General features: G+C 44.9%; 5 protein-coding genes across 9 annotated transcripts; 2 read left to right on the top strand and 3 right to left on the bottom strand.

Moving 5' to 3' along the window:
• Positions 1 to 31,521: 31,521 nt before the first annotated feature.
• MYOG (myogenin) lies at positions 31,522 to 34,436 on the top strand (the record flags this gene model as incomplete). The annotated part of the gene is made up of 3 exons (XM_082679528.1): positions 31,522 to 32,067; positions 32,843 to 32,924; positions 33,538 to 34,436. The coding sequence occupies 3 exons, from the start codon at positions 31,522 to 31,524 to the stop codon at positions 33,657 to 33,659; spliced, it is 750 nt and encodes a 249-aa protein (XP_082535654.1). The 3' UTR covers positions 33,660 to 34,436.
• A 6,843-nt stretch (positions 34,437 to 41,279) lies between these two features.
• On the bottom strand, positions 41,280 to 75,391 carry PPFIA4 (PTPRF interacting protein alpha 4). Of its 2 annotated transcripts, XM_082654503.1 has the most exons (29): positions 75,117 to 75,391; positions 72,972 to 73,073; positions 72,414 to 72,578; positions 72,025 to 72,099; positions 71,704 to 71,793; positions 70,937 to 71,128; positions 70,491 to 70,637; positions 70,087 to 70,221; positions 68,127 to 68,210; positions 67,699 to 67,830; positions 67,271 to 67,333; positions 66,491 to 66,582; positions 64,296 to 64,404; positions 62,531 to 62,739; positions 60,764 to 61,004; positions 60,266 to 60,301; positions 59,915 to 60,048; positions 59,451 to 59,617; positions 57,497 to 57,590; positions 56,929 to 57,010; positions 56,196 to 56,396; positions 55,444 to 55,506; positions 54,817 to 54,843; positions 52,914 to 53,089; positions 49,348 to 49,445; positions 48,421 to 48,596; positions 45,858 to 45,926; positions 42,162 to 42,339; positions 41,280 to 41,558 (listed from the first exon to the last, which is right to left on the bottom strand). In XM_082654503.1, exons 1-29 carry the CDS (start codon positions 75,348 to 75,350, stop codon positions 41,509 to 41,511), a joined length of 3,621 nt encoding a protein of 1,206 aa, XP_082510629.1. In that variant the 5' UTR covers positions 75,351 to 75,391; the 3' UTR covers positions 41,280 to 41,508. The 2 variants fall into 2 exon arrangements, with proteins under 2 accessions (XP_082510629.1, XP_082510628.1); XM_082654502.1 differs by lacking the exon at positions 54,817 to 54,843 and having other exon boundaries at positions 75,117 to 75,390.
• Positions 75,371 to 87,426, bottom strand: LOC309823793 (uncharacterized protein; the record flags this gene model as incomplete). Its single annotated transcript, XM_082656368.1, has 5 exons — positions 75,371 to 75,748; positions 86,757 to 86,807; positions 86,947 to 87,008; positions 87,148 to 87,224; positions 87,349 to 87,426. The coding sequence occupies 5 exons, from the start codon at positions 87,424 to 87,426 to the stop codon at positions 75,675 to 75,677; spliced, it is 342 nt and encodes a 113-aa protein (XP_082512494.1). The 3' UTR covers positions 75,371 to 75,674.
• A 2,449-nt stretch (positions 87,427 to 89,875) lies between these two features.
• On the bottom strand, positions 89,876 to 103,717 carry TMEM183A (transmembrane protein 183A). Of its 4 annotated transcripts, none has more exons than XM_082672106.1 (8): positions 103,542 to 103,717; positions 103,258 to 103,347; positions 102,276 to 102,443; positions 97,233 to 97,392; positions 96,170 to 96,350; positions 93,677 to 93,757; positions 91,916 to 92,071; positions 89,876 to 90,572 (listed from the first exon to the last, which is right to left on the bottom strand). In XM_082672106.1, exons 1-8 carry the CDS (start codon positions 103,648 to 103,650, stop codon positions 90,387 to 90,389), a joined length of 1,131 nt encoding a protein of 376 aa, XP_082528232.1. In that variant the 5' UTR covers positions 103,651 to 103,717; the 3' UTR covers positions 89,876 to 90,386. The 4 variants fall into 4 exon arrangements, with proteins under 4 accessions (XP_082528232.1, XP_082528234.1, XP_082528233.1 ...); XM_082672108.1 differs by having other exon boundaries at positions 91,916 to 92,063; XM_082672107.1 differs by having other exon boundaries at positions 97,233 to 97,389.
• A 22,623-nt stretch (positions 103,718 to 126,340) lies between these two features.
• Positions 126,341 to 129,050, top strand: LOC309824421 (vasculin-like). Its single transcript, XM_082657302.1, is given in 3 exon segments — positions 126,341 to 127,092; positions 127,781 to 128,358; positions 128,360 to 129,050. Coding segments are annotated over 3 exon segments (1,494 nt in total). The 5' UTR covers positions 126,341 to 126,554; the 3' UTR covers positions 128,738 to 129,050.
• Positions 129,051 to 140,768: the final 11,718 nt, after the last annotated feature.

Below are 140,768 nucleotides of genomic sequence, written 5' to 3'. Positions count from 1 at the left end.
ACCTCAAACACAGTATTTTAGACAAAATGAGAAGACAGAGAAACATGTTGCAGACGAAGGAGCAAGGTAAAAACCCACAAGGTCAAAAAAATGAAGAGGAAATAGGCAATCTACCTGAAAAAGAATTCAGAGTAATGATAGCGAAGATGATCCAAAATCTCGGAAACAGAATGGAGAAAATACAAGAAACGTTTACAAGGATCTAGAAGAACTAAAGAAAAAAACAAACAGTGATGAACAACACAATAACTGAAATTAAAAATACACTAGAAGGAATTGATCTCAGAATAACTGAGACAGAAGAACAGATAAGTGAGCTGGAAGATAGAATGTTGGAAATAGCAGCCACAGAGAAGAATAAAGAAAAGGAATTAAAAGAATTGAGGACAGTCTCAGAAACCTCTGGGACAACATTAAACACACCAACATTCGAATTATAGGTGTCCCAGAAGAAGAAGAGAAATAGAAGGGTCTGAGAAAATATTTGAAGAGATTATAGTTGAAAACTTCCCTAACATGGGAAACGAAATAGTCAGTCAAATCAAAGAGGCACAGAGAATCCCATATAGGATAAATGCAAGGAGAAACATGCTGAGACACATATTAATCAAACTAACAAAAATTAAATTCAAAGAAAAAATATTAAAAGCAGCAAGAGAAAATCAACAAATAACATACAAGGGAATCCCCATAAGCTTATCAGCTGATCTTTTCGCAGAAATTGTGCAGGCCACAAGGGAGTGGCAGGATACGTTTAAAGTGATGAAAGGGAAAAACCTACAACCAAGATTACTCTATCCAGCAAGGTTCTCATTCAGATTTGACTGAGAAATCAAAAGCTTTACAGACAAGCAAAAGCTAACAGAATTCAGCACAACCAGAACAGCTTTGCAACAAATGCTAAAGGAATTTTTCTAGGCAGGAAACAGAAGAGAAGAAAAAGACCTACAAAAACAAACCCAAAGCAATTAAGAAAATGGTAATAGGAACATACATATTGATAATTGCCTTAAATGTAAATGGATTAAGTGCGCCAACCAAAAGACACAGTCTGGCTGAATGGACACAAAAACAAGACCCATATGTGTGTTGTCTACAAGAGACCAACTTCAGACCTAGGGACACATACAGACTGAAAGTGAGGGGATGGAAAAAGATATTCCATGCAAATGGAAATCAGAAGAAAGCTGTAATAGCAATACTCATATCAGACAAAATAGACTTTAAAATAAAGACTGTCACAAGAGATAAGGAAGGACACTACATAATGATAAAGGGATCAACCCAAGAAGAAGGTATAACAATTGTAAATATTTATGCACCCAACATAGGAGCACATAAGGCAAATGCTAACAGCCATAAAAGGAGAAATTGACAGTAACACAATAATAGTGGGGAATTTAACACTCCACTTACACCAATGGATAGATCATCCAGACAGAAAATTAATAAGGAAACAGAAGCCTTAAGTGACATATTAGACCAGATAGACTTATTAGATATTTACAGGACATTCCATATGAAAGCAGAAGAATACACTTTCTTCTCAAGTGCACACAGAACATTCTGCAGGGTAGATCATATCTTGGGTCACAAATCAACCCTTGGTAAATTTAAGAAAATTGAAATCATATCAAGCATATTTTCCAACCATGATGCTATGAGATTAGAAATCAATTACAGGGGGAAAAAACTGTAAAAAACACAAAACATGGAGGCTGAACAATATGATACTAAATAACCAAGAGATCACTGAAGAAATCAAAGAGGAAATAAAAAATACCTAGAAACAAATGACAATGAAAACACGATGACCCAAAACCTATGGGATGCAGCAAAAGCAGTTCTAACAGGGAAATTTATAGCAATACAATCCTACCTCAAGAAACAAGAAAAATCTCAAATAAACAACCTAACCTTATGCCTAAGCAACAAGAGGAAGAACAAACAAAACACAACATTAGTAGAAGGAAAGAAATCATAAAGATCAGAGCAGAAATAAATGAAATAGAAATGAAGAAAATGATAGAAAAGATCAAACTAAAAGCTGTTTCTTTGAGAGGCTAAACAAAAAATTGAAAAACCTTTAGCCAGACTCATCAAGAAAAAGAGGGAGAGGATTCATATCAATAAAATTGAGAAATGAAAAAGGAGAAGTTACAATGGACACCATAGAAATGCAAAGGGTAATAAGAGATTACTACAAGCAACTATAGGCCAATAAAATGAACAACCTAGAAGAAATGAAAAATTCTTAGAAAGGTACAACCTTCCAAGACTGAACCAGAAAAAAATAGAAAATATGAACAGACTAATCACAAGTAATGAAATTGAAACTGTGATTAAAAATCTTCCACCAAACAACAGTCCAGGGCCAGACGGCTTCACAGCCAAATTCTATCAAACATTCAGAGAAGAGCTAATACCTATCCGTCTCAAACTCCTCCAAATAATTGCAGAGGGAGGAACACTCCCAAACTCATTCTAGGAGGCCACCATCACCCTGATACCAAAACCAGACAAAGATATTACAAAAAAAGAAAATCACAGGCCAATATCACTGATGAACATAGACGGAAAAATCCTCAACAAAATGTTAGCAAACCAAATCCAACAACACATTAAAAGGATCATACACCAAAGTCAAGTGGGATTAATCCCAGAGATGCAAGGATTCCTCAATATATGCAAATCAATCAATGTGATACATGATATTAACAAATTGAAGAATAAAATCCATATGATCATCTCAATAGATGCAGAAAAAGTGTTTGACAAAATTCAACACCAATTTATGATAAAAAACTCTCCAGAAAGTGGTCATAGAGGGAACCTACCTCAACATAATAAAGGCCATATATGACAAACCCACAGCCAACATCATTCTCAATGGTGAAAAACTGAAAGCATTTCCTCTAAGATCAGGAACAAGACAAGGATGTCCAATCTTGCCACTTTTATTCAACACAATTTTGGAAGTCCTAGCTACGGCTATAGGTGAAGAAAAAGTAATAAAATATATCCAAATTGGAAAAGAAGAAATAAAACTGTCACTGTTTGCAGACGATATGATACTGTACATAAAATTTCTAAAGTTGTTACCAGATCAAACTAGCCCTGGAATTTTTCACAGAACTAGAACAAAAAATTTCACAATTTGTATGGAGACACAAAAGACCCTGAATAGCCAAACCAATCTTGAGAAAGAAAAACGGAGCAGGAGGGCTTCCCAGGTGGCGCAGTGGTTGAGAGTCCACCTGCCGATGCAGGGGACGTGGGTTCATGCCCCGGTCCGGGAAGATCCCACATGCCGTGGAGAGGCTGGGCCCGTGAGCCATGGCCGCTGAGCCTGTGGGTCTGGAGCCTGTGCTCCGCAACAGGAGAGGCCACAACAGTGAGAGGCCCGCATACCACAAAAAAAACAAAAACAAAAACAAAAAACGGAGCAGGAGGAATCAGGCTCCCTGCCTTTAGAATATACTACAAAGCTACAGTAATCAAGGCAGTATGGTACTGGCACAAAAACAGAAATATAGATCAATGGAACAGGATAGACGGCCCAGAGATAAACCCACACACATATGGTCACCTTATCTTTGATAAAGGAGGCAAGAATATACAGTGGAGAAAAGGCAGCCTCTTCAATAAGTGGTGCTGGGAAAACTGGACAGGTACATGTAAAAGTATGAAATTAGAACACTCCCTAACACCATACACAAAAATAAACTCAAAATGGATTAATGACCTAAATGTAAGACCAGACACTATCAAACTCTTAGAGGAAAACATAGGCAGAACACTCTATGACATAAATCACAGCAAGATCCTTTTTGACCCACCTCCTAGAGAAATGGAAATAAAAATAAACAAATGGGACCTAATGAAATTTCAAAGCTTTTGCACAACAAAGGAAACCATAAACAAGACCAAAAGACAACCCTCAGAATGGGAGAAAATATTTGCAAATGAAGCAACTGACAAAGGATTAATGTCCAAAATATGTAAATAGCTCATGCAGCTCAATATTAAAAAAACAAACAACCCAATCCAAAAATGGGCAGAAGACCTAAATAGACATTGCTCCAAAGAAGATATACAGATTGCCAACAAACATATGAAAGAATGCTCAACATCATTAATCAGCAGAAAAATGCAAATCAAAACTACAATGAGATATCATCTCACACCAGTCAGAATGGCCATCATCAAAAAATATAGAAACAATAAGTGCTGGAGAGAGTGTGGAGAAAGGGGAACACTCTTGCACTGTTGGTGGGAATGTAAATTGATACAGTCACTATGGAGAACAGTATGGAGGTTCCTTTAAAAACTAAAAATAGAACTACCATACGACCCAGCAATTCCACTACTGGGCATATACCCTGAGAAAACCATAATTCAAAACGAGTCATGTGGGGCTTCCCTGGTGGCGCCGTGGTTGAGAGTCCGCCTGCCAATGCAGGGGACGCGGGTTCATTCCCCAGTCCAGGAGGATCCCACGTGCCACGGAGCAACTGGGCCCGTGAGCCGTGGCCACTGGGCCTGTGCGTCCAGAGTCTGTGCTCCGCAGCGGGAGAGGCCACAGCAGTGAGAGGCCCACGTACAGCAAGAAAAAAAAAAAAAAGAGAGTCATGTACCAAAATGTTCATTGCAGCTGTATTTACAATAGCCAGGACGTGGAACCAACGTAAGTGTCCATCAACAGATGAATGGATAAAGGAAATGTGGCACATATATACAATGGACTATTACTCAGCCATAAAAAGAAACGAAATTGAGTTATTTGTAGTGACGTGGATGGATCTAGAGTCTGTCATACAGAGTGAAGTAAGTCAGAAAGAGAAAAACAAATACCATATGCTAACAGATATACATGGAATCTAAGGAAAAAAATGGTCATGAAGTACCTAGGGGCAAGATGGGAATAAAGACACAGACCTAGTAGAGAATGGACTTGAGGATATGGGGAAGGGGAAGGGTAAGCTGTAATAAAGTGAGAGAGTGGCTCGGACATATATACACTTCCAAACGTAAAATAGATAGCTAGTGGGAAGCAGCCACATAGAACAGGGAGATCAGCTCGGTGCTTTGTGACCACCTAGAGGCGTGGGATAGGGAGGGTGGGAGGGAGGGGTATGCAAGAGGGAAGAGGTATGGGAACATAGGTATATGTGTAACTGATTCACTTTCTTATAAAGCAGAAACTAACACACCATTGTAAAGCAATTATACTCCAATAAAGATGTGAAAAACAACAAACAACAACAAACAAAGATGTTACCAGAAAACTACTAGAGCTCATCAATGAATTTGGTAAATCTCAGGATACAAAATTGATTCATAGAAATCTCTTGCATTCCTATACACTAACAACGAAAGATCAGAAAGAGATTAAGGAAACAATCCCATTTACCATCGCATCAAAAAGAACAAAATACTTAGGAATAAACCTACCTAAGGAGGCAAAAGACCTGTACTCAGAAAACTGTAAGGTACTGATGAAAGAAAGCAAAGATGACACAAATAGAGGGAGAGATATACCACATTCTCAGACTGGAAGAATCAATATTATGACAATAACTATACTTCCCAAAGCAATCTACAGATTCAATGCAATCTCTATCAAATTGCCAAGGGCATTTTTCACAGAATTAGAACAAAAAAATTTTACCTTTTGTATGGAAACACAAAAGACCCCGAATAGTGAAAGTAATCTTGAGAAAGAAGAATGAAGCTGGAGAAATCAGGCTCCCTCACTTCAGACTACACTACAGAGCTATAGTAACCAAAACAGTATGCTACTGGCACAAAAATAGAAATATAGATCAATGGAACGGGATAGAAAGTTCAGAGATAAACCCATGCACCTATGGCCACCTAGTATATGACAAAGGAGGCAAGAATATACAATGGAGCAAAGACAGCCTCTTCAATAAGTGGTGCTGGGCAAACTGGACTTCTGCATGTAAAAGAATAAAACTAGAACACTCCCTAACACCATACACAAAAATAAACTCAAAACGTATTAAAGACCTAAATGTAAGGCTGGATACTGTAAAACTCTTAGAGGAAAATATAGGCAGAACACTCTTTGACATAAATCACAGGAAGATCTTTTTCAATCCACCACTAGAGTAATGAAAATAAAAACAAAAATAAAGAAAAGGGATCTAATTAAACTTAAGAACTTTTGCACAGCCAAGAAAACCATAAACAAAATGAAAAGACAGCCCTCAGAATGGGAGACAGTATATGCAAACGAAGCAATTGACAAGGGATTAATTTCCAATACATACAAACAGTTTATGCAGCTCAGTGTCAAAAAAAACGAACAACCCAATAAAAAATGGGTGGAAAACCTAAATAGACATTTCACCAAAGAAGACATACAGATGGCCAACAGGCACATGAAAAGATGCTTAACATCACTAGTTATTAGAGAAATGCCAATCAAAACTACAAAAGGTATCACCTCACACCAGTCAGAATGGCCATCATCATAAATCTACAGACAATAAATGCTAGAGAGGGTGTGGAGAAAAAGGAACTTTCTTACACTGTTGGTGTAAATGTAAATTGGTAGAGCCACTATGGAGAACAGTATGGAGGTTCCTTACAAAACTAAAACTAGAACTGCCATATGACCCAGCAATCCTACTCCTAGGCATATATCCGTAAAGAAACATAATTTGAAAGGATGCATGCACCTTGATGTTCATTGCAGAACTATTCACAATAGCCTAGACATGAAAGCAACAAAAATGCCCATCGACAGAGGAATGGATAAAGAAATGTGGTACATATATACAATGCAATATTACTCAGACATAAAAAGGAACAAAATAGTGCCATTTGCAGAGACATGGATGGACCCAGAGACTGTCATACAGAGTGAAGTAAGCTGAAAGGGAAAAATAAATATTGCATAATATCGCTTATATGTGGAATCTAGAAAAATGGTACAGATGAACTTATTTTCAAAGCACAAGTAGAGTCACAGATGTAGAGAACAACTTATGGTTACCAAGGCAGGGAAAGGGGGTGGGACGTATAGACAGATGGGGATTGACATATATATCGATGTAAAATAGATAACTAATGAGAATCTACTGTATAGTACAAGGAATTCTACTCAATGCCCTGTGGTGACCTGAATGGGAAGGAAATCTAAAAAAGAGTGGAGATACGTATACGTACATCTGATTCACTTTGCTGCACAGCAGAAACTAACACAACATTGTAAATCAACTATACTCCAATAAAAAATCAAAATAAAATAAAATAAAAGCTATTTATGACAAACCCACAGCCAATATCATACTCAACAGTAAAAACCTGAAAGCCCTCCTGCTAAAATCTAGAAGAAGACAGTGATGCCCACTCTCACCACTTATTTTCAACGTAGTATTGGAAGTCCTAGCCACAGCCAACAGACAAGAAAAAGAAATAAAATGTATCCAAATTGGAAGGAAAGAGGTAAAATTGTCATTATATGCAGGTGACATGATACTATATATAGAAAACCCTAAAGATTCCACACAAAAACTACTAGAATTGATCAATGAATTCAGGAAGGTAGCAGGATACAAGATTAACATGCAGAAATCAGTTCCATTTCTTTACAGTAACAGTGAAATATCAGAAAGAGAACGTTAAAAAAAAAAAAAACCTTTTAAGATTGCACTAAAAAAAATACTTAGGAATAAACCTGACCAAGGAGATGAAAGAGTTATATGCTGAGAACTGTAAAACATTAATAAAGGAAACTAAAGATGATTCAAAGAAATGGAAAGATATTCTGTGCTCTTGGATTGGAAAAATTAATATTGTTAAAATGGCCATACTAGCCAAAGCATTATACAGATTTAATGTGATCCCTATCAAATTACCCATGACATTTTTCACAGAACTAGAAAAAATAATCCTGAAATTTATATGGAACCACAGGAGACCCAGAACTACTAAAGCAATCCTGAGGAAAAAGAACAAAGCATAACCCTCCCAGACTTCAGACAATGCTACAAAGTTACAGTAATCAAAACAGTGTGGTATTGGCACTAAAACAGGTATACAGATCAATAGAACAGGATAGAGAGCTTAGAAATAAACCCACACCTATGGATAATTAATCTTTGACAAAATAGGCAAGAATATACAATAAGGAAAAGACAGTACCTTCAGCAAGTCATGCTGGGAAAGCTGGACAGTTGCATGTAAATTAATGAAGTGAGAATACACCCTCACACCATACACAAAATGGCTTAAAGACTTAAACATAAGATAAGACACCATAAAACTCCTAGAAGAGAACTTAGGCAAAACATTCTCTTATATAAATTGTACAAATGTTTTCTTAGGTCAGTCTGCCAAGGCAATAGAAATAAAAACAAAAATAAACAAATGGGACCTAATCAAATTTACAAGCTTTTGCACAGCAAAGGAAACTATAAACAAAACAAAAAGACGAGGTATGGAATGAGAGAAAACATTTGCAAACAATGCAATTGACAAGGGCTTAATTTCCAAAATATACAGACAGCTCATACAACTCAACAAAAACAAAAAAACAAACAACCTAATTGAACTATGAGCAGAAGACCTAAATAGACATTTCTCCAAACAAGACATACAGGTGGCCAACAGGCACATGAAAAGATGCTCAACATTGCTAATGATTAGAGAAACGCAAATCAAAACTACAATGAGGTATCACCTCATACCAGTCAAAATGGCCATTATTAAAAAGTCTACAAATAACAAATGTTAGAGAGGGTGTGGAGATAAGTAGTAGTATTGCCACCTACACCATTGGTGGCAATGTAAGTTGGTACAGCCACTATGGAAAACAGTATGGAAGTTCCTCAGAAAACTAAAAATAGATTCACTATATGATCCAGCAATCCCACTCCTGGATATATATCCAGACGAACCTATAATTTGAAAAGATACAGGCACTATTCACAATAGCCAAGACATGGAAACAACCTAAATGTCCATCAACAGATGAATGGATAATGAAGATGTGGTACATGTATATGAGTGAATACTACTCAGCCATGAAAAAGAATGAAATAATGCCATTTGCAGTAACATGGATGCAAGTAGAGGTTATCATACTAAGTGAAGTAAGTCAAAAAGAGAAAGACAAATACCATATGATATCACTTATATGTGGAATCTAAAATATGACATAAATGAACTTATCTCCAAAGCAGAATCAGATTCACAGACATAGACAACAGACCTGTGGTTGCCAAGGGGGTGGGATGGAGGAGGGCTGGACTGGGAGCTTGGGGTTAGTAGATGTAAACAATTACATATAGAATAGATGGACAACAAGTTCCTACCATATAGCACAGGGAACTATGTTCAATGTCCTTGGATAAACCATAATGGAAAAGAATATAAAAAAGAACCTATATATGTATACATTAGTCACTGCTGTACAGCAGAAATTAACACAACATTGTAAATCAACTACACTTCAATAAAAAAAAAAGAAAACAGACTGAAAATCGATGTTTTAACCTTTGAACTTAAGAAATTCAAATCACCTCACACTCATACCTGTCAGAGTGGCTATCGTCAGAATGACCACAGATAACAAATACTGGCGAGGATGTGGAGAAAAGGGAACCTAGAATACTGTTAGTGGGAACGTAAATTTTTGCTGCCACTATGTAAAACAGTATAGAGGCTCCTCAAAAAACTAAAAACAGAACTATCATATTATTCAGCAATTCTACTCTGGGTATGTGTCAGGAGAAAACAAACAAACAAAGAAAACAAATCTGAAAAGATGTAGGTACTCCAAAGTTCACAGCAGCATTATTTACAATAGCCAAGATATGGAAGCAACTTAACTGTCCATCAGCAGATGAATGGATAAAAAATATGTCGTATATATATATACAATGGAATATTACTCATCCATAAAAAAGAATGAAAATTTTGCCATTTGCAACAACATGAATGGTCCTGGAGGATATTATTCCTAAGCAAATAAGTCAGAAAAAGACAAATACTCTCTGTTATCACTTATATGCAGGATCTAAAAAATGAAACAACGAATGAATATAACAAAACAGAAATAGACTCACAGATATAGAGAACAAACTAGTGGTTACCGGTGGGGGGAAGAAAGGGGGAGGGGCAAGAGAGGGGTAAGGGATTAAGAGGTACAAACTACTATGTATAAAACAAATAAGATACAAGGACACAGTGTACAGTACAGGGAATACAGCAAATTTTTACAATAACTTTAAATGGAGTATAAATTATAAAAATATTTAATCACTATGCTGTACACCCAAAACTAATATAATATTGTAAATCAACTATAATTAAAAAATAAATAAAAGAAATTCAAGAAAGAACAATAGATTAAACCCAAAGAAATTGAAGGAAGAAAATGATAAGAACCAGAATTAATAAAATAGAAAATAAACTCAAAGAAATTGAAGGAAGAAAATGATAAGAACCAGAATTAATAAAATAGAAAACAATATAGCGGATCAATAATATCAAATTTTGTTTCTTGAAAAGTCTAATAAAACTGCTGAAACTCTGGCAAGAATGATCAAGTGAAAAAAAGAAGACACAACTCAAAAATATCAGGAATATAAAGGGAGGACACAAATTTACATAGGCTACAAGGGCTTTAAGAAGATAATATTAAGAAAAATTTTGTGCCAAATATTTGAAAATTTAGTTGAAATGGAAAATTTTCTAAAAAAAAAAACAACTTACCAAAACTAACTCAAGAAGAAAAAACTCTGAATAGTCTTTTAGCCAGTAAAGAAATTGAGTCAGTAGTTCTACCAAAAATTCAAGAATTAAGTAATTCCAATCTTACAAAAACTCTTCCAGAAATATAAACAATGAAAAATCGTGAACTCATTTTATGAACCTAGAATAATCTTAATACCAAATCTAGATTTTAAAAAAGCATGAGAACAGAATTTTAGGCCATTTTGTTTATTAACACACATGCAAAATCTAAACAAAATATTAGCAACCAGATAGAGCAACATGTAAAAATGTACTACATCTTGACAGAGATAGGTTAATCCTAGAAATAAAAGTTGCCTTATAATTGTTTTAAAAAAATAATTAATACAATTCACCATATTAACAGACTAAAGGAGAAAAATCATCTTACTTGCTGCTGAAAAAAGCATTTGATTGATTCTCCATTCATGATAAAAACTCTCAGCAAACTAGAAGTAGAAGGAAATTGATAAAAGATAGCTTTTTAAAACTCACAGTGGGGCTTCCCTGGTGGCGCAGTGGTTGAGAGTCCGCCTGCCGATGCAGGGGACAATGGGTTCGTGTCCCGGTCCGGGAAGCTCCCACATGCTGCGGAGCGGCTGGGCCCATGAGCCATGGCCGCTGAGCCTGCGCGTCCGGAGCCTGTGCTCCGCAACGGGAGAGGCCACAACAGTGAGAGGCCCACGTACCGCAAAAAAAAAAAAAAAAAAAAAAACCTCACAGTGAACATTACTCTTAATGGTAAATACTTGAAATCTTCTCTACTAGACCAGGAACAAGAGGAGAATGTACATTATCACCCCACTGACCTAGAAGTTTTAAGCAAGACACAGAGGAGGGAAAGGAGAAAAGGGAGAGAGAGAGGAAAGTTGTAAGAATTAATAAGGAGGAACCAAAATTGTTATTTTTCACAGGTGATAAGATCATCTATTGGCAAATCCTAAGAAATCCACAGGTAAATGATTAGTATAAATACAAGCGTTTTGCCAGGTTACTGGCCAAAAAAATCAATATACGAAGATCAATTTCACTTAATTTTATTTCCATGAACCAGCAAAAACAGATAAAGAATGTAACCTTTAAAACTATAGCCATTTAAAATAACATCAAAATATAAGTAACTAGGAATAAATCTAACAAAAGACTGCAAGATTTTTATGAAGAAATATTTAAAACTTTATTGAAAAAACATTAAAGGAAAATTATTATTTCATGTAACAAACACTTGTGCAGAACCCACTGCATGTCAAGTAATTCTAATGCTTTACAATTATTAACCTAATAAATCCTCATAACCACTCCTATGAGAAAGGGACTTTTATTATAATCATCCCATTTACAGTTAAGGAAACTAGAAAATATCACAAAGTTACAAATCCACTGAGTGACAGAGGTAGGATTTGAACCAAAGCAGCTTGGCTATAGAATCTTGTATTAGGTTGTCTTTCTTGGTGAAAAAAATAAAAAAATAAATGGAGAGAGACATCCTATTTATGGTTTAGAATACACAAAATATAAATATATCAGTTCTCCTCAAAATTATAAGGATGCCAAATTCTCCTCAAAATTATTTTATAGTTTCAATGCAATTCCAATAAAAATTCCAAGAAATGCCATTGTGGTTCAGGTGCAGCATCCAACAAGGTTTTGAAGTTCACCTGCAGTGCAGGGGGCAAATCAGATAACTGCTGTGACCCATGTAGAAGCCAAGGACTGGGCTGTCCCATTTATTAAGCACCTACTATATTCTAGTCACTGCTCTAGACACTAGGATACAGTGATGAACAAGATAGACAAGGTACTTGCTCTCATTGAGTTTTTCATCTAAGAGGGAATATATGTCTACCTCTGGAAAAATAACTGGCATCAGATTACTCCTCACACTGAGAACTTTAAAAGCTGGATTAAAGTGTTTGAAGGCACAAAGCTGGCAGCCATGACTTGAAGAGCCAAGGTCCAAAGCAAAGGGAAATGTGCTCCTTTGAGCCCAACACTCTAAAGACAATTTTCTATCAAGACAAATGTGCCTAAGTTGCACACATGTGAGGAAAAGCTTCAAGAAAGCAAGTAGAAAACAATAAATGCTGGAGAGGGTGTCTAATTGCAACAGTGCAACAATTGCACTGTTGGTGGGAATGTAAATTGATACAGCCACTATGGAGAACAGTATGGAGGTTCCTTAAAAAACTAAAAATAGAACTACCATACGACCCAGCAATCCCACTACTAGTCATATACCCTGAGAAAACCATAATTCAAAAAGAGTCATGTACCACAATGTTCATTGCAGCTCTATTTACAATAGCCAGGAGGTAGAACCAACCTAAGTGTCCATTGACAGATGAATGGATAAAGAAGATGTGGCACATATATACAATGGAATATTACTCAGCCATAAAAAGAAATGAAACTGAGTAATTTGTAGTGAGGTGGATGGACCTAGAGTCTGTCATACAGAGTGAAGTAAGTCAGAAAGAGAAAAACAAATACCATATGCTAACACATATATATGGAATCTAAAAAATAAAAGGTCATGAAGAACCTAGGGGCAAGACGGGAATAAAGACGCAGACCTACTAGAGAATGGTCTTGAGGATACGGGGAGGCAGAAGGGACAAAGTGAGAGAGTGGCATGTACATATATACACTCCCAAATGTAAAATAGATAGCTAGTGGGAAGCAGCCACATAGCACAGGGAGATCAGCTCGGTGACCACCTAGAGGGGTGGGATAGGGAGGGTAGGAGGGAGGGAGATGCAAGAGGGAAGAGATATGGGGATATATGTATATGTATAGCTGATTCACTTTGTTATACAGCAGAAACTAACACACCATTGTAAAGCAATTATACTCCAATAAAGATGTTAAAAATAAAATAAAATAAAAAGCAAAAAAAAAAAAAAGAAAGCAAGTAGAAACTTTTGGTAATGCTTGTGGATCAGGGGAGACAAAATTAGAGTTCAGGGCCCCAGGCTTTCAGTTTAGCCACCAGATAGCCTAGAATTAAGGATAACATGGAAACAGATAAGTCTCAATTGGATCAAGTTAATCTGATCATAACCTACCACAAGACAATTAAAGCCTTACTTGGAGGAAGTTAACATCATTGAGTGCTTCTACAGTTTATGAGAAAAACAATATCCAGCAAATAATTGAAAACTGACAAAATAAGAAAGATTAAAATCCAAGAAAAAGACCCCTCCCTCCAAAAGAAAACACAGACACATAGGTGATTCAGATTTTTTATTTACCAGATACAGACTTTAAAATAATTATGATTAATGTATTTAAGAAAATAATTTGAATTGAATGGAAGTTCTGGGACTGAAAAATACAATACCATAAATTAAGAATTAATTTGATGAGTTTAACAGCAGATTAGACAAAGCAAAAGAGAGTATTGGTAAATTGGAAGATGAAGCAATAGAAAATATTCAGATTAAAATACATACCCCCAAAAGGGTGGAAAATGTGCGAGACATATAGTACATAGTTAAAATCCCAACATAACATGTAATTGGAGTGCCAGAGGAAAGGGAAAAGAATAAGACAGATGCAGTATATGAAGAGATACTTCACATAGAAGTATTCCAAATCTTAGAATATTTCAAAATGAAACCACAGACTGAAGAACATCCATAAAACCACCCTCCCCCCCAAATCTAAATATATCATAGTAAACTAGAGAAAACAAAACCAAAGAGAATATGTTAAAAGGAGGCAGAGTAAAAACAAACATTGTTGCAAAGGAGCAACTATAGTACAATTAGTGAACTTTTCAAGAGAAACAATGAAAGCCAGATGACAATGGAATGACATCTTTAAAGTGTGGAAAACAAATAACCATATGTAGCATTTTACAAACAGCAAAAATAACCTTGGAGTGACATCAGCAAGATGGCAGAGTAAGAGATAGCAGCACTTTTCTCCCAACAAATAACAGACAGCTATCTACAAACAAAAATAGCTCTGGGAGGGCCCAAGAGTCCAGTTAAGAACTACAGCAACACCATGGAACAAAAAACAAAGATAATCTTCCACACCAGATTATTAGGGAGATTATTAGGGAGATTGGCTTGACTGAGATGTCTGGAGATGACTAGGAATAAAGGAGAAGGGAAGGAGCTATAAGTATCAGTGTCATCACAGTTCCCAGTGGCCTGCTCTGTGGAGAACTCTGGAAGACTTTGTCACTAAGGACCTCAACAGCTCCCATGACAGCTGCAGGCTCCCCACAACTTTCACAACAGAGGACCCTGTAGTGTTCATTGTCACAGATCTCAGAGGCCTGCTCCACAGAAGACATGGACAGCTTTCATCACTGAGGTAACCAACAGCTTCACATCACACACAAAACTCAGTTCCAGACAAAGAGACCTAATGTAAAGGTTAAACAATAAAATTTCTGGAAGAAAACAGAAAAGAGTACTTTCATGACCTTGCAGTAGGCAAATATTTCTTAAATAGGAACTAAAAGCATTAACTCTAAAGGAAAAGAAGCGGAAAGGCATCTTAAGAGAGTGAAAAGGCAAACCAGAGTGGGAAAAGATATTTGTAATACATATATCTGACAAAGGACTCCTACTGAGAATATATGAGGAGCCCTTAAACACCTACAATCAATAAGAAAATGACAAACAATCCAATGGAAACATGGGCAAAATACTTGAAGAGGAATTTCACAAATGAAGGAATCTGAATAGCCAAAGAAAAATCTCAAAAAATATTCATTAGTCATCAGGGATATGCAGATTTTAACCACAAGAGATGCCATTTTGTTCCCTCCAGATAAACAAACAAACAAACAAAAATTAAGTCGGAAAATATCATCATTAGTGGAAGTATAAATTGGTGCAAATACCTTGGAAAACAGTTTTTACATTATCTATCAAGGTTTAGGATGCATATACTCTGCGAGCCAGCAATTCTATTTCTATGTATATAGCCTAGAGCAACTCTTCCACACATGCATCAGCAGACATGAAGAAGAATATTCGTTGTAGCATAGTATTCAGTACTCTCAAACTGGGAAACAATTAGTTTCTATCAGCAATAGAATTGAGAAGTTAGTTGTGATGTATTCACACAATGGAATTCTGCACTACAAAGAAAAGAAAATGAATTGCAGTACACATAACACAGATGAAAGAAGTTAGTCACAAGAGAAGATGTACACTTTGACTCCACTGATAAAGTATTCAGAAACACATAAAATCAAACATTATGCCAGTTAGGGATTAAAAACATGATAAAACTGTAAAGAAAACCAAAAGAATTATAAGCACAAAATTAATGATGAGGGTTACCTCAGATTAAGGAGGGAATGGATGAGATCAGGGAGGCATTCAAAGGCAATGCTGTCATGTTTTCTTTTTTAAACTGGATGGTGGGAATACAAGTGTTTGTTAAATTGTTTTTATACTGTATACCTTATAAATAAATAATAATTTATAATTAGTAAATTTTGATACAATTAAAACTTTGTCTTTTATGTGAATATATGTAAATTATATATTTACATATAAATATATATAAAATATAAATCTTTAATACAGATTTCTCATCTTGTGGCTCATGATGGAAAAAACATGGCTGCCTCTGTATCAGGTTTCACTAAGGAGCAGACCACAGTTGTTGACATTGTCTCCAGGAAGGCCCTGTTGAAATGCTCTTCCTAAGAAGAGGGAATGTTCTAACCATTCTGTTTATATAGAATATAACACTGGCTCAGGCTGCCATAACAAAATACCATAGACTGGGTGGCTTAAATAGCAGAAATTTATTTTCTCACAGTTCTGGAAGCTGGAAGTCCAAGATTAGGGTGCCAGCATGTTCAGATTCTGGTGAAGACTCTCTTCCTGGCTTGCAGACATCTGCCTTCTTGCTCTGGTCATATGGCCTTTTTTCAGTGCAGGTAGAGAGAAAACAAGTTCTCTGGACCTCTTCTTATAAGGGCACTAATCCACTCATGAGGGTCCCACCCTCATGACCTCATCTAACATTTCCTCCCAAAGGCCCCATCTCCAAATATCATCACATTATCATATCATTCACATATGAACTTGGTGGGGACAAAACATTCAGTCCATAACATATGGTCACCCAGATTAGCTAATTATCACTTTGGCAGGTTGAGAGGAGCTGAGGCGCAGAGGCCTTATGCAGAATATGTGTTTTTAGGGGTAGGGAATGAGAGTGAAGAAAGATCTCAAGGTCTCTCACCTTATTCCCTCCAACAAGGCTGAGGGCTTGCTTAGCTCTAGGGACTTAGAAAGCCATTGCTTCTGAGTCCCTTTGCCTTGGGTGATACCTGTCTCACAGTCCCCTCACATTTTCTGTGCACATTCCATCTGCCTTGCAGCTGCTGGTCCTGCCCGGCCAAGGGTTGAGGAGGGAGTACACTGTTTCCATGCAATTTCCTTAAACGGGCACTACCTTCTTAAGAGAACTGTTCCCCAGAGATTTCCTCAATATTTGCAATGACAGAAAGTCCACACACAGGCTTGGGGTTGGGGAAGAAGGCACAAAAGGGAAGAGATTTAAATTCCAAAGCAGAGAAAATTAAAATCCTGCCAGAAGCAGAATAAGATGGGGAAGGATAGGGAAGCTTCTGCTTTTGGTCTCAGTATTGGGGTTTCAGAGAACAGATGGCTGGGGGTTATTTATAACTTATAACAGGCAGAGCTGAGATCCGTGAAATGCCAGTGGCTTGGCTGACAATGGATGAAGCCAGGGTAAGGACTGAGACCTCCACAAGGACTCCTAGAATGTGGGTTTTGGTGTATTTGGCGAGGGGGTGTTCCACCATGGAAAGGTTATGGAGCCTGAGCTCCATCCTCCAGGTTAGGTGGGAAGCCCTCCCAAGAATCGCTGCTTTTAGGAATAATAATAGTCCCACTAATAATAATAACTAACATGTTATTAGCTGACTGGGTGCCAGGCACTAAGGTAAGTGCATTTATTTGTAAAATGAGAAAACTGAGGCTTAGCGAGGGTAAGTAACCATCCTAAGACCTCATAGCTGTAAGTAGTGAAGTTCTCTGTCTGGCACCCTGGCTTGTGTGGGACGGGGGAGAGGCAAAGGGTCTAGATATCTTCCCCTGTCACATCAGCCCTTAGCAACCTAAAGAGGCAAGATCACAGGGATAGAAATCTGGACCAGGAACGTTGATGGGGGTGGGGAAGGGGCCAGGGAACTAGCAGACCCAGGAGATGCGCAGAAGGGCAGCTCTGAACAATGCACGTGTGTGTGTATATCCAGGTGATCACCCAGATAAAGGCAGTGTGATTATAAGTAGAAGACATTAAATGCTTATTAAATAAATAAATCCTGGCTCTTGAGGACAAGGCAGGCAGGGGTTGAAGCCCAATATGGCTTATTCCATTCTGCCATCTGTCACCTCAGGCAGGCCACTTCCTCCTCTCTAGTTCTCAGTCTTTCCTCTTTAAAACAAGACAGTTGGTCTAAGGTTCTTCCCAGCTCTGATTATCTATGCATCTATGATTTCACTGTAGTTAGCAAATGTGGGGAAGAGGAGTGTTGGGGATATCGGAGGTCAAAAGTCAAGATCTTGGCTATCAACCTCCAAGGCCAAGAACCAAGCCTTGGCAAGAACAGCCAGCAAGAGCAAAGCGAAAGGAAGACAAGTCAGGAGGCGCCATCTGTTCTGTGTGGCAGGGAGTGAGGTGCCATGAGCATCACTGATCATGCCAACATCCACTCCCAGGGCTATGCGCTGGTGCCAGGCATGCCCGCCAATTGGTGGATAGAATGCTCCCAAATTCATGACTCCAGGAGCGAGGCTGGTTGTCTCAGAATAAACAAAGCGCCAAGGCAACTTGATGCAGCTCATCTACTCCTCAGAATGCAACAATCCTTTTTAAGGTCAAGGTGTCGGGCTTCTTGCCTCTATTAGTCTACAATTCTATGTCCCTCTGAGTCACATCTTCGTTTTTATTCCCCAAAGGGTATCAGTAACATCCAAAGGGCCAGGAATTCACCCCAGGTCACAAAGCACGTGGGCCATGATGTTCAGGTCAACCCAGAGGAGAAGTGACCCTGAACTCTCACTCTGTGCCATAGAAGGGACTTGCTTTGATGGGTTTCATTGTTTAGCTCAGCTAATTAGTAAGCATGTAGTGTGCAGCCACCATGTGCACTTGCTGGGTACCTACTATGTACCCAATCTGAAGAGGAGTTGGTTACCAAGGTCATCCAAGGCCTGAGTCTGAGGTAGCAGACCATAATGGAAAAGACTGTCCACTGAATTTGAGGTTGGTCAGGCTGGGTTCTCATCCTGCATCTAACCTCAGTCAGTACCATTAGAAAATTTCTTAACTAGAACTCGCAGTCTGAATATTGTAAGATACCTGCTTCATAGAATCATTGTAGGGACAAAATAGTGCCTGGCAAACAGGAAAGTCCTAAATGATGATGTAGCTGTTGATGATGACATGGTGATGATGGTCACATTGTCCCCCCTGAGTCAATCCTACTTCAGGCCCAGGGTACTTCCCTGACTATCCAACACCCACTGGGTGATACTAGATGGAGAATGCAGCTGGCTATGGGTTCAGGAATACAAGAAAACATTTCCCCTCACTCCTGGACCAGGAAGCGTGAGACCTTCACTAGCAAACAAAGGAAACTGTCACTTTCAGAAATCTGGATACAGTCAAGAAAGATGAGAAAGACAACTGGAGACTTCGGAAGCCAGACACAGGTTTGTGAAAGCAGCCCTATTAAGAGAACAGGGATGAAGGAACAGGGTGAGGGAAGGGCAGGTGCCTGAGATCCTATCCCAGTCTAGTCCCCTGACCCACCTCCCAAGACCTCGACTTCCCCATCTATAAATGCAGAAAAGCAAACTATAGGCTGAAGTGGCTATGGCTAGAAATTTGAAGTCAGGGCTATGTCTCCATCATTATGGAGCCAAGATGGGGTGGGGACATGGAACATACGAGCTGGTGAACGTTTTGATGTGTGAATTCCATGGGTGGTCTGAGAGTGAGGCTTGGAACTTTAGGAATGGAAACAGCCTGCTGAGGAAAAGTCCCTGGACCCAGGAAGCAAGTTTAACCCAACTACACACTTACTTCCAGGAGGCCACATGCTTTCAGAGGCAGAAAAGCAAATGGGTCCTGCTTTGGGCTGGCCCAAGCTCCCACAAAGAGGGGAATGCAGAGAGGCAATATGGCTCAGGGAAAATACTCCAGGCACCAGGATCTGGAGAGTGGAATGCAGTGTTCCCACAGCTCGCTATGCAGGGAACGTAGCAGATGGAACTGCCCTGACTTGGGGAAACATTTGGGTCCTTGTCACACTGACTCACTGTAGAGGATTGTGAGGAGGGCCTGGAGACAGACTAACAAAAGAAAAGGTCAGGAAAGGGAAAGCCAGGAAGCTGTGCTGAAGTTTCCTAGGATCCTTCCAGAGGCCTTGAGCAGGTAGTGACAAAAGGTCAAACTGGATGGGACCTTCCAGAACACCGAATCTAATTCTTTCATTTTACAGATCGGGAAACTAAGGCCCCTAGAGAAGTCAGCATAGCACAATTGAAAGAGGCTGTGGAGTCAGGGAAACATGAACTAACCGCTTAAAAGCTGTGTGATTTAGTACAAATTTCTTAACTTCTCTGAGCCTTAGATTGCTTCTTCGTAAAGGGACTGTGTCACTTGTAAGAAGTGAGTGAGGTAATGTATGTAGACCACTTAGCATAGTGGCCAACTCACAGTAGAGACTCAGTAAATATTAGCTTCTGTTTCTCAAGGTCACATTGGGGTTATCAGCAGACCTAGGACTAGAGTATAGATGTCCTGACTCTTGACCCAATGAGTTACACATTCTACCATTCAGCTACAGAAGAGTGTCGAAGACAAAACATGCCTGTGACGTGCCGTTAGAGATGGGGTAGGGAGGGGATAAAGCGATGTTAGAAGGGATTTTCTCATGACCAAAGAATGGGAATGTATTACCAAAGGTTCCATTTTGGGAACTTATTTAAGTGTGTGCTTGGAATGGATTAAAGGCTGCGAGTGAACTAAATGTCATCTTGATGACCTGTTTGGCTCACAGATGCAGGAATCAACTTACCAGAGGCAGGGCTGGTTATACTGTTCTCTAAACCCCCCAAAAGGAAGGAAATGAATATGCAATCATTCATTCAACAAACATTTATTGAGTACATGATATGCTCAGAGAAACAGGGTTTCTAGTTACCATTTTGCCTATGAGGAAATGAAAGTTCCAAGATATTAAATGAATAAAAGGCCATACAGCTAGCAAGTGTCAGGACTAGGATTCAATGCCAACTTGATCTGATCTTTGCCCTGCACCACATTGCATCTCCTGTCTTCTGACAGAGAGAAAGGAGTAAGATTGTGTCTGGGGCTGACATCCTCAGAATGGTGTGCATGGACAGAAGGTCTAGGGAGAACACCCGGCTTGCCCCTTCCTAAGAGCAGAAGTAGTCCTTGGAGGCTGCCTTGTGACCTTGTCCCTGGAGCTGTGAGCTTGCTGTGGGGGCCACCCTGCCCTGGGTAGGAATCTCTGTCTAGAATCCCATGGCTTTCTCAACCAGGATAAGACCTCTCCCAGGACCACTCTCCAAGACAACCTCGCTGCCCAGGAGCTCCACTGGGACTGACATATTCACACCCAGAGTGATTAGGGGCAGGCAAAGAAGGAAATTCAGGCATAGACACAGTTCCTGTGTGAAGGGAGAGATATCAGGTAGCTCTCACTCTTTAGGGAGATTCAGCCCCTTTCCCCAGAGAGCTCCCAGGAATAGAATAAACACTACTTGTGCTCTTAGAGAGCTCCCAGTCTGATGGGGGACACACAGACAAAGGTACGTTCAATAACAATCATGGAGCTAAAGCTTACTGAGTACATACTACATGAAAAAGCATTCATATAAATATGAACTCATTTAATCCAAACAAGAACTTTATGAGAGAGGTCTTATTTTTATCCTTGTTAAACAGATGAAGAAATGGAGGTGCAGAGAGGTCAAGCCACTTACACAGCTAGAAAGTGATAATGCTAGGATTAAAACCCAGGCAGTCTGGCTCAAGGGTCTCTAAAATAAAAGAGAAAGAAAAAGCAAGCCCCTAGGCAGTGCTGGACAGTCTGGGGATACTCTAACTACTGGTGATTCCAGGTGACCAGCAACAGTGGTTCTGGTCCAAGAAGGCTGCCTCAGGAGCACGGGCAGTCTTAAGGCTTGTTTGGAGCTCAGGGCCCAGGGATAAGGGTCAGAAAGCAGGCCTGGGGCAGAAAGCAGGGCTGCTGAGATTAGCAAGCCAGAAGCGAGGGCAGTGAAGGTGAGACTCCTAGAGGAGGAAGACCAGGTAGTCTTGTGAAAAGTTTAGATAGAGCACCTGAGAAAGGCCCATGAGCCTGCCATGGAGAGAGCTGGCTAGGGACAGAGGAGCCCCAGAACAGAGAGGAATTAGGGTTGGGGAGAACACAAGGAAACATCCAATGGGAGATTTTCCATAGGGAAGGCTCTTGAGCACCAAGCCTGAAAGTAATATTGGGGATGGGGAGTTGATAAGGAGACAACAGCACGTCAACAGCTGAGCCACATACTCCCCTAACCCCAAGCCCGACAAGCCCTCTCTCTGAGGCACCCATCTCAAATGCTCTAACTAGTTGACTGCTAAATAACATACTGATCATGAGCTGGGCATTGGCATTAGAGAGATATGAGTTTCTGGTCCTAGCTTTACGACTCACCAGCTGCCTACCCTCTCTGAATTCTGGGTCCTCATCTGCAAAATGGTGGTAATAGTAACTTTAAGGAATTATTGCGAGGATTAAATGAATTACAGATTATCTAGCACTTAACATAGGGCCTGGAAGAAAGGGCTCAATAGGTAATGACCCATGAGTTATTTAAAAGTTTAATTTCCAAATATTTTGGGGGTTTTCTAGAAATTTCTGTTGTTGATTTCTAATTTAATCACATTGCGGTCAGAGCACATGCTCTCTATTATCAATATTTTTAATTTTATTGAGACTTGTTTTGTGGTCCAGCATATCTCAACCTTGTGCAGCTGTTGTTGGGTGGAATATCCTACTAATATCAATTGGCAAAATTGATTGATAAAGTCGTTTAAGTCTTCTATTTCCATGTTGATTTTATCTACTTGTTCTATGAATTACTGAGAGAGGATTTTTGAAATCTCTAGCTAAAATTTTGGATTTGTCTCTTTCTCCCTTCAGTTTTGTCCTTATGTATTTTGCTTTATGCATTAATTTTTGCTTTATGTATTTTGAAGGTCTGTTATTAGGTACATATACATTTAAGACTAACATGTTTTACTGATAAATTGAGCCCTTTATCATTATATAATGTATCCCTTTATGCCAAGTAATATTTTGTTCTGAAACCTACTTTTTCTGATATTAATACAGCCACTCCAGGTTTCTTATGATTAGTGTTCTCATGGTATATATTTTTCTATCATTTTTCTATCTCAACCTATCTGTGTATTTGTGTCATTAGTTTCTTCTAGACAGCCTATATTTGGATCTTATTTTTTTTAATCTAGCTGATTTATATTTAATGCAATTATAGATATGGTTGGGTATAAATCTACCATCTTGCTAATTGTTTTCAATTTATCCTATTACTCTTCGTTCCTTTTTGCCTCTTTTCCTGTCTTCTTCCAGATTAACTGAGTATTTAATATTCCAATTTATCTCCAGTATTGACTTATTAGCTATAGCTCTATGTTTTATTTTTTAGTAGTTGCTCTAGTTTTGACAATATTCTTCTTTAACTTATTACAGGTAATGTTACACCACTTCACATATAAGTAGCATTACCTGCTACTTTCAGGTAATGTTACACCACTTCACATATAAGTAAGAACCCTACAACAACAGTATACTTCTTTTCCCACCTTCCATTCTCTGTGCTATTGTTGTCGTATATTTTATTTTTATGTTATAAACCCTACAGTACATTGTTATTATTTTTGCTTTAAATAGACAACTATCTTTTAAAAATTTTTTTTAATGAGGGGGGGAAATTCTTTTTATATTTACCCACATGTTTACCACTTCTGATGCTCTTCATTCCTTTATGTAGATGCAAGTTTCAATTTTGTATCATTTTCCTTCTGCCTAAAGAACTTCCTTTAACGTTTATTATAGTGAGTATCTCCTGATGATAAATTCTGCCAGCTTATCTTTATTTGAAAAAAAGTCTTTATTTCACCTTCATTCTTGAAAGATATTTTTTGTTGGGTACAGAATTCTTGTTTGATAGATTTTCTTTTCTTTCAGCACTTTAAAGATATTGTTCTACTATCTTCTGTCCCTCATAGTATCTGATGATAAATCAGCAGCTTTAAAAAATCTTTGTTCTTCTAGACATAATGTGCCTCTTTTTCTCTGACTGCTTTAAAAATTTTCTCTTTATCACTGATTTTCAGAAGTTTGATTATGATGTTCCTTGGTGTGGTTTTCTTTCTTTTTATCCTTTCTGGGGTTCATTAAGTGACTTAGATTTGTGAGTTCATAGTTTCCATTAAATCTGTAAAAATTTTAGTCCTTATTTCTTCTAATATTTTTCTGTCCCTTTCTGGGACTTCAATTACATGTCTGTTAGTCCACTTGATATTGTCCCACATGTCAGTGAAGCTCTTTTTTAAATAATTTTTCTCTGTGTTTCATTTTTTATTTTTCCTATTGCTTTGTATACAGATTCAATGAACTCTTTCCCTGCAATGTCTCATCTGCTATTAATCTGTTATGAACTGAATGTTTGTATTCACCCCCCCTCCCAATTCATATGTTGAAACCCTAATCCCTCAATATAATCAACGTAATTGTATTGATATTTGAAGATGGGGCTTTGGAGAGTTAATTAGGTCATGAGGGTGGGGGCCTCATCTCATGGGATTATTACCCTTATAAGAAGAAACACCAGAGAGCTTGATCTCTCTTTCTGTGCACCAGGGAAAGGTCATGTGAGCACACAGCATGAAGGCAACCATCTGCAAATCAGGAAGAGAGCTCTCACCAGAACCCAACCATGCTGGTACCCTGATTACAGACTTCTAGCCTCCAGAGCTGTGAGAAAATAAAATTCTGTTTAAGCCATCCAGTCTACGGTATTTTGTTATAACAGCCAAAGCAGACTAATACATAATCCTATCCAGTGAAATTTTGATTTCTTTTTATATCTTCTATTTCTCTCTTCATTATGCTCATGTTTTTCTTTAAATCCTTAAGCGTATTGAGCATATTTATAATAGCTCTTTTAATGTCCCTATCTGCTAATTCTATCATCTCTATCATTTCTGGGTCAACTGACTATTTCAATTTACTAGTTTTTCTCCTGATTGTAAGTCACATTTTTTTCTGCTTCTTTGCTGCCTACTAACTTTTGACTGAATAACTGACATTGTGAATTTTATATAACTGAGTGTTGAATTTTATCATATTCCTTTGAAGAGTGTTGGACTTTGTTCTGGCAGGAAGTTAAGTTAGCTCGACCCTTTGCTTGAGGCTTATTTTTAAACTTTTTAAAAGCAGATCTAGAGTACCTTTTACTTCATTTTACTACTCAGGTGTGACTGTTTTGTGAGGTTCTTGCTAAAACTAGTGGAAGTTCAAACAATTCCTGGCTTTATGTGAAGCTAGGAATTGTTAAGATACAGAGGGGAACAGAGGTTGAGGGGCTTTTGACTAATTGGATTTGGAAGGATAAGAGATAGAGAGGAACTACTGGGTGGTGGTATTAGTCATCTACAGTAAATAGGTGGCAAAACCACTATGGTTAGCAAGGAAGACAGTACTCATCATCCCCATTTTAAAGATAGAAAAATGAATCCCAAAGGGGAAGAGATTTGCCTCAAACCATACAGCCTGGGACATGGCAGAAGAGATCCTATCCCCTACACCTGGCCACCTGACTTCCTATCCCACAAGGTTCCCTCCATATCAGTCTAGAGACTTGCGCACCCCTGCAGGAACCTAGGAAAAGCTGGGTGCCTGAGTTCCAGAGAGAGGAATGCAGGGAGGGTCTTCTAGCACATTCTGGGAAGAGGTGGCTATTGGGAGAGGTATTGGGGAGGAGAAGACAGAGCTGGGAGAAAAGCAAAGGCACCTCCACCCAGTCAGCAGCTGCTCCCAAATATGTCACAACTTGTCAAAGAGGCAGAAATAGAAGCTGTCCAGGGAGTAGAAGGGGGGTGGGGTGGCATGCTAGGGCTCTCGGCCCACAAGGAGGGCAGAATTGAGAGGCTGGAAGGGAAGGGAGACAGGAGAGGGGCTGCGGTTCAGAGATGAGTATGACAAATACATGCCAGGCAGTTCTAGGTAGGCTGAAATGGGTCCAGAGAACATTCCAGTTGCCTTTCAGTGAGATTAAATATGGGAGCAGAAGTGGAGATGGGAAGGGACAAAATATCCAAGGAAACCTGCCCTCTCTGATCCTATGAGCTCACCTTCAGAGCTAGGTCTGATTCAAACAACACTCAAAACAGCCCTCCTACCCCCGACCCCAGGAGCACTTCCTCCAGCCCCACATGCTGAGTCAGAAAAAGAATGTCACCTCTCAAAGGGCCGTTTGAATCATTCAATCCAGTATCTGGATTTACAAACAGGGGAGTTGAGAACCAGAGAGGAGAAATGACAGTAATATGCCCTGACTCCTTATCCAGGGTTTCTTCTTCCTCTTTCCCTGAACTTTCTCACAGTATTTGTCTCAACCAGGAGCTGAAGTTCCAGCCCTCATAGGGATTTCATAAGAAATCCTCACCTATATTTCCAAAGGCCCTCAGGTTCACACTGCCACACACTCTCCTAAGCTCTGGTCTGGTTATTTAAAAAACTAGTTCTGTGCTTTGTGTCTACCAATCACCTCTCCATGACCCTAACTTCCCGAGGACCTATCCCCTTCCACCTCCAGACCTGCACTTCCCCACCCCAAGGCCAGAGATTCTTGATGAATGAGCCTGGCTCTGAGCTCCAGATTCCAGGCAGGGACGGATTTCCCAGCGGTTATTTGATGCGCAGTTCTCAATGGAAACAATGTGTGGCCTCTGGAGGCCTGGAGCCCTCCCCTCCCCCTCATCTCTCCACCCTGGCTCCCATCTGCCTCCAAACCTCTCCTCCTGTCTCAAGCCCTCAGGATTCCCCCTGGTCTCCCCAGCCTATTGTCTCTCACCCTTCTCTTGTGTCTTCTTTTCATCTCTCCATCACTATCTCTCCTGATGTCTCTCTCAGCGCTCCATTTGAAACCTAGAGCACCTCCAGTTCCCTCACTGCCTCCCACCTGTGGCCTCAGGCTCACCTGGAAAGCATGTACTCACCTGAAGCACCCTTCTTCACCTGTCAGCCTCAGAGAGGGAGAGGAGGCACCTTCATTCAGCCCCGAGGCCTAAGAGGCAGTCCAAGAGCTTTAGGTAGTCCAAGAGCCAACACTCGTGTTTACACTTCTGACATTGGTGCTCTGTGCACCCAGTATGTAGAAGGAAGAAGGTGCACTAGCTGATCCTTAGACTATCTTACACCTCTGACATTCTATGATTCTGTGATCTGTTCTCACCCTGCTACAAAGCCCCACAAATAATGCTGATTTGCATGACCTGTTCTTGCATCTAGGTCCTATTGAAATTTACATGCATTTCCGCCACCCACCTCCCGCCTGGTCCTCATCCATAATACCAGAGAACTAGCCTAGGCAAACAAAATGTGGGGCCTGTTTGGAGAAGCCAGAGGCTCCCATTCTTCCAGAACCTTCTCCTTGATCCTCTATACCTAGGCACGTGAGACTCTGGGATGGGAAACTTGCTTTGATGCGAGTCAAGTAAACTAGCAGCCCAGGTCAGCCCCCCTGTGAGGTCAGTAGGGACTGGAAGATGCTGGGAGTCGGAAGGTTGGGACTGGGTATGCAGCAGATGTGGAAGGATAGAGTCAGGAGCAGGTGAAGGGGATCGCTGAGCATTTTGAAATCCAAGCACTACCATGCAAATGAGATCAGCCCAGCATGCAAATAGACAGAGTCCAGTTGAGACAGTCAGGGTGGGGGCACAAACAACCTGGCCCTGGAGCCCGAGCCAGGGATAAGGGCTTCCTCTGGAGGGAGCAGGACTGCTGGAGGAGGAGGCTACAGTCAGAGCAGGGGGCCCTGAGTGCCCAAGCCAGCAGGGGTGAGGATTAAGGCCTGACGCCCTGCTGTCAAGTTAGAGCTGATGGATCACCACTGGTGGCAGAGCACAAAGGCTGTTCTGTGCTTGGCACCAATGTGTTCCCATCCATCAGAGGGCAGTTTTCATGGGGTGGAGGAATATGCAGGGGGAGCCTCTAGGGGCAGCTTTTCCTCAGCTCAGTTCTAAGAGAGGAACAAGGAGAGAAAAGGGTCAATCGCTCCATTAGGGTTCTGAGGTGAGAGACACCTGGGCCACCCTATCTTCTCAGTCCTGGAAGGGTCTGTGCCTCACAGCTGGGACTTAACATAGTCCCCAAGCCACTCACTTAGACAGACATACACAAACACATCCACAGACAGGGAGGGATTCATTGAAACCTAGACACACAAGGTCACCCCTAACCTCCCAGTCCTGGCCTCACATTTGGTCAGAGGCAAAGGTCACACAGATCTAAGGCCAAACTCACACCCAGACTGAGGGCAGGGACTGATCTTATTTGCTGCTCTTGCCTATGTCCAGTCATGCCTGGGGAATAATAGAGAGTGGGCTCTCAGGAAATTGAGTTGAGCAGAGAAAGGAGTAAATGAATAAATTCCTTCTCTGGATTATAGTAGCATTTTTCTAGCCTACTCTATTATCACCTACTTTGTATAATCATCTTCCTCACTCAACTGTGAGTACCTGGCAGGCAGAAAGACCACATCTTATTCACATCAGTGACTCTCACACTCAGCACAAGGTGCACAATACCTGTTCCTTGAATGAAAGAGTGAATGAATAAATATATACACACGTGGGGTGGGGCCAGGTTTTCCCTGCTGTTTTGGTCCCCTAGAAGCAATGAAGACAGCTAGGGAAATAGCCTGAGGGAGAGGCCAGGAGTGGAGAAGAGGACAAAGCAAGTAAGGGGACTAATGTTTTGGAGGTGTTTCCATGTGCCAAGTGCCCTTTCATCAATACAACAACCACTCCCCTATAATACACATGTACCATCCCTTTACCAGCTGAAACATACATCCTCTCCCAGCTGAATCCATCCCCTTGCCTCTGAGTGGCTTGTTCAGGTCTTCAGCGCTTCACGCCGGGGTCATTGTCATGGTCGTCTATGCCATCTCCTTGCCTCAGATTTTCAAGTCCCTCCATTCTGCCTAGGTGGGCCTCCTCTCGTCTTTTGCAGGCTTGTCCAATCATCCACTTACCTGAACCCTAAGCTCCATACAAACCCATCTACCCAATGCTCCCTTCACCCTCCTCTCCTCTTCTCATCCAAATCCTACCTTTTCTCCAAGACCCAGCCCAGGGCTCTCCTCCCCTTCCAGCCTTCGGTGATTTTGATTTTCTGTAAACTTCAACACTCATTTGATGAACCCACTCATTTACGATTGGTCGTGGCCCCCATGTTTACTGCTGAATTAAAATAGCTCTCTCTTGCATTGTAATTTAACATTCACACAGTGTCCACACTCATCAACTAGAGAGTAAGATCCTAGAAATAATCACAGAACAAGCCCAGTTCTCCTGCTTCCATTTTTAGAGGATGTGGGCACATTGTTTAGGGGCGAGGCAGACTGGATCCCAAAAGGACAAAATAATGCAATTTCTGGGTTTCTATAGTAACTTCAACATCACTTTTTTTCTCAGCGCTCAGAGGATTAGAGTGTAAACTGAGACAAGGGTTTTCTTTTATTTTTTCTTTTCTTGATGGGATGTATGTTAGAAATAGAGATTCTTCTTCAGCCTATCTGGTCTGAGTCAAAGCAAGGTTTACAACCCACAGCCCCCAGGCTGCCACTCTGTATCACAGTGGTAAGGCCAAAAACCAAATGAAGACCTTGCTGCTCCCCCTCAAAATGCTTGGGTTTTTAAAAAAAATTGTCTAGTTATGTCCCCTCCTCATCTCTGTTCCTTACCCCAAAAGGACATCGGCATTTTCCTGGCTCCTCACCACAGACAATGAGACGGAGGAAAGCTGGGTTTTTCAAGCTCCATTCAGATCTCACCTTCTCTGTGAAGTCTCCCCTGAGTCCCTAGCACAGTTCCTCTTCTTCCTGTTATCCTTGCCACTGCTTGGAACTTATAACATCAGCCTCACCTGTCTTAGGAAGAGGAATCAGACTTAGTCCAGAGTGTCCTAGGGAAAAAAACTGGGACCACAGGACAGAAGATAGTAGAGGGAGCAGATTGCAGTTCAAAACCCAGAAGGTCTCCCTGCACATCAGTGGAATGGGCTGCCTTGTGAGGACAACAGACGTCGGACAATGGCCACCTGGGAAGGGGATTCGGACATCAGGGGTTGGGTAGAACCAGGTGACCAGCAGGGTCTACTAGATGGTAAGGTCCTCAAGGGTAGAGACCCTGCCTTGAGCATCCCTGTAATCCTTCAGTCCCAAGATTGAGCCTTGTTCACTGCTGATTTCTGAGGCCCCCCTACTATATTGGGACCACTGTCCTCTCAGACCCCAAATCTTCTGCTGAGAGATGTCCGTGGACGAAGAAGCCCGAAGATTAAGTAGTCCCTCCTCCACCTGATATTTGAGATCTGCATGATATATGTAAAGCTGATGGCTCAGAAGGGAAGACCAGAACAACCAAGCCAAGTGGTCAAGGAGAGGGCATATTTAAACTGAGTTTGAAGGTCTCTGCTTTCTCTCCTTTCTACCCCATCCACAGTGAGGAGCCAGGAAAATCCTGGTGTCTAAATGGGGCAGGAAACAGAGCTGAAGAGGTGCCATGGGAGGACAGATAAATGATTCAGAGTGAGAAAGGGAGGAGACAGAGGGCTCAGTTGATCTTGACCTTGCCTCTGTGGGGAAGGTGGAGATGTGTAGACTGCTAAGTTCTAATCTCTGCTCTGACCCCGGCCAGCTGTATTAAAGAGAAAACTTCCACTGACACATACCAAAAAAGAAAAATAAGACCAAAAAATTCCTTTTGCCTCAATTTATCCCCAATCACATGAGACTTAAGTGACATATGATGTCAAAGCTTCTTTGAAAACCCAGAAGTTGAATCCATCTGCCAATCCTTGTTACCTCGGACACTGAGTATCAATACATGCCCCAAATTTAAAGCACTCTCACCCTCTGGGAGGGGAATCTTTCTAAGAGTTTCATCTGACTGATATAGTCTGGGTAAGGTGCTGTGAGGAAGCAGGGGGATGAATAAGTTGACTTCTTAAGGCCCCTTCCAGCCTAAACCTACCCCTTCCTTACTCCTCCCTCCACCCCCATCCCGCCTCTTTGGGACTAGAAGCAGGCAGGCCGCCCAGCTAGGAGTAATTGAAAGGAGCAGATGAGAGGAGAATGTGTGTCCTCCCCTACCTCCCCAGCCCCCATGGAGGCTGTTGAGAAATGAAAACTAGTCAAATTACACCCTATGGCCTCCCTACCCGTGCACAAGAGCCGGATGGGGGTAGGCTGGCTGGGGGCAGGGGTGGGGGCGCACAGGGGGAGAGGGAAGGGGAATCACATCTAATCCACTGTAAACGTCTTGATGTGCAGCAACAGCTTAGAGGGGGCTCAGGTTTCTGTGGCGTTGGCTATATTTATCTCTGGTTCCATGCCAGCGGGGAGGGTTTAAATGGCACCCAGCAGTTGGCGCGAGGGGCTGCAGGAGCTTGGGGGCTGGTGGCAGGAACAAGTCTTTTCTGACCCCATGGAGCTGTATGAGACATCCCCCTACTTCTACCAGGAACCCCACTTTTATGACGGGGAAAACTACCTGCCCGTCCACCTCCAGGGCTTCGAGCCACCGGGCTATGAGCGGACTGAGCTCAGCCTGAGCCCCGAGGCCCGAGTGCCCCTCGAAGACAAGGGGCTAGGGACCCCCGAGCACTGCCCAGGCCAGTGCCTGCCGTGGGCGTGTAAGGTGTGCAAGAGGAAGTCGGTGTCTGTGGACCGGCGGCGGGCGGCCACGCTGAGGGAGAAGCGCAGGCTCAAGAAGGTGAATGAGGCCTTTGAGGCCCTGAAGAGGAGCACCCTGCTCAACCCCAACCAGCGGCTGCCCAAGGTGGAGATCCTGCGCAGTGCCATCCAGTACATCGAGCGCCTGCAGGCCCTGCTCAGCTCCCTCAACCAGGAGGAGCGCGATCTCCGCTACCGAGGCGGGGGCGGACCCCAACCAGGGGTAAGTGGCCACCCCACCCACCTGCCCCAGGGGGGAGGGGGGGCAGGAGGCACCTGGATAACCTTGGAGGACCCCGCGGTGGGGCTCAGTCAGATGGCTAGAGCAGGAGCCAGACAGGGTCTTAGGAGGCTGCAGCATGCCTTCCTTTGTTAGAGCTAGGCTGCCCAGCTGACCTCCTGTGTCTCTGTGTCCTTTCCAGACAAGATAAAGGCAGTGGGGAGAAGAAGCATGTGGAGGGGGGTGGAACGGGACTGACGGAGGGATCCAGGAGCAAGTCCAAAGTCAGCTGGATGAGGGGGAAGACAGGGCCTAAAAGTCAAGGCCAAGTGTACCTGAGAAGACTGCTTTGCCCCTCACCCGACCCCCTCCTGGGTATGGCTGAGCAGAGAGCAAACCCACTCAGTCTCTCTCATGGAACCCCAACAGGCCTGCACAAAAGCGGCCCTGGTTGGGGCAGACATTCTGCCTCCTTCACCCTTATCCCAAGGTCAAGAAAACCACAGACCCCCTTAGGCTGGGTGTCCTATGAGGGCAGAATCACCACGCAGCATGGATGCTAGGAATGGCCCTGAAGCAGGGGCTCTGTGGCCAGAGAAAGGCATGAAGGGAGGTGATTTTGAAGATTCTGGAACAGGGGGTGGGCCAGGCTGGAGGGCTGCAGCTTGTGGCCCACCCTCCAACCCCACCACAGGTACTTCTGCCCATTGGGACTGGACGAAGAGACACCACCAGGAATGGCAGTGCCCTGACCTTGGGCCTTTGCCCTGTCTTGCAGGTGCCCAGTGAATGCAGCTCCCATAGTGCCTCCTGCAGTCCAGAGTGGGGCAGTGCACTGGAGTTTGGTCCCAACCCAGGGGGTAAGTGAGACCAGGACCCTGGTTACTTTGACTCAAACCCCACAGGCTATCTCTAAGCCCAGTTCTCCCCTCTTATCTTACTCCCTGCTCTAGTCCTCGTCCCTTGGCCTCTCTAGGGACCTTTTGAACCCAGGGCCCCAAATGGTGGGCTAGAAGGCCATGTGTCTCCATGAAGCCTTGACCAGCTAAGGAGTTGTCTAGGCCTCCTGCAACTCCCCAGCTGGTGCCTGGTAGATGACCTTCCCCACGGAGAGGACAATGTCCCTGCCCCAAGGGTCCCTGGGAATTGCTGAGTCAGTGCTGCAAAACTGGGCCAGCAAAGGGCAGTTCTAGTCTCCCAGTATACACCATTCTGGCTCCACTTCAGAATAACTGCTTCCGAATTCTAACCCCACCAGGGGATATCAGAGAGATCACACTGACGTTCACACACACATCTGCACACACACGTGCACATAGCACTAGGAAAGGCATGGGCTGGGGAGTAGGACCCTGAGCTTTTCTCACCCAGCTTTCCGGGAAAACCTGTGCCACTCCAAAGGGCTCAGCCCCTGTCTTGGGTCTTCACACACTTTTATCACCCAGGTAACATCTTCCTACCTTCTGCTTACAGATCATCTGCTCACAGCTGACCCTACGGATGTCCACAATCTGCACTCCCTCACCTCCATCGTGGACAGCATCACCGTGGAGGATGTCGCCGTGGCCTTCCCAGATGAAACCATGCCCAACTGAGATTGTCTGCCAAAATGGGCAACCATGAGAGCCCCCCAAGCTGGCCACAGATGCCACCACTTCTGCAGCAGGGCTCTCCTAAGCCAGGCTGTCCTGATGCCAGGAAGCCAGCCTTGGGGCTGCCAAATGCCAGACTATCCCCCTCCTCATCCATGTAAGGTTAACCCACCACCCAGAGAGGGAATGGATGCTCTCATTTAGCTAACTCCTTAGAGCAGAGAGCAGTTCTGTTTCCAGGGAGATAAAGCAGGGGACCGGAGTGCCCCCTTGTGTAAGCCCCCTGGCTCAGGGGGCAACTCAGGAGCTTCCCTTTGATCATAATGCAGCCTCCAATTCCACCCCGTGAAAAGATACACTTTGAGAGACGAAGACAGTGTCCTGACCTGGACAGACTATGTACATCTCCTGTTGTTGTCTCTTCCTATGCCAGGGTTAGGCTGGGCCTGCCCTGAATTGAGAGAAGGGAGAGGAACAATCCTCTGTTCCCAAGTCACTGGGGGGGCCAAGCTTTTGCAGTGAATGCTGGGAACCTTCCAATGGTTTTATGTTTTGTTTTGTTTTGTGTGTTGTTTGTAAAGCTGCCATCTGACCAAGGTCTCTGTGCTGACGTTGCCAGGGACAGGTGGGGGTGGGGGGCGGGCAGGGACTCCTGGGGTGATTTATTTTGTTAACTAAGCATCGTGTGGTTTTGCCATTGTTTTGTATATTTTTTTTCTTTTTTTTGCTAACTTATTTGGATTTCTTTTTTAAAAAATGAATAAAGACTGGGTGCTAGAAGAGTGTCTGTGATGATATAGAGGGAGGAGATGACTAATGCTATAGCCTCTCCCACCTCAGTGGTCCAGACACATGGCAGGGCCAGGGCTTGTGGAGCAGATGGGGCTCCAAAAGCGTCAGAGGCACCATGTTGCTGGTGGTCACTAGGTGCTGGGATCCCTGCTCTTTTTACCATTACAAAGGAAGCCAGGTCTGGTCCATTGGCCAGGCGAAGACAAGATTCTACAGAAATCCTTGTGGGACATGCAGGAAATTCTGTTGAGCATTCTGTTGCACTCTAATTCATAGACACTGTTCACAGTCTACTACACTCCATCTTATATCCCAATAGGTCCATTCCCTTCCAATTAACTGAGCATGCTCACATGCCTAGCACTCAGACCACAGCCAGCAGACAGGGGTGTAGAGCTGGAATTTGTGGGTTTCCCCTCTCTTATCCCTGCCTCTCCTCTGGTGCCACATTAGCAGGAGTCCTGTGAGGAAGTGGGAGGTAATTCAATCAGGGTGATTAGGGTCAGACACTATCACTTTCTTCCAGGCCAACTAGCATGTCCCCTTACCACACCCTTCCATTCCTCCAGGCTGCAAGAGATTCTGGTCCCTGTCTACAGCTCAGAGAATGAAGGCAATTCTGCTGGGGGTAGGGGAAGGGGCTTACAAAGGAAACAAAGCTGGGGCTCTCTTCATGTGGGATGCTATCTTCCAAAGACTGGCTTCCTGAGGGGGAGAAGGTGGGTGAAGAATTGGGGAGAAAGAATTTGGATAGAGATCGCATAATATTAACCGAGAAGGCATCAGGAGCTAGAATTTGAATGGACTAAAACCTTTATTAATTCCAACTGCTTCACGCTAAGTGTGTCTGATTTATTGCAACTTATAAGTTTCAGAATCATTACAGAAGTCAGGGGATTCAGAGTGTGGTACATTCCATCCTGCATTCAATTCCTCAGGGCCCTTTATAAAACACTTAACCCAGTTTTATCAACCAGGCCCTCATACCCATTCTGCACTTGCTCTGGGCTCAGCTGGGCCGTCTCTACCACACCTGTCCTCTTGATTTGTTCCTGGAGAGGGGAGTCAACACACTGCTCCCAGAGGTTTCTCCAGAAACTCCATTTAAGCAAAAGGTGAAGTAGGCTCACAGAACTCAGGTGAGGGTGCAGAAGGGAGGGTCCCCCCCGGGGCATGCTCATCCCAAACCACCAGTCAGGGCTGGGCCTGTTGGGAATCATAAACTGGCCTAATCTGTCCCCGTTTGTGGGATTTTCTTCTTGGGTTTATGTCATTGTGTTTACAGCTGTGGACAGGGAATGTTGCCTGCCATCCCAGGAAACAACAAATGTTGCCTGCCATCAAACTATCATCCACTGTAGTGGCAAGGTACTCCCTGAGGGGAATCCAGGATGGAGAAAAAACAGGAAGCATTATGTGCTTCGGATACTGGCCTTAGATTGTTAAGATGCACACCTAAGGAATAATTTCAGTGAGCCTGGACTCTTGCATCTTCCCATACATAGAAAAGCACTAAAATCATTAATTTGATATGCCTGTTTTTTGTGATTAGCAGTAATCTTTGACATCTGACTACATTTTTTTTTTTTTCAGCAAAAACTCCCATATATCCTGGCTCCTCCCTTAACTCTTCAGAACAGTTCCTCAGAGCTATCTGAGAGGCTGTCTCCTGGGCTATAGTCCTCAGTAAGTTCCCTGAGTAAAACATATCTTGCAACTTTTAGGTTGTGTGTTTTTCTTCAGTTGGCACAGTTCTACCTTCTTGGAAAGGCTGGAGAGGAATACCTAGGTCACTGCCACAACTCTTAGCTCTCCCTGGCTCCCTGCCCTTGGAGATGAGGAGAGTAACATGTGTGGATGGCAACACCTTGGCTCTCCAATCTATACTCACTCCCTTATTATGCACCAATAATACTGAACTACCCATTCAAGGGGGATCTTCTCCCCTCGGGTTCATTTCCTCTGCCCCTGGTACCTCCCAAGCTCCTAGGGTAGATACAAGCCTGCTGCCTTCAGTTGCCCTCCTTCTTACTGTGGGCTCGGTCTGGCCAAGAGAAAGGCACTCATCTCTCCTAAGGAACTGATAGGCTCTCGGGTTGCCGGATATATTTTTTAAGTTTATTCCTCTTCAGTAATCATGTCAATTGGAATCTGAGGTTCATATTCATAATCTGTTACGAATGAACAGTTCTAAGCAATGGCTATTAAGGTCGATTGTTCCTGACCATTGTCAGGTGTAGTCATTGTCTGCTTATTTCTTTTCCAGTGTTTAAGTCCTTAAGCCTCCCACCAGGAAGAAACAATTTGCTGGAACTTCACATGTGTGAATGGCAAACTTTGCCAAACTGGAGCCCAGCCTCACTCATTATTTTCACAGAAGAAACATTTGTCATCAAAGCACAGGGACTTTCTTAAATTAACAAATGCTTGACCTGCCCAACTGAATTACAGATAAGACTCCAATTAACGAGTAATGAGTGATAGTTCTTTGGGGAAATTAGCTTACATCTGGTCTCCCGTGGAAGCACATGCAATAAATCAAAGTTAAACAAATGTTGCCTAATAACTGACTTTAGGGAATCTGCTAGAATAAAAAGATAAGATTTGAAATTGACATACCAATTGTCAGTGTGTAGAGAGGAACTTCTTGGAGTGTTTAGATAGTGTCAATTGCAGAATGCTTAAAGTACTATTTGCTACACTCCAATAAACATCCTTAGGTATCTAACTTCTCAAAGTAACCTATTTGGCAGACTGAAAAACCTTTTTAAGTGCTGCAGGTATAGTAGTAGGAGGTTGGACCAACTGGAGAGGGAGGTAAAGGGGGTAAAATGGAGGGTGAGAGAAGAGGAGCCCCCTCAGCTCAGGTATCTGTTTCTTGGATAAGACCCACCATGTCACGTCCCCTGGACTTGTCTGAATTCCTGGTTTCCGGGCTCCAGGCTAGGGCAGAGATGCCTGGAGGTGAGCTAAAGCTCAGGAAGAACTGAAGGCTGTGAACTGGGCTAGGATCTTGGCTAAGGAGGCACCACCTAGGCCCAAATGGGACCCCCAAACCCCACAGCGATTCTAGCTGTCCCTCACTGCTCAGCCACAGGCAACCACCTGATCCAGATTCTCTGCCTCTCACTCTGCTGGGACCATTCCTAAGGAAGGCAAAGGAAGGTGTTCTAGGAAAGAAACCTAGAGTCTTCTTTCTTTTTTACAAATGCTGACAGAAACATGATGTTGGGGTCTCATCTCAAATGCAGCATGTCCAATATCAAGCTCACATTTTCACATGAGCCTGTTCCCTCTACATTCCCCAGCCCAGTAGATGGCAACTCTGGGAAACTGTAGTTTTCCTGGATTCCTTCAGATCTCACTCCTGTAGCCAGCTGGTCACCAAGGCTGGTCAACTCTACCTTTGATCATTGAGAGGGTGGGAGGGGACCCCCAGAGGCTTGTAGGCACTAGGCCAGCATCTTCCCTTGCCTGTTTGGCCTCCCTGAGTCACAAGTTGCCTTGTCTTACTCCCATCCTGCCATCTGTGCCCATGGACTCTGTCATCCTGTATCATCAGCGGGTCAGTTAGCCTTGGAGAGGATACAAGGCTGGATGGTGGATTATGCTGCCCTCAGGGAGTTCACCATTCAGATGAACAGAAGAAACAAGGCTCCATGAAAATCACAGGAGCCAAGTACCGCATGAGTGGTACAGATGTAAGAGTTTGAGAAAGGGAGATGCGAGAGGCTTAACTTCAGTGTAAGGTCTTGGGCTCACTTAAAAGAGAAGCAAGTAATATCTGTTAAGCACTCCTGGTACCAGGCCAGAAGTTTTAACAAACATCTGCACATCTATCTCACCAGCTGCATGGTCTCAGCTTTAGAATTTCCTGTTCTGCAAAATGGTGATGAGGATACATCACAGGGTTGGGAGGATTTAATGGGCCAATACATTTAGCATGCTTAGAACAGTGCCTGGCACACAATAGTTCTCAATAATTTTTAGCTTTATTTAATAATAATCCTTATAAATACCCTCTGAGATAAGGTTGGTTCATTTATTCATTCAAGTATATACCTAACCCTAAAGGAGCTTCCCCACAGCCCAGTGGGAAACAGACAAAGAGAGGACAATGGCTGGGCAGCATCACAGTGTGCACAGAGTGCCAGGGGCACAAAAGGTTGCTGGTTATCTGATTCTTCTGAGGAGAGGCAGGCAATGCCTCCCAGGTGATACTTGAAGTGGGTCTGGAAGGTTCACAGCTGCAAAGGCAAGGGCAGAAGTATTCTGTGCTGCCTTCTGGTGATGGGCCTGGGTAGACGCAACATTTCTGAGTTAGGTGGACTCAAGACTGTTGGGAGGAGAGGGCACTGGAAGAAGTCATGATGGCCTCTTGTCCTACACTGAGGAGTTGGACCTCAGTGTTGGGGAGCTGCTACAAAAGCGAACAGCAGCGTGATATGACTAATGGGTGTTTAGCTTCAGTAACTCTTGCATCAGTAGGAAAGTCTATGAGGATAGTGAAGCAGGTGTGTACAGAGGAAGAAAAAGAAATAAATCAATCCCAGCAGTCAGGACTCCTCACTCCTTTTCCTATACTCCCTTGGCACAAGTAGCTCAAACACTAATCTATCAACCCATGGTTATGTAAGTAAACAGAAGGTTACTGACTACAAGTTTAAAAAACTCTGATATTTACTTTCCAGATTACAGCAGCCCTTAGGATTGTGGAATAAGCTAGATGTATCAGGTAAGCTCAAAGTTAAAAAAAAAAAAAAAAAGACCAAAGCCATATGTATGTTGTCTCAAAACCAGGTTATTTATTGGTATGTATACACACACACACACACACACACACACACACACACACACACACTCACACTCATACAGACCCATACACCCATTCCTGATGCACTGTGTCGGTAGTACGGTACTGAGAAGGGACCTGAAAAGATACAGGAAGCTGGTGAGGGGGTATGGGTCACAAGTGACTCCCCAAATAAAAAGTATATTGACTGTGAGGCAAGGGATACACCAAGACAAGAGCCTTCCATCACTGTATGCATCACCTCCCTGCAATAATCCCAAGATGCCCCGAACAGACCTGGGTCCTGCCAGCTGCTGCCTTATGACATGACTAATTAAGATAGGGTTGAGTTGTAGAGGAGAGGCTGGGGCTGAATTTCCCACTATGCTAGCCTATCAGAGTTCCCTGAAGGAGTCAGATGGCCTTGTGGTCTCCAACTTCACCAATCTTAGGAATCTGGGGTTTCTCCATAATCTTAACATCCATTACCCAGGGATAGGAGCTCTTTCTCTCCATCCAACTTATTTTCTGCTCAAGAACTCCTCCAGCTCCATTCCCAGTGGCCTGACAGACAGGAAGTGCAGGGAACAATGAGGGAGAGCAAGGGAAGTTGGATGCCTTGCCCATACCCATGGGAGCCCACCCAGTCCCTCCACTGGTGGACCTCTCCTCTACTGAAAAGCAGCAGAAACCTGTAAGCCTGGTACTGCCCCAGGCTCCAGCACTCCTTCTGGACAGGGTGCTCTGACCCATCATCCCACCTGCTAGCCTAGCCGCCACTCAGAATCCAAGTCATCAGCTTGCAAACCAGCTGCTCAGCCACCTGCAGGGTGGCGCTTCACTGGCTCCTCTCCAGGAAACATGCTTCAGGCACTTTTCCTCTCCTTTCATTTGGATGAAACCTTAGGTTCCATCAGCTCACCCTGAACTTGGGTCCCAAACACTTCCAGGCACCTTGGCAGGATGAGTACATGGGTTAAGAAGAGGGATTTCTTGGAAATAACATTCCTGCCAAAGCGGGACCTGTATCCCTCAGCCCTGGATGCTGCCGTGCTACTGGGGAAAGCAACTGAAACTAGGCAGGTCTCAGGAATTTCTGGACGAAGCAGTCCCTGCACACCAAAAGAGCCCTGAACAAGGGGGTAGTGGTGTGGGGACAAGCAAGAGAATGACAGTCTTCACCAACACTGGATTTCCTGGACCTAGGACATGATTCACTACAGGGGAATCTTTATTTTCTTCCTGGGAGATCAGAGGAAGGAAGCCTCAGATTACCTTTTTCCCAAACCAGACTTTAAGGTCAATGTATATACTCAATCCACCCATTAGGTATATTCTTACGGGGCTGGAATTATCAAAGAAGTGGGGCAGAGGGGGACAGAAAGGGAAGGAATCCTGGGAGCATAGCTGGCAGTGCAAGGTTAGCTTGATCCACAGCCAAGATCCACACAGTTCCCTCTCCCCCCAGCCCAGCAGCAGCGCTACCCTACAGCTGGGGCAGGAGGCATTCCCGCTGCCATCTGGGCTTAAGGCTGCCACAGGCCATTGGCTCTCCCTCTAGCTGACCTGCCTGCACCTCTCACTGGGCAGGAGGGCTGAGTTTCCCCATCCTTATGCTTGGTGTTTGGGATTCAACTTAAACCAGGGCCTAGAATCTCCACCTTAGCCTTCCCTCTTCCCAGGTTCATCATCCTGAGGAAGAATGGGGCCTTCTACAGCCCTTCCCAGCCCCCAAGGAGGTCCTGGAGGTGAGGCAGGAGCTGCAGCTATGCAGATGAGTTGGGGGAGGGATAATGGTGAAGGTGCCAAGAGCAGCTGTAGACCATCTAGTACAACCAAGAGGCGGACAGAAACCAGAAAGCCCAATAACCCAAGCAAGGCAGTCTGGAGTGCCGTTTTCTCGGAAGGGCCATCCCCAGCCCTTGACGCTGTGTCCTGGTCTCTGGTGGAGTTTGCAGTCCAGACCAGCTAGATGCAGAAGAGGGAAGGTGGAGTCCATCCATCTTGGGCTGCCTTCCTCTCCCTCCCGCAGACCCACAAGCATGGACAACCTGGTTGCCTCCACAACACCAGGAAACCCAGCCACATCCCGGAGAGCCTTACAAGGGACACACGTTGGACCTGGGGTAGAGGGATGGCTAGGGGGTAGACAGTATATTCTGAGATATGAGACTAGGAGCCGTGGGAGTAAGGGGACCGAGCAGGAGGGTTAAGGGCTCTCCGAGCCTGTGAAACCAAGCAGAAGGAAGCTGGCCTTGGGGGCTGTAGCTAGTCCCGGAAGGCGGAGAGCATGTGTCCGTAGAGATAGTGAGAGTGTGCTAAAAGAGAGAGAAAGAGACAGGCGTTGCGCGGTAAGCTGGCAGTGAGTCCCTGAGAGACGGGTTACAAGGTATCTGCGGCGTGCTCGCAAGCTCCAAGCGCCCAAGGCCAAAGAAAGCAAAAGGGGTAAGCCGGGCACTGGGCGCGAGCAGGGCGGGAGCGGCACTGCCGGCCGGAGGCCAGGGACAGGTGCGGGGAGGCCTTGTGCGGGCGGACGGCGGGCCGAAGAGCGCCCGTGCCCAGGGCCTGGCCCACTTACCCCGAGCCACGGGCACAGCCCCGTCAGACCCGGGGCGGGAGGCGGGGTCAGCAGGAGTAGGTCCGAACCGTGGAGGTCTCCAGTCTCTGCGCCCCCGCCGTCCCGGCTGGGAGGAGTCGGCAGCCGCGGGAGAACACAGAGCGGCGGGTTAGTGCGCGCACAGCTCGCCCGTGGGGCCTTCCCGGCCGCGCCTGCCCGCGGCGGCCGTTAGTTAGTGCAGCGCCGGCGCGGGAGCTGTGCACCCGCCTCGGCCTCGCCTGAGCGCCAGCGCCCGTCCCACTCCGCCGCCCGGGCACCTAGGTCCTGCTGGGCCGCGGCCATGCCCAGCCAGCCTGCCACTCACCTTCAGGCATGATCTTCTTTGGCGGGGCCGGTGGAGGCTGCAGTGGCCCCAGGGTGGACACGCGGAAGCCTACCGGGAGCGCTTCGGGAGAGGCGCTGCGCATGGCGCTGCCATGGTGGTCTCGCGGCCGGAAGCGTTTCCTCCAGGAGGGTGCGCGGTGGAACACCTTGTCCTCCCCCTGCACCGTGGGGACACGCAAAGGACCAGGGCTACCTTGGAACTGCCACCCTCACTCCCTGCCTGGGGTAGGACAGTCAATGGCTGGTTCTAGGGGTACCTTTCCCTTCGGAAAGAAGGAAGCAAGGTCACGTCCGCTTTTAGGCCCTCAGCTTTTCCTTGTGTAAAGTGAATGGGGCAAGTGGATGACTCCGGGGAGCCCTTGCGACTCTGAAGTTCCCTGTCTCTTGGCTCGCGGGGTGGGGTCCCCCTGTTCGGATGTGGCATCCTGCAGTTGAACTCTGTTTCTCTGCCCACCCCAATCATCTCAAACTGGGCTTGGGGTGCCCATTGACCTTTAAAGTATTCCTCCTCTCAGGCTCATCCATGGGAAGTAGTCACCAGCCAGCCTCCCTCCATTCACTCCTCCCTGCCTTTCTGGGGCCTCAGTATGGCTGCAGCACCGGTGTGCTGAAAGAGCGCTGGGTCAGGAGTCAGGAGACCTGGCTTCCATTTTATCAATACTAGCTCTGTGACCCTGAGCAAGTAACCTCTCTGAGCTTCAGTTTCCTTATCTGTAAATGTGAAATAGGAATAACAGCATCTGCCCTACCTATTTCTCAGGCTGCCTATCCCTGAGGGGATCAGGGGAGAACATTGACCCATTGATAGTGATGGGTCAGGCAGATGGCCAATCAGAGGCAGGTTCCTCCAAAGGCTCCTGCTGTCTGCCCTCTCACCCATGCCAGCCAAGTCTCCAAAATAACTATCTCTGCCAGAGGGCACCCAGAGCCATAACTCTACAGGATGTCCCTCTGCACAAGCATCCACCCCATCCTTCAGAGCCCACATCCATCCTGCTTGGCAGCCATGCCTAATCCCCCTCAATGCTTATGTTCTTGGAACTGGTGCATGTAGACTGCTAGCAGCAGGAATAAGAGACACTAACCCACCAGTTCTCACCTAAACAACCTCTCCCAACCCCATTAGGGTTTGTTGTTTGTGCCCTGAGTAGGCCAAATGCCCCCATCAGTTCTTAGCACCGTGTATCTCTGTCATAGCATTCATCATAGCATTTTTAAATGTACTTATGAGATTATTTCATTAATTCCTTTCTCTCCCTCTCTTCCTCCCCCCACCCCACCCCTTTCAAATTCTATGCTTCATGGGACAGAGATTATGATCTTTTTTGTTCCAACCAATATATCCGCAGACCTGAGTAGTGCCTGGGAACACCATAGGCCCTCGATAAATATTTGCTAAATGGCAGCTGGCTCCCTAGGCAGGCATCCCATCCCTGAGTTTATCAGGAACTTTCCTCATCATTTCTGTCTTCGCCATGATCCTATCTTTAACCTAATCTAGAGACCCTTCTCTTCTGCATGCTCTCTCTCTCTCCATTTCTATCTTCAACCAACCCTAAGGACTAGTTTCTGTTTTTCTCCCCTGTCCCCTAATAATCAGATGTTCTTTGTGTTCCTCATCTCCTCATTTCCCTTGAGTCCTGACATCCATGCATGGGAGAACTGGATATAGCCCTCCAGGGCCTTGAAGCTTGAGAGGGGAGACTGAGAACCAGAATTGTCAAAGGAAACAGTTGAAAGAGACAGCTCAAGGTTGCTGATGGTGTGCTGGATGGCTGGACAGGAGGCAGTCTCTTGGATCTCCACCCTCCCACCTGCCACTCCCCCCACCCCCAAATCTCACCTTATTCCTAGGACCTGGCCTTCTACTTAAGCTTCCTTTTAAAGAATCAGTTCCCTCCAGCCCCACACCTAGCTGCATCCCAGAAAGCCCACTACATTGCCAAGATGATGTCACCTACTCAGTAACCACCCCAATGCCTGAAGCCTGATAGGACAGCTGTCTCCACTTTTAGGAGGCAGCAGGAGGTAGGAAAAAGAACACAGGAATCGGATACACTTCTGCTCCAGTCTGGCTCTGCCACATGTCAGCCTGTGACTGCAGGTAAGTTATCTGTGACAGCAAGTAAGTTACCTCTTTGAGCTTCAATTCCTCATCTGTAAGATGGCATAATAACCTGTCTCACATGATGATTGTTAGCATAAAATAAGATGTCTGTCATCACTGCACCACCATGCCTTGCCCAATGCCTGGCCCAGAGTAGGCATTCAGAGAATATTTTTGTTAGGATTGAAGGAGTAAAGAGTTTTCTAAATTAGAAAGCACCATTCGAAGATATATGGGAAAGCTGTATCAAAGAAAGCTTAGAACCTAGTGGGTGGGGAATAAGTAGGAGGGTCCACCTTGCAGGGGCATTGGGAAGATTCAGATCTCAGAGTGGGGACATCTGGTGGGGTCTGGCAGTTTCTCTCCTTGAGTGGCATACACACACATACATATGTAATATGTATGTAATATATGTGTGTGTGTAAATAACACACTCCAAATTTCAAGGCACCTCTGTGAAGAAAACACCCCTCCACAAATTCTGTATGTTTCTGAGTGTGTCCTATCTACCGAGGTGCAGTAGTCATTCCACAAAGGTGGGGTTTAGCCCTGTTAAACCCAACTAAGAAGAGACTAACTGATAAGCAGATAACACTAATGGTGTCCCACAAGGAGGCCCAGAAGTCTAAACAGAGGCATTGGTAGAGGTAGGGGTGCTGCAGAGAAAATGGGGATCAGAAACAGTTCTGATTGAAGATGGAGAAGCTAAAAATAAACAGTCTGGGCTCTTTTTTAACTTGTTTGGAACCAAGGCAGCTAAGGCAGACCTGACAGCGAAGGCAGGCAAGGTTAATGGTAAGAAAGGGAGGAGGGAGGAGGAAGGGGAGAGGAGGCAAGGGCTGGGGAGGGGGCTGTGCCCTCAGGAAACACGTATGTTTTAGGAGGAGCATTGTGCTAGGAGCATCAATCTAGCATCCTAAAGCTAGATTAGGAGCATCTCTAACAGGAGCATTATGGCTAGAACTTTGGAGTCTTCCAAGACATAGTCCAACCTGAACTCAAGGAGAAGGCCTGATGAAACTCAGTTGGAAGGGACTGTTGCTTCAGTGACCTGGGGCATAAGAGTAAAACTAGAAAGGAAGCTGGGATGATAGAAGCCTGAGCCATGTGTTTAGCTGTGTCAAACTGCACTGAGGAACATGTGAGCAAACCTGTCATTTAATGACCTCAGAATAATGTCTACCTCCAAACAACCACACTATTGGATGGGTGGGAAACTTAGCAGGCTGGAGATATGCTGTGCTCACAGCACTGAAGAGAGGGGCTCTAAAAGATAAAGAAAAAGGTATGATCCCAAAGAGATGACCTTTGGGGAAAACCTCTGATCCTGTGTGGTTAGGAGGTTTAGGGCACAGAGTTGGAAGAGGCTAGAGGTACCCAGAAGGAGTTTCATAGAGACTTCTCCAGGCCTATTGCTAGGCCTGTCCCTGCCTCCCCAACCCCCTGATATCATGCCCATCCTCTATGACTCTCCTCCCTTAGGCCACCCCACCAGTCATTAGCCCGAGGAAAGCAGAACTCATGAACTCCAACAAACCAACAGTGACCAGTTCACAGCCAGGTACTCACATCATCCAGTTTCCGGTCTGTGCCTAAGGCCAACAGGTTGTTGAACTCTCTCTCCATCACCTGGCGTGCCTGGAGTCCACAGGGTCAAAGGGGGAGAGAAGGGAGGGGCTATAGTTAGTGACCTCTAATGCCATCTTTCACCTGTTTCCTAGGGGGTCCAAGGGCAGAGATGGGGTTTTCAGTGCATTTAACCCATTAGCCCTTGATGCCGCTCCTTTGAGCTAACCTCGGTGTCCTCTGAGAAGTCAAAATGTTAACCTTACAATTTTTTTCATATGGAGCAAATTAGAAAACTATAATTTTTTTAAAAAGTAGGATCATAGAACACGTGGATGGACAGACTTCACCTACTGGGGAAAACCCCCCCACAGTTTGTCTCTGTAAGGGAATATCATGCCATACTATCTTTCTGGAGGGGTAAATTAAGCATGTAGACCATGGATAATGAAGATTTAACTTATTTAGATTATATAAATGTATTTTATAAAGTTCCACATCAAAAATTAAACTTAGGAAAACTGCTCAGTCATGGATATTGGTGGCCCTTGGGCTGAGTGGGGCATAAAGGCCTTCTCTATAGGCCTCCCAGCAATTTCTCGCTAGGAGATTTGAGAAATGCCAGAAACAAGAAAATTTTCAAAATTACCGCCAGATATTCTGAACCATTTTTAATGAAGGATTCCATATTGGGTCAGATCCTACTTCCCCTAATAGCTAAGCTAAATGAACGGGTCAGAATAATAAGAACGGTTAGAGAGCAACAGAGAGTAGCCCTGCTACTCTTTACAGATGTACTGCTGTCCACAAAAACTGGATGTATTTAGAGATAGGAAATGAGAGAAAAACAAGCCCATTTCTGGGTAGATAATATTAACCATAGAATTCTGTGGGGACAGTCTTTGTTGGTATTGGGAACATAATATTTTTTTAAGTGATCAGAAAGGAGAAGCATAGTTAATTTTCAAGTATCCAGGTGACACTGTTCCTCTGGGTAATGAAAGGTGACTATGACATTTACAAACTTCAGAAACGTTTCACAAAGTTGTATGAGTGGGCAAGAAAGCAGCTGATGGGGTTGGAAATGGGCAAGCATAGAAAAATTGCATTGGGATTTCCCTGGTGGCGCAGTGGTTAAGAATCTGCCTGCCAACTCAGGGGACATGGGTTCAATCCCTGGTCCGGGAAGATCTCACATGCCGTGGAGCAACTAAGCCCATGTGCCACAACTACTGAGCCTGCACTCTGGAGCCCACGAGCCACAACTACTGTGCCCGCGTGCCATGCAGCCATAAATAAATAAATAAATAAAATTAAAAATGACTCCTTGATTAAAATAAGAAAAATTGCAGCTTGGGGGAAATCTCAGCTCTTCCTAGAGAGCGAGGGGAATCTGTGCTACCCATTCTGACTGGTTGGGATGGGTCATTGCAGAGAGACTGTAGGATGCCCTGGCCCAGTGTGCTGCCATCACCCCTAAAAGGCCAACACTCCACCCAAAATTACAAGACAACTCAGCCCTATCCTCACACAAGCGAAAACTCGTCTACTCCCAGAATAGCTTGTGCAGCTCTGGTGGCTGAATTTCAAGAGATCTGACAGCTGCAAACAGTCCAGACAAGGGCAGCTAAAATGATCAGGGCATGGAGACAAGTCTATATGAGGAAAAGCTAAAAGAATTAAGACCACTCTGTCTGAAGAAACAAAAGCTTGGACCCAGAGGCAACACAATCAGAGTTTATGAAATCACAAAAGGTGAGAGCTAGTCAAATACAAATACCCGTACTAAATCGTAGACAATTAGGATGAGGCAATTCTCTTCCCCGGGGGAGCCGACTGGGGGTACATTTAGGACAAATAAAATTAGATAGTACTTCACACAACAGGTAGTAATTCTAGAGTCCATTACCCACAGGAAGTTAAAAAAGCCAAACATATAAATAGGTTCAAGAGAATTTAGGTATATTCTTAGATGACAGCTCCATAATAATTATCAAATGTAATGGAAGGAGATGTCTAATCTTTTGAGCTGTTGACAGGGAGACAAAGCCCTGGCATGGAGAAGCTCTGGGCTGTGTTATTTGGTATATTTAACTTTCTAAAGCCTAGGGACCCAGGAACAGACCCCTGGGGCGGGGTGGGGGGGGGGGGCGGGAAACAAAGGGGATATGGGTTCTCTGGTCCTTGTGGGCCCCAGCGCTAGTTTTCTTCTATGAATAGGTCAGAGAAGCAAGTAGAGGAAAAGTCTCAGCTGTAAAGATGGGGCTGGGAGGAGATGGGGGTGCTCACTGCAGTGTGGGGATTAACACAGTATTCCAGGCCTGTGCTGAACGTGCTCTGTATGTGAAGGGCACTTGTTTCCTAGGGGGGCTTGGTTATGCACAGGGACCACTTGGAGGTTTGAGGACATTTGTGATCCCCTCTAGAACAGGCCTCCAGAAAGCCCTCCCACCAATCCATAAACTTGCGCATATCAGAGGGAGAGAGAGCAAGAGAGTGGAGGAAAGGGAGAGACCAAGATTGAGACTGATGACCAAGATCAGACTGATTGAGACTTACAGCCTACCTGGGTATTCTGCGTGGGTATCTGGAGGACCAGGGCCAACGTGTTGTGGTCGAAGTTCTCGTCCAGGGCCAGCAGAGCACCATGCACACCACTCTCATGCAGGTTTCCTGCATAGTCCCGGAGCCCAATAGACTGGACCCAATGAACCACCTGGTCATTGGTCCAGACCAGCACATCTGGAGGGCAGGGGAAGAAAAGGAGCAGAAAGAGACAGGTTTGGCCAAGGCCCCTCCAGGGACAGAAATAGCGGTTCCTAGACCCAGAGCCCCAGTCCACCCTGTTCTCTTGGCTCCTAGCCACCCCTACCCCCCTCAACTTTCCACATCTTCTTTCTGTCCTCCTTGGCACCTGGGCTCTTGGAGAACCAGCCCCATACCACTCCATTCTTGCCAGCCTGCAAGACTCAGGGTCAGGCTAATAGGCTTTCTCCCCAGAGCCCCTGTACCAGTCATCCACTGCCCCCAGGCGGGAATGGCCCTCTTCTCATTCTTTCTACCTTCAAGGTCTCTTCTAAGACTTGCCTTTCTTTCCTGTCCAGCCCCACCCAGATCACCAAGTTCCACGAGCACTTTCTCACACCAGTCTGTAGCACTAACCCAAGGGGATCACTGCATTTGTCTCGTTGGTGGCCATCGTCTAATGTGTTGGGGAGGGGGATGTTGCAGCTGATTGGGCAGGGGCTATTTTTCCTCCACCAGATGGCAGCATCCTTTGGGCATGGATTGTGTCTCCCTCAACAGACTGGGAGCTCCCTGCTCCCTAAGGGCTGTGTCTTCCCTCTTAGATTTGGAGCTTCCCTGTGGCACAGAATGCCTCTTCTCCCTTCACTCAGCCCAAGGCAGGGATCAGTGAGGCAGGTCCCTGCTCCCCCAAGGCCGCTCCCACCACAACTTTCAGAGGAGGCTCTATTGAGCCTGACAAGCTTACCCTTGATCTCATGCTGGCTTTCTTCCCGCCTCTTCTCCAGCTCCTTCCGGTCATAGTTCAGCCTCTTCAGACACATGATGCCATACTGAAGACTGGTTCTGCAGGCACACAGTCCCCCTGAGCCAGAGCCTCAGTGGGGCCACGTTTCTACCACATCTGCCCCATATCCAGCACCAACCACAGCCCATCAAGACCTATATGCTCCAGCACAAAGAGCATCACAGCCCACTCCTTCTCCTCCTTCCTCCAGGGCTTAGACATAATCCATCACAAGGCCACTTCCCTCTCTCTGCCTACCCCAAGCCCTCCCTCTCAGCCAGGGTGTGGGCCTGCTTGACAAAGGCAAGTTCTTTGAATGATAGCAACATATCCCTCCCTCTCCAGGCACTGGAATGACAAAGAACCCTACAGATATTCTTTTGTGTCCCCATTTCACTCAGAGTCCTTACAATGGCCTACAACGTGATCTGCCCCTATACTGAGAGCCCTGCTGTTCCTCAAACATGGCAGGAACGCTTGGCCTATGTGCTTTGGGGCCTTTGCAGTGGCTGCTCCTTCTGCCTGGAACACACCCCCTCCCTGCCCCCCAGTCTGCTACATGGCTTACCCCCTTGTCTCCTTTAAGTTTTTGCTCAAATGTTATATTTTAAATTCAGTAGTTACCTTGTCCACCTGATTTAAAACTGCAACATCACCAGCACCACCAATCCCCCTTACTCTGGTCTAATTTTTTTTCTACCACCTTTTATCTATTAACATTCTATATATTTATAATTCCTTGTCTGTCTCTCCCAGTTACAATGTAAGCTCCATGAGGGCAAGGAGGTTTGTTTTGTTCACTGATGTATCTCAAACACCTAGGATGGTGCCTGACACATTCCACAAATGTAAACACCATAAATGCTAAACGAATGATGTGAAATAATTCACATAAAGTACTAAAAGTACTTTAAACTGTACCAGGTGCATAGTAAGCACTCAATAAATAATTACTAAGCCAGGCCACGAATCAAAGAATCCGTAGGTTAGAAGGGACCCCACACACTATCAGGCCAAGCTCCCCACCTAATGCAGGAGTCACCTCTGTAACAGCCTTCTGAGTATTATGAACACCTCTGCCTAAATACCTCTGGTGACAGGGAACTCACTACCTCTTGATGCAGCTCATTCCATCTTGGGCAGCTTTCCCTGTAGTGTTCTTCTTTAAACTTGAACACTACTCTGTCATTCAGCCTCTCTGGGTTTTGTCATCTACAAAGTGGAGGAATAAAATAGGTCTCTCCCAATTCCAAATACTTTTGACTCTATCATTGAGGCCATTGCTTTGTGAGATTAAATTATGCTTGATTTCTCCCTACTTCTCTCCCCTCAGTTCTACCCAGGTAGCCCATCTGCCTAGAACAAACCCTTATAGCTCAGAGACACCACTTCTAAGGAATCCTGCTCAAGGCCACTGGTTTAAGCCTCGGTTCCCTGGAGGGGGCAGATGCACACATACCTCCTAACTGGAAATGCCTCTAATTTCAATCTCACTTACTATAATTTTCAGTTCAGTTCCTATGACTTTCAAAGCTGTTGCACATCTTAGCAAAAATATAAAGGCCTTAAAGTCAGATCAACCTGGATCTGAATGCCAGCTGTGCCACTTCCCAGTTGAGTGGCACTCAGCATATGTGAGATGGGGGTCATAACTCTCCTGCAGAGTTACTGTGAGCATTAAAGGTGATCCTGTATGAAAGGGCTTAGACCAGCCCCTGAACATCAGAGGCATTCAGTAATGGTACCACTTTTGGGAGGACATTACTAATTATTGTGTGTGCTTTTTCTCCTATCAAAATAGGAGATTCTCATGGAAACCTGCTCAATAGAACACTATGGTCTAAGGAAAAGAGCTCTGAGTTGGGTGTCAAGAAAGAAGGATGCCGGCCCCATTCTGTAACCACTTGGCTGAGTGACCTGGTGACACTCAATCTCTATTGGACTTGTTTTCCCCATCTGTGAACGGAGAGTTTTTAAATAACTCTTTCTCATCGTTAAAAAAGTATGATTTAAAAGAATTTTTAAAGATATAAGAACATGCTTATGAAATATTAAGTGGAAAAAAAGCAGTTATATACCTAATTGAGGTAAGAAATGTGGAAATGTTTTAGAAACTGTGAAGTACCCAAGATTTAGAGCTAAATCTGGAACCGTGTATATAGGCTGAGAGTCTCTCATGGGCAAAGGGTCGGGGAAGGACTTCCATAATGCTGTATAGGGTTGGGCTGCCTGATCCTCTAGCAGCCGAGCCACATCTCAGCTTGGTGGGGAATGGCCCTTCTCTCCCCAGCCCTATCAATCACTGAGGAGGGAACAGGTGCAGCTAGGCCTGGCAGCCTCCCAGATTGACAGAAACAAAAGATTCTCTTTCAGCCCCGGTGGTGAGGGAGGGGTGGTGCTCAGGGCAGACACAGATGGGGGTTCCAGCATAGGTGGCTCTGCAATGTGGTGGCAAGAGAACTGGGTTTCAGTCAGGAGACTTGCATTTTGGTAGCATCCCTGCGTGACCTCGGGCCGCTGCTCCTTCCCATGCCTCAGTTTCCTCACCCATAAAATATGGAGGCTAACTAGATCCCTTCCAAATATAACTTTTTGTTGTTTGTGAGTTGGAGAGACCAAGGGACACCTGCAGAGCCCTAAAAGAACCTTGAAACGCCACACACTCCCAGCTCCACCCTTTGTCACATTAACTACTCAAGATAAAAGACCTGGCTCAAATAGCAGCCTGTGTGATTTGAAGTTGGATGTTAAAAAGGACTTCCTAAAACCTATCAACTCCTGGAACCATTACCGAAAACCTATGTCTTAGGAGGGCTGCCTCCCTAGCTCCAGCTGGTTGTTTCCATGCTGGGATGTGCCCATAGAGCTTTCTCTTTTTCAAGAGAAGCCAGACATCCAGAATTTTGTTTAACATTTCCTAGTGTTTAAATATTGGCAGCTAAGGTCACAGTTTTAAAAATACAATGTAGGCCAAACAAATTACATGTGTGAGCCAAATTCTGCCCTCAGGCCCCCAGTTTGTGACCTCCACTGCAGATACTTTTGCACAGAAGACCTTTTCAACAAAGAGGAGGAGAACACTGGATGACTTCCTGTACAAAAGGATGTGTGTTTAAAACTGAGAGGCTCAGATCTGGGATGTTGGCAGGGCAAGCATCCAGAAAGAACTTTCCTCTCATCTTGTAAGGCATTAGACACCTAAAATAGATGCTGGGTTCAGTGTGAGTCTTCTCAGGGTAAATGTAGAGAATTCAGCAAGCTCAATGACAAGAAATAAAATTCATATCTAGGGGGAAAATTTTCCAAGTGAAGCTAAAGAGAAATGACTGTGTCTTAAGGGTTGGAGGTGAGAGGACTAAACCCTCAAACTGCAGGGAGACAAAGATTTGGCTTTCCCCAAAGGGAGACCTGTTACCACCCAGAACAGGCAAAGAAAGAGATGGAAGCACCTCTATTCCTGGAGACAGACCCCCAGAGTTGGGGGAGACCTGTGTAGGGAGGTGGCCCCGGGTTCCAGCCTGGCTCACCGGTGGAAGCTGTCCACCATCTTCAGGTGGACCCGCAGGTCCTTCTTGGTGAGGTGATCCAGCATGCGAGCGTCCACAAGGCACTCCATGAAGTAGCTGCGGTACTGGGGGAGCCCCAGGCTGGGCAGCCACTGGTTCCCAATCCACTCGTGGTTCATGTCCCCATAGGCCAGGGTCTGGAGAACAAGATGGAGGAGGCTGGGGGCAAAGGCAGCGCAGGCAGGTTGCAGCTAGCAGTTCAAAAAAAATTCAGCTTACTTTCACTGAGGGGCTGGTAGAGGCGGGAGGTGAGGATTTTAAATGGAGCTTTTTAAGATCCTGGAATGATATATTCCCACTCACTTATCAATTATCTACACTAATGAACAGAAGCAGCCACCTAGGCAGCAAGTCATAGGAAATCCTTCCCATCGACTCTGAAATGCATCTGTGGTGCTGTAAGGCAGACTCGCCTTCCTGATTTTCAGTCAGCCTCAAGCCTGCTGAGCCCAGCGGATAGGCTGCATTACAGAGGGCCTGCAGAGTGACAAAGAAAGCCAGTCTCACTTGGGAAACTGGCCTCACACGGTCCACAGGGAGTTACGTTTGGCTAAAGATATACAAAAATGAAGTAAGGTGAACTGCGCCTGCCAGCGCTCTTCTCTAAGGCTTGGTTGTCTCTTCAGAGATTCTCTAGGTCCTTCGTGTGCCGCCTCCCCACCCCACCATACACTGTGCGCCCCACCGCCCACCCAGTCTGGTTCTGAGAGGCCTGCTCCACTTAGTCGTTGCCTCCTGCCTTGAGGGCAGGGACCTCCTTAACCATCTATCCTTAGAACGAATTTTAATGGTAACCCTCCATCAGTCTCTTTCCTTACCCACCTTGATTTTTTTAGAATTGAACATTTTATTTTGTTATCTTTTAAAATAAAACGATTGATACATATAAAACATATGTAGCGTATGTTCATTACTAAGCATAAAAACGAAGTTGACATCCTTGGACACCATCCATGTTATCCACACTGTTGCATCCATCCTTATGCTCTTTTTCCCCATCTTATGCCCTACTGCCCCCCTAGAGGTAACCACCATGCTGAGTTTTCTGTCCATGATGCCCCTGCTTGAAAAAATGTTCTTATAGTCACCAAGGTATATTTCGCTAAATAATATGTTTAAATTTGCTTGTTTTTGAGTTTTAATAGAAAATCTTTGGGGACTTACACTTTTCACTTTACACTATATGTCTGAGTCATCCATTCCCTTTGCTAAATAGTGTTTTACTGTGAGAACATACTGTAACTGATCTGTCCAGTCTCCTGTTGATGGGGTTGCCCAACAAGTATGAACAGTACAACGTGCTTCATTTTTATTCATGGCACTTACATCTATCTGATATATTATCCATTTATTTGTTTGTTTACTGTCTGTTTCTCCCCTAGAATATAAGCCCCATGAGGACTAAGTTTGCTCACTTCTGTATCCAGAGGGCATAGAAAGGCCTAACACCTAGTAGCTGCTCAATAAATCCTTGCTCACCAAGTGAATGAATGAAAGCCCTTTGCTCAGCTCACCAGGGGTACCCCTGAGAAGGACAGGAAGAGGAAGAGGATTCATACTAATCTAAGTCTCATTACTCCTGGAAAGAGGGTCGAACTGAGGGGAAGAGGCAGGCATGCTGGGGGCACAGCCCTCCAAGGCCCCTCACCTGCCATGGTGAAAAACCAGAAGTAGCTAAAGGGGAATGAGGAAGGATGGAGGTGGGTGGCTTCAGCGGAGGAGAGAACCTGTGCCCAGGACTCTTTGTGTGAAGAGGGACCTAAAAGACTGGGGCTCAGAGAGTCCTGCAGGGGAGCGAACCTGCTGGGAGAACACTACCCCAAACTGCTGAGAGTTGGTTCTAGACAAGAGGAGGGGGTCTTACCTGAGCCCAGCTGCCCTCCTCACTGTCCTAGGAATGAGTGCAGCATGTCAGGGGAAACAGGCAAAGTCAAGAAACCTGTCAGCCTCCACCCAAGGTCCCATCAAGAAGGAGGAGCAGACACCCCAGTAGCTGAATGGGTGACTAGGGAAAGCTTGTTGGGAAGGTTAAGAGAGCACAGAAGGCTGGTGCACGTGCCTGTGTTTGCAGTGAGAGGGGATCAAATGTGTGTGTGGCAGAAACACAGTCAGGCGAGGTGCCAGGTCCTCCCAACCCTCCCTGTTCCTCCACCAAGGTTCAAGCACAAGGGTTAAGGACTCTGTGGCTTCATGACAATAGCAGGGCAAAACGCTCCCAAGCCCTGCTCTTCTTCACTGGAGTATACCAGTAGCCCAGGGTGAACTTGTGACCCGCTGGAATAGACCACCCCCCCAACACACACAAACTGTTTCCATTCTCACTTCTTTCCCACCCACCCGCCACCCTGAGAACAGAACTCCATCACACATCAGGGATACCAATCTCGTATTAGATCAGCTACAAGCCCCTTTGACTTCCCACAACCTTTCCCTCATCCTCATGCAAGTCAGCAGCCCTAACCCCAGGCCCAGGGCCCAGGGCCAGACTCACTGTTTTAGTGGATGTTGCCAGAGTTTCCATCTCTTCATGGGTGACCCAGACATTCCCAGAAGACTGTAAGCAGAGAGGAAACCTAGCTGGTCCTGCGTGTGAGCTCCTAGGCTCCCCATCAGGCTGGGAGCCCTAAGGACAAGACATAGCTCCCTTCCCCTGAGTCCTCCCACAGGCCCAGCCCAGAATTCTGCACATCGTCTAGCTCTGAGCAACTCTCTTTTATTACGGTATCTGCACTGCTTAGCACAGTGCCTGGCACATAGAAGTACCCAACAAATGTTTCCTGAATGAATATGAATAAATGGTGTGAATCTGGAATAAGGGCTGACCCCAATCACAGAGATGGACTACAGTGAAAGATTTTACCCTGGGGGTCCATGGAGAGGTTTACATTCTTGTGGAGAGGTTAGAGGACCAGAATTTACAAATGCCCTACTCCCTCTGGCAAAAACACAGAACCCAGAAGTCCTGCCTTTGGAAACTCTGCCCAAAGATCTAAAATTACCGGCAGGGTAGGTATGGGGAGATGGAGCTCATGAGTGGTACGTGGGAAGCAGGGAACTAGGCCTGCTGGGATTCTGCTAGCAACAGTGTTACCTCCTCTTGGAGACCCGGTGGAACCCTTTGTGGGGATGGGAAGTAAGGGGCAGGACTCAAATGCTACCATCTTCCCAATGACCAATATGAAACTTTGTAAACACTATTTTGGGGCTTCTGAAAATGTCCTGGGTGAGGGAGAGGCCACTCACAGTCCTGGAGGTGGGCGGGGCAGAGGGGCTGGTCAGCGACACCATCTCCTGGATAGCCAGCCGGAGCTTGAGCCGGTGCAGGGCATTGCTGATGCCAATTTCCCGCTGGATCTCTGTGTCCGAGAGGGCTGACATGATGGCCCCACTCTTGACGTTGGCCCGGCAGGCTGCCACATACCAAGCAGGCATCCCCACCCAGAGCTGCAGATATGGGGCACAGAGGGTAAATTCAGCCCCTTTCCCGAGATCTGGGCTCCACTGCAAAAGTCTGGCAATACTGAGAGGCAAGGGCCAGGCCTCATCCATGGCCTCAGAACAGCAAATGAAGAGCAGAGGAATTTAGAAATGTGGAGATGACCATCATCAAATGCCTCTTTTTCCCATTTTACAGATGAAAAATCTGAGGCCTGGGAAGGTGAAGGGACTTTACCAACATTGCATGGGTGATTAGCTCCTGGGGGCACCTATAGGAAGAATGAAACCACCTGTGAAAGTCTTAATGGCTCAGTGAAGATTAATTGCCCTTATCCAGACTTAGCTACTTGAGAGGCATGAGTATATAGCATCGATTCTGGCTAAGTGCTAGGTATGGCACTGTGCACTTGGCACGGGAGAAACATGCTGGGAAAATTCTAGAAATACCACCCCTTTGCCCAAGGAGTCCTTGTCCCAGTCCACACATCCTTCCCACCAGACCCCTGAGTAGACTTAGACTCCCTTTGCCCAGGTTTACCTCTAGCCAGGAGACCACAGTAGGGCCGTCCCACTGGGCAAAGGGCATTCCTTTTCTGCGGGCATCTTCAAGCAGCTGGTGTCTTTCAGGAAGAGGAACAACAGACTCACTAGTCCTTCCTTCTTTCTCAAACAAGCTTACTCCCAGGGACCATGGGCTGTGCCAAGAGTTGGACTCCCACTACCCCTTCTCCCCACCATTGGACTGCCACCCTGCTCTATTCCTGAAGCAGTGTGACACCAAGACATGAAGCAGCAACACCTCTCCATTCCCAGAGGTGAGGGCTCTCGCTTTGTTTGCACATGGCCTGAAACACATTCTACTCTGCTCTGCCAGAGATCCCCAGATGCTGGGTCACTCTCCCACAGCACCCTTGTCTCCTTCTCACTCAGGTCATCCTAAGAACAACCTCCCAAACCCTGCTGTGCCCACTTAGACCAGACCAACTCAGTCCAGAAAGGGCCTTGCTGGGCTCTGGCTGCCTGAGCTCAGTCCCATGGCAGTCCAGGGAAAAGAGTGTGTGAGGGGTTGGACCCCACCCTGGCAGAGACTGGCCAGTGGCTCTTACTTCTTCTTCAGCCGCCGGTCCTTTTCTGCCTGGGTCCCCAGCTTGGTAGGTACCATGGGCTCCTGCAGACCGAGCTCAGAGTCTATTAGCAGAACTAGAAGGGAAGAGATGGCATATCAGCGAGGCCCTCTCTGCTTCTCCTCCCTTGGCCTGGGCCAGGACCGGGGAGCAGACCAGCAAGACCTCAACATGTGACAACCCGAGGGTCTGATGGGACAACCCATTATTCCTGGAGCCTCCACATGACATCCCTACAACCAGGCAGTCCCACAGTGGCATCGAGTGGGTCACCCCAAGCCCAGAGAGCCTTCCCCTGGGAGCCTCAGCCCTGGAGGTGTTTTTCAGCCAGACGGATGGAAGTCGTTCCACCCTAACGGCAGCAGAATCCTAGACAGAACTTGTCCCTCCTCCAAACCAAGGGAAAAAGGAAACCCAGAGAGCCAGAGTGGGCTTCGAGGCTCAGACAGAATTATCCTGACCTGGGTTGAGGGTGGGGAAAGAGGCACATTCAGAGATGTGTGTCTGGGCCTCTTTCTCAGGGCCACTCACTTGCACAAATCTCAAAAGGGAACATGCATAGCTCTGTCCTCTTCTGTTAAGGATCTCCTGAACTGATGCTAGAGTTCATGGCAGGGGCAGCATTTTACAATTCATTTAAGCCCTGGTCACTCCTCACAAGTGCACAGAGGACCGAGGGTGTTGGTAATCCAGAAGCCAATCTGGGATGCTGTCTTAGGTTTAGGTGCCAATGTGGTGTGGGGAACATAGGAAATCATAAGGCTTCAACACGAGATCCCTCGTCCACTGACCAGACCTTCTCAGTCCTGCCCCCTCCCATATGTGGCTGGCTCCACAATATATTTTGCAAGGCCCTTATGAGCTGGCCCCAGCCTAGGGTCTAAACTCACCTCTTCTGCTCCCCCCACCCTCTTCCCTCCCCACTCTGAATAGACTCAACTGCTTACAAAACTCTCATACCCATGAATCTTTGCCTTTCTCAGACCCCCCCTACCCCCCGCCTCTTCCCCCCCCCACACACACCTCTTCTTGGCTTGGCTAATTCCCACTTAGCCTTCAAGCTTCTGCCCAGGTGTTGCCAGCAGAGAAAGCTTCTCCTGTCGCCCCCACCACTCCATGGCTGACCTCTGAGTTCCAGAAGCACCCAGAGTCTATTGCTATCTTAATATTGTTTTAGAATCATCTCTTTATTTTTTCCTTTTCATTAGAAACTGAGCTCCTTGAAGGAATGCACTATTGCTCCGATACCTAATACTAAGCCTTGTTTACAGTAGTTACTCAATACGTGTCTATTGAACAAATAACTGAATAGATGAGGGAAAGAGAAGAAGGAAGGGAGGGAAAGGAAGAAAGGAAAGAAGGAATAGGGGAAGGGAGAGGAAGACAGCTAACGTTCATTGTGTACCTACCACACACCAAGCACACACTGGAACTTTATATCGTCATAGAGGTGTTAATAATGCTACCCTTGCCCAAGCACTTACTTGACTATAATGTCTACAAAGTCATGATTAGGCATTGTGATATTTTGAGTCCTGAAGGCAAGATATACTAGGAATTAAGAACTGACTCTCTTAGAGAAAGAACTAAGAAATTTCTCCTGAAGGTCCTGAGCACAGTACCTCAGAAAACCTCCAGATTGGAAGAAACCTCAGAGGTCCAACCTCACACTGAATACAGGAACCCCTTCTACAGCATATCAAATAAACAGCCTGACACTGATGCCTGACACTTCTCGTGGCAGGAGCTACCACCTCATGAGGTAGCCCTTCCCGCTGTGAAATAGCTCTAACAGAAAACTTCTTCTCCGGAGCTGAATCTCTGTGTCTGTGGCTTCTGCCCACTGGTCCCTGGGAGGCAGGCAGAGAAGACTGGATCCAAGGATACCCTCCTGCTTCTGCCCTCTACTCGCACCCATTTACTAGGAGACAGAGACCATGGCCCGTGGCTCCGTCCTGGCTCAGCTGGATCAGCCTGCCTTTCTCCTTCTTCCCAAACAGGCGGCCGATGGATGATTTGATGCCCTTGCGCTTGGTGCCCTTGTGCAAGGAGTCCTGGCTGCTGTTGCTGCTGCTGGGGTTGCTGCCTGGATCCTCCAAAGCACTACAGGATGACAGCCAGGAGCGGGTGGAATGAGAAGAAACATACTTAAATTACAGCATGAGAGATGGAAGTTAGACTTCAGGAAGAACTTACAGTAAGTGTCAGAGTTGGGAGGGTTAAGGGGGTATGATCAGAGCATGTGACCAAAGGAGACATGGAACTGTCCTTCCCCGATGGTGTGACAAGTGAGATGTTCAGACACCTGGGACAAGTGAGATGCAGCCTGTTCAGAGGCAGAGAGAGGGACGAGATAAACTTGGGAATGGAGAGGCTCGATATGGGGTCTGCTCCATTTACCTCTTGCCTTCTTCCTGGCTCAGGGCTGGGTGGCCAAGCTTCTCTAGCTGCAGCGTCCTGGGTGAGGAAGGAGGAGAAGTCTCACATTTTATGGTGGCTTTATCCTCTCGGTTCTCTTCCCGAGACACTGGTGACTGAACAGACAGTGAAGCCGTCAGGGGATAGAGGGAGAGATCTGGGGCCTGCCTACCCAGCCCAGACAGGCAGAGGAGCATGGAGAAAAGCAGAGGGGAGGCCCTAGGGGCCTCTCAGAGTTCAGACTCAGATTCAAGGGCCCAGTGGGGAAAAGCCAAAAGGGAAAGGCCTGGGAGAATTAACCTATTAGTACCTGCGTCATCATGCAGCACTCACCAGCAGCTTCCTCCTATGCTTTCTTAAGTCACTGGGCTGGAAGAGAGAGTGAAGGGTGAGCTTGGACTTACCCTTTGGTTGCTTGAAAGTCTACCCCAAGGGGAGCCCAGTGGTCTTAGGATGAGAAGATAGGATTCAGTGCCTCACACAGGCCTGAAGAGAATATCACAGCAAAACAAAACAAAGCAACAACAACAACAACAAAAAACTGGCTTGAAAAAATAAATCAGGGCTACCTCTGGAAGAGAGAAAGAGGTATGGGCATTGGGTGAGTTTCTTAAGCATTACCCAAGGGAGAGGGTAAGGAAGATACTACATAGCCCTTTCCAGACCCAGAAGGACATGCTGGTGACCTGGTATGCCAGGGTCTGCACACATCATGAGAAGAAGATGCTGGGGCCCAAATGAGAGAGAGTGAGCCCTGCTGTGCCTTCTCAACTCCCCTCGGCCAAGCCCAGTGATGACAAGGTTGTTCATCAACTGCCCCAAGACTCTCACCAAGGTCATGACCCCCATTCGGTCCAGGTCCTGGGTAGCACTGCGGGAAGTAAGCTTAGGTGTGGAGCGGCCGCTGAACAGAGGGGATGCGCTGGCCAGGGACAGGGCAGTCAGAGAGGTGGGGATGGAACCACGTTTGCGCAGCTGGGTCAGATTTAGGGCCTCCATGCTGCCACTAGTCACTCGTGTCTCAATCTCCTCAGCACGGAGCTCTGTGGACTCCTTCTCTTCCTGGATCATCCTGGGAGGCAGGCAAAACCAGATCTCATGATTAGCCCCAGAGAGGACGAGCAGGAGGCAGATGTGGGCACTGCCTGCAGTCACCACCCAGTGACCCCAGGTAGAAGGCAAGGCCAGGTGTGCCCCATTGTTTTCGGCATTGCAGGGACATACAAGGCCCTGTGGGCAGAGTTGGTTCTATCCCACTGCAGCTTAGACAATTTTCTCTCTTTCTTGTTAACTGGCCTAATGTAACAAAACTCCCTAATTTAACAAAAGCAGTTGCTGGGAAAGAAGGCAATTTAGTCAGTGGAATATAAACCTTCATGGAAGTCAGAATTCTTGACCTACCACTATCTATAGGGCCTCGGTTTCCCAATATACCCAATGTCAGGAATGGTCTAGGCCAGTATTTCTCAAACACAGGACCTTTAATTGATACTGATCCCTGATGGAGCCTTTCCTGTTCCAGGGAAAAATTAGAATAATAGTGATAATGTTATGTGTATGAAGGGGGCACTCAGAGAGGAATGTGTGTGTGCACACTCACACACACGCACACTCTCTCTCTCTCTCTCTCTCTCTCTCTCTCTCACACACACACACACACACACACACACACACACAACTAATGTAAACATGCCAACTATCCTTTAGGAACAGGACCTATCTTTATTCTCAGAGCATGTCTTTCCAACTTTAGGGATGTTAAAATATCCTTTCTTTTGTAGAATGGTTGTGATAGGAAATGGTAATTATCTTTAATGTTTCATTCTGCAGAATGAAAGTCGGCAGTCCTGTGTTAGTACCCTTCTCTTTGTGTGTGTGTGTGTGTGTGTGTGTCCAGTGTTTTCTTCTTAGCTGGTCTGTGAAATCCAAAAGTGTGGGAACCATTGAACCAGATGACCCCTACAGCCCTGTAAAGCTCTGACATTCTCTGGTTTGGATTTTCTCTTGCTGTTTGTCACAAACATTAATAAACTCTCTACAAAGGCAGGGTGAAGTGCAGGTCTTCATAACATTCCCTGCCAATGGTTTCTGTTTGATGCCTCATTAGAGACCAGAGGCATGACACAGTGCACTGAGTTTAGACCCGAGTTTGAATCCTGGCTCTGCCACTTACTGCATCGCTTTGGGCAAATCACTTAATCTCTCTGGTTTGTTTCCTTGTCTATAAAATGGAGATAATGCTGTCTCCTCCAGTGACTGTGATTAGACTGACCAAAGCTCTCACCCTGAGTTGGCCTCAGTATGTGGGAACTACACTCATAACGGTTATGTTTAGCTTCAGGAGCTTCAGGAACACAGTCTCCATAGACCTGGGAGAGAAAATGAAGCCTAAGAAGTCAATCTGAGGTCCTACCCCTCTCTGTCCAGCACTGGGCCAGAACCTTGCCTGATGCTCCACACAGGGTCCCTAAACTGTGGCACTCTAAGGTCCAGCTGTAAGAGACAAGCAAACACATGTAGAATCTCTCCTGCAGTGACCAAACACAAAGAGCCTCTGTCCTTCAAGGAACCTCCCAGGCCCTCCACCCCTGCCCTAACCTGATCTCCTCGTTGATAGCATCCAGCTGCTCCTGCAGCATCATGGCCAGGGTCTGGGCGTCTGAGTGGCTGCTGGGGGAGACAACGTCCACGGAGCCCACCAGACCCCCTGGCTCATCCTCATCCACATCAGAGATCTCAGGGTCACTGTCAAAGGCAGGGGTGGCTGTGGGGACCAGCACCCCAGGCAGTGGAGATGGCTCCCAGTCCTTAGCAGAGAAGGAGGGTAGAGGAGTAGTAATAAGACACACCAGATGACTAAGGAGCAGGACCCTCCCAACCTATACCAGCAGCATTGGCATCTCCTAGGAGCTTGTTAGATAAGCTAAATCTCTGGCCCCATCCCAGACCTACTAATTCAGAATCTGCATTTTAACAAAATCCCGGGTAACTTACTTGTATGTTAAAGTCTAAGAAATACTACGCAAACTCAAGGAGCCAGATAGCAGAATGGTTAGGAACAGATTCCAGAGACTGCCTTGCTTTGAATCCTGGCTCCACCCAATACAAGCTACAAGAGAGTTGTTTCACCTCTCTGTGCCTCAGTTTCTTCATCTGTAAAGTGGGAATGGTAATAGTACCTACTTCATAGGTAGCTCTGAGGATTAAACTAGGAAATGCACGTAAGGCACTTAGCACAGGGTCTGGCACCAAGTCAGCATTATGTAAAGGCAATCTGTTTCTACTCACACAAAAGGTGACTAGATATAGGGAACGAGAAAAAGCCAAGCAGGCATGACTGTCTTGTGTCTCAGAGTTTCAGCACATTACAGGACCCTCCGATCAACCCTCAGAGGAGGTAGCTTCTCAGAAATCATTCTACAAACCCCTTCGGTAGACAAAGGTCCAGAAGCAGAAAGAGCACAGAACTGGGCTGCGAGTGTGAGAAGAGCAGCGGAAGAAAAGGAAAGAGGTAATCTCTAACCCCATCCTGTATGACCCAGACCCCCAAGATCCCCTTAGGGCTCTTTTCCCACTCCTGCAGCCTTTAGACTGAGGTCCTGGGTAGCTGCTGTGCTCTTATAAACAGAGGAAAGGGAGAGAGGGGAGAGAGAAAAGAGATGACTTCCGACTTCAACTCCCCCCTCACACTAGGGGTTTCCTAATGGCAGAGATGAATCTTCCGCCATCAGACTAGGAGTTCCCTCCTTCTCCACCTATATCTTCTAGTGCCCTAGAGCATGTAGAGGATCTGGGCTCGAGACAGAGCACGGTTAACAATTATGGGGCTAGGAAGGAATCAGACTTCCCCAAAAGATCGAAGTCAGTCCTTTTCTGCCCCTAATCTTTCCTGTTCCCTCTAAATCTCCCTAGGCAGACTCCACATGAGCTACATGCTTCTCAGAAAACTTCAGGTGCCGTCCCATGGCCAGTTAACCTGTCATCCTCTCTCACCTACCCATAAACCACAGCTTTTGTTCCAGAAAGCTTGCCAATTCCATCTTGCCCCTGCATCCCCCAGCCCAACCACTAGAAATACGTGCCTGCACAGCCAGGTACACATGCACAGGCTTCAGTGGGGCCTCAGGGACTAGCTGACCACCCACCAGCCTCTACCTCTTGCCCACCAGGAGGTCGAGGCGAGACACAGCTGTTGCAGTGATGGCCCCAACCCCAAGGCTGCAGCTGTCGTTGACACGGGGGAGGGTAGGGGGAGGATTTGCATCACACCAGCCGTCTGTGAAACTGGAGCAAGGCGCGTGGCTGAACTGACCCCAAACTCCCCAGGGTAGACCCATCCACACTCACCCCTCCACCCCCTCACCTTGGCAGACTCTTCCCGCAGTGCTGAGTAGGAACGATGCAGACCTTGAGGTGCGTGGGCGGTTGCGCTCAGGGAGAACCGCACATCTGCTGCACTGCCTATGTGCGCCCTTGAGTGGCGGATGGGGGAGAGAAGACGAGCCCTGAGGACTGACAGCCCCAGGTTACACCCACTGGGCCCAAAGAGTTAAGGGATCTTCAGCTGGGAAAAGAGAAGTCTTAGCAGGACATGAGCTTCTGTTAATGCCTTAAGGGCTGCCACGTAAGCAAGAGATTAGGTTTATTCTCTGGTGCTCCAGGGATCAGTATGATCCAGGGGAGAAAGTTCTAGGGAGGCAGCTTTTCACTTAACACAAGAGGCACCTTCAAATAGCAAGAGCTGGCTTATGATGCAACTGGTAGCTTTAAAAAAGCTGCACTCCCCTCAGAGAGGTATTCAGGTGGAGACCCTCTGGCCACCTGACAAGAATGAGTGGGAGGGATCATGGCACCAAGAGAAGTTGGAAGGAATGAGCTCTAAAAGTCCTTTGAATTCTGAGCGTCTTTGTTTCTTGGTCTTCTCCCTAGCAACTACCTCTGGTCTTCCTCTGGACTAAATCCCTGGCCAAAATTCAAGCCAGGCATACTCCCTGTCCCCAGGAAGCTTCAGGAGGCCCTGACACTGTATCAGAGACATGGGCTAGAGAAAGCATTTTGACTGCCCCAAGGGTCTATCCCAACCCTGAAATTTTAGGATCACAGTAATGATCCTCTGGAATATCTGGAGCCTCCCCTACTGACATCTCTTCCCTATGCCTTCCCAGTTTAGAACTTGAGGGAGCCCAGAGCAAAGGGACAGGGTGAGCCTACAACAGGTTACACAAGCTATCTGGAGGGATGGGGGAGTTTCTGCTTATTCCCCCCTTTTCCCTGCAACTCAGTCCCAATTCCATGATGGGGCCAGTGCTTCTACAGTCAAAGCCAAGAACTCCCAACCACTAAGGAAAGCAAGCAGTGCTAAATAGCTTGGTGTGCTCTGGGCTGTGCCTTCTTAGTTGGCGTAGGGGGTTGGTCTCTTCTGAGCAACCTACAGGAAGGGAGAAGTAGGAGGAATTCCAACTACCATTTTCTGTCTCTATTCCCTGCTTCTCTCCACACTCCTATACAAATATTCCTAACAAACTTGAAATTGATACCCAAGTCTCTAACACCCCAGAAACCCACAGGCTTCTCTTCTTCACGTTCAACATCTCTTTCCCTAATTTAAGCGCTACCCCTCTGCACATATACATGTACAATTTTCCTTTAACCTCTCTTCAAAGAAGCTGATCCCTATTTCCCTGATATAACGAGAGCATGACCATAGGGAACCTTATGTGTTCTGATCTAAGAGACTTTGGTTTGGACAGAAAATATCCAGGAGCCATGAACCTTGAGTGGCATCATCCACTTCAGTCTCCTCGATCATCAGCCTGCCTCTCTGGGCAAAGAACTGAGCGCAGTTTTGAGGTCTGAGTTCACTGCCAAATGCTTCACAAAATATGAAGAAAAATCCAGAAGTTCCCTAAAACATGGGCCTAATTTAAGCATTAGGTTCAGAGCCGTAAATAAGGTGTCTCAAAGTAACTAGAGTGGGACTTCCCTGGTGGCGCAGTGGTTGAGAGTCCGCCTGCCGATGCAGGGGACATGGGTTCGTGCCCCGGTCCGGGAGGATCCCACATGCCGCGGAGCGGCTGGGCCCGTGAGCCATGGCCGCTGAGCCTGCATGTCCGGAGCCTGTGCTCCCCAACGGGAGAGGCCACAACAGTGAGAGGCCCGGGTAATGCAAAAAAAAGTAACTAGAGTGAACCAGATACTCCCTGTGAGCAGGCCCTGTGGGACGTAGGTGAGCATGTAACTCAGCAGACCCCTCTCAAGGGCGTGCCCTCTGTCGAGGAAGCAGGAACCATGCCCTGTGTCTCATGGCAGTGGCGAAGGATCATCCTGTGCTTTAGTTGCCTCTCAGCATCCCTCAGAGGACAGGTGCTCCCTTCTAAACTGCCCAAGTGAGCTGGGTGACTTTACAAAGTTCTCTAAGCCTCAGTGTCCCACCCTGAATGTGAGCAGGACCTGAGATCCTGGGTGGTGTTTTGGTGGGAGGAAGTCTCCTCCCCCAGGGCCCATCTAGGTGTGTCCAGGACTCCATCACAGCACACTAAGCCTCCTGAGCTCCAGTACCTGGAGTGGATGCCATCCACAAATGGCCCTCCTCGACCCTTCAGCTGGTCCACCTCTTGGCGCAGCTTCTCAATCTCTTCAGACAGGCGGCCCTGTGCCAGGCAGAGCCATGGTGGGGGTAGGGGCGAGGGAGGGGAAGAGCGAGGAGAGAAGGACCAAGAGAACAGCAGAGTTGGGGAGAAGCAGAAGAAAGCACTGCAAAGTCCAAAGCCAGGGACCCAAGGCCAAGCCCACAGATGACACCAAAAGAGAAGAGGTCCAACTGGAGAGTGAGTAGAAGGGTTGGCAGGGGCAGGGCCAGAAGGAAGGTCTGTCTGGAAGGACTCTACCAGAACAGGCCTGCTGAGCCCTCACTAACAAGCAAATGCATGACAAATAAGGCTGGGCAGCAGAGGGGCCCTCAGTGAACTCCCAGACCTCACAGACATTGCTAGCATAGGGATAGTGGCTAATCCGCCCCAAATCACCAGAAAGCAAGAGCTTCACCAGGTTTGCGGCCCCACCAAATCCTTCTGTCGAGTCCTTCACAGCGTCCTGCCTCTCTGCTACCCACTCTCTGCCCTATGCTTACGGCTAAGTTTCTCCTTTACAGGTGGGTGGGTGATGCATCTACTACGATAGGCTTTAGGGAGGATTAGTGAAATAATGTGTGTACATGGACTAACAAACTGGCTAGCACAGTGCTGGGTTTTAGGGCAGCTGCTTGAAACACAGGCGTGTTCCTTCCTCACAGCAAGCTCAGCCCTCCCGGGCTGGCAGGGCTGGCCAGCAGCTGGGTACCTTGTCATGCTGCCGCTCTTCAATCTGCCGCTGGGAGCTCTCCAGCTCTTGGATCAGTGTGTTCTGGGGGAGAACAGCTGTGAGCCAAGATGCCCCCCTTCCCCTCCACCCCGGCTCCTCTACTCCGGCTCAGGCCTTCCCCTTCCAGCAAGATCTGCCTTCCGGTCTGCTCTCCCAGCCCTACCTCTCCTTGCCAGACCGCCCCACCCCCAGACCAGGCTGCTCCTCTTCAGCCTAACTCCACTCCACAGCCCTCCGCACTCCCCGCCTCGCCCAGCCCCCCAGCCCCGCCCGCTCCCGACTAAGCTCTCACATCCCAACCATTCCTGCTCGCCCGGATCCACCCACACCTTTACCCACCCCGCCCCTTTCCGCCAGCGCCGTCCTTCCGGGCAGCACTGCCCATCCAGGCCCGCCACCCACAGCACCTTCTCCTCCAGGGCCGCCATGCGCTCCTTGAGGTGGAGCTGCAGGCGCTCATTCGACTCGCTAAGCAGTCGGTCCACGGTGTCTGACAGTCGCTTGCCGTGGTCCTCGTTCATCTTCTCCCGCTGGCGCACCTGCATAACCAGACCACCTTGCACCAAGCCACCCCAGGGCCATCTCACTGCAATCCCAGGGAGCCACTCATTCCTGCTGTGGTTCCAGCCCACTCACCTGTCCCCTTCTTATCCTCCGGGGGCCCCTGTCTGCAGCTTTCCTGACCACCTCCTCCCACCCCTCTGTGGCTCTGTCTCTGTCCCTAGCCAGGTCCTTCCCTAGCTCTCACTCTTCCTCCTTTCCCTACCCACAGACCATCCTGGGATGCCGCCCTGGGGTTGAGAGGAGGCTCGAGAGTCTGGCCCGGTAAGCTCACCCTTGCCAGCTCTTGGTTCTTTTCCTGCAGCTGTCCCTCCAGCTGCCGCAGGTGCTCCTCAGTGCTGCCATGCCGCTCTTCAGCCTGGAGGGAGGAATGGATCAGTGCAGCCCGAAGATCATCTGCCTTCCTGCTCAGACCTTGTATCCCATGCACCCAGGTGCCAGAGCGGCCCTTGGGAATCAGGGCCTCAGGGACCAAGGAAGCCAAGCTCTCCACTTACCATCTTGGAGCATAATTGCCACCACCGTTGCCTTTCTTCCCAAGTACCCCAACCCTGCCGCTTCCCCCCCCCCCATACCCTCTCCTTCCTGCTCAGGGCTATAGCCTTGAAACATCCCAGAGCTGGCAGCTCAAGAGGCTAAATTCTCCCTATGCTTCCAGAAAGAAACCCCACTTGAAAGTATGAGCGACCATAAATCTCTATGCCTCCAGATAGATGGAACTGCCCTTAAGAGCATGGACTCAAACCAGACTGGTTCAAATCCTGGCTCCCTCCCTTCCCAGCTGTGTGACCTTGGGCAAGTTACTGAACCTCTATTGAGCCTTTATCTCCTCAGTTGTAATAAGAGCACCTATGCCCATGGCAAGGACTAAAGGAGATAATCCATGGCAAACACTTAGGACACAATGAGCACTCAACAAATGGTAGCCATGGTGATTACCTTTGTTATTAAAGCAGCCTGGGTGGAGTGGTCTCCCCTTCCATTCATGCATCTTCAGAGATGGAGACCCCACTGCCTCTTCTGACAAGGTATTCCAGACTATCACACATCTTACAGTCAGGAAATCCCTCCTTAAGGCCCTTCTACTATGACTCCCTTGAACATATTAATCACTTCAGTCCATCCCTTCTTGTCAGTTTTGAGAGTTACTAAAACTGACTGCTCAGCATCCCACACATAATGTCTTCTGCTGCACTTTAAACTCTGCCCTTCATTCCTAGGGGCCTGAAAGGCCTTAGAGACGACCAAATTCAACCCCATCATTATAGAGATGATGACATCATCACAGAGATAATGACACAGATGCCCAATTAGGGAGGGAGTGACTTTTCCCAGGTCACAGAGCAAGTCAGTGGCAGAAGCAAACGTGGTCCTGGGTCTACCGAGGTACAGCCAGGCTGCAGGTTCCATCCCCAGAGCCCCCAAGCTGCCACACTGGCACAATGGCCAGCCTCTATCCTCCAGAGGCTCTGGGGTCTGATGCTTATTAAATATTGGTTTTCTTCTCTCCATTGCTTGGGTGGGTAGCTATGGTGATCCCACATGAGGCACCCCTGAAAGCCTCTGACCCGCTGTAAACACTCCTAAATTCTCTTGATTAAGCCACCACATGTAGATGTCCATGCATTTACATAGCTCTTCCAGACCTAGGATGTTTTCAGCCTGCATACCTCCATAAAGTTAGCTATCCATTGGGTAAAATTATATTCCCTTTTATTTGTCCAAAAGCTGAAGCCTTCAAACAGCTAGGGATGGTCCCTAGATCTAGAATGCTTCAATTTGACAAAAAAAAAAAAAAAAGATATGCTCAGCCTAAACTCCCACCCCATTCAGAGATGTATAAACTTTGATCATATTTCCTCTCAGATTTCACCTTTCCAGAAATGAAAGTCCTATTTTTTCCACTTCAGACCCCCCCCAAAGGAAGTATTAACTACAATGGTGTAAATGATAATAAAAATATTTTGCATCAGCACAGTTTCTTCTACTTATTAAAGTACTCTTACATCCCTTCTTATGGGACTGTCACATCCCTGTGGGGTGATGAGGGCAGGGATTACTCTTCCATGTGACAGACACAACAACAAAGTGTGTTTCCTGGAGTCATGCAATGAGAAGCAGTTTCCTGGCCCCCAGCCCAACGTGCCTCCCACTCTCTCCATTCACTGCCTGGCTACATAAGAGCTCAGGAAGCAGGGAACAGAGGAAGATTCCCAGGCCCTTGGCCCGCTTGCCTTGGTGAGGGCTGCAATTCTCTGGGCCAGCTCAGCCTCCACCTCTGGCAGCGTCTCAGCCTTGCGCATCGTCTGCTGCAGTTTCTGCTCTGCTACCTCCAGTAGCTCCTGCAGATGCTGGGCTTTCTCCTCACACTAGCAAAGTAGGGGGTGGGGAGAAGAGTCAAGAGGGAATACTGAAGCTTCCCCCACCCCCTGGCCCATCCTCAGTAGAGAGCAAGTGATAGGTCAGAAGCCGCAGGGAGCAATCTTGATTCTTGGCTACCCAGAGATACCTGACTTTCCCTTTCCCAAGGCGGCCAGCACCTCAGGGTCTCCTGGGCCACCAAGGGGAGGTTCCAGCATGATCATTAGGACCTCCAGGGTCAAGTACAGTGTCCCCCAACCCCATCTGCAGGAGTTACCTGGTGGTGCAGGGACTCCTTATTGGCCAGCTCATTCTCCAGTTTGTCGTTGAGGTCATGAATCGATGTGGCCTCACGCTGAGCAGCCAGGTAGCGCTTCTCCAGTGTGGTTATTCGCTTCTCCACGTCCTCCTTCTGGGCTAGAGCCTGAGCGGTACAGGAGAGGATGAGATGAAGGTCATCAGCTTTTTCCTGCCCTAATCGTGTCCGCACCTCCCCACCAAATCTGGCTGGCTATATCTCATCCACATTACCCTATCAGTTTCTGACCTTGACCCATCCCTCCTACCACTCGGCCCCACATTGGACCCTACCAAGTGTTCAGTCTTACACACCTCAGCCCTTGCCTGGCTCTCCCTCTACACCCAGGACATCCAGCAGCTACCTTCCTGAGTGCCAAATACCTGCACCCAGAAAGATAGGGTCGGGCCCAGGCCCTTGCTCACTTCCCGGAGGTCCCGCTGATGTTTGCTGCTCAGCTCCTCCGACTTGATAAGGTCCCGGCGGGCCGTGCCCAGGTCCTCCTCAAGTTCGGCCACGGTTGCTGTCAGGGTGACCAGTCGCTCCCGGGCCTGGCTCAACTCAAAGTTCTGCTTCTCCAGGAGCTCCTGCAGCTCTTCTACCTGGCCCGCGTCATGCTCCAGAGAGAGTGAACTATCAGTCAGTCATCAGAGCCTTGGGCATCCCATTCCCCTGCCCTGCCCTGGGGAGGTGGGAAGAGGGACAGCACAACCAGAGCAGATCACAGCTCTGCCCCCAATTTTAGAGCACACCTCCAGGTACACCCTTCTTCCTCTGGCCTCCAGAAGCTCATTCCAGACAATGACCAAACACTCTCACTCTCCTGTGTATCTCTTGAAAAATAATCATGCCTAGTTTTACCTGCTATTTCAGCCTCTTGTAACCTAGGAAGGGGCATGACTAGGGGAACAGAGGCTCAGAAAGAGAAGTGATCTCTTAGGTACATGGCACCTAACAATGCAAGTGAACAAACACATTATATGCTTAGCAGTGTGTGTACTGGGCACTAAAACAAAAATCTGTAGAGTTCTTTGCAGATGGGGTAGGGGGAAGAAGGAAAGAGAGATGGTACCATTGGAGAAAGCTCCAAATTTAATTCAAGCAGTTGCTCTACTGCACTAAGGCAGGGCAGGGGCCCCACCTCCTGTCTGGGGTAAAACATGTCCCCTCTATGCAGCTCCCCATGACCCACCTTCCACAGGCATTTCGGTCCCTGTTCCACAGTCCCCTCCTCTTCTGCCACTCCATCCTGAACCCTTGCCTCCTGCTGTAGGGCAGACACCTGTAGGGCACAGTCCCCAGGGCAATGAGTCAAAGAGAAGAGAACCTCCTATATATTCCAGACCCTTCCAAGTCTCCCACCTCCTAGAGAGAGATGTCTCCTGTTGGCTAACAGTCTCCAGTTGAGACAGACGGGAGAAATCTGATGAGGAACAGAGTGGGGAAAAGGGGTAAACCAGCCTTGGCTTCCAGGAGCTGTAGTCTACAGATGGAGGGAGGGCAAGCAGCTTACCTGCTGGTGGGCACCTGCCAACTGCTCTTCCAAGGTGGTCACTCTCTCCAGGGCCACCCGGAGCCGCTCTCGCACCTGTCCAAGATAAAAGGGGAGATGAAGAAAGAAACAGGGACCCCACTGGACTCAAGTTGGAGAAGCCTGGGCTTGGTCTACCGCCACTGAGCATAAAGCAAAGAGAAGGACCTGCCAAGGGGCAAATTTCTGAGAGGGAACCTAATAGGATGACATGGAAATTGGATTAATGGTAGGAGGGAGCCAGTTATGAAGCTAGAAGGCAGTTTTCCCTAAACACAGGATTCAGAAATCTCAGAAAAGGGATGCACGGAGGCTCTGGGGAAGCCTGGCTGGATTGGGGGTGGAGGCAGGCTGTGGGCCAGCCTAGGTACCTTCTCATCCAGGGCCTTGTGGTGCACAAACAGTGACTTGAGAGCCTTCAGCACCTCCACCTCACTGGAAACCCCTGAAGGTGACTGAGCCTGACGCTTCACCACAGTCATCCTCAGTGACCGCTCATGACGGGACACTAGGCACTCCAGATGTTCCAGAAGCAACTGGCAGAGAGAAGGGGAGGGCAAGAGGAAGGGCTGTGAGCCTGTGCCCCAGGGGCTATAAGCAGGGTCCACACGAACACCCAGCAGACACGAGTACTGCCATGTGTACCATTGTCAGAATGGTGAAATACTTCTATGTGGGTAAACAGCTGCTGCCCCAACTGAATACCTGCCCTAGCCTCTCTCCCAAGACCCCGACCTTTCCCTTGACCCCGAACTAGAGGTGAAAAGCCTAGCACTGATGGTTGAACAAACTGACTATCACCCCAGGGTGATATAAGGCAGGAGGAGGTTAGGATAGGGCTGGGGATGTGCTGGCCCTGGCCATGCCTGCTCCCTTGGTCATACCCCCCACCCCCAAAGCACAAACACACGCCAGGTCACCCCACTTACCCTCGTGTTATTCCGCTCTGCTTTCAGCTCTGATATCTCTTCCTCCCTCTCTAGAAGCTGCTCCCGACACATACTCAGCTCCCGGGTTAAGGTGGTAAATTCCTGAAAACCCCCAAGGCCCCTCAGTGCTTGGGGATCCACCACCTAAGCAGTATCCTGCACGCCCGAGTCAGTGGTGGGATCCTCTCACTCGTCCCTTACTTCCACCAACTGTCCCCAGAAATATCCCTATCCATCCATACTACTAGCATGTGCTTCTCCAGAGGGGAAGCATTCCAAGGGTGTGGTAGGGTGCAATGGAATACAGTTGCATAGAAGAGTGAGAAAGCCACCAGGTCTGCTCTGCGCCCCTTCCCCCTCCAGCCACCAATATAACCTGATTATGTCCTCCCTCCCATTTTGTACTTCTGTTTCTCCAACAATCCAGTGACATTTCCCTTTAGAAGTGGATGGAGGGGAGTTTCACTTCTGGTTTGGCATTAGTAACGTCCCTCCCCAACTCTAACCCCTCTGACACACTGCTGCCAGGGTAATCTCCCAAAGTACAGTGTTGTTTACACCGTTAAATACAAACTTATTATCCTGGTTTCCAGCTTCTCTCGCACAGTTCCTTTCCATACACCCTAAGACCTGGTCAACCTGGGTAACCGCTGTTTACAGTCACTAGTAAACTTCTTAATTCCACACCTTTGCTCAGTGGGCTCCCCCGACCCCTGAAAGCCCAATCTTCTGTCAACACCTGATCTTTCAAAGTCCATCTCAAAGGACACACCTCCTTGGGACCTTTCCAGACTTCCCAGTGGAAGGCTTTCTCCCTCCTCTGAAAACTGTTACGAACACAGGCACTCTGAGCACCTACCATGTACCAGCTCCTGTGCTGGTCACTGGAAACACAGTAACAGAAAAGACATAATCCCTGCCCTCATGAAGCTCCCAGTGAGGGGTTGAGATCAAATCTCAGGTCTGCCCGTTGGTGACCTTGGACAAGATACCTAACCCCTTTGAACCTCTAATCCGAAAGACAATCCTCCCTCAAGTGTTGCTCTGAGGATCAATTATCTGGAAGCTATTTTAGGTGTTGACACTGTTTTAACAATCCTTTGGGGGCCCCTCTTCTCTTCCTCCACATTTTCTGCCTATCATTTGGGCTCTTGTCTATCTCCTTTCTAGTGTTCGAGCTCCCTGGGGGCAGGGACTGGCTCCTTCATCCTGGGGGGGCTTGTTCAGGGCTCCAAACACAGTGGGATAGGATGGGCCCATCTCCCACCCCAATTCCTCACCAGGGCTCCATATTCCTATCTACAGAGCATCACAAGGCTCTGCCCCCCGAACGCTTCTGGACCCTGGGTAGGAAACTCAGCCACTCTGGTTCTTCTCCCCACACGTGGGGAGAGGGCCTGGAGCTGAGTCCTGAGCTGTGTGGCCCCTCAGGGCTGCCTCCCTAACCCTTGCAGCACCCCCACAGGCAGGGTGGCCACGAGCAGTTTACCAATCTCCTCAAGTTTCAGCTTCATCACTTGTAAAATAGAGATGATGGCGATAACAGCACTAACTTCAGCACTGTGGAATTTAGTGAAGGAAATTCCAGTCAAAGTGCTTAGCACACAGAAAACACAATAAATGGTGACCATTATTGCTAGTAGTCATGTTGATTGAGGAGAATAAGAGGGGTATCACAGCTCTGCCTATAATATTCCATGTGATGCCTCTTGTTTTTTTCATCTGTGCAATGAGAGGTGGACTAGATAACCTCTAAGGCTTCTCCCATCTCCATTCTCTGTGGTTCGCCACCCACCACTTCCAAGAATAGGACCCTGGTGAGGAGCCTCCATGGTGGAGGTGTCTTTCCAGTATAGCCTGCCACCTTCTGGCTGCATGGGTTCACTGCAGTTGGCAACTAAGGCTGGGTTTTCTTCCTGCATCAAAGTCCATCCTTTTCTCCAGGTGGAGCCAATTTCAGCCTGAGGAGCTTGGGAGTAACAGGGAAAAGTATTATGAAGCAAGGCGAAGGAGAGTAAATGCTCTGTGAATTCCATTTGTTGAGATGCTAATAGACGAAGAGAGCTGAGGGCCCAGAAGCTGAGGGCTCTGAAAGGCTGGGTGAGGGGAAGGGGATGAGGGAGATGCAAGACTATCGGGCCTTACCTGGGGAAGGGCAGAGTTAAGGTGGCACTGGAGCTGGTCTCGCTCATCCAGGGCATCCTGGAGCCGGCTCTGTGTCGCCGCCAAAGTCTCCTGATTCTCCCGAAGGGACTCTAGCAACTTCTCCCGCTCATCCAGCATGTTCACCATCAGCTGCTCAAAGTTGGCGTCAGCATCCGTTCCATGGGGAGACCCCAGGGGGTCCCCCTCGTTGATTGTGGGCATCACTTCACACATGGTGGGGGTGGGCAGGGCCTTCTCAGTGTCAGGGCACAGGGGAGGGTTTCACAGGGTTGGCACCTCCAGGGCGACCCGTGTAGGGGTCTCAGAGCAGGCAGTACCAGGTGAGTGAACAGATGGGCAGGGGCTTCTCCCATGGCATCAGTTGCTCTCGGTCTGAAAGGGGACTGGTGCCCAGAGTGCCCCTGTGAAATGGAGTGAGAGGGCCTGGTTTAACCTCTCAGCGCTGGGGCTGGGTGCCCTATGTCCCCAGGCAAGCAGGCAGCAGCTGAGTGTGGCCATGACAGGCAGGGAGAGCAGGGCTGGAAGAGGGCCCTTTCCTTAGACTGAGCACTGGAGCCTGGCAGAGTCCCAGCTGGGTCCAGCAACAACCATCGTTTCCGGAGGGCAGTGATCTGTTGGAGAAGAGACTGCTGTGAGAAACAGCTGAGCAGAGAAGGGCATCCAGGAGGTGGGTGAGGGGAGAGGAGGCAGGAACGTGGACCAGAACGTGGGGAAAGAGGGTGAAGAGTTGGCGCATGCCCCTCCTCCGGGCTTACTCACTCAGATGGTGCCTTCCTTAGTTCTCCCAAGAAATGCACATGCCCACTGCTGTAGCCTCTGTCACCAGCTTCCCCCACCCACAGCTGTCAGAAGTGCAGCCGCAGTGGAGTGGTTCCCCCTCCCACGTGGCTTGCTGGCCAAATATAGAAATAATTCAGTAAGCGGCAAGGGAGCAGCCGGAAGGCTGCCCAGAGTCCTCCCGAGACCTGGGGCTGTGAGAGTGGGAGGAGAGGAAATAGGGTCCCTGCCCCACCCCATAGGTTTCTCCCCCACATTCAGGCCAAGGCAAGCACAGAACGGGTTAAAGGGCTCTTAGTGGGTGTGAGTCCCATACAGGATGGACTACTGGGCTCATAGGAAACAGGGACAGAGTACCTCCTACCCTGACCACTGGCACAACATGGCTCCTTGAAAAGGCACAGGCTGGACACTGGGGCAGGCAGACAGCCCTGACCTGCTCCATGCCCATCATTCAGGGAGGAGGCTCTGGCTCAAGTCATCCCCTACTCCTGAAACCTGGCAGACAGCAGGCTTCCATTCTGAACTCATGGCCTACCACCTCTGGGTTGGAGCAGAGACAGAATGATGTAAAGGATTCATGTTGGTAGGTGGGGGAGATGTTACTCTCCTAGGGCAGGGCTTCCATGTGGGGCCCCTGCTCGTGTCTGGGAATCTTCTCCCTCCATGTAACTTCCCAATGCTGGCACTGTCAGAAAGTCACCAGCTAGGGTGGTTAGCATGTTGACAGCCTGGCAGTAACGCCTTGAGCCTGGCACAGAGAAGCCCAGTGGTCAGAGCAAAGGAAGGTGAACCGAGGAAGGCAGCATGCAGCTAGGGATTTCTGCCTGCCATCAGCTTCCAACCTCCCTGCTCACTGCTGGAAGGCCACCACCTTAATCAGTTTTCAGAGGGAGCTGTCTTCAGAGCTCCTGTTTTATGAGAGATGGGATGTGAGACACCCAGCACAGTAATGGGCACTCAGAGAAGCCCCGTAAATGCTGCTTTCCTTCCTTCCCTACCCCATCCCCATTTGGGAGACACAGAGACAGCTTCCTGTTCACCCCTCAGGTAGCAGACTGGGGAATAGGCAGACTGGGAGGGTCAGGGAGAGGACAGGCGGCATTTGGACCCAGTATGAGGTGAAAAGTCAGACACAGGGAACCTCTGGCCTGTGGCAGGATTGAACCTAGCAGGGGAACCAAAAACGGGCCGTGTCTCTTCTACCTGAACCCCCCTGTCATCCCCTTATCCCCTCCCCCAGAAACGGGGGATAGCCAAGGTGAGGCTGGGGAGGAACTTGGGCATGGATAAGATAAAAGTTAGAGTGCCAGCTTGAGAACTCCCAAGCTCATACCCACAGCCATTCCCAGAGGGCCCAGTAGTTCAGGCAGCATGTGGGCGTGCCCACACAGGCACACAGGGAGACACAGGAACTTGGAGACTTAGGACATACACATGTTCCCAGACACAAAAACTGGATACACACTCTGATCCAGGGATCCATTCCCCAAGCCGGACAGCCACCATAAAGGGCAGGGTTCCAAGAGGTGAAAAGTAGCACCTTGGTCTGCACCCTACCTTACACCAATATCGCTGCCCCACAGAGCAGCTGGGAGCAGGTAGGAGGGGCTGCTACCCCAGTCTTGCCAGAGGTGCCATCTCACTAATGCTAATAACAGCAAGTCCTCTGATTCTCCAACCCACTTCACCCTAAAGCTCCAATCTGTGAGGTTTAAAGGCCACACTGGCCCCCCATACCTCTCCAAGCTCATCAACAGCCAGGCCCTCATCCCTTCCCACTCCCCTACCCCCATCCCAAGAAGAAATGAGAAGCAGAAAAGAAGGCCAGTCTGGGGAAGGGGCCCCCTATGGCAGAGGCTGTCTTTTGGAGAAGAGTATAGTGTGCTCAGGAGCTCAGGGACTCAGTCCAACAGATCTCCAGGCAGCCTGCAGTGTAATATAGAGGAAGGAGCCCAGAGCGGGGACTCTGGAGACCTGAGCTGCAGTTCTGCCAGACCAGCTGAGTGATCTTGGGCTTGTCATGACCTACTAAGGCCTCTACTGTAAGAACCCACAGCCCTTATTTAGTCCACCTCAGAGGGATGAGATCATGGATAAAGAGTTTGGAGAAGCACCCCACAATTGTAGGGGAGTATGAATTACCTTAGTAGTGGGCAAAGGCGGGCCTGTGGGTGGGTTTTGCCTCTCACTGTTGTGGCCTCTCCCGTTGCAGAGCACAGGCTCTGGACGCGCAGGCTCAGCGGCCATGGCTCACGGGCCCAGCCGCTCCGCAGCATGTGGGATCTTCCCGGACCGGGGCAAGAACCCGTGTCCCCTGCATCGGCAGGTGGACTCTCAACCACTGCGCCACCAGGGAAGCCCTGTGGGTGGGTTTTTTATGACTCCTTATGGGAAAGGGGTTGGGAAGTTCTCAGGAAGGAAACATAGGACCTCAGGCTGCCCACAGTGATGTGCTGGCCATTTGGACTGACTTGGCCTCCTCAAATCCTCCTAGTCATTCTGGTAACTGAGAAGCTGGCTTCAGTGCCATCAGCCCTTTCCCAGCCTCCTTCCAAACCGAGAGCCAGGTAGCGACTCCACTTACCCTAGTGAACTGGCATCATGTAGAGCAGGTTGAAGATGAGCCCAGAGATGTATGCCAGACAGATGCCCCTGAGATGACTGTCCAGGACTTCCTCTCCCTGTCCCCACAAACTGCACAAGCATGGTGAGCAGAAGGGAGCTTGAAGACAGCCACATCAGGACGCCTGGCTTTTCCTGGTTCCATGGCCATCTTTAAATAGCGCAATTATCATCTCAGCCTAACACAAGCCTCCTCAACTCCTGCATAATTTCTAAGTAACACTCACAAGTCCTGATTCAGAGACGAAAGCTACCAGCCCCCAAAGCAAACATATGTGAGGGGTTTTGCCAAGTGAGGAGTGTGGGCAGGCTGTGACACAACAGAGAAGGGCTTCAGACTGAGCTGATGTGTGTGTGAGGAGGGAGGGGTCAGATGAAAACCAGGCTTCTGGGCTTTTAAACACAGAAGAGGCAGACTCTGAGGCCTCTTTGGCTCCCCCCAAATCACCCCCATCTTTTCCTAACAAACAGGAGGGATGGGCACTTGGGTCTGATGCTCTAGCTGGCCACATGCACACACAGACAGGCTGGCTCCCCACTGCCCTGCCAGATGGCAGGCCCCCCCATGGTGAGACAGCTCAGCAAAGGCAAAGCTACCAGCTCCCAAAGAAGCCAAAGGGCCAGGGCAAAGCTTCCAGGAGCTGTGCTCAAGTCTAAGTGGGCCATGAGCCACACAAAGAGGGCGCTTCAAGGTAAAGAGGTAAGAGAGGAAGGTCAGATACCCACCCAAAAGGGTGAAGACCTGAGGAAATGGGGAGGGAAGTGGTCATCTAGGAAAATAATAACAATTATAATAGCAACTATGATTTATTCAATATTTACCACAGTGCCAGACACTGTGTTGTCAGTGGACATATATTAACTTACTTTAATCCTCACAAGTCCTTGCAAGGAAGACACAATTCTTCTTCTCATTTCACAGATGTGAGAATTGGGACTTAAGTCATGTAATCAAGTCTATTACAGCTAGTAAGAGGAAGAGCTAGGATTCAAGTCCAGTCTGTCTGACTCCAAAGAGGGGTAGGGGATGGAGGAAGAGGGAGTGGACATGACTCCTTCTGGCATCGTGTTTCTTCCAAGAGGCCAAGGCACTTGGGCCCTGGCCCTTGTCGCCTTCATCCAGGGAGATGGCCGCCTAGGGATAGCTCACCTCGGGCCTCCTCCACTGATCCTCCTCTAGCTTGAGCGAAGGCCTCTGTGCAGCAGGCATCATGGTCATGAGGCAGTCACTTCCCCACTGGAAGTGACCTGTCTCCAAAGCCTCATCTACCACCTACCCAATTCTCTCCCTCTACCGCCTAGCTGGCTCCATACTGAGTTGTAAGGAGACTGCCTGAGTTCCCCATACCATACCACATTCCCACAGGAGCTACAGAAACACATTCTTCTGAGTCCTCAGCCCCACTCACCCTGTGGCGTTTTCAGATACCATCCTCCCAGTAGCATGAAGTCTCACTCCCCACCTCTCTTTTCCTCTAATCGAGAAGCTTCTCCTCCTCCCTTGCTCCTCTCCCTATCCAGCTCAACATCCCAAGAAGATTTGCCCTCACTCATCCTCTTCTCCAAAGCCCAGTCAAGCCCTCTCTCCCCTGCTACTCCCTAGCTCTGCCCACTGTCATGCTCTCAGAGCCCACCTATTGCTCATGAGCTTCTAGCACCTCACCTGGCCTGCCTCAGTCTTCCTTTCCATGTTAGTCTAAGGAACTCCTGATCACCCTTCTAAGCTCATCTTAAATACCACTTTCTCCAAGGAGCCTTTTCTGATTCCCCCCCATACATAAGATTGGCTGTTCCACTGACCCAGCACAGCCTTTCCCTCTGTTTGTGCAACATAGACTCATCTGAAGACTCTAAGGTAAGAACCATAACCTAATTATCTTTGGATGCTCCAACACTTACCACGGTCCTGACATACAAGGAGCTGAATGGATACATGTGACAGAGTCATTCTGCGAAGTGCATCTCTGACCAACTTTAAAGAAGGGGAACTCTAAAATAGAAAAAACTGACTCAAGGCCTGGGAATAGGTTCATTTGTCTTCCCCTCTGAAAAATTAAAGCTTCTTTACAGCAAGATGGAGGCCACTCCTGCCTCGAAAGGAAGACTCTGGAGCAGGTTGATGGGCTGGCTCCTCCACTGACATGTGACTCTGGAAAGACACCTAATCTCTCTGAGCCTCCGTTCTTCATCTGTGAAATGGAGATGACAATAATATTCACCTCACATAGCTGATGTGAGGATTACTAGAGTTAACATATGCAAAGTGTTGACATCCATGTCCAGCAAACACTCAGTAAGTGTTAACTCTTAGCACCCCAGGCTCCTGAAGCACCTCAAGGTTGGGCCCACTCCAATTACAATAAGAAAACTAAAAATCTATATTAGCTACAGGAAGCCTTCCAAGAGAAAAACACTCTTGGAAAAGCTTTATTGACAGTTTCTCACTGCTGGCCACAAATCACTTCTAAATCATCCAGTTCCCTGGGCCCCTAAAAGCCCAGCAGTTAGACTTTCTCTGGGCATCAGGTTCCCAAATCTGGAAAATGAAGGTTGTAACACACAACACGATACAGTGATCTTACAGGGTGTCATGAGGGTCAAAGGAGTTAAGAGACATGAAACTGTTCTGAAAAGTATAAAATGCTACCCAAGCACAGGTTAGCACTGACTGCCAGCCCAGATACTCAACTTCCGAACATCGGTGCATTCTGTTGATTCAGGAAGAGGCCTCTCTATCTGACAGGTTCCTCTGGGCCCGTATCTGTGAAGCCCATCCCTCCAGCTGCTCCCCAGGAGTTAGTTATGAACCACCTCTTGCTAAGACATGGCCTATCATTTGGGTAAGCAAACAACTTTCTGTCCAAACCAGGATAGTGAATGGAAGCACTGTTAACAACCACACCAGGGCACAGATATAAACTGCAGCTGCCCCGGGCATGCCTAGCCGTATGGTTACTCTCATTCTCACCACCCCAGGAGGACTAATGTCAAAGGCTAGTGGGGAAAGAAGGACTGCGAGTCTCTGTGCACCTCCAAAATAGTTCCGCTTCAAAATTACAGCCATCACAACTACATCTTTAAATTAAGCCAGGGATTTGCAAACTGGGCTTTATGATAGAGTACCTTTGGGGCAGCCCGGGACAAAAAAAGGGGAAAGAGGTGAGACAGACACAAAGGGCTCTGAACTCTCTTTCCTTTCTTTAATCTCATCAACTCCAAGTCTGTCAATTTTACTGGACATGTGATTAAGGTTTCATTTGTATAAAAGGGTTCCAGGCCTAAAAGAGGTTAGAAGATCCCTGGTAAGTATTGTCTACAGAGACCTCTGCTAAAATAGATACATGTTCTCTCAGAGAGGCAGCACATCAATGCAACAGAGAAAAAAACCTGGGAAGGCTACACAGGTGACACTGGGGGCCCACATTCTAAATGTCTAGTAGAGATAATTTATTTACAAAAGCTAAGATAGGCAGGACCTGGCTTTCGCTGAACTTACATCATTAAGTACAGTAACCCTAACCATCTTCTGCTAATCAGAGCCATTGATTAACACTTATAGATGTCCTCAAATAATGTTTGCAAAAGAAGAAACAAAGTAATAAATGTCATTTATTTGGAGGATAAAAATCTTTCAAACTAGAGGTCTGTGTGGGACAAATCTGGGTCCTCTGGTGTTCACAAAAAACTGCTCAGAGGTTTCTGCGTTTGTAGGTCAGCCCATCAGATTAGAGAGCTGTCACATAGCAGAAAACAGAATTGCTCAGGGGTAATCAGGGACACCAGAAGGGAGTGCTGCCAGGTGCTGGGGTGTGAAAGGTCTAGAGTACACAGAACTACCCAGAGACATATAGGCACCACAAAAAGTGTGTATGTGTATGTGGTCACAAAAGTATGAGGGCTATATGTGGTTATGACACAGAGAGAACGTGGGGGAAGGCATGTATATTCACACAACAGAGTGTGTAAGTGCATAGTCATGAGAATTTGTGGCGTAAATGTGTAATCATGAAAGAGAAGCATGTGTGTGTGTGTGTGTGTGTGTGTGTGTGTGTGTGTGTGTGTGTAAGAGTATGGTCATGAGAATGGGGTCCTGAGCGCATGTGCATGAGAGAGCATGAGTATGTATAACGGTGAGATTGTGTGTGGATGTGTGTGGTCATAAGTGTATGACAGGGCTCATGATGGTATACGACTGTGGTCGTGAGAATGCATGTGTGTGTGCAGTCATAAGAATGCATCTGGGAGTCATGAAATCATGTATGTTCATAAGAGCTCATGGGTGCCGTGAGAGCTTTGTGTGTGTGCATGATCATGAAAGCGTATCACTGGTCATGAAAGAGTGTAAGTGTATATGTGGTCTTGAATTTCTGTGGGAATGTATGAGAGGGAAAGGAGGGAAGGATGAGGATAATAATGAAGGAATGAAAATTCCACTTGTTCCATGTGCTCTGTCCCAAACAAGGGCCAAAATTTTGGGGTACTCCACAACTGGCCTAGTGTGAGCTGAGGTCAAGGAACTGGGCCGAGCCCACCCTTCTACTTACCACCATCCATCAGAGCTCTACTGCCCAATCTCCCGAGCCCAGGGCTCCGTGTGCATTAGAGATGGCAGTGGTCACCCCCTAAGTCTCCCAGAATGCTCACTCTTCATGGAACAGTAAACGTCAAGCTCCTGACCTGGCTGCACTTCCCAGGCCCTCCTCTCAGCAGCTATCCTCTAAGCCAGCGGTCCACAACCTTTTTGGCACCAGGGACTGGTTTCGTAGAAGACAATTTTTCCACGGACGGAGTTGGCGGGGGCATTGTTCAGGTGGTAATGTGAGAGATGGGGAGCGATGGGAAGCGGCAGATGAAGGTTCGCTCGCTGGCACGCCACTCACCTCCTGCTGTGCTGCCTGGTTCCTAACAGGCCTTGGCCTGGTACCTGTCTGCGGCCTGGGGGTTGGGGACCCCTGCTCTAAGCCAAACACAGGAAAATCCTCTTTTGTAGTAGCTGTCAAGAACCTCTATCATCCAGTGCCGACCCCCACCCCTGCCCATACTTGGAACTGCAGATTCCGGCTTGAAAGGTTTTCTGAAGTCATGCAGGCCAACCTCCCACCCTGGGAGGGAGCTCCTTCCACAACATCCCTGACAGTTCAGTCTTTACTTGATTATCCTTCAGGAATAAGGAGCTCACAGCTAAATGAGGAATCCCTCATTGTCCTAAGGAAGTTTTTCTTAAATTAAATGGAAACCTATCTCTCCTTTAAAATGACAGTTATCTATCTGAAGACAGTGGCCATGAAGTCACATCAGACATGCATTTAATTTATGAGAATAAATAAAATTCCACTGACTGGGCAAAGTGAGCAATAAAGGCCTCTAAATGCAAACCAGCTATTTCATCTGACACTTAACTACAAAATTATACTTGTACTTAAATACTCTTTTAAATCATTGTATACATTATGTATTTTTATAATTACTATATAATATATACTATATCTGTACATTAGTATTATTATTCAGAGTTATAAACCTAAACCACATACCATGGCTTTATGGGAGATTTAGGAATTTTCACTTCACTGCCTATAGAATCTAATTCCCCCACTGATGTAATACCACTGTATTGGGTCCCCAGAGGATCCTCTGCTCCTGGTTAAATATTTGTAGTTGCAAGGAGGTTTCATTGAACCCAGAGGATCTGAAGACAGATCTCTTTAATTCAATCCAACGATTACTGTCAGTAGACTTCCTATGCTGTAGTAGATTACTTACTTAGCTAGGAATTGTTATGGATACAAAAGGCAAGTAAGATACAATCTTTACCCTTAACAAGTTCACAGTCTACCTGAAAGAACTTAAGATATACAAGTAATCATTTGGGAGCAATACGGAGTAGCATGTGATCAAAGATTCAGTCTCTGGCACAGTCTGGGGGTCAGCACTGAGCACCACTTGGAGTATGACCAACTGAATTAACTGGTGATAGTTTCTCCTCCAGCTCTTTGAGGATGAAGCAACCCCAGCCAAGGCCTCTCAGCCCCTGACTGACAGGCAAGAAGCGGCTCTGGATTAGAACTGACTTCACCTGGGGGAACAGAAGACACTCGAGGGAGGCGGGGGCTGCAGCTCCCAATGCTCTCCGAAAGCAGAGCAATGAGCTGGGCAGCAATCATGCTTCTTGTGTGACTGGTGAGCCAGCGGCCAGGAGATAAGAGGGGAGTCCTCAGGCTCTGCCAGCCCTGGAGTTTCATACCATCCTGGCTTAGAGCTCCTTCCCCCACTGCTATTTCCCCATGACATTCTCAGGTCCTAACAGGCCACTCCCAATTCAGAAAAGGTCCCCTAGAAACACCCCCTCTCAGAGTTCGCCCAGCACCAGCACCTCTGAGTACTCTTTACTCTGCTGGCCATCCCAAGTGCCACACTCCTGTGAGCCAGCACCACACGCCCTCCAGAGCTAATTATAGCTCAGTGAGCAAGCAGGCCGGGGGGGGGGGGGATGTATGGTGACTTCATGTGGCTGCAGTACACACTCACCCCTCCCTCTGACCCCACTCCCTCCCCTCCATTTCTCCCAATTCCCTACCTGGGACTTAGACTCTGAGGCAGCTTTCACTCAGTCCTCCGTGCTCCATCCCAACTCCTCCTCTCCAGTACACACACACCACACACAACTCCATACCACTCAGAAACAGCACGTTGTTTCTATGTCAACCCATCCAAGGGCCTAAAGCCCCAGAGTAGAGTATCCCTGGCATAGAAAGACCTCAGCTATCTCCCCCATATCCTAAAGTCCCATTGGCCCCCACCTCTCTGGCCCTGCTCCTCTCCCTAGCTCTCACCCTGCTATCCTCAGAGGCTCTCTCTGAAAGGATCCACAAGCAATCCCTGACAGCTCTTTCAGCTCTAAGATTTCAGCAATCTCCTAGAAAGGAGACCCAGCAGCCTGTCTGCCTGCCCTGCCCTGCCCCTCCAATCTCTCCTTAGCACCCAGCTGCCAGACCTTCCTTATACATGCCATAGTTCCGCCATCATGACGTGCTCAGCTGCACATGCCCAGATACCACTGGACGAGATTTCCCTTTCACATCCCCCCACCCCTACTCTTCTATCTTCCAGAGATGGTGTCTCCCATTGTGCTGGGTGTCTAGTGCATTCTTGGCCCCCGATAACCATTGTGCCATTCATCGCTTCATTTTTATCTTGAGATACCTTTTATCCCAGGCAGCCTCCTCACACCTCAGGATAAAGTCCTAGAAAATAGCCAAAGGAAATCATTCAAACTGTTCCTTTTGCTAAGGTAGTTTTCCTTGGGACTCCCTGCTAATTAATAGTGGTAGGGGGCGGATAGGTTGGAATCCAGTTCAGACAGTTATTTGAAAGGATGTGGACAGGGCTCTGGCTTTTTCTTATCCAATAGCAATGTAACAAAATTGGGGCTGGTGGAGGGCGGGGAGCGGGGGCTGGCGGTGTGCAGAGCTGTTAACAGTGTCTACTGTGTGTGCCTTTCAGGTGCTCCATAGCCCTAAATTGCCTTCAGAAGACTTAGCACCTAGGATGGTGTCTGGCATTATAGTAGGTGCCCAATTAACATTTGTTGGATGTCAAACAAAGTACTAGGTACCCGTTCCAACGGGGAAGACTGGGGGAAGAACCTGAAACGTGGCTACTGGAGGAGCCCCTTAAGCTCCCGCCAGGAGGGGATCTCCATGCTAAGCAGAGTCTCCTCCTTAACCACTTGCTCACCACATAGGACAGCAGCCCCAATTCCCCCACCCCTCTACCAGCATACCTCTCCTCAAAGGTGACTTTAGCACCTGGTGGCACCTTGTCCTCAATCCCTCCTCCTCAAAACAAAAAACCCAGCCACACCTCGTTTCCAAGTCTTTCAACCGGACCTCTCTCTTCCCACCCACCACCAAACTGTACGGGGAAAACATCCCTACTGCGTGGTCGAAAGTCAGTTCCCCACTCCCACCCTCCCAGCTCAGGAATCTGTATTCCAGCACTCTTTTATGGTTGCGCCCACACTCAACCCCACCTTCACCAGACCTCGGATTGGCCGCTCCTTCCACCCCACCGCCCTGGCACTGCAGAGATGGGGGCATCTCTGGCACAGCCTGAGACTGGCAGTTCGAGGAATGGAGAGCTAGCAATATTAAGAACGGGTGATATGAGCAACGTGGGAAGGAATAAGACCCCCGGGAAGAGCGAAGACCTCAGTACCTCTTGTGCCAAAGGAGCGGAGATGGCCCAGGCTCTTCTTCTCTGACTCTCCTGGAGGGGAAATGGGGGCGCAGTCCATCCAGTTTCCACCGGGAGAGTTGCCAACTCAGCCCCCCCGCCCCAAGCTGATGGAGCTGAAGGCGAACTCCATGCCCTCCCCGCAAATGGGGCATCGTCCCCCCATTCTCACCTCCAAGGGCACAGGGCACTACAAAGGCTGGTGAGGGGCGGCAGAAGAAGCAGTAGCGAAGTCTAAAGGAGACGACACATTTGAGTAAAAAGGTGCTGTTTCCCCAGAACCGCTACACTGAGACGCCCTCCCCAAACTGTGAGGGGAGCTGAAAGTGGGAAAAAGAGGCATCCTTCCCCAACCCGGGCTCTGGACGCTCACCTGCCTGCAATCACTGAAGGCCGGTCAGCTCGTATCCGAGCAAGAAGCCACCCCGGACCCCGGGAGCCCGACGCGTCCTAGGGAGCTGAGCAGGCGCGAACGTAGCTGCAGCCTCCACCAGCGCCGTGGCGCCCCTCCTCAAGGTCCTACCCCCTCCTTCTGCTGACAGTCCCTGGCCCCACCTCAAGGGCGGGGCCTGACCGACTCCCTCGAGGCCACGCCTCCGCCCCGGCGCTCCCTCACACGTGACACAGGAGCCTCTTTGATGCTGCGCGCCATCTTGGTGCTGCCCGGACAGTCCCTTACGAGGTGGCGGAGAGCTGAGGTTTTTACCCAACGCCAGTAAAGTTTCAGAGCCCAGCGGAGTCCTGCCTCCTTCCCAGTGAGGTGCAGCACATATCCCTTTGAACTTACCTTTGTCTCTAACCACCTGCTCTCTAAATTGGCCTCAGTACTGGCCTTGTGATTGTTTGCCAATGGTTCGTCACCTTTCTCTTGCGCCCATTTACTACTTTTACTCTGGTTGTACCCATTTTTTAAGTGGAGAAACCTAATCCAGATACATTTCCCTAGGGTGCACTTCAGTGAATTGTGTCGCTTGCCTGAATTCAGGTATTTGGCTGTGCTAACACTTACTATAAAATGAAATGTTTGTCTATTATATATACATAGTATGAAGACAGTCTCAATGCCAAAATTCCTGACAAATTTTGGTTAAATCTGTACATTTTCTTGAATTGCTCCTTACCCTGTCACCGGTGGCTATTAATGCATCTTTCCCATCTGGTTTGTGAAGTATCATCACAGTGCCTACTCAATCCTTTACAATACCCAGTACACACTGCTCCAAGTGTGAAAGATTTTTATATACATGCCATGTGTACAGACTTATACACACACATGTTCTATATCAGCAACAAATGCTGTAGTTGAGATCAGTGGCGCATATAACCATTAATTAATTAATATTTTTCTTTCCCGCAATATATTCACCTTTTGGCTTAGTTTCCTTGTATCTTTGGTAGAAGGCAGGAAAATCTGAGTAATTCCGATTTATTTGAGGGGTAAGAAATGAAGCTAAGTATTTTGTTTGTCTGACCCTTAGAGCAAAATCAAGGTACATATTTAAGGAAGTGACAAGTACAAAGCAGTTTTTACAAAAGCAGTTCAGAAAGTTCCAACTCTTCTCCAGGTAGTTTCAGGTTCTCATCAAAAGGAAATCCCTGAGACACTTCATATCCTTTCACTAATGAATCAGGAATCATCCTAGAAAAGGCAACTCAGTCAGTGCAGAGGGAAGGCTGAAGCCATGACAACCTTTGATAACATACTTTACCAAGTGTTTGTCAATATTATACTAAGAGAACAGCTGAGGCAATATCATCATACCATGGAGTTTCATACAAAAACTAGGAAGATCAGTCAGAACACAATTATTAAGCCAAATTTATTTCACTCCCCTTCTAAAAGTTAACTCCTAAATGGGGGACACAAAATCCACCAGGACAACTCTCTTCTGCTCCATGGCATCTTTAATTCAGGGAACTAGGGACTGTGTGCTTCTCTCCTCTTGCCTCAAAGAGGCAACTTCTGATTGTAGAGATGGTGCATATTGTTCAGGGGTTTTTTGTTTTTATCATTTAACTGCCCAAATTCTGGTTTTCACTGACCCAGGCTCACTTTCTGTGTGAACAGCTTTAGTACCACCCTCAGTGCAGGGTAAGGTTAGCTGTTAGCAGCTGTATTAAGCAGGGGCTTCCTAAGAATATTCTTTAAATAGCAGGGGGTAGGGAATGGTAAGGAAAAAACAACACACTAATTTAGCAGTCAAGCTCATGATAATAACTACCCCCATGAGATTTTCATGTTTAAAGAATATGGTCGTAATGCCACCTCTAGCTAATATCCAGCTCCCTAGCTAATTTGGGTGGGGGGCAGGTGGGAGGAGACAAGCAGCAAACTTATCTTGTTAGCAGAAACAAAACAAAAACATGATCCTCTTCTCAGAGTACACAAGCTATACCAAGTCCTCTCACCAAGAGGACATGAGCATTTCTGCAGGGATAAAAGGCCAAGCTCTCATAGGCAGCACAGGGCAGAGCAGAGCAAAGGAGTCACTAAATTCTTATAGTGCAGGAGTCTGGTTTCAATATGAGAATGCAATTTTTTAATGAACCTTCATAATAAATGCCCTTCTAACAATTCAATGAAAATATCACTATACTTCCTGCAATAACTGTCTTGATTTGTTTTACATTTTACTTGGAAACACATATTTAAAAGATTCTTTCATCAATCTTATATAACTTTTAGGCTGATTAGGGATAAGGTATACCACAATCAACTTTTTACTCACCCTTTTACTCTTTCTATCTATGTACACTCTGCCTACTCCCCTGTGCCACCATCTACCACAAGAATAATGAGACTGACCTTTTTAACTGTGGCACAGCAAAAGGACCTGGGTCAGAATTCTGGCGCTGCCACTTATTGGATAGTATGGCCTTGTTTAAGTCACTGATTCAGCTTTTTCAGCCAGAGAATGGGAATAGTATCACCTACCTTGCAGGATTGTGAGAACTAGAGATACGAAAAGTTCCTAGTGTAGCACAAAATCATTATCATTACTATCAGCTTCATGCAAAAAAAAAATACCTAAAATCCAAAACTGGCAAAAAAATATTTATGTGACAAATATTTTTAAAGAAAGATACACAAGTCAATCTCATAAGTTTATGAAAACCCTGTCACCTGCTTTATTTCTAGAGAGGGGTAAAGGGAGAAGAGGAAATATTCACTTGAATTTGAGGGGCAGCTAAATTGGAAGCAACAGTAGCAACAATTTTAAGCCTCTAAGGTTACTCTGATCCATAAGGGAATGCTGAAATTTCCATGTTTGGAGATTTAAGAGTTTAATTTTCCCCTAAAGCGAGATCATCCACTCTGGCTGGGATAAAAGAATAAAGAACAAACTCAGTAGCACCAAATGGGGTTTAACACAGAAAATAGGGCCAGGTTTCACCTTTCAAATGCAAAATTTTACATTAAAATATGTTTATAAATCATAATGTTTTTACTCCTGATTCAATCCTTCTCCTTCCCCTAGAAGGAGCCCCAGAAACCTGAAGAGCATGTGCATTACTGACCAGATATACAATCAGCTGCCCCTTCCAAAATGGAATCTGATTACAAATGGACTGGCCTAGCTCAGGGCTGCCCTCAGTGATGGGAAGCAGTATCTATGCTCTCAGGGAGAATGGATACTGAGGATGCCACCAGTCAAAAAGTCGAATGCTGTGCACTGGGTCCAGGATGACTTGCACACCCTGTTCACTGCGCAGTTTCCGACCTCCATGGACAGGAGAATCTTGGAACACCAGTCTCACTCGATGATGCCGCATGTCCGTGCTCACATTGATAGTAAACTGGGAGGGAAAAATAAATTCAGTACTCAAATTAAACAACCTTATTTTCCTATGACTCACTCTAAAATGAGACAATCTAGAAAACTGACATGAACTAGGCCACAAAATAATCTCTAAGTTATACCAACAGCACTATACTTTTTTGCAAAGATATTAAAAATTAAGGGTGATTTTTATAAGTTTTTCTTAGCTTCATATATTTAAACTGTGCTAAAGAAAGCCTCTCCAATGGCTGAACAAATTAGGACACATGCACATAGACTACCTTAATGACAATTTAAAAAAATTGGATTAGAGCTATAAGAGATGAATTGAAGGGATTCTGATGAGATATTATTGAGCAAGTTAAGCAAGATGCATGAAACTGATCTGATCACATTGTTTTGGAAAATAAACCACAAAATCTCTAAATGTTTATGTATACGTAAATCTGTATAGAATTCTAAGAGTAGAAAGTATATGGAGTATAATAAGTATATAAATAAGTCATTAATGTGGCTTAATGAGAGATGCCTACAATAAAAACAGATATATGACATAATCTCAATTATACAAAATTATTTAAGAGAGTGGGTGTATACATGTATTGAATATATATTAACAGATACATTAAAGAACAGTTCCCCAAAAGTTAACTGCAGTTATAGGATAGCGGAAGTCTAAGTCACCTTCACTGTTCTCAATGTGTTTATGTATTATTTAAATTCTTCACATGAAGTATGAATTATTTATTTTACCATTAAAAAAAGAATAAAGCTATTTTCAATGTGGAGGGGGAAACATCTCTGAACATAAGCTTAAAATACAGAGAAGATAAATTACATGAACTCTCCAGTTGCCAATCCAGTTAAAAATGTTAAAAACATGGAAAATACACCAGAAGCATATTTGTTGTTTACTAATCTAATTCTTAGCTAAAATCTAATTCTTAGCTAAACCTTGAATAGTCAGAGCATCACACAAAAGACAGAGCTGGTAACCCTACATTTTAATATTCCATATATGATACCACATGCATGCCTCAGGTCCTGACATACAGTGTTCATGTATAAGCTTCATCATTAACCTTAACAGGATAATGTTTCTCAAACATTAATGAACACTACACAGGAGATGCAAAAACATTCTGTTCACTATAGAGAAGGAAACAGAAGTAAAATATTCTCAGACATAATTAACTTCACAAATATGTCTATTCCTAGTATACAAGTCTGCTTTCAGATTTTGTTTAAAATTATTCTTGAAAGATTTCTTCCTCAATGGTTAAATTTACAAATTTCTTTCAAACCCTAAGTATAGTGAGTCTATGAAAGAGCTGAGGATGACATCCTGTCTCCACTTACCAGGGTAAATATCATTCCCATGACAATTGGAATAAAGATGAAATTGAGGGTGGTGACCTGCAGTAGGCAGCAGTCCTGGTCTGGGTTGGTATGAACATCTTCGTACTGAATGGGAGGCTGCAATCCTCCCATACACTTGCTCTTTAATCTAGGGGACTGAAGAGAATTAAGAATTACTCTAATGGGTTAGAGGAAATGTTTATGGCTCTAAGACTCCACCAATGAAAATGGTATGGCTTAACTAAAGCTGCTGAGATCCATTTTTCTGTTATCTCTTCTCTCTTTAATATACATATCAGTTTCTATACAGATCAAGGAAAATCTGACCTTTGAAAGACATGGAAACACATTTGGATGAGAAATGTGACAGTGGATGCTTCATTTAGATGGTGTTTCCTACCATCTGGCAAGACATGGAAACTTATAGCTCTATCAGAGGCCCTCCTATGTTTGAGAGATCACAAATTCCTTGTGACTTGTCAGACTCCAAAGAACATCTGCTGCACAAAAAGGGATGGAAGCAGAAGTGGTCATCGAATTCCAGGCATCATAAAACAAGAGTCACAACTCTCAGAGCTAGAGGAAATCTTAGCATTCACTTTCCTGCAGCAGCTCTGGTCTTAGCTTGTATACACTGTAAAGATTGCCCCTCAGTTCCCTCCCAAAAAGGTGCTATGGTGGACTTTCTACCAACATCTAATGGATATCATAGATTGTGGACATCTTATTAAAAGCAAATGATCAGAGCCAAAATTCATCCCTAGAACCGTGTTTTTGAAAAATCAATGTAAAAATATGATTTACTTTAAATACAAACTTATCTGGAACACACTTGTCATCAAGTGAGGGATAACTGTAATTCTATTTGTAATGTGTCACCTCAGTGAGATACTAAGTATGGGAGACAGATGGAGGAAATGAGGCTGCTGAGGACAAGAAGTAAAGACATGCAGAACAGATCCTCACTGTAGCCAAGATCTCAGGTACAGTCCAAGAAAAAGGCAGAGATAAAGGTGCAATAGTATCTACTCTTCTTATAAATAGACTCTTGGCAGTCCCTCTCCCCATGGCTTGCCCAAACTGCCTCAGATATAAAACCATATGAAGTATTGTTGTTTACAAATACATTTGCTTTGAAAAACAAAAAAATTCTTAGTCAAATAACCTCAGTACATTGTTATAACAAGTTTTTCCCTTTCCCCACTTTTAAAGTCTTCAAATATATAGAAAAGTTAACAAAACCATGCAATAAACTCCTGTATACCCTTTACCACTGGATATTTTGCCACGTTTGTTTTCTCTCTCCCTCACCTCTCATTTTATATATATTCACATATTAAGAAAAAAAACACATGAACTCTTGGGGTAGGGGAGGCAAAGCCATTTGAAAGTAACACTGGCATTCCACCCTTATTCAACATGAATAAAGATACATATATAATCTCAGTAACATTATCACACCTAAGAAAATTAACAATAATTTCATATAATCTAATATCCAGGGCATACTCAAATTTCTTTAATTGTACCAAAAATGTCTTTTATTGCTCTTTGTTCATTAATCCAGGATCCACTCAAGGTTTACTCTTTGCATTAAGCTATTAAATCTTTGTGCCTCTTTCATAGAAAACAGTTTTCTTTTATTTTTATGACATTATATGTTTTAATGTATATTATCTGATTTTAATGAGGCAATTTTATGTCTAGTAAAATTAGAGTAATATATTACCTGAAAAGCAAAGAGATGATAAAAGCACACACCTGCTTTTTGAACTTGAAGTTGAATTCCCACATTGGCTCCTGTCTGTTCCCAACAATCTTTCTGCACCAGAAAAGTAAGCACTGTAAGAAAATAAAAATAACCTTTCTGTTTGCTAGCTCTAAAGCCAGCCACGGTCCCAATGCTGAGATTTTTACTTTGGCACGGATAGAAACCCCCACCTCCCCCGCACCACCACTACAATTTGACACTGGTGCAACATGAAAAGAGACAATCCCAAGGCTATTCAGTAAAGAGAAGAGGTACCAATATAAGTCAACCTCAGATGCTATTGAGGTCAACCCCTATTGTTCTCATCTTTAAAGACAGAAACATGGTCTCTAGAGACTGGGGCATTATCTGATTCAGCAGGCCACTCCTCTATATTAAAATATAAGGGCAGCCAGTAGCCACCAGACAAGATGATAACAAAGCCATAAGGCAGGCAGAGACAGCCAGCCCTGTACGTAATAGGAGCAAACCACTCAGGACCTTCTGGGAGCAGACAGCCGGTATGGAAACTACAGAGGTGAGCTGAATTCAGTCTAGAGTAAGCCCCTCAAGGAAAGTCAGGCTACAGCTAGGGTTAACACAAGAAGTTAAGTACCTCCCAGGGGATAAGGGGTGGGTCGTCCGCCGTGCCAGCTGTCCTGCCCTTCAGACATGCCCTGTAGGTCCTGCTGTTCCATCAAAAATAATGGGCTTGGCTTTAAGGGGCAAACACTTCTGCTGCCAACACAACGGCTCCAGTGTCCCACACAAGCTATGCTACTGAAAAGAGAGAGAGGGAGAATCAAATACGAAAAGGTGGAGTCCAGGAACATGGGACAACTTCCCTTAGGCATGCTGGCAACTTCCTGAATGCCATGCGATGTGGTTATACTAGCAAGGCCATGCATGGGACACCTGCCACTGCAGGTCCCACATCCTCTTCAGAAGATCTCTAACAACAGGTACAAAAGCAGCAGACAGGTGGCCTAGCCTTCCTGTCTGGATTAAGACCTTAGTTATCACCACCTTGACTTTTAGCCACTTAAAAGTCACTTTTTTAGTCCACTTAAAAAACTTAATATACAATTATAAGAATATGAAGACATGGGTATTTTAGATTTAGGCAGTAGCACTTGCATTGTGCACTGGAGCCGCGAGGATGTGTCAAGCATGAGGAGTTTGCCCAATGCTGCTCTGCTCCCAACAATTGATTCACCCCTAGCATGGTTAGCTTTGGGATGATCCCCACCTCACCTGACAAGATCAAATGTTTTTTGGGGGAGAAAAACTATAAATGTGAAATGATACACTGTCCACTCATATTACAAGGAGAAGGAATGAAATTCTACTCACCCAGCATTCTAATCCTGCCCTAAATCCATCAGCTAGTGTGACATTAAATTGGCTCAGCCAATGGCCCTGACCACCTCAGTTTGCAACCCTGGGGGGAACCATGATGATCTTGAATCAACAGTACCCTTTTAATCAATATGTATCAGGTAGAATGTTATCACACTAGAGCTGAACTAGGGGAAAAGAATCATTATGTAACATCCAAAGCATAAAAACAAAACAGAAGAGAATAGGAAGTGCTATAGAACACCAGACTTTGGGTAGGAACAGAGTAATAAAAATTATTAACAAACGCAAAAGATACAAAATTTAGACAATAGTATTAGTTGAATGAGAAAAAGGCCGAGACATCAACTTGCCTAAATAATCATATATGCTATACTAGTCTAGCTTGGCAAAGATGTGTTCACTAGATATTTCATTATGGCAGAAAAAAGGAGAGAATGGACCAAAGGCTTATAGACCTACTTACAAATCAGAAGAATGCCAGAACCTTGAATACAATGTACAAATATAAACTACTGGGGAAATTCCAAGATATAAGGAATGGCCTAGAACACAGTAAGAATTTTAGAGGGCTAAAGTCTATGAGTGGAAGTACCTTATAGTCTCTGAAACAACCCACCCCTGAGCCTGGCAATAGTGGGCACTTTGCAAATGCTGAAGAAGTCCACACCAGAATCTTTTAAGGTTAACAAGAAAGTGGAAATCCAGATGTCAAGGTCACATTAGAAAAAGAAAATTAGTAAGTCGTTTTATATCTTTGTATCATGATTTAAAGCACCTTTTAAGAATTATAGTTTACATCTACCATTTGAGTTGTGTTCTTCCTAGCCCAAACCATCAAACCATCTAAACCATCTAAAGTGGCCCAGTGTATAAGGCATGAAAATAAATTAAAATAAAGAGAATAAGGAATATGCTAAAAGCACAAGAAAGCTTTAAGGTAAAGATAACATGAGCCAACCCAGCACAGCAGGAATGTCTTGGAGAAGAGATACCCATGAGCCCTGAAAGTTTACATTAGTCCCTTAGCAGCCTGGTACTTATGGCCCTAGACCACCCCATCAAGGAAGCTGGAAACAAGCCATGATAACAGGCCCATTATACAAGAGTCCATTTGTTAAACCCCAACACTAATTGTCACTTACTTTGGAATTCTTTAATGTGCTAGGAGTGCTTTCTGGAATGGCTGGATTCTTGGAGATTCGAGCAGCAAATGGCTCATACATATGGTACAGAGATCGGATCACACATGCCCGGAGACAGCGCAGCTTCTCCATTGACTCTGGTCGCAGGCGCAAAGGCAGAGAGGCATCCAGCGTGTAGTGCCTAAAACATGACACATTACTCCTACCAATAAGTGACCTCTCTCTTCTGCTCTAGGCCAGTCTCCTAGGACTCCTGGGCTCAGTACAAATTTTACTATACTATTCCACTGGCCAGTAGTTAGTTTGTCCCTAGTGCTCTCACATACACACACACAAATCACTATCTCCTTCACTTCTTAGCTACTTTTGCGTCTCTTCTATGCAAAACCCAATATACCTTGTAATCCTGCACTCCTCTATTCATTTAAAAATTTTAAATCCTCACTATTTCACTTTAAAAAAGGGGCAAGTCTCTGACTTTATACCAGTACAATATACTTCAGCTGCTCAAAAAGAACCTGCACTGGGGAAGATCCACCAAGTTCTCTTGTCACATGTCTCAGAAAGTTCTCTACTCCCTGATACCTCACCATCCCCTTCCACCACATTCTTACTGACGATTTACAATCTTCACTACACTTCTAACCCTGCATCAAAAGTCAGCCCTCTTACTAATCACATCATTCACTCCCTCTTCACCACTACAACTATACACAGAGCAGCATAACTACAAAGACTATATGATACTTCAAGATGACTAGCAAATCTAAGAAACAACAAATCCAGTTGCAAAGATAAACAGATGGGCATCTATAACTTTTGAAAATTCTAGCTAAGATAAACCGCTGAAGAAAAGTGGGTAACCATAGGGAAGACAATTACCAGATGAATTAATAATATCAATTTTAAATTAAAGAGGAGCTCAAGGAATTCAATGCTAGGTTCATGCCCAGGCATGCAGTAGAGAAAGTGAAAAGAGGTCACCATCCAGAGAGTAGCTCCAAATCAAAAACAACAAGAAATAAGCTACACAGATAACACAGTGAGCTCTCTGTGGTCGCACCTTCGGTACAACCTGGTCCAAAAGGCAGCAGTGCAAGTGACAGTCCAGGCATTCTTACAAATCAGGGAAAAATTCACAATGTCCTCAGGACGGATATAGGAGGCCAGTAAGAGCCAAATATCCATGGGATACTCTTCTCCTCCAGCCCCATCCAGATCTTCTGAAACAGAAAAAAGAACTATAACTTTTGATCTTCTATTATATGCACATATAAAGATCCCCAATCATTTCAATTCTCCCAGGGCTTGCACAGTTAAGAAAATGGTTTAAATAGGTCCAAGGAAGCCTCTCAAACTCATCATTTCCTGCTTACTCTAGCTGCTGAAAACTTTTGTTTCCTGTTGCCCAAGTGAATAGGTCTTGTTCTTAAGGCCTTTATTTAACCACTATTTACATACTATTTTGAAGTTTTCAAAGTACCTTTGCATACATTATATCATTCAACTATAATAATTTTTCAGTGGAAATAAGGAAAATATTATTGTGTCCATTTTACTATAAGAAAACAGAACGTTGCACGTATTCAAGGTAAACAGAACCCAGTTTTCTCCAAAGTCCAGCTTTTCACTATAAATTCTGCCCTTGATTTCCCTTGCAGTCCCCATCCACCAAACATTTTCTTCAATTCAGTCACTTAAAAAATAAAACTGATTTTAAGATGGTATGAGGAAACCTCAAAGTACAAACTAAATAAAAAAAAACAAGTAAGTTACAGTGTATTTTCATTACTCAGTAATTGCCTTAGATATGTGTCTTCTGGTTTCTTCTTGTTTCATTGTCAGCTTGATCTACAATTCTGGCCACAAGCATCCAGTGTTCAAGGATACCCTGTGATGATGTATCCCCACCTCTTCCTCCTTCAGACCTCATTAGGGTTAATTCTCTTGACCCTGAGGTCCACTATACATGTCAGGTTCAAATAAAAATTCACACTCCACAGAGATACCAGAATCTGGGCTAACCATAATCTTTAATTGAGACTTAGTTATATAGCTATCCAAAACACAGCTTTTTTCTTTCTGTTTCCTGAGCAAAAAGCCCCTACAACTACCTCCCTGAAGCTGCCTCTGCTTTTCTAGCTGCTTCCTGCAGCCCTATGACTCAATCAGGTTCTTGCATTAGGTTCTTCATAACAGAGACCAATGCTTCTAAAACAACATCGTCTTTTTTGGTTCTTATGCTTCTTGATATCTCCAGTAACCATTTAAGGCTCAGCCTACCACATTTGGGGCCCCCTTCTCCCACATTAAATCTCTCTCTAAAAGAGAAGGCAAACAACTATCAGAATTTCCTCCACTGAGACCCATGAGGACTTTCACAAAGCAGAGTACTATTAAAAATTTTCTGTTTTTAGGGACAAAACTCAGTAATTATAAAAATTGCCAATGTTTTACACACAATTATTAAGAAATTTCAAAACGTAGGAAATGGAATCAGTAAAGGAAAGCTTCATGGAGATAAGTTATGAAGGACAAAAAATTTGATATTCATAGGTTAAGGGGAAAAGTATTCCAAGTGAAATAAACAGTTAACATGAAGCCTGGATATTTAAAAAAACAAAACACATGTAAGGGCAATAAACAGACAAGTCTAACAAGATTTTGATGATATTAAGAAATTACTGTTGGGCTTCCTTGGTGGCACAGTGGTTAAGAATCCACCTGCCAATACAGGCCACACGGGTTTGAGCCCTGGTCCGGGAAGATCCCACATGCCACAGAGCAACTAAGCACGTGTGCCACAACTACTGAGCCTGTGCTCTACAGCCTACAAGCCACAGCTACCGAACGCACGTGCCACAACTACTGAAGCTGGCACGCCTAGAGCCCATGCTCCTCAACAAGAGAAGCCACCACAGTGAGAAGCCTGCGCACCTCAATGAAGTATAGCCCCCACTTGCTGCAACTAGAGAAAGCCCACGCGCAGCAACGAAGACCCAACACAGCCAAAAATAAATAAATAAATTTAAAAAATAATAATAAAGTAGCTTAAAAAAAAAAAGGAAATTACTAACTTTTTTAGATGTGATAATTTTTTTAAGAGCATTTGTCTTTTGGTGATAACTACCAGAATATTTACAGACATAAAAATGGAATATCTGGAAATTGTTTCAAAATAATCAAGTGTGTATGTGGTGTGTGTGTGTGTGTGTGTGTGTGTGTGTGTGTGTGTGTGTGTGTGTGTGTGTGTGTGTGTGTGTGTGTGTGTGTATGTTGAGGTGGGGGTGACGGGGTAGTGGCTGAAACAAAAGTGACCATGAGTTGATAACTGAAGCTATGTAATAGCCACATTGGATTCATTACACTATTCTCTCTTCTTTTGTATATGTTTCATTTTTAAAAAGCTAAAAGAAAAAAGAGGGGGAAAAAAAAGACCAGTTTGATGAGAATGAAGGACCCTAATGGGGGTAAAGTGCAGCAAGGAAGTAAAAGATGAATTATAGCTAAGAGTTTGTAAACCACAAATCATGTATCTGATAAGTGACTGGTCTCCTGAATACATAAGAATTCTTACAACTCAGTAATATAAAGATAACCTAATGTAAAAATGAGTGAAGAATTTGAATAGACATTTCTCCAAAGAAGATACACGAAAGGCCAATAAGCACATAAAAGATGCTCAACATCATTAGCATGCAAATCAAAACCATGAGATACCACTTCACATCAACTAGAATGCCTATAGTTTAAAAAGTTAGACAATAACAAGTGTTGAGGAGGATGTGGAGAAACTGTAACTCTCATTCACTGCTGGTGGGAATATAAAATGGAAACTTCATAAAAAACTTGGCAGTTCCGCAAAAAGTTAAACATAGTTACCATGTGATCCAGCAATTTCACTCCTACCTGACAAAAATGAAAATATATGTTCACACAAAAACTTGTCCATGAGTGTTCATAGTAGCATTATTTATGACAGTCAAAGAAAAAGCAATAAAAAGGAATAAAGTACTGATATATGCTACAATATGGATGAACCTTGAAAGCATTATGTTAAGTCAAAGAAGCCAGATGCAAAAGACCACATATTATATGATTTTGTTTATATGAAATGTCCGGAATAGGCAAATCTATAAGGACAGAAAGTAGATTGGTGGTTGCCTGGGAGAAGGGATGGGTGGGAGAGAGTGTTGGGAGGGAATGAGGAATGATACTAATAGATTTGAGTTGATAGAAATGTTCTAAACTTAGATCATGTTGATGGCTACACAACTCTCTTGCACTGCTGGTGGGAATGTGAATTGGTACAGCCACTATGGAGAACAGTATGGAGATTCCTTAAAAAACTACAAATAGAACTACCATATGACCCAGCAATCCCACTACTGGGCATATACCCTGAGAAAACCATAATTCAAAAAGAGTCATGTACCAAAATGTTCATTGCAGCTCTATTTACAATAGCCAGGAGATGGAAGCAACCTAAGTGTCCATCATTGGATGAATGGATAAAGATGATGTGGCACATATATACAATGGAATATTACTCAGCCATAAAAAGTAACGAAATTGAGTTATTTGTAGTGAGGTGGATGGACCTAGAGTCTGTCATTCAGAGTGAAGTAAGTCAGAAAGAGAAAGACAAATACCGTATGCTAACATATATGGAATCTAAGGGGAAAAAAGATGTCATGAAGAACCTAGGGGTAAGACGGGAATAAAGACACAGACCTACTAGAGAATGGACTTGAGGATGTGGGGAGGGGGAAGGGTAAGCTGTGACAAAGTGAGAGAGTGGCATGGACATATATACACTAGCAAACGTAAAACAGATAGCTAGTGGGAAGCAGCCGCATAGCACAGGGAGATCAGCTCGGGTGCTTTGTGACCACCTAGAGGGGTGGGATAGGGAGGGTGGGAGGGAGGGAGACTCAAGAGGGAAGAGATATGGGAACATATGTATATGTATAGCTGATTCACTTTGTTATAAAGCAGAAACTAACACACCATTGTAAAGCAATTATACTCCAATAAAGATGTTAAAAAAAAAAAAACTCTGAGAACATACTAAAACTACTGCATTGTACACTTTAAAGAGATGAATTTTATCTCAATAAAGATGTTTTTAAAGTCTGTAAGCTCTTCTGTGGAATGTGCTCAAAACCAAAAAGGAAAATCAAGAGAAATATCTAATACAATGATGATGATGAGTAGGGATTTAAAGCAAGAAATTAAGGAACAAAGAAGTGTGAGGAATGTCTATTAACATTCTTGGTTCCGGAAAAGAGTGGTATCACTGACAATAATTGGTATAACTTCAAAGCAAAGTCAGCTCATTAATTTATTGATTATTTCAATATATTTTAACATATGCAAAAGTCTGTCATCTGATTCTCAAGTATAGGTGAAAGTTCTCAGAGATCTGAGACCAAAAATACACATATCATTTATTACATTAGTTTCCTCCTAACTCTAGCTGATCATCAGAACCACTTTAGCTTTAAGAATTCTGGGCTCTACCCCAAGAGTCTGATTCCTTAAGTCTGGAGCAAACCAGTGAATGATGCATTGGCACATTGTATACCATTAGTTTACCTTTCTTTGTTTCATTTGTGTAAGTTTTATTGCCACTAATACATAAACATCACACATTTCTCTATTTCCTACAGTACCTACTAGACACAAAGCAGGCATTAACAATTGCAGAGCACTTAAAAGTCCACGATAATAATCTAACTTTCGCTGAAGTGAAATTGGTTATATACAATCCACATATTTGGGAGAGAGAACATTTTTGTCACAACTCTGCTTCCTTACACATTCAGAAATCCAGAAATGCAAAGGCTTTTTGTTTTCCTGTTGCTACATGGATTTTACCTGATAATGATATGTTCTCAATGAATGGCTACTACTGTTACCAATCTCCTTTCCTCTCAACTTTAGATATAAGTAGAAAGCCCTGGTATATTGAAGTCCTGTCCCACTAGAAAGATCCAAACTCTGGTTCTCCACTGGTATCACCTCTTGTGCTACTGACAAAGTGACAGCTTCAAGTTATCACCACAGATAGGACTAATAATCCAAAAGAGAGCGAGCCCTGTACCTTTGTGCCTCTTGCTTTTCTTTTTTCTGGAGGCAGTTCTCTCATGGATGCTTTCCTCCTGGGCATCAATCTCATCACTGCTGTCAATGATGTCACAGGGCTCACCAGCCCCAGAGAAAGCTTCTACTGCAGGAACCTGGGAGGCTTCCAAGCCACAAAGAGATTTTACTAGAAGAAAATAAGAAGAGAATGAGATGGCAGAGTACCATGGCTTAGGCAGGATATCAGCATCCATAAGGAAAAGAAAAAAGAAAAAAAAAGCAAAAGCTGTGTGAGAGTCTGCTAAAGGAAGCTGAGAATCTTAAAAAAAAAAAAATAGCATTTTAAACACAAAAAATTGGAAAGTAATGAGCAAACTGACTCCAAAGTTGCAGAAACTGCTTCAGACCTGAAGAAAAAGGGAGTGAATTATTCTCCACTATAAACCCTTCAGGGTAAAAGCAAAAGGTGAATGCTATTTTCATTTGCATAAATTCTGAGGAGCAGTGTTTGAGAGGAATTAAACCCAATTTAACCTTATTCCTGGGCTGGAGACAGTACATATCATGAAAACACAAGCTTCACGGACCCCTGAGTAAGAAGCTTGAAAGTAAGAGAAGCATGAGAAAAGGAAAAGAATACTTCAAGGTTATTACACAAAGAAGCAAACAGCAGAGTTAAGTGGAGAATATATGTGAACAACAGGAATAAGATTAATAACCAGGAAGAAAGCTGTGGAAACCAAAGAAGAGTACACAAAGGTTTTTTTTTGTTTGTTTTTTTATGGGAAGACAGAAATAAAATATTTCTGCTACAGAAACTGCTACTGCTCTTGACTAATGCTTCCCCTCCCCTGAATATATGAGTAACCATCGAGGAGAGCAAACATGTTTACAGGAAGATGCCTAAAGGATTGCAAGAAAAACACTGAGGCAGAATCCCAGGAAAATAAAGCACCTAGTTCTCTCTTCACTGAGTCTGAAAAGACTCGTCGGAAGCCTACCTTCCTGCTGAACAGCATTGGCGACGGCTTTCTTGACCCTTCCAGACCTCACGACGGCCGGATCCGAGTTGGCATAATCCGCCACAGTCACTGAAACACAGCACCAAACCTCAAAGGAGGAGGCCTTCTCTCCTCAGCTTCCTCCCCACCAAGATTTCCTGCTCACTCCAAGTCCCCAGTCCAGCCGCCCTCCCGTCGCAGGCAGGCGAGCACTCGCCTCGGTGCTGTCCAGCCCCCTCCCTGCTTCCAGCCCCAAGCCTTTCAACGCCCCCGCCCTCGCCCACCTCGCCCAGAGCAGGCGTCTTGGGCCCGGAACTTGAGTCGCTTTCCTCTCTTGGGCATGGTGACTGTGCCGGGGCGAGGCCGGGTTAGCGGGCCAGGACCCCGGGCCATGTTTCAGGCCAGAGAGCGGGAAGCAGGAGCCAAAGGCCAGCTCTGCCCGGCTCCGCGGCCATCCCGCTCCAGGACCGCAGCTCTCGCGAGGCTTAGGACAGGGCTCCGCGTCGCAGTGGCGGCCAACCCCCCTCTTCAGAAACCAATCACCACCTGGTCTAAGGCAGTACGTCATCACCCAGCGCCTAAGGATCAACCTGCATCTGGTTCCCTAAGGGTAGCTTAGCTGCCCGTTCTGGGCAGTGTGGGTTTTTTATCATACGTCTTGTAAGGTGATTTGGTGTCTCAGACCCGAAACCCACAATCCCGTTGATTAGAGCTGAGTTTACATTATGGTCTCCCCGATTTTTCTGCTACTGCCTCTGTCCACACTCCAGGTTCTCTTCAGTATCCCAAAAGCACATCTATTGTCATCTTCGTGCTCCATCTCTCAGGCCACGTAGACATAGTCCAACATGGGTCTAAAAGAGTCTTAACTCTAATTTCTTATACAAAAGCTGTAAATTTCTGAATTCTCAAAGTTGGGGGAGGGGTTCTTAAAAGTTTATTAATTTACCACCATACTCCAAACTTAATACTAGAAGGATCAATGAGGAAAGAATGGTGTCTTTCCTTTGTATTGAGAAAAAACCGAGCGAAGGTTACAGAACTGTGAGGGAGCAGGATCCTGGTCTAGTATCACCAGTACGAATAAGTTATTGTGTGTCCTAAGTTAGGTTCTTTGTCCTTCTAAGTTCTTTGCAGCTCCCAAAATGTGCTAATCCCTGGCTTGAGAAGCATGGTACTTAGGGACCAGGAATCCAAACTGTGGGACCCACCAGACAGTGCCACCCTAACATATTTAGAAGCAGACTTCTGTTTTTAATTACTCAATACATAGACATTCATTAGGCGCAAACCACTGGCCTTTTACTAACATCGTGTAACAGACTATCGCTAGAGACGGTGCTAATAGGGTTGAATCAATTAGGAATTGTAATTGAAACTGAGTAATTGGTTATAGTCGTGAACTATTCAAATTTATCTAAAGTTATAACATGAACAAGGGTCTAATAGACTGAACTAAAAGAAAATTGTTTCAAATAATTTTTCCATGATTGATGTTTGTAGTCAAAACACAGCTGGTAAAGCACCAAGCCTTCTCATTTCACAACATTAATAAAAAGTTCATAACGCCCACATGCAAGTATATTTCTGCTAATGTGATACCCTGTTGAAAACACCGAGACATTGAGACTCTGGAGGAAATCAAATGTGCAAAAGAAATAAAGCCTATTTTTATGCCGTCACTATTGGAGACTTAAAGGTTTTAACTGAAACATTCATTTTCAACCGTATAATTACTATTTTAATTCATTGGAATGAAAGAAGTGCTAACCCCAAAACTGTTTATCTTTCAAATTTCAAGAATATGAAGATCTAAAGCAAAGCTCCTCTTAAGTCCTTTGGCCACATTAATGGAACCGAACACATATAAATCTTTTATTTCACCTTTTACTAAAAAGCAGCAATTTTTAATTAATGACACTGCTAAATTCCAAACTCAAAGATACACATTCTTTCTAGAGAGACAAGTTGTAAAAGTTACTAAAAGAGCTGTTATGTTTTTTCAAGTTCCAGAAAGAATTTTATTGAAAATTTTTTTTTTAATTTCTTTCAGCTTATAGACTTGATTTGGGAATGAATTGACATCTATATACTCTTGAGTCTTTCCGCTCAGGAACTTGGTATGCATCTCCATTTAATAACATCCTCTTTTATGTCCCTTAATTTTTTTTTACACAAACTTATTGTTCATTCTTGTCAATGTTTTAGTTATCTTTTTATTGAAGTATAGTTGATTTACAATATTATATTAGTTTCAGATGTACATAGTAATTCAATATCTTTATATATTATACTCCATTTACAAAGTAATGGCTATATTTCCCTGTACTGTACAATATATCCTTGTTGCTTGCTTATTTTATACATAGTAGTTTGTGTCTCTTAATCTCATACCCCTATCTTGCCCCTCCTTCTTCCCTCTCCCCATTGGTAGCCACTAGTTTGTTCTCTGTATCTGTGAGTCTGTTTCTGTTTTGTTATTACATTCGTTTTATTTTTTAGATTCCATATATAAGTGATAACATACAGTATTAGTCTTTATCTGACTTATTTCACTAGGCATAATCTCTAGGTCCATCCACATTACCGCAAATGGCAGAATTTCTTTTTTTTTTATGGTCAAGCACTATTCCATTGTGTGTGTGTGTGTGTGTACACATCTTCTTTATCCATACATCTTTTGATGGACATTTGGGTAGCTTCCATATCTTGGCTATTGTAAATAATGCTGCTGTGATAATTAGCGTGCATGTATCTTTTCAAATTAGTGTTTTCGTTTTCTTCAGATATCCAGCAGTGGAATTGCTGGATTATATGGTAGTTTGATTTTTAGGTTTCTGAGAAACCTCCCTACTGTTTTCCAGAGTGGCTGCACCAACTTAAAATCCCACCACTAGCGTACTAGCGTTCCCTTTTCCCCACATCCTTGCCAGCGTTTGTTATTTATGGTCTTTTTGATGATAGCCATTTTGACAGGTGTGAGGTGATATCTCATGGTTTTGATTGATATTTCTCTGATAATTAGCACTGTTGAGCATTTTTTCATGTGCCTGTTGGTCATCTGTATATCTTCTTTGGAAAAATGTCTGTTCCGGTCTTCTGCTCATTTTTTCATTGGGTTCTTTGCTTTTTTGATATTGAGTTGTATGAGCTGTTTATATTTTTTGGATATTAATCTTTTATCAATCATATCATTTGAATATATTTTCTCCCATTCAGTAGGTTGTCTTTTTGTTTAGTCAACAATTTCCTACGGTGTGCAAAAGCTTTTAAGTTTAATTAGGTCCCATTTGTTTATTTTGCTTTTATTTCTTTTGCCTTAGGAGACAGATCCAAAAAATATTGCTACAATTTATGTCAAAGGGTGTTCTGCCTATGTCCTCTTGTACGAGTTTTATGGTTTCTAGTCTTACATTTAGGTCTTTAATCCATTCTGAGTTTATTTTTGTATATGGTGTGAGGAAATGTTCTAATCTCATTGTTTTACATGTAGCTGTCCAGTTTCTTCAGCACTATTTACTGAGGAGACTGTCTTTTTTCCATTGTATATTCCTGCCTCCTTTGTTGTAGATTGATTGACCATAAGTGTGTGGGTTTATTTCTGGAATCTCTTTTCTATTCCACTGATATATGTGTCTGTTTTTGTGCCAGTACTGTGCTGTTTTTATTACTGTAGCTTTGTAGTATGAACTGAGTCAGGGAGTGTGATACCCCCAGCTTTGTTCTTGTTTTCTTCAAGATTGCTTTGGCAATTCGGTATCTTTTGTGGTTCCATATAAATTTTAGGATTATTTGTTCTAGTTCTGTGAAAAATGTCATGGGTATTTTGATAGGGATTGCATTAAATCTCTAGATTGCTTTGGGTTGTATGGACATTTTAACAACATTATTTCTTCCAATCCAAGAACACAGGATATCTTTCCATTTCTTTCTATAATTTTCAAATTCCTTCATCAATAATTTATAGTTTTCAGAGTATAGGTATTTCATTCCTTGGTTAAGTTTATTCCAAGGTATTTATTCTTTTTGATGTGATTGTGAATGGAATTATTTTCTTAATTTCTCTTTCTGAGAAATTATTAGTATACAGAAACGCAACAGATTTCTGTCTATTAATCTTGTATCCTGCAACTTTACTGAATTTGTTTGTTAGTTCTAGTGCGTTTTTGGTAGAGACTTTAGGGTTTTCTATATATGGTATCATTTCATCTGCAGATAGTGACAGTTTTAAGAATTCCTTTCCAATCTGGATGCCTTTTATTTCTTTTTCTTGTCTGATTGCCATGGCTAGGACTTCCAATACTATGTTAAGTAGAAGTGGCAGGAGTGGGCATCCTTTTCTTATTCCTGATTTTAGAGGGAAAGCTTTTGGCTTTTCACCATTGAGTATGATGTTAGCTGTGGGTTTGTCATAAATAGCTTTTATTATGTTGAGATATGTTCCCTGTATACCAACTTCGATGAGAGTTTTTACAATGAATGGATGTTAAATTTTGTCAGATGCTTTTTCTGTACCTGTTGAGATGATCATGTGACTTTTATCCTTCATTTTGTTAATATGGTAAATCACATTGATTTGTGATTATTGAATCATTTTATGTTTTTAAAATTTATTTTATTTACTTATTTTGGCTGTGTTGGGTCTTGGTTTCTGTGTGCAGGCTTTTTCTAGTTGCAGCGAGCAGGGGCTACTCTTCGTTGCAGTGCACGGGCCACTCCGGTGGCTTCTCTTGTTGTGGAACACAGGCTCTAGGCACATGGGCTTCAGTAGTTGTGGCACATGGGCTCAGTAGTTGTGCCTCTCAGGCTCTAGAGCACAGTCTCAGTAGTTGTGGCACATGGGCTTAGTTGCTCCGCAGCATGTGGGATCTTCCCGGACCAGGGCTCGAACCCGTGTCCCCTGCATTAGCAGGCAGATTCTTAACCACTGCGCCACCAGGGAAGCCTGCGATTATTGAATCATTCCTGGTTCCCTGGAATAAATACCACTTGATCGTTGGTGCATGACACTGTTCATAGATTATTGAGTTTGATTTGCTGATAATTGTAGAGATTTTTTTGCATCAGAGATATTGGCCTGTAATTTTCTTTTATTTTGTAGTGTCTTTATCTAGTTTTGGTATCAGGGTAATGGTGGCCTTATAGAATGAATTTGGAAGTGTTCTATCTTCTTCATTTTTGGAATAGTCTAAAAATTATAGGTATTAGTTCTTCTTTATATGTTTGGTAGAGTTTATCTGTAAAGCTGTTGGATCCTGGACTTTTGTTTGCTAGGTTTTGTTGTTTTGTTTTGTTTTTGTTTGTTTGTTTTTACTGATTCAATTTTACTCCTAGTGATTAGTCTCGTCAGATTGTCTATTTCTTCCTGATTCAGTCTTGAAAGGTTGTATGTTTCTAGAAATTTGTCCATTTTTTTCTAGATTGTCCAATTTGTTGGCATATAACTGTTCATAGTATTCTCATGATGTTTTGTATCTGTGTGGTATTGGTTGTTATTTCTCATCTTGTTTGTTTAGGTCCTCTCTCTTTCCTTCTTGGTGAGCCTGGCTAAGGTTTATTAATTTCGTTTGCCTTTTCAATGATCCAGCTCTTGGTTTCTTTGATATTTTCTGGGTTTTTTAGTCTCTTTTATCTGCTGTTTTATCTGCTGATATTTATTGTTACCTCCCTCCTGCTGACTTTGGGCTTTGTTTGTTTTTCTTTATCTAATTCCTTTATATGGAAGTTGAGGTTGTTTATTTGAAATTTTTCTTATTTCTTGTGATAGGCCCATATTCTTATAAACTTCCCTCTTAAAACTGCTTTTGCTGCATTCCATAGATTTTGGAATGTTGTTTCCATTTTCATTTGTCTTGAGGTATTTTCTGATTTCCCTTTTGATTTCTTCATTGATCCATTGGTTTTTTAGTAGCATGTTGTTTAATCTCCACATGTTTGTTCTTTTCCCATTTTTCTTCCTGTAATTGATTTCTATTTTCATACCATTGTGGTTGGAAAAAATACTTGATATAATTTTTATCTTCTTAAACTTGCTGGGACTTATTCTGTGGCCTAGCATGTGCTGTATCCTGGAGAATGTTTTTTCTTTTTGCTGTTCTAATTGGGTGATTTCCATTATTCTATCTTCTAGATCACTTGCACATTATTTTGTATTACCAAGACTGCTGTTCATTTCTTCTAATGTGTTTTCATTTCAGTTATTGTATTCATCTGTTCTGACTGGTTTTTTTTTTAATATTTTATAGTTCCTAAGTAAAATTCTCACTATGTCCATCTATTCTTTTTCCCAATTCCATTAGCATTCTTATCACTAATGCTTTGAATTGTTTATCTGGTAAATTGGTTATTTCTGTCCATTGGTTTTTTTCCAGGGTTTTTCTCTGGCTCTTCAAATGAGTCAAATTCCTCTGTCTTCTCATTTTGCTTATATTTCTCTGTCTCTATGAAATTAGGTGAAACAGTTACCTATAGCAGTCTTGAAGGAGTGTCCTTATGTAGGAGCTTCCCTATAGTCTGTGTGTGTCCAGTGGCTTTGGTGGGAGAGTTGTATTTGACATGAACACAAGTCCTGTCTTTCCTCAGGATGTGCTGGCAGCTATCACCTTGGTAAGAAGTGGGGCTGAAAATAGAAGGGCTAGAGCCAGAGTTGGCTGTGAGGCGGGACTTCCTCTCTGCTTAGTGGCTGTCACTGCCCTACTGGGGGTGGGGTCAGGTCCCAAGCTACTGGAGCAGAATCCCTGAGGGTCAGTTCCAAGCTGAGTCAGTTCCCTTTAAGTGCGTGCTCTTCCCCCTCCCAGCACTGAAACCCTCGCCCCAGAGGAGAGCAGTACCGGAGCATGAGGGGTTGGTGTGGGTATCTGGTGAGGGTCAAGCATGGTGTGTTGCTGTCTGGCTGCTATCAGAAATCCAGACTGCCTCTGATAGGCTGCCTTTTGCAATCATCTGTAATGGCTGCCCCCTCCCTGCTCAGATGCTGCTTATGGTTTGAACTACTTCGGCATCTCACAGCCAAGCCTTTTCCTTAGTCATGGCAGCCCTTGCTCCAGTGTGGAGCTGCAACGCCAGGTAAGTGGTGCGGGAGGGTTCAATCAGCTCAGGCTGGGGCAGGTACCAGGGTGGTCACAAGACACCAGTCAGTCACTCAAGCAGTTTCAGTCTGCCCTCTCTGCCCTGCTTTGGAAGCAAGCAAGTGTTTATGCACTCCTCTGCAGCAGAGTCCAGGCTTCCCACAGCCCTCCTGTTAGTCTCACTGGTCCTCCAGTCAGCCAAGGGGCTCATCATCCTTTTGTTGGATTTGAGTGTTGGGGCACCCAGTGTGTGGCTCAAAACACTCACTCTTTAGGGAGGGTCTCCACCTGTGTAGTTTCTCTTTTACTCTGAGTCCTCTCCCAGGGGCACGGATCCTGACCTGATTGCTTTTCTTCCCTTGCTACCCAATTCTGTGTGATCTTTCTTAAAGCCTTGGTTGTGCAGGAGTCCTGCTAGTCTCCAGTTAGTTTTCAGTGAGAGTTGTTCCACATATAGATACATTGTTGATGTGTTCACAGGTGCAGATGAGTTCAAGTGCCATCTTGATTCAAGTCCAAGGAGCCGTTTTTATTTCTTTATTTAATGAAATTATTTCTTTTTATTTAATTTGCAATACCTATCATTTCTTCTTCTTCTTCTTCTTCTTCTTTTTTTTTTGCCGTACGCGGGCATCTCACTGTCGTGGCCTCTCCCATCGCAGAGCACAGGCTCCGGACGCGCAGGCCCAGCGGCCATGGCTCACGGTCCTAGCCACTCCACGGCATGTGGGATCCTCCCGGACCGGGGCACAAACCCACGTCCCCTGCATCGGCAGGCGGACTCTCAACCACTGCGCCACCAGGAAAGCCCTCTTCTTTTTTTTAATCAGATCATATATACATATATTTATTAAAGTATAATTGATGTATAATATTATATAAGTCTACAGGTGTACAATATAGTGATTCACAATTTTTAAAAAATAAATTTATTTATTTTTGGCTGTGTTGGGTCTTCGTTTCTGCGTAGGGGCTTTCTTTAGTTGCAGCCAGCGGAGGCTACTCTTCACTGTGGTGCACGGGCTTCTCATTGCGGTTGCTTCTGTTGTTGCAGAGCACGCGCTCTAGGCATGCAGGCTTCAGTAGTTGTGGTGCGTAGGCTCTAGAGTGCAGGCTCAGTAGTTGTGGCGCACAGGCTTAGTTGCTCCATGGCATGTGTCGCCTGCATTGGCAGGCAGATTCTCAACCACTGCGCCATCCAGGAAGCCCATGATTCACAATTTTTAAAGGTTATACTCCGTTTATACTTATAAAATATTGGCTATATTCCCTGCATTGTACAATATATCCTTGTAATTTATTTTATATCTAATAGTTTGTACTGCTTAATCCTCTACCCTTATATTGTCCCTCCCCCTTCTCTCTCCCCACTGGTAACCACTAGTTTGTTCTCTATATCTGTGAGTCTGCTTCTTTTTCCTTATATTCATTAGTTTCTTGTATTTTTTAGATTCCACATATAAGTGATATCATACAGTATTTGTCTTTCTGTGTCTGACTTACTTCTCTTAGCATAATATCCTCTAAGTCCATCCATGTAGCTACAAATGGCAAAATTTCATTTCTTTTTATGGCTGAGTAATATTCCATTGTGTGTGTGTGTGTGTGTGTGTGTGTGTGTGTGTGTGTATACATACACACATACCACATCTTCTTATCCATTCATCTATTGATGGACATTTAGGTTGCTTCCGTATTTTGGCTATCACAAATGATGCTGCTATGAACATTGGTGTGCATATATCTTTTTGAATTAGTGTTTTCATTTTTTTTTTCTTCGATATATACCCAGGAGTTGAATTGCTGGATCATGTGGTAGTTCTATTTTTAGTTTTTTGAGAAACTGCCATACTGTTTTCCACAGTGGCTGCACAAATTTACATTCCCACCAACAGTGGAACCCAGTGTTCGAGGGTTCCTTTTTCTCCACATCCTTGCCAACATGTGTTATTTGTGTTCTTTTTGGTGATAGCCATTCTAACAGGTGTGAGTTGATATCTCATTGTGGTTTTGATTTGCATCATTTCCCTGATGATTAGCGTTGTTGAGCATCTTTTTTTTTTTAACATCTTTATTGGGGTATAATTGCTTTACAATGGTGTGTTAGTTTCTGCCTTATAACAAAGTGAATCAGTTATACATATACATATGTTCTCATATCTCTTCCCTCTTGCGTCTCCCTCCCTCCCACCCTCCCTATCCCACCCCTCCAGGTGGTCACAAAGCACCGAGCTGATATCCCTGTGCCATGCAGCTGCTTCCCACTAGCTATCTACCTTACGTTTGTTAGTGTGTACATGTCCATGACTCTCTCTCGCCCTGTCACAGCTCTCCCTTCCCCCTCCCCATATCCTCAAGTCCGTTCTCCAGTAGGTCTGTGTCTTTATTCCTGTCTTACCCCTAAAAACTATCTTTTAAAAGAATTATTATATCATAACTCCACTTTGACTGGAGGGCCAGCAAATCCAAATTATCACTGAAGCAAGAGGCTCTGAGGGGGCCAGAGAGCTAGAGCCATCAGGTTTAACCCCAGAGCCAGCATCCTGTAAGGCATGGAGTAGCCGGGGCAGGATGAGGCTGAAGTGTCACATGCTGCTCCATAGTTTAGAGGGTGGATTGGCTGCTCCTTGGAGGGGCTGCCCCTTCTCCCGGAGCAGCCACCACAGTGCTAGTACATAAGCACTCAATAGTGGTCGCTGATGGTCTGGGACAAATAAGTGCCCCACACCTTTCAGTCTCCAGGAGTCAGCTGGGGTGCCTGCCCCTGGCCCTTCTGCTGTCAGTATCCCAGTCCTTACCCCTTGTATGGGGAAATGTGTGCTGTGCACGCCTGTCAATTCAATCCGTCCCATCAATATTGAGTCCTGACTGTGCAAAGCCCTCTGGGAAGAGCTGTAGGAGAAACACAGGGAAATCAGACATTCCTGCCCCTTGAGGAACTCACGATTTAATAAAAAGCAACATGCAAAGGCTTGAAGGATGTGACATGCAAGATGTAGAGTACAAGCAAAGTGTTTGGAGAGTGGGGAGGGATCAGGGAAGGTTTCACAGTGAAGTGGAATTTGAGCTGAGACTTGAAGGATGAAGCAGAAGGCATGTTCAAAGCACAGATCCCAGGACCCCTCTCTCTACCTTGCTAACCTCTACGACATTTGCCCATAGCTGTATGCACATGCAAACCCAGCAGTCACCTTGCAAACAGGTGCTATACATAGCCTCTCCTGTCACAGGTGGGCCCTATTGCTCCCAAATTCCTTTTCTCTCCAGGAGTCTGACATTTCAGTAGTGCTTCCTTTCTTTTACTTCAGGATTTGATTCCCTGGGGCTTGTCATCCAGGAGGATGGTGAACACTGGGCAGTTATCAGGCATTTGCCCCACAGCATCAAAGAATACATTGGATTCCCTCCCGGAGCAGGTTTCATTAGGATGGGAGAAAAGCATGGGAGTATCAGTGGGCATCTGGCCCCAGGGCGGCATGGGTTGGTGGGGGGAGAGGGCACCTGGTGGGGAAAAGGGGGCAAAGAAAGGGGTAGCTGGGAGCTCTGACAATGAACTTCCCCTACGTCACAGCTCTGCCTGGCCAGGCTATGCAGTCTATGCCTACTTAAGCTCCTTCACTCTCTAGACCTCCTCCCTCCTTTTCCCTTCCGCCTCTTTTCTTTCTCCAAGTACATTTTCTCCTACCCTCTTTCCAAAGGATGTCCCATCATGTCCCAGCACACTGCCTGGGTCCAGACTGGGGAGAGAGGCATGGGCTGGCTGTCCTAAAGATGCTGTGTTTCTGTCCTGGATCTGCCCCAGCTAAGATGCTTGTTAGTGGCCAGAAAGACGTGTGACTTCGACTGTCTAAACTCTGGTTTCCCTCCTTATAGAATGGGTGGATCTCTGCCTCCACCTTCCTTCCTCTCAACTGGCTATGGTGGGGAAGAGCACAGGACATGGGTTCTGATCTCAATTCTCTTCGCTAGCTATGGCAGCCTAGAGAACTCAATCTCCCCAAACCTCTGTTTTCCATATGTAAAATACAGATAATAATGCTCGCCGCATGTTTTTTGAGGATCAAATAAGACAGCATGTGCTAAAATGCTTACTTAGTGCCTGGCACAAAGCAGGAGTTCAGTGAGTTAAGTGAAGGGGTTAGTTGAAAGAATTAAAAGTGGCAGGGGATTTTGCATATCTCACATATCGTACTGACTCTAGCACAGTAGTGTGGTGTGGTGAAAGTCAGCAAGGGTTCCTCTAACTTCTGATTCTCCCCGTCCCCCCGGGGCTGAGAGGTCTAGGACGAGTCACTTCCCTGGCCACGTTTTGGGGAGCATCCTGCAGGCGGCGCTCTCCCATCATTTCCGCCTCAACAGAGTTGGGGCTGCTGTAGGGAGCGAGGGGTGAGGGGAAGTGTGAAGGAAAAACAGCCCCACGCATCGCTCACATATTTACATCTGAACTGTCAAAATAGTTATTTTAAGTCGAGTTCCGTCTGCTGCGGGTTTAAAATCAAGCAGGGCGGGGGCGGGGGCGCCCTGCTGGGGAGCGGGGGCGGCGGGAGCGGAAGTTTTGTTCTCAGAAGTTTTGTCTGACGTGCTCAGCAGTGGTTGCTGCTTAATGGACAAAAGCTAGTACTACTGAAACCAAGTTTTCCCCAAAATCAATATTACTACAACTGTGAAGCCCTTGCCTTCCATCTAGTCTCGCCATAATGAAATTCAGTTGCGGCATGATTTTTGAGCTGCCATTCTACAGAATGTGTTAGTGGGGTTAGTGTCAAAGCTCAAGGCTGTAACCTTTTGTTCCCTCCTAGAAGCAAAGGATATTTAAAAAGTAATTATTTATGGGTTCTTAAATGATGAATTAGGTCATTGGGGTTGGGTTTGCCACATTAAGACTGATGTTTACTTATATTGAGGAAACTGGATTGTAATCCTTAAGTCTGACTTTTTGTCATCCCATTTTCAATATTTCATTATTATACATAATAATGTTGTTTAGTTATCTAAACAACACATTGAAACTCAGCCTCTGCTAATGATCAATGTCATGCTAGATACCCTGGAAAATAAAAATGTGTGAAGGCTACTGTCTAGGTGGGGGAAGAAGACTAATCACATGGAAATGTTGACCAAAACAACCCCATCCTGAGTGTGTGATAAAAGAAGATTGGAACAATAGAAATTTAGAAAAGATTGCAGTGGGTTGAACTTTCATGGGGGCTTCATGGTGGAAGTGGCACTTGAACTGGGCTCTGAAGGATGGATATGCAGGTTCTGGTAGGAAAAAGAATCTGGGAAGGGCATTTACCAAAGGGTGAGAATAAGTGCTGGCGTGCTGTGCTGGGAATCCCTGAGAAGTCAAACTGGAGTGGCAATTGTGTGCGGGGGAGAGGTGGGACAGCGGGGAGATGGGTAGTTAGTTGTTCTTTCCTGTATCTCCTGTATTTCCTCCCATTCTAAAACATCTTTTGGGGGGGCTTTAAATTGCTTTAAAAAGGCAACAATATGTGAAACGTGAAGGTTGGAAGCATTTTAGAGTCCTTGTGCTCAGTGGACACGATCTTAGGAGAAGGTCTCATCGGGTGACAACCTACTTTCAGTTTTTGTTTATTCCTTGGATATTTTTTATGAGTTTATAGGCACATCTCAATAAAGAATGTAAATGGTATCTCCTCTCTTCTAGTTGAGATGCGGGGGGTGACTCTGTCCTCTGCTGATATTTAGTCCAGTCTAACTGAAAAAACATGAAGACTACAGGGCAGAAAAGGATGGAAATTGAAACAGGAACTAAATGCAGGAGTGGAGGGCAAGTGGATTCAGACAAGTTAAGAAATTAAAACAGTTCCATAGATTCTAAAGTAAATCTATAGTTACGGGTTAAATTAAAATTGATATTTTCATTGTCAGTATTTAGGTGGAGTTAAACTTTGGGAATATTAAGACATGATACATTTATATTGATTCTTCCAATTGGCTTTCCTTAAAGCATAATAAAATGTTATATGCATAAATATGTATATATATGTAGATGTTTTCCAACATTGTTAGAAAATGAATTTTAATTTACTGAAGAATCATCTTTCATGCTTATTGCTTGAAATTTTGAATTTACATTTTTTTTTCTAACGTCTGGAGATGTCTATAATCACATCTTGAAAATTTTCTTAAAAGTGGCAATATATGTGTCTGCATCTAAGGCACGCCACAATGACTCTGGTTCAATGTTATTGCTTTGGGTTCTTTGATTTACTGTCCAATGGAATGCCAAGTCTGGTTATATTCTAAACAAATGAATGGTCAATAGAATTTATTCTCCTAAAATTTTTGTTGGGTTTATATGAAGACTGGCATCTGAGTAGTCATTGGAAGTAAAGTATTTTGTAAGGAAAAATGGCTCAGTGTTCCACCTGATAGGAAAACAGGCAATTGTTTTCAGCATTTAAAATAGGTGAAACTTAGGCTTCCCTGGTGGCGCACTGGTTGAGAGTCCGCCTGCCGATGGAGGGGACGTGGGTTCGTGCCCCAGTCCGGGAAGATCCCACATGCTGCGGAGCAGCTGGGCCCTTGAGCCATGGCCAGCTAAGCCTGTGCGTCCGGAGCCTGTGCTCCGCAATGGGAGAGGCCACAACAGTGAGAGGCCCGCGTATCGCAAAAAAAAAAAAAGGTGAAACTTTTCTATACTCATCTTGATTATGACATGTTCCATTTACACAAATGTAATTCAGTTAACTGTTAGTTTATTTATATATTTGTAGTTTTTAACCTGTAATAATTCTGATGTAGTTAAATTGCCAAACGTTATTTTGGGAGTTGATGCCTTAGGCCTTTCTCTAAGGTGCCTGCTTTTCCCCTAATCCTCAAATTTTTCTCAATCCTAGCCCTTAAGGCTCTCTTGCTCCCTGCTTCTCTCCTTCTTCTGACTCAGCTCATTATTATGAGCTCACCTTTGGCTTCTTTAGCAATGTGGTGGTTATGAATGTACGTTTAGGAGTCTAATCCAGTTGCATCACTTTGTTGCTGTGTGATCTTGGATAGGTTACTTAACCTTTCTGTTTCTCCATCAGTGAAGTGGAATCCTAATAGAATCAATCTTACTTTTGAACAGTAAGTGAGATAATGCATGTGAAGTGCCCAGCACTGTGACTGACCCCATAGTAAGCATGAGTATTAGCCAAGGTAGTCTAGTTGTGTTATTGTAACAATCAACATAGGATTTAAGTATCTTTAAAACACACACGTTTATTTTTCATTCACCTGATGTTGGCTGTGGGTCTGGGAGACTCTTCCAAGGGTTGGCTCAATGGTAAAGGCCGCTTCAACCTCGTGGCCCCTCCATCTCAACACATACTTCTGTGATCGATGATGTAGGTGGAGGCGAGTGGAGGGTCTCACTGTCTGTCAAGTGCTTTGGCCCAGAAATGACACATATCACTGCCCCTTAGAACCAATTGGCCAGAACTAGTCATGGGACCCAAAGTTAAAAGAAGCAAAGATGTAATCTTCCCATGTGCCCAGAAGGGGATGAGCCCCGCACTCGATGTTGCCATAGATAAAGAAAATGTCACAGTACACAGTGCAGCCGTATACCAGGCAAATGTCCTCCGGAAAGTTGGCTGATGTTGGAGCCACAGAAGTTTGAAGTTTTACATTAGGGCTTAAAGAGACCTTATGTTTTTCATTTGTCCTCAGAATTGAGGGTTCCGGATGGCCTGGGTAGTCTAAAATAATGGCCCAAATTTAGAATAAGGCTGATATTTCATAGAAAATACATGAAGGGGCTTCCCGGGTGGCGCAGTGATTGACAGTCCACCTGCCGATGCAGGGGACGCTGGTTCGTGCCCCGGTCTAGGAAGATCCCACATGCCGCAGAGCGGCTGGGCCCGTGAGCCATGGCCGCTGAGCCTGCGCGTCCGGGACCTGTGCTCCGCAACGGCAGAGGCCACAACAGTGAGAGGCCCACGTACCGCAAAAAAAAAAAAAAAAAAAAAAAAAATACATGAAGCGTAAAATGAGATGATTTGTAGTGGTTCTGAGAGATTTGGTGCTGGTAATGAGGGTGTGGGTGTGACGATTATTTATCTAAATCCCACGTGGTGTCGTTCACTAAGGACATGGATCTGGTATTTAGATCTTTCCCTTGGCGTTATTTTCCCAAGGGAGGGCTTGGCACTGCTATTCATGGAGAGGTTGGAAAGACAGCCCAGTGCACCTTTGGGCCTGTGAAGTGGGAGAAGTCCCTGTGCCCCGATGGTTGGATCAATCCTCTGTCACACCAGCACTGACAGTTAACAAAGTACAAAATAAGCCATGGATGTAGAGTCAGGTTTCCCATTCCAACAGGACTGGCCCCAGCAGTCAGCAGTTAGCCATGCGCCACTAATGGGGGCTGGCTGGAGAATCTCATTCACTGTGTGTCACTAATAATCCTGTTCATCAGGGCTGGGTCCACTAGACTGCTTTTGGGGTGACAAGAAAGGAACTGGCATTTCTTTGAAATGTTGAACCTTTTTGGTGCCGAGTGGAGAAGTCCCTTTGTCAGCGCTGATTTCGTTTGGAGTAAAGGTGTCAAGAGTGTGAATATCCTTATCAGCTCAGGGAAAGGAATCACTGAACATGGAGAACTGGAACAGAGTTGCCATAGAAACCGAGATTCCTTGATTTTTAACATCAACTCCTATAATAACTTGCTGTGAGAACTTGGGCATGTCACGTAATTTTGTCGGACCTATTTCTTTCATTAAAAAAAGAATAAATGCTACACTACTTTGGAAGTTTAATGGGAAAAGCAGATAAGAAAAATGCAGCCCCTTAAAAAGCATGAAGGTAGTGGAATGGATATTTTTCTTGTTACAAAGAAAAATATTTTATTATAAAATTTTGGAAAATATGAATATGGGTAAGTAAAACTTCAACATGAAAATCTTAAAACCAAACAGAATGCCACCACATAGAGATAATGGCTGTTAATGAATGGGTGTATGTCTTTCCAAGAGTTTTATAATCTACTCTTTCTATATATATTTTCAACATCTTTTTGTTTTGTTACGTGTTTTAAATGGATGTGTGGTATTCCACCGAATGAAGATAAATGGTAAAACCAGTGTCCAGTTTACAGATATTTTAGGTTATCTTCAGTTTGCCTGGCTCTAGTGGCTATTTAGAACTTCCCCTTGTCTGCTGCCTGTCAGCTGCGTGGTCAGGGTAGGATTTCCCTTCTCCCTCCCCACTCCAAATCAGCCCTGCTTGGTGTAAACTAACCCAAGGTGGCCCCATGCCCTTTTGCCACAGGGACTGGTTCGGGAGCAAGCACGGAACTGCAGTTAATTCCGCTGGAATGAAGCTCAGTACTATGTTCTATGTGTTCTGTGGTTAGGAAAAGGGGAAAAAATTCCTCTCCTCTAACAGCTGCAGCCCTTAAAAAAAAAAAAGTCACGTGGAAGCCAAGTTAAGAACAAAGTCTGCACATGGAGGAAGGCAGAGCTGGGAGAACTGGCAGAGAAGCCCAGGTAGAACCATGGTGGAAACTCGAACTACTACTGAACCTTTCAGTGGGTGAACCGGCAGACTCCCTGTTTTACTGAGCCCAGTTTGAGCTGAGGTTCCTGTTACTTGAAACCAAAAGCATCCTAGTTGACACATCCGTTTAAAACAGCACTGCAACAAACATACCCAGTTAAATCTTTGTGCCCATCCATGACTTTTTCCTTTGCCTATATTTTAGTAGAATTGTGCAATTAGGGGGTGTGTGTTTGGCCAGATTCCCTTGAATTCCTTTTTACAGTTTTTATGTTCCCACTGGCTTTGATGTGCTTTCACTGCCACAGTAGGTACCTGGGACTCTTTTTGGGAAAACTGCACTTGGGCTACTGGAGTTTGTCCGAACACCTGGAGAAACTGAAGTGCCTGAAGGTTGACTGTGGTGCCTGGAAATCACTCTGGTGTAGCCCTTAGCCAGTGATGGGTAGATGAGGGGGTAGGAAAGCCCAGCTCCTTGGCCTCAGCTCTGAGGCACCATTTGCACTTCAGAGTGGTGAAACTACCCTCTGCAGGACCTGCTGGGTGTGTGTCTTTGTGTGGCTTCATCTCGTCTCTGTTCTGCTTCCCCCCTCCGTTTGCCAGTCTCCCTGGGAACATGTGCATGAATCCTCGTCTCAGGGTCTGCTTCTGGGGAGTGCAATCAAAGCCAGCTTGTGAACGATCTTCAGGTTTCTGATGGCACAAACATTTAATGTAAATGATTAAGAGGTAGCACGACTGCTAGTCAGATGGGACGTTACGATGGTCTGGACGGTGACATTGGATCTCAGGTACCTTGGGAGGTAGATGAAAAAGGGAAGAGACTTCACAGCTTCTGACAGTGGTTTGCCGAACGCACTTGAGTGCAATTTTGAAACTGGCTTTGGATCGCTGAATGAATGTGTCAGCTCTTCCTTTGGGAAACTGAATATTATCCTGTCTAACAGAGCTCAATATTATGGTCTTTTTTTTTTTTTTTTTTGCTGAGGTCTAAATCCCCTTCATTTAATACCATCCCATTTTCCTTAGTTATAGTTTATTGTACCATCCTAAAAACTCTTTATACTTGGTCCTAACGATTCTTGTTTGATACAAGACAGGCTGCTCTTACATTGGAAAATGCATGAGTCACCCTGCAGGAGAGAGTGATGGGGAGGAGGGTAATGGCATATAAAGCCATGCGACGGGCTCTTCCGGAAGGCGTCTCCAGCCCCCATGTGCTTGGGTTGGTAACATTAGTGCTGTCTTTGAGTCCTGTCTACCCTTCACAAATATCTTCTCTTCATCCTTCCAAAGTCCCTCTTGTCCTGTCCTTGCATTTCCATTGTGATCACGTGCTTTGGTCCAAGTTCATACCTTTTATTGGGAACTGAACTGTATCCCCCCGCCCCCGCCAATTCCTGTGTTAAAGCCCTCACCTCTAATGTGACTGTATTAGGAAATAGGGTCTTTAAGGAGGTAATTAAGGTTAAATAAGGTCATAATGGTGAGGCCCTAATCAGATTGGACTAGTGTCCTTATAAGAAGATAGAGACATCAGCGGCCTCTCTCTGTCCGTGCACACACACAGGTAAGACTATGTGAGGACTCAGTGAGAAGGCAGCTGTCTGCAAGCCAGGAAGAGAGGCCTCAGAAGAAAGCAACTCTGCTGGCACCTTGATTTTAGACTGCAGAATTCCAGAACCGCGAGAAAGTAAATTTCTGTTGTTTAAGCCTCCAGTCTCTAGTATTTTACTATGGCAGCCCAAGCAGACTAATGCACCATTTTATGTTGGTTTTTTGCCCCAGGAGAACAGTACCTATAACAGTAGACTAGCATCCTGGTCCCCAGGTCATTTTGGTTCCGTTAAATTCTTAAAGTAGCACATCTCACCTCACACTGAAATAAATCCTTTTGTAGCACGTGAGTGGCACAGAGTGGAGCTTAAAAGATTTAGCGGGCCATCATGCTCTCTCTAACCCACCCCTTGAACCTGCCTTATAGCATCCTCTTTGCTTCCCAGTCCAAACCCTGTGTTCCAGTCTTTTCCCTGTCCCCCATTTATAGTGCCCACTCCTTCCTTGCCCAGTTGGAATTTTCTCTAGTTTCCATGCCGACTGCCCAAACCCCATCTGTTCTTCAGGGTCATCCTAAGCCTTACATCTTTGGGGCCTCTTCTCAACCTTCCAGCCAACCTCTGCATCACTCTGGTACTTCCTGCCTTTGCAGAAATTTAACAGAAAGAGAGGAGGGGATTGGAGGCACTGTTCCTAAGATCTCAGGTGGATGAGATTCTTCCCTGCAGGCCAAGTGTCGGGCTGTAAACAATACCTTCAGGGCCTAAACAGTGAATAGAGGGATAGGAAGTGACTTGACTTTGGTGTATGTATGTGTTTATACCCATGTATGTGAAGTCTGTGTTCTTGGAGTAGAGCCCCATTCATTTAGAGAAAAAAGAGCCTGCTCCAAATTCCCCATCTGGAACTAGAAAGTTTGTCCTTAATGAGGCACATGTATAACACAGGTTATAGATTAAGACTGACCTGAAGAGAGCACACTGACTTTCTTCTAAGCACGTCACACGTCAAAGACAGCTAGACGTGGAAGAAACCAAGAAATCAAGCGTGGGATTGCCCAAACTGCAGTCAGTTACTAACCACATTAATAACTTTTTAAAACCTTATTCACATTGCATCAAAGGGATGCTTTGATGCACTGCTGAGGTCTTCTCAGCAAAGCTCATGGGAATTTGGTATATGAGGATCCACACTAGCGATCCATTTCATCGGTGTCAATATTTCTGGACAGTTTGGGTGGAAAGGACAATTCCTGAAGGTGCGATACCTTCACCACGTATACTAGCATTGGGTGTTGCTTGTGTGTGTGTCACCGACTTCAGCCTTGCTGTAGCAATAATAGCTAAGATACTGTAGAGCTGAGAGGCTATTTAAGTATATATAGATATATACATAAGATAAAAGCACCTAACTTTTTTCTACCTATTGCTTAGTTTCCACAGCGGTGTACACACCACACTTTAGGAAACAGTGATGTAGTCCAATTTGTCTTCTCATTTGAAGATGAGAAATGAAGGTCTGGAGACCTTTCATTGCTCAAGGTCATTCGAGTGTTTAAGGGCAGGATGCTGGGGTTCCTGATTTCCAGGGAACCTAACTTTTCTCTGAAATTATACTGCCACTTAATCTCTTAGCAGTACATAAAACAAATATTGGTGACCTCATGGCATGCCAGCTCTCGGGTGAAATGGAGGTCTGTGATTGGCTCTCCTCTTAAACTTCTAAGAAATGGGAGTCTAGGAAAAAGAAACCCAAAACAGTCATGCAAAGACTCACTGGGCTGGAAGGGAGCCCGTGGTCATCTAGCTCAGTGCTGGGTGGAAACCTGGATCTTCCAAGGAGGGTCTTGGAGACCTCTCTACAGGCCAAGAAGTCAAGGCATAAGGGGGAATCAGGCAGGTTTGCTTGTGTGTCTTCATGTTATTTTCATGTAAGATCGCACTGAAAATTTCAAAAGTAACACTGGAAACGTGCTGTGCTTGTCCATTTTCATCTTATAGGTAACGGCATGAAGGCTCAAAGGAGGATCATGTTTTTCTAGTTAATAACAGACAACATTCCTCATCCAGCATTCCTATAGCTTAAAAAAGCAATAGAGGCAAGTGGGTCCATGAATGTGGGTTTTGTGGTCACACAGATTTGAACTTGAATCCCAGCAGGGTTTGAATGGAGTTTTTCTCTCCAAATTAGGCAAATTGTTTCTCCAAGGCTCATGGGGCGGTCAGTGTTGTTATAGGGGAGTGAGGTAAAAGTATTTTCTTCACCATATCCTGCCCCAGACATGTTATCTGAAAGGAAGGAAGGAAGGAAAAATGGGAGGGATATATGGAGAAAGAGGGAGGAAACAAAGGTGGCAGAGGGCTTTCCTAAAAGTCCTCCATGTTACTTCTGGTGTGCTTCCACACGCTCCTTGGAACCTCGCTTGCCAACAAAAATGTTGATTAAGCACTCTGGTTCTTAAGTACTTTCTGCATTGGGAACACTTATAGTTAGGTTTCAGGGTTCTGAACTCCCCAAACTGGGGAACTTGTCATTAAAAGTTCCTTTGAAAAAGCACAAGTGTCCCAAAGTTTAATGGCATTAGATTTTGGCAATGATTTCTTGAATATGACACCGAAGGCACAGGCAATGAAAGGAAAACAGAGAAATTGGACTTCATGAAAATTTTTGAAATAGAGAAATTGGACTTCATGAAAATCTGTGCATAAAGACACTATCAACAGAGGAAAAGGGCAATCACAGAATGAGAGGAGATGTTTGGAAATCATATATCTGATAAGGGATTAATATCTAGAGTGTACAGAGAACTCCTAAAACTCAACCACAAAGCAAACAACCTGGTTAAAAAATGGGCAAAGGACTTGATTAGACATTTCTGCTAAGAAGATACATAAATGGCCCATAAACACCTCAAAAGATGCTCAGCATCACTGATCATTAGGAAAATACAAGTCAAGACTACAGTGAGACACCACCTTACACACATTAGGGTGGCTACTATGAAAACAAAAAATAACAAGGGCTGATGAGGATGTAGGATATTGGAACCCTGTGCACTACTGGTGAGAATGTAAAACGGTACAGCCATTGTGCAAAATATCATGGTGGCTCCTCAAAATTAAAAGTAGGATTACCATATGGTCCAGTTCCACTTCCTGGGTATATACCCAACATAACTGAAAGCAGGTTTTCCAAGATACTTTGTATACCTATGTTCATAGCAGCATTGTTCACAATAACTAAACTGTGGAAGCAACCCAACTGCCCACTGACAGATGAATAGATAAGCAAAACGGGGTGTATACACAACAGAATATTATTCAGCCTTAAAGAGGAAGTTCTGACACAGGCTACAACATGGATGAATCTTGAGGACATGATGCTAACCTGCCAGTCACAGAAACACAAATGCTGTCAATTCCACTTGTATGATGCACCTAGAGTGGTCAAGTTCATACACACAGAAAGTCGAATGGTGGGCGCCAGGGTCTGGGGGTAGGGGTTGCTGGAGGGCAGAGAGTTCCAGTTTTTCCAGAAGAAAAGAGTTCTGGAGATTGGCTGCCGCCCAACGTGAATCTCCTGAACGTTTCTAAACTCTACACTCATAAGTGATATGATGATACAATTTTATGTGCATTTCACTACAATTAAACATCAAACATGGACTTCCCTGGTGGCACAGTGGTTAAGAATCCGCCTGCCAATGCAGGGGACACGGGTTCGAGCCCTGGTCCGGGAAGTTCCCACATGCCGCGGAGCAACTAAGCCCGTGCACCACAACTACTGAGCCTGTGCTCTAGAGCCTACGAGCCACAGCTACTGAAGCCCGTGTGCCACAACTACTGAAGTGCATGCACCTAGAGCCCGTGCTCCGCAACAAGAGAAGCCACCACAGTGAGAAGCCCGCGCACCGCAACTAGGAGTAGCCCCCGCTCGCCGCAGCTAGAGATAGCCCGCGCGCAGCAACGAAGACCCAACGCAGCCAAAAATAAATAAATAAATAAATAAATTTAAAAATTAATTTTAAAAATTATTTAAAAAAAAAAAAAACACCAGAAAAAAGGGGATTATTCAAAGTACCGAAAACCTCCTCCCGGGATCGAGCGCAGCGGCACCCCCAGGCCAGGGGCACCTCTGGTGTCGCAGAAGGTGATTGAATTACTCAGATATGAAGATCATCTTCTAGGTTTTGTGTAAAAGGCCCCGGATATTTCAAGTGGCCATTTTGGAATTACAATGTTTCTGGATAATTTTGCCCCAGAAGTTTATTAAAATTGGCAAGAATCATCTCTGAAGTGAATTGGTAGTAGTGAACAATTCTACAAGCTTTAAAGAGACCCAGGCATTTCTTCAGTATTTTGGTTCAAACGGATTATATAACTGGTTAAAGTATTTCAGCTGGTAGTATTTTTGCCCTCCCCCGCCCCCCAATCCCTCCCCTCTTGTTGGTGTTCTTCAGCCAGAACTGTAAGATATGTTTGATTTGTGTACTGAGTAATTTCTCTGCAGTTTCAAATTACTGTTTAAATATTGCTGAAGTTTCATGGCAGTTTATTTTTACCTTTATTTAAAGTTTTAGGAATTTTTGACCTCAGTCCTTTTCATGTCACAATGGGACAGCTTTTCTAAATGAAGACATTGAACGAATACAATTTTTTTGCTTTTATCTTTTATTTACATGGAAATTTAAGATGTTGCAGTTTCCCAGCAGCACGGTAGTATTGAGATAGCTGTGTGTCTCTGTTTATGCTGATGTTTAGGAATGCTCTTCAGATGTGAAATTTTCTTTTTGTTTTTGCTTTTTGGCTCGTAAATTGGATATTTCATCTGGAGTGGATAAGTACAACAGTGACAAGTACATGGAATAATAAAGAAGACTTTAAAATCTTAAATCCAAGGAACTTGGCTAATTCTGGAGATAACCATATGAAAACTTTAAAACAGAAGTATGGGTAGCTGACTGAAGTAACTCTATGTCAAGTAGCCATAGGTTAAGTATCTTCAAAGAACTTGGATGTTATTTCAGAGGATACAAAATAAACAAACAAACTGGAAAACATAAAGATTACAGAGAAAAACCCAACACCTTCCTGTGCAGTCCTGTTGGAATTTGGACTTGCCATGAGGTGTTGAAGCCTTGTTTCGCTGAGTTGGAGAGACTGGACCTAAATGGCGCAGCATGACTTTGCTCCAGCCTGGCTTAATTTTCCTACCCCACCATCATCAACAAAGTCGTCACTGAATTTTGAAAAGCATTCTGAAAACTTTTCATGGACAGAAAATCGTTATGATGTGAATCGTCGACGACACAACTCTTCAGATGGCTTTGATTCTGGAATTGGATGTCCTAATGGAGGTAACTTTGGAAGGAAAGAAAAAAATGGATGGCGTACACATGGAAGAAATGGTACTGAAAACATAAATCATCGAGGGGGATACCATGGTGGAAGTTCCCGTTCTCGTAGCAGTATTTTTCATTCTGGAAAAAGCCAGGGCCTACATGAAAACAGCATACCTGACAGTGAAACGGGGAGGAAAGAAGACAAGAGAGAACGCAAACAGTTTGAGGCTGAGGATTTTCCATCTTTAAATCCTGAGTATGAGAGAGAACCAAATCAGAATAAATCTTTAGCTGCAGGTGTATGGGGCCTACACGCCCAGACACACACATACCCAACCAAAAAAATCTCCCAAGCTCCTCTCTTAGGTATGTTTCCTTATTATTCAGTTTTTCTGGGAACAGCTGATTGCATAAGAATATAGAACCACCTGGAAGGTGTTAAATAAAATCTCTAAGAAATTAGGAATAATTTGGATTTGATTAAAATGAAAGTAAATAAAAAATCAAGAATGTTAGTGAGCATTTGTCATATAAAACTACCTATCGATACTATTGGTACTGATCCTTGGTTAATATAATAATTTTAGAAATGATTTAAAGGCAAATACATCTTTGAAAATATTGAGAATAAAATGTATTAATATAAAGATTTTGGTTCTCCTGTTTCAGGGTTGGTCAAAGGATTTTGGGCACTAGTTGAAAAGATGTTTAAAAGGAGGATGTACTCTTTACTGTGTCTTAGGTAAACTAAAAAGTGTGTCTGCATTAGAAAAAAGAAAATGGTTAATTGTGGCTTGATTAATTGTTAAATTCCCGGTACTTTCCATAGGAATACAATGAAACTTTCATTGTATCACACTTCACTATTCCTTTCTTACTTTACCCCCTGGGTTCCCAAATATTGTTTTCCCCATTGCAACATTTAAAATAGCTATGTTCCTGAGGAAGACATGAGAGAATTTTAGGAAGGACTTCAGTAGAACTTTTCTAGTGCTACTTCCTTCCAGGCTCTCAGGGTGTCTCCCGATCAAAAGCAGAGTCTCTGGAGTCCAAGTCCTCGATTTTGAATATCCCCCGAATCCTAAATCTAGAACTCAAAGGATGCTGGTCATTAAGAAAGGTAATACAAAAGACTTACAGCTATCTGGATTCCCAGTAGTAGGAAATCTTCAGTCACAGCCAGTTAAGAATGGGACTGGTCCAAGTGTTTATAAAGGCTTAGTCCCTAAACCTGCTGCTCCACCTACAAAACCTACACAGTGGAAAAGCCAAACTAAAGAAAATAAAGTTGGGACTTCTTTCCCTCATGAGTCTACATATGGTGTCGGAAACTTTAATACTTTTAAATCAACTGCCAAGAATTTTAGTCCATCAACAACTTCAGTGAAAGAGTGTAATCGCTCAAATTCCTCTTCACCTGTTGACAAACTTAATCAGCAGCCTCGTCTAACCAAACTGACACGTATGCGCACTGATGAGAAGAGTGAATTTTTGAAAGCATTGAAAAGGGACAGAGTAGAAGAGGAACATGAAGATGAAAGCCATGCGGGCTCAGAAAAGGATGACGACTCATTTAATTTGCATAACAGCAATAGTACTCACCAAGAAAGGGATATAAACCGAAACTTTGAATGAAAATGAAATTCCACAAGAGAATGGCAATGCCTCGGTAATTTCCCAACAGATCATTCGGTCTTCAACCTTCCCACAAACTGATGTTCTTTCTAGTTCACTTGAAGCAGAACACAGATTGTTAAAGGAGATGGGCTGGCAAGAAGACAGTGAAAATGATGAAACATGTGCTCCCTTAACTGAGGATGAAATGAGAGAATTCCAGGTTATTAGTGAACAGTTACAGAAGAACGGTCTGAGGAAAAATGGTATTTTGAAAAATGGCCTGATCTGTGACTTCAAGTTTGGACCCTGGAAAAACAGCACTTTCAAACCCACTATTGAGAATGATGACACAGAGACAAGTAGCAGTGACACATCAGATGACGACGATGTGTGAAGGATTTCCTAACAGCTTTAGAAATTTTAGTGTGATACATCTCTCATACAGTTTGGGGTGAATTGTAAAAATGAAGAACTATAATTTATGTAGTAAAATACCCCATTAGAAGATGATTTTTTGGGGGAACTTCAATATGAAGAAAACCAAGAATGTTGTGTTGGGCTGTGTTGAACATTATTTCTTTGTTAAATGAATGTTGTAGAAATGAGGACTTTGGTTGATCCAACATTGACTTTCTTCATCACTGCAGCATTTCTCTGACTAGCAATGTGACGATGTAACAAATGAGATTTTCTCATTTAATAATAAAAAAATTGTGTAATGTTTAAAAAAAAAAAAAAAACACCAAACACAAGTGCCCCTCGGAGAGACAGTAAATATTTTTGTCGTTCACGGTTTAGTGCTGCCTCATTGTCAGGGTGCTAGTCTTCAGTCAACTAGCTGAGAACTGTTACAGAGGGGATGGGAACTTCCATGAAAGAGCTTCTGAAGCTAAGTAGACTGGTCCATTTCCTAATTTCTTCAATGAATATCTGAGTGCTTGCTGGAGCTGGGCACTGTACTTTGTCCTCGAGATAGACAGCTGTGAAAAAATTATACAAAGATCCTTGCAATCTGGGAGTGAGAGGTGGGGTAGGGAAGGACCCCCAGATAAAAGCATGGAAGTTTTTAGCGTGTTACCAGATGATGCAGGTTACGGGAACAATAAAGCATCAAAGGGAAAGAGGGCTACCCTAATTAGAAGGGTACATGTGGACAGATCCGAGGGAGCAGCCCCTGTAGATACGGAGAGAAAGAACATTCTAGGCAGAGAGAATAGTAAGTGCAAGAGGCTATGGGGAGGGAGCTGCTAGGAACAGCCAGGGACAGCGTGCCAGTGTGTCTGGAAGGGCTTGAGGGAAGGGGAGGGACGGTGTGTGTGTGTGTGTTTTGTGTGTTTTGTGCGTGTGTGAGAGAGAGAGACAGAGAGAGACAGAGAGACAGAGAGAGACAGAGAGAGATAGGGATGGGGAGGGGAGAGAGGGAGAAGACTGCTTTTATTCGAATCCAGATGGGAGCCTCTGAAGGGTTTTGAGCTCCGAGTGACACGATGTGACTTGGGACTTACCAGGATCACCGTGACCGCTGTACCTAGAACAGATTGAATGGGAGGGGGCAAAGCAGAAAACGGCATTTGGAGAGGGTGCACAGAAGGGGAGAGCAGGGCTGATGGGACCTGAGGGGAGAGGTTTTCTGTCTCTTGCAGGGTGCCGGCTAGGGTCTAGTCTGGGAGTGGCGCCCTGCTCCCCGTCTGCAGCACTCTGCCCTCCTCACCTCCTGTAAACGGAGGCTAAGTACATCCTTGAGGCTCTCCCAGAGAGTTGATGGCCTGCCTGGGACAGTCCTGAGTCACAGCCCCTTGGCTGTCACCAGCTCCAGGGATGCTCCTGTCCTGAGCATTAACCTCCCTCAGGGGGAGTCCTCATTCTCCGGGAGGAAATGGGTATCTCACTGCTGCGGGCTCTTAACACCTGTAAAGTTGCAGGACAAATGACTTCGCTGAACATGCTTCATGCAGGGAGGAGTGGGTAATGTCAGAAAACGGAATAAAACTTCTGAAAACTCCGAACCAGGGGATTGCAGAGAACCTCGCTGTCTTCTCTCTTGGGTGCGTGTGTGTGAATCGGGGAAGGAGAGGGCGGGCACCGACTTGGGTCTCGGTTCGCCCCCACGGACCATCCTTCCAGGGCAAGTTTTTCTTAGCGTCACTCGATTTCCTGAAGTGGGAGAATGAATACCCAGTGTAGAAAAGGGGGAAGAAAAGCGTGTTAGTTAGCATGAAATATGGTCATCTGATGACTTGTCCATTATGTATTTGAGGAAGCAGAGATTCTGAAGACCTTCACCTACTCAAGGAGAGGAAATTGCCTCTGTCTAGACCAGGACCTCTTACCTTTGCCACTGGTGACATTTTGTGTCCGATAATTCTTTGCTGTGGGCTGTCCTGGGCATTGTGGGATACTCCTACAGTATCCTTGGCCTCTGCCCAGTGGACGCCAGCAGTCCTTCCCCAGGTGTGACAGCAGAAATGCCTCCGGAAATTGTCAATTGTCCCGGGGGCGTGGAGCTGGGGGAAGGGATGCAGAGTTGCTCTGGGTTGAGAGCCCCTGACCCAGGCTCAGCAGGCACATGGGTGAAGTCAGGACTGTGTATGTCATGTCCTCTCTGGCTAAGAATAATCGATGGAGTTAAAACGAATAGTGGCTTCTGCTTGGTCACTGGGACAGCAGAGCATTCACTGTTCTGCCTTGAGAGAACAATTTTCCTGTGTTTTAACTAATAAGGCCCTTGTGATGGCTGGATTCTGGGCACCCCAACTAATAAGCGTGCCTATAAGGCAAAGAAACCAAAACCAACGTCCTCCCTGATTGCTAGGGAGGGGGCATGTTTTCTTTCCTCTCCCTCTCCTGGATCCATGCAGTAATTAGCCAAAGTAAAATGAATATTAGCTCATGCTTGTCTTTATAGCATACTCGCCAGCACTAATGCAGTAGTGCTAAACCAATTTTTTTTAATAAATTTTAAAAAATTTATTTATTTTTATTTTTGGCTGCCTTAGGTCTTTGTTGCTGCGCACGGGCTTTCTCTAGTTGCGGTGAGCGGGGGCTACTCTTCATTGCGGTTCGTGGGCTTCTCATTGGGTGGCTTCTCTTGTTGCAGAGCACGGGCTTTAGGCGCGTGGGCTTCAGTAGTTGTGGCACTCGGGCTCAGTAGTTGTGGCTCGCGGGCTCTAGAGCACAGGCTCAGTAGTTGTGGCACACGGGCTTAGTTGCTCCGCGGCATGTGGGATCTTCCCGGACCAGGGCTTGAACCCGCGTCCCCTGCACTGGCAGGTGGATTCTTAACCACTGCACCACCAGGTAAGTCCCTAAACCAGTTACTTTTTGAACTTTATGGATTTAAATAATCCTTGGCTCTGAAATTCCTTGTACCCCTCAGCTAGGTAACCACAGGCCCCTCTGCCCTAAATCCTTTTCTTATACTTTGTAGCTTTTTAAGCAAGGCGCCTCTTTAGGAAGACATAATCCATTCTCTGTAGAAAACATGAAAGACCTGAACAAATCAAGATTTCTCCATGGAGAATTCAGCTAGTCCTGTGCTTAGCTCCTAACAAGGAAATCCATCTCTACACCAAGCACACCATTACCTGGACTAATGCCTGACTTGAATAACAAGCAAATTATTGTGCTTTTAACTGTACCCTGCTCGGTCACACAGCACGTGTGAGAGAGGAATGTGCCCAGCTTCTCCAGGAGAAACAGGTCAGGCCTCTAATCCTCCTTTTCTGTCACCTTCCCCTCCCCCTTTCCAATCCTTTCTCTTCCCAGCAGAGCAGAGGGAACAAAAAGAGACAGCTAAATTATGTTTAAAATGGAAGAGTCTAAAAGAAGAAAAACGGCGGTCCGTACTGACTTGGGAGAGGATGCATTATCTATCCACAGCCTCTGCAGTGTGGGCTATTTGAGGACAATCAGTGTTCTCACCAGCTTGCTGGAGGGCGATATCTGCGAGCCTAAACCAGGCTTTCTCAGCCTCAGCACGACTGCTGGGTGGGGTTGGATGCTTCTTTGCTGTGGGCCTGTCCTGTGATGGAAGGACTTTTAGCCTCCCCTAAGCTGTGACCATCCAAAGTGTCCCAAGACACTTTCAAATGTCTCCTGGGTGCAAAATTGCCCCTGGTTGAGAACCAGGGCACCAAGCCCTTCCATATTGGGATGTATTTGCTCTCTCTCCCATTCTCTCCCCCGTACACAAAACCCAAGAAAATCATGGTTCCTGTGTTAAAACTGGGGAGATCAACGTGCTCTTCATGTAGGTAGAATGAGCGGAAAGGAAAAAGACACTGACTTGTGTGTAGGCAGGAGACAGAGTGGGAACCCCCTCAATGCCAAGACTGAAAAGAGTCTTAGGATGTGGGTGAGCTTGTGGCTCCCGCTGGGAAGTGGCAATGCCCCTGGTTGAACAAGCCAACTTTCGAACGCCTCTACCCTGTGCACTTTGGAATCGGGCTTGCTGTGGGCGAGATGAGGAGTGATGGCGAGGCTGCAGAGATGAAGGCGCCTCTGAAGGTGCTGACTGTCTCCTCCCACACTACTTGTGACAGGGGAGAACTACCCAGCTTCACAGAGATACCCATTGCTCAGACAATGACAATCCTGTCTTGGACCTAAACATCGGGATGAAAGAGGGCTACTGACAAGACAGACGTTGTGCAAGCATGGGGTTGCACTTTCATTACAGACATTGAGGCAAACATTTCACTCTTGGTGATATAAAGAGACCTCCCTATTTTTAGGAACTTACAAGAAACATTATTGCTTGTCCTTACCGGCCAGAAGGAAAAGCGGGAGAACGAGCACACTGCAGTGAGCCCCCATTTCCACTAGATGGCGGTGTACATCTTCCTCAGAAGCCAGGCGGGCAGCGCTCTGGGCAGCTCGTTGGCCTAAGTAAGACAAGGGCCTCTCTTCTTTTGGGAGACAGGCGTCTCCTGTCATTGTCGGCACAAACAGCCCCAAACAATTGCACTGACCACGCAGCCCTAAGCCACGTTCCCGGGCACTGCCGTCTGTTCAGGAGTGAATGCTGGGAAAATGAACCACGCTAATTTGTTTGATTGGGGGCAAAAATAAGATCTCAAGTGACAGTGGGTGTAATTTATTTTTCCAACAAGAATAGGGGCAAAGCCATTTCATCCCCCCCCAACTGCTGCCATAAATGAAAGCAATCACCTAATTAGTCCTGAATTACTAACTGGCAGGGTAAAGACCGACTGGAAATCAGATATATATGGGGGGAAGATGGCGGAAGAGTAAGACGCGGAGATCAACTTCCTCCCCACAGATACACCAGAAATACATCTACACGTGGAGCAACTCCTACAGAACACCTACTGAATGCTGGCAGAAGACCTCAGACCTCCCAAAAGGCAAGAAACTCCCCCATGTACCTGGGTAGGGCAAAAGAAAAAAAGAAAAAACAGACAAAAGAATACGGACGGGACCTGCACCAGTGGGAGGGAGCTGTGAAGGAGGAAAGGTTTCCACACACTAGGAAGCCCCTTCGCGGGCGGAGACTGCGGGAGGCGGAGGGGGGAGCTTCGGAGCCGCGGAGGAGAGCACAGCAACAGGGGTGCGGAGGGCAAGGCGGGGAGATTCCTGCACAGAGGATCAGTGCCGACCGGCACTCACCAGCCCGAGAGGCTTGTCTGCTCACACGCCGGGGCGGGCGGGGCTGCGAGCTGAGGCTCGGGTTTCGGTCGGAGCGCAGGGAGAGGACTGGGGTTGGCGGCGTGTACACAGCCTGAAGGTGTTAGTGCACCACGGCTAGCCGGGAGGGAGTCCGGGGAAGAGTCTGCACCTGCCGAAGAGGCTAGAGACTTTTTCTTCCCTCTTTGTTTCCCGGTGCGCGAGGAGAGGGGTTTAAGAGCGCTGCTTAAAGGAACTCCAGAGACGGGCGCGAGCCGCGGCTAAAAACGCGGACCCCAGAGACGGGCGCGAGCCGTGGCTAAAAGCACAGACCCAGAGACGGGCGGGAGACGCTAAGGCTGCTGCTGCCGCCACCAAGGGGCCTGTGTGCGAGCACAGGTCACTATCCACACCGCTCTTCCGGGGAGCCTGTGCAGCCCGCCACTGTCAGGTTCCCGGGATCCAGGGACAACTTCCCCGGGAGAACGCACGGCGCGCCTCAGGCTGGTGCAACGTCACGGCGGCCTCTGCCGCCGCAGGCTCGCCCCGCACTCCGCGCCCCTCCCTCCCCCCGGCCTGAGTGAGCCAGAGCCCCCGAATCAGCGGCTCCTTTAACCCCGTCCTGCCTGAGCAAAAAACAGACGCCCTCCAGCGACCTACACGCAGAGGCGGGGCCAAATCCAAAGCTGAGCCCCTGTGAGCTGTGAGAACAGAGAAAGGGAAATCTCTCCCAGCAGCCTCAGGAGCCGCGGATTAAATCTCCACAATCAACTTGATGTACCTGCATCTGTGGAATACATGAATAGACAACGAATCATCCCAAATGGAGGAGGTGGACTTCGAGAGCAAGATTTATGATTTTTTCCCCTTTTCCTCTTTTTGTGAGTGTGTATGTGCATGTGCAGGTTTTTATGAGGACATAACTTTTCAGTTCCTATGGGTAAATACCAAAGAGCATGATTACTAGATCACTGTATGGTAAAAGTATGTTTAGTTTTGTAAGAAACTGCCAAGTATCCTCCTAGCAACAAATGAGAATTCCAGTTGTTCTGCATCGTCAACAACTTTGGTATTTCAGTATTTGGATTTTAGACATTTGAATAGGTGTGTAGTGGTATCTCATTATTGTTCTAATTTAAAATTCGCTGATGACATGGAATGTGTAGCATCTTTTCATACACTTATTTACCATGTGTCTATTTTCTTTGTTTAATCATAGTTGTTTTGTTTTTTAACCAATGCCTACTAACTGTTGTCCTCCTGTGTCTACTTATATTGTCTTTTTTCTTTCTTTTTTTTTTTTTTTGAGCTTTTGATCATTTAGTCTTTTTCCTGGTACGTCCAATTATTTTTTATATTAAAATGGGGCTTAACTTATTTTAGGAAACTATAAAAATGCCTCCACATTCCGGATGTTGTTATCGTTCTCTTGAAAAGATTTACTTTTGCCCATGGCAGACAGTTACTATAGGGCCTGGAAACCTTAGTCCATTCTCAGTTTGAGCTCATTCAAAGCCGTTTTTCAGTCTGTGTGACGGTTGCTCTATGTCTGTCTTGTCCTTCCTCTACGGGTGTTGCCCTTTGGGATTACCATGTGAACGTTTGGATTCTCCCTATTCCCAACTACCCTTGTATTTGTTAGGCTTTAAATGTAATGGTTCCCCCAGCCCTGTGAGACTAAGGATACGTGTAGCTTGTCATTCCATTAGTTGTTGCCTTCAGCTTGAGCTCTTGCCCTTTGGCTTCTGTGGTTAGAGTCTTCTGAACTCCTTGGCTTTTCAGCTCCTAGGCTGTATGAGTTGAATCAGCAAATGCCCCAAGGAGAAAAGCTGCACCAAATGTCAAGCTTGCGTCTGTGTTTCCCTTCTCTCCAGAACTTGGCCCACATGTCTCGGTGTCTTTCTAACATTCGGATGCTGGCGAAGAGATGTTTTCTTACTTTATCCAGGTTTTCTAAAATTTCTTTAGACTTCACCTGATCTTATGTTATTATTGAAGTATCATCTCAATTATCCCTAGGAAGAAAATTTACAATTTTATGTTTTATTATTTTATTTTCTATATTACCTCAGTTTCTGTAGAAACCTTTTACCTGATTCTTCAGTCTAGTTCCTGTGTTACCAGTAAGATGGAGATAGGTGGAGGCTAAGAATATTGGGGGGAAAATCACTGATGAATGATATGTCTTGTTCTTTTTGTTTTTCCTCTCCTTATTTACTCTGGCAGCCTACATTTGCCCTTCTTGATTTAACCCAGTTGCCCAAATAAGCAACCCACTCTGGCAAAGACCTGACTTAACTCTCATAAATGTCTGCATGTTAGGATTAGCTATATGATGAACACCATGCCAAAGCTCTTTGTGTGACCAGTCAGAATGGCCATCATTTAAAAAAAATCTACAAACAATAAATACTGGAGAGGGTGTGGAGAAAAGGGAACCCTCTTGCACTGTTGGTGGGAATGTACACTGATACAGCCACTATGGAGTACAGTATGGAGGTTCCCTAAAAAACTAAAAATAAAACTACCATACGACCCAGCAATCCCACTACTGGGCATATACCCTAAAAAAAACATAATTCGAAAAGAGACATGTACCACCATGTTCATTGCAGCACTATTTACAATCGCCAGGACATGGAAGCAACCTAAGTGTCCATCGACGGATTAATGATAAAGAAAATGTGGCACATATATACAATGGAATATTACTCAGCCATAAAAAGAAATGAAATTGAGTTATTTGCAGTGAGGTGGATGGACCTAGAGACTGTCATACAGAGTGAAGTCAGTCAGAAAGAGAAAAACAAATACCGTATGCTAACACAGATATATGGAATAATCTAAAAAAAAATTGTTTTGAAGAACCTAGGGGCAGGACAGGAATAAAGACGAAGACGTAGAGAATGGACTTGAGGACACGGGGACGTGGAAGGTTAAGCTGGGATGAAGTGACAGAGTGGCTTGGACATATATACAGTACCAAATGTAAAATAGATACTAGTGGGAAGCAGCCACATAGCACAGGGAGATCAGCTCAGTGCTTAGTGACCACCTAGAGGGGTGGGGTAGGGAGGGTGGGCGGGAGATACAAGAGGGAGGAGATATGGGGATATATGTATATGTATAGCTGATTCACTTTGTTATAAAGCAGAAACTAACACACCATTGTAAAGCAATTATACTCCAATAAAGATGTTAAAAAAAATTTAGAGAGTAAAAAAATTCAAAAGAATTGGCCACACTCCTCCAACAGATTCTAACATTTAGCAGAACAGAATTCACACTGAATCTGGTTTATGAGTAAAAGAAAAGTCAAGTTTAAAGTGGATCACAGATGACAACATTTCTTTTCCATGTGCCTGCTTTGGAGCCATATTTCTGCTGACCACTCAAAACCTTCCTCTTGAGTATTCTGTGATATATTAGAACCAGGAATAAGGGATGTTAGTGCTGGAAGGGTCAGCCAGTGGTCTGTGATTTAATTCACATATCCTTTCTGCACCAGACTCTTTAAGATCATTGAGTTAGCCTAAGAATTTTGAAGCTGTAGAATTCAACACAGTACATTACAATATGCCAATATTACTATTCTCCTGCTCTGACATTCTCCACTGATGGACAGATGAAGGAGAAGGAAGGGCAGTCACCAGTAACTGAGAGCAAATGAAACTGGAATATTATAATTCAGTATCATTTGAGTGACTGAATTGGCTGGCAGAGTGTTCTCCAGTTAAGGGTGAGGAAAGATTAATTCTGCACATGACACCACTACTGTATTTATACAAGTCTACTGGGACAGTTGTTTGCCTTGAATTGTTTTCTTCATTCATTTCAGTCAGACAGTTGTGTTGACTGATTTTCCTTTTTGATGTATGAAATGACTGTTTGACTGAATTTACCATTTAATTTCCACTAATGCACTGTAAAAACAATACATTAGTCAAATTGGATTGGCAGGTATGAAAATGTTTACCCCAGAACTAGACAGAAATATAATATTGCCTTCTACAGAAATGTAAGTCATATGTCCTGGATTTTGGGGAAATGTTCCAATTTTAACTATTTTGCCACATTTCAAAAATGTAGGGTCACTGATCCCATAGTAAAAATAAGATCTGTGAAGTACAGATAAAAATAGTTTTGTGTGACTCTGACAATCACATAACACAAAAGAAAAAACTATTATGAGATAAATTTTACTGAGTTTCATACTTATCAAGAGGTGTTTCTATGTTAAACTTTTGAGTCTTATTCTAGAAGTTCTTTAGGAACAAACACTTCAAATATATTCATAGAAAACCCTCTTGATTTATAATTCCATTCTTCCAATATTTATACTTACTACGACAGGCCATTTCTCCATGTCCCATCCCATGATTCTCTGCTCCTACTGAACATTTGGAAATTGGTGGCATGAGCAGGAAAGTGAAGCAGTTTTTGAGATTACTGAATAATGCTGATTTTATAAAGACTGCTTTCTTCCATAGTTGACAAACTTATGATGGTACCGATGGTTGGATACTACTCTTAGAGATGAAAAAGGTCTTAAGGAATCTTCCGTATTCTATTCACCAATCTGTGTTCTTGTTCAAAGCAAAATTAATTCCTTTCAAAATTAACATATTAGCTTAATAATAATTTTTAATCTTAAAATAATCTATCTGTGAGAATGGGAATTTTTGGTAGGAAAAAGTGACAGAAGATGGGACAAAAAGAGAATTCATAGAAAGACAAAACAGAATTTTTAAAACAGTGAGTACAAAGTTCTGTTTCCAACTATATCAGTTTACCTTAGGAAAACATACTAGAAAGGCCAGATAAATCATAAGCAACATTTGACTGTGAGCGTTAGAAAGCTACTGAGGTAGCCATGACCTAGGAAAGTAAAATAGAGAAAGAGACTCACTGAAGTGAGAACAATATTCTGCACATGCGTTTCTAGCCCAGTCACTTAGAAACTACTGATGAAGAGCAAAAGTCTGAGAAACCAAATGTGACTCCTAAGAGGTAGAAAAGCCTGTAGACCTTAGGACAATGTCATAGGACTAAGGAAACCAGAGTTGGAATTGAGAAATAACAAGGCAGCTAGAATTTTAAGGACCAAAATCACAGAGAGAGTAAAGATTCAGAGAATGGAGCTGGATTCAGCAACAGTGTTCCCTTGCAGTATTTTCCATGTATAAAAGGTAGACAAGACAAGATGCTAAGAAGTCAAACAAAAGCTAACTGAAGTCAAAGCATAGACTTAGTTGGCTGATGATGCCGAAGAGACAAAATTGGGGTTCAGAACCTATGAAAGATTTGTGGCCCAATAGAAAACTAATGATATGAATTAGGACATTGGAAGTCTCTACATATATGTGTATGTGTGTGTGTGTGTGTGTGTGTGTGCGTGTCTGTGTGTTAGGAAGGTTGATGCACCATCTACATTGAACCTTATAAAGAAGGAAAATGAGTATGAAGTTGGTCCAGTGACTGAGGTGATCTTCCCCTCTGCTCCCTACCTAAGAATAGGAAATTCTCTCCTCAAGAAAATACAGTTGACCCTTGAACAATGTAGGGTTTAGAGACGCTGACTCCCTGTGCAGTCAAAAATCCACATATAACTTTATGGTCGGCCCTTCTTATCTGTGGTTCTGAATCTGAGGATTCAACCAACAACAGATCATGTAGTACTGTATTACTTATTGAAAAAAAATCCATGTATAAGTGGATCTGTGCAGTTCAAACCCAGGTTGTTCAAAGGGCAACTGTAATGTCATTCAGATTCTCTACAACTTGTCATATCCCAAGTCTGGTATTCACTGAAGAACCACCAAGACTACCAAGAAAAGGAGAATTAGAATAAAAAACAAAACAGAATCAGAATCATAGATGACCTAAACATTAAAGTTCATACATATTTTGGTAAATATTATCAAGTTCAAGAAAATAGATGACAAGGTGGAGAATTTAACTTGACAACTAGAAAACATAAACTGATTGAAGTTGAACTGATAGAATTAAAAATTATATGAAATTTAAAACTCGGTAGTGGATTGGACACAGGTAAAGAGAGGTAAGTGGACTGGAAGATAGAGTAGTAACAATATTAAAACTAAAGCATGGGAAACGAAGAGAATAAAAAGTACACAAAAGTGCATTTGAGACATATGGGCCACAGTAAACATTTTTATCATATGTGTAAACTGGAATCCAAAGAAAAAAGGAGAGAGAGATTGGGATGAAAACAATATTTCACAAATGTTAACAGCTGAGAGTTCTCTAAAACTAAAAGGAATATATGGAGCCATAAATTCAATAAGCACTAAAAACATGCAACAAGAACAAATACAAAGAAACCCACACCTAAGATCACCACAGTACAATTTATGAATAGCAAAGAAAACATGACATCTTAAAAGCAGCCCGAGGAAAAAGAGACAGATTACTTTCAAAGGAACAATAGGATTAAGATTACAGCCTACTTCTCAGCGAAACTGACTGGATACTAGAAAATAATGGAATAACATTTTTTAAGTGCTAAAGAAAAGAACTGCCCATTGGGAATTCTAGAGGCAGAGAAAATGTTGTTTGGAAGGAAAGATGAAATAAGGAAATTTGCAGACAAGCAAAATTTAGAAAATATGTTCTCATCAGAACTGAATGAATTAAATTATAAAGGGAGACACGCAGGCAGAAGGAAGATTATCACAGATGAAAATACGGACTTTATAAAGAATTATGTATAACAGAAAGGATAAATAAGTGGATAAACCTAAATAAAATCTAACTGCACAGAAAAGTAATAATAAAAT

This window comes from Grampus griseus (assembly GCF_964374135.1).
Source record: "Grampus griseus genome assembly, chromosome: 1".
Lineage (NCBI taxonomy): Eukaryota > Metazoa > Chordata > Mammalia > Artiodactyla > Delphinidae > Grampus > Grampus griseus.
Note: the sequence above shows the minus strand (reverse complement) of the source record. Positions and strands in the feature narration are given on the sequence as shown.

What these genes read in the sequence shown, in the direction of transcription:
- PPFIA4 (XM_082654503.1), bottom strand. Translation starts at nt 75,350, where the DNA reads ATGTGTGAAGTGATGCCCACAATCAACGAGGGGGACCCCCTGGGGTCT. An exon ending in TGGCGGCCCTGGAGGAGAAG is followed by an intron (nt 67,334 to 67,698) that starts GTGCTGTGGGTG and finishes GTTCTCCCCCAG; the next exon opens with AACACACTGATCCAAGAGCT. An exon ending in TGCGGGAAGAGTCTGCCAAG is followed by an intron (nt 62,740 to 64,295) that starts GTGAGGGGGTGG and finishes TTCTCTGCTAAG; the next exon opens with GACTGGGAGCCATCTCCACT.
- TMEM183A (XM_082672106.1), bottom strand. Translation starts at nt 103,650, where the DNA reads ATGGCCCGGGGTCCTGGCCCGCTAACCCGGCCTCGCCCCGGCACAGTC. An exon ending in GAAAAGCAAGAGGCACAAAG is followed by an intron (nt 97,393 to 102,275) that starts GTACAGGGCTCG and finishes TTTCTGTTTCAG; the next exon opens with AAGATCTGGATGGGGCTGGA. An exon ending in TGGGAATGATATTTACCCTG is followed by an intron (nt 90,573 to 91,915) that starts GTAAGTGGAGAC and finishes TTTCCCTCCCAG; the next exon opens with TTTACTATCAATGTGAGCAC.